The sequence below is a fragment of the Phyllobates terribilis genome, unplaced genomic scaffold (genome assembly GCF_046119375.1).
Source record: "Phyllobates terribilis strain yellow unplaced genomic scaffold, ASM4611937v1 Scaffold_7__3_contigs__length_470593459, whole genome shotgun sequence".
Lineage (NCBI taxonomy): Eukaryota > Metazoa > Chordata > Amphibia > Anura > Dendrobatidae > Phyllobates > Phyllobates terribilis.
Genome location: NW_027362767.1, coordinates 400,506,820 through 400,650,998, shown reverse-complemented (window position 1 = coordinate 400,650,998; position 144,179 = coordinate 400,506,820). Strand labels below are relative to the sequence as shown.

General features: G+C 45.0%; 5 protein-coding genes across 9 annotated transcripts; 4 read left to right on the top strand and 1 right to left on the bottom strand.

Annotated features, from left to right (window-relative positions):
- The first annotated feature begins 6,904 nt into the window (after positions 1-6,904).
- Positions 6,905-22,892, top strand: PRSS16 (serine protease 16). The gene is made up of 12 exons (XM_073641614.1): positions 6,905-7,047; positions 9,765-9,946; positions 10,608-10,707; positions 13,268-13,397; positions 13,971-14,094; positions 15,225-15,302; positions 15,588-15,635; positions 19,048-19,311; positions 19,535-19,676; positions 20,495-20,674; positions 21,800-21,945; positions 22,031-22,892. Exons 1-12 carry the CDS (start codon positions 6,990-6,992, stop codon positions 22,082-22,084), a joined length of 1,506 nt encoding a protein of 501 aa, XP_073497715.1. The 5' UTR covers positions 6,905-6,989; the 3' UTR covers positions 22,085-22,892.
- A 10,333-nt stretch (positions 22,893-33,225) lies between these two features.
- On the top strand, positions 33,226-52,910 carry DMAC2 (distal membrane arm assembly component 2). 2 transcript variants are annotated; one of them, XM_073641612.1, is made up of 7 exons: positions 33,226-33,303; positions 40,574-40,755; positions 45,653-45,733; positions 46,296-46,435; positions 48,632-48,794; positions 50,232-50,426; positions 51,824-52,910. In XM_073641612.1, the coding sequence occupies exons 1-6, from the start codon at positions 33,286-33,288 to the stop codon at positions 50,395-50,397; spliced, it is 750 nt and encodes a 249-aa protein (XP_073497713.1). In that variant the 5' UTR covers positions 33,226-33,285; the 3' UTR covers positions 50,398-50,426; positions 51,824-52,910. The 2 variants fall into 2 exon arrangements, with proteins under 2 accessions (XP_073497713.1, XP_073497714.1); XM_073641613.1 differs by having other exon boundaries at positions 33,252-33,303; positions 40,700-40,755.
- A 3,428-nt stretch (positions 52,911-56,338) lies between these two features.
- B3GNT8 (UDP-GlcNAc:betaGal beta-1,3-N-acetylglucosaminyltransferase 8) lies at positions 56,339-60,614 on the top strand. The gene is made up of 2 exons (XM_073641610.1): positions 56,339-56,462; positions 59,171-60,614. The coding sequence occupies exons 1-2, from the start codon at positions 56,430-56,432 to the stop codon at positions 60,383-60,385; spliced, it is 1,248 nt and encodes a 415-aa protein (XP_073497711.1). The 5' UTR covers positions 56,339-56,429; the 3' UTR covers positions 60,386-60,614.
- Positions 60,615-65,568: 4,954 nt separating this feature from the next.
- Positions 65,569-80,872, bottom strand: BCKDHA (branched chain keto acid dehydrogenase E1 subunit alpha). The gene is made up of 9 exons (XM_073641605.1): positions 80,619-80,872; positions 76,593-76,769; positions 76,369-76,455; positions 73,092-73,200; positions 72,855-73,016; positions 72,002-72,208; positions 70,503-70,644; positions 70,178-70,349; positions 65,569-66,094 (listed from the first exon to the last, which is right to left on the bottom strand). Exons 1-9 carry the CDS (start codon positions 80,685-80,687, stop codon positions 65,924-65,926), a joined length of 1,296 nt encoding a protein of 431 aa, XP_073497706.1. The 5' UTR covers positions 80,688-80,872; the 3' UTR covers positions 65,569-65,923.
- On the top strand, positions 80,842-114,860 carry EXOSC5 (exosome component 5). 4 transcript variants are annotated; one of them, XM_073641609.1, is made up of 7 exons: positions 80,842-80,996; positions 85,935-86,048; positions 90,728-90,849; positions 95,088-95,228; positions 95,489-95,578; positions 96,395-96,416; positions 107,513-108,364. In XM_073641609.1, exons 1-6 carry the CDS (start codon positions 80,909-80,911, stop codon positions 96,410-96,412), a joined length of 573 nt encoding a protein of 190 aa, XP_073497710.1. In that variant the 5' UTR covers positions 80,842-80,908; the 3' UTR covers positions 96,413-96,416; positions 107,513-108,364. The 4 variants fall into 3 exon arrangements, with proteins under 4 accessions (XP_073497710.1, XP_073497709.1, XP_073497707.1 ...); XM_073641608.1 differs by lacking the exon at positions 96,395-96,416; XM_073641606.1 differs by lacking the exons at positions 90,728-90,849; positions 95,088-95,228; positions 95,489-95,578; positions 96,395-96,416 and having other exon boundaries at positions 80,980-80,996; positions 107,513-114,860.
- The last annotated feature ends 29,319 nt before the right edge of the window (positions 114,861-144,179 follow it).

The window sequence follows — 144,179 nt, the reverse complement described above, 5'->3', positions numbered from 1 at the left end:
ACTGTAATTCTCCGGGTTCCTCTCAGTGGGGTGAAGCTTCCTACTGGCATACACAATTACCTTTTCTCTGCCGTTTTGCTTCTGGGACAACACAGCTCCCAGTCCCTCGTTGCTGGCGTCGGTGTACAACAGGAAAGGCTGGCTGTAGTCAGGGTAAGCCAGGATTTCTTCACCAGTTAGGATTTCCTTCATTACTGCAAAGGATTCAGCCTGTTCCTTACCCCCATTGGAATGGGGGACTTTTACCTCTCTTGGACTGTCCTACCAGGAGATCTTGTAAAGGTGCTGCCTTTTTGATGTAATCCTTTATAAACCTCCTGTAGTACCCGACCAGTCCCAGAAACTGACGTACTTCCTTGATGTTTTTCGGTTCAGGCCACTTCTGGATGGCAGTGACCTTCTCCGGGTACGGTGCTACTCCCTCTGAGCTGACTACATGTCCCAGGTACTGAACCTTCTGTTTGAGCAGGTGGCACTTGGAAGGTTTTAGTTTCATCCCATACCGGGACAATGCTTCAAATACCTCCGCCAGGTGCTTCAGGTGGTCTTCATACGTCAGCGAGTACACGATAACGTCGTCCAGGTACAGCAGCACTGTCTCAAAGTTCCGGTGTCCTAAGCAACACTCCATCAGCCTCTGGAACGTCCCGGGGGTGTTGTAGAGCCCAAACGGCATACTGTTGAACTCGCATAATCCCATCGGGGTGGTGAAAGCTGTCTTCTCCCGGTGTTCCTCAGCAACAGAGATTTGCCAGTACCCGCTAGTGAGATCCAATGTAGAGAAGTAATTGGCAGATTTTAGTGCAGCTAGGGATTCCTCTATATGGGGCAAAGGGTATGCATCTTTATGTGTTATTCGATTAATTTGTCTGTAATCTACACACATCCTCATGCTACCGTCCTTCTTTCTGAACAGGACCAGGGGAGAGGCCCAGGGGCTACAGCTATCCCTTACTACCCCTGCCTTTTTCATGTCATGCAACATTTCTTTGGCTTTTTGGTAATGTGCTGGTGGTATGGGTCTGTAACGCTCCTTAATGGGTGGATGGTTACCGGTGGGTATGTGGTGTTGTACCCCTTTAACCCTTCCAAAATCAAGTGGGTGCTTACTAAACACTTGTTCATATTCCTGAACCACTCTGTAAACACCGTGTTTCTGATGGACAGGGGTGGCGTCAGTCCCAACATGGAGCTGTTGACACCAATCCTCCAGCTGAGCATCAGAGTCATTGTCCTCCACTGTATCTGGTGGGGTCAAGGATTCCACTGTGTGTATGGCATCATTATTCACAGTATACAATCTGGCAACAGTGGAGTATCTTGGCAATTTAACTTCCTCCTCCCCACAATTTAGGAGACGTACGGGTACCCTCCCGTTGCGTACATCAAGAGTGGGCCAGAAGGCAGAGGAGAGGAGAAGAGCCATCTGGGACAGAGGGACCATAGAAGGTTCGTCCCAGACGCAAGCCGGGCACCGGGCCCGTGCCTATTGGGAGCTCTATGCCCAGTAGGGAATCCGGCATACCGAGGAGGATTTCATATCCCTCGGTCCACCCGTGAATACCACACATTTAGAGGACTAGGTACCACGAAGGCCCCGGCGTCCAGGGATAGTGGTAACCAGGGGAAAGTCCTCGCTGCCAAGCATACGGGTGAGAGAAACATCAAGGAAGCTAGACCCTGTTCCAGGCAGGTCAGAAGCTCCAGGGAGAGTGACAGGAAGATACAGAAAGGAGGCCTTACACCCGCTCACTGGGGAGCAAGTCCAGAAGTGCACACCACCTACAAGTGCCCCGGACCATACCTGCCTACCATATGCAGTAAAGGTACTGAAACTAGTCCCGGTGTGTGTGTCTGTTCTTCCTCTGACCCAGCTGGGTCCCCTCTCTCCTGCATCCCTTCACACCATCCCTGCCCCGGGGCCCGCTCCACCTGTGGGGAGCAGAAACACCTCAGCTGCCATCCCAGCACCCCCAGAGGTCTGAAGCAGCGCTGGTAATCATTACCAGGTACCACAGGTGGCGTCACGAACTGTTTATTTATTTCTATCCAAGTTCCAATCCCCTTTTTCAAGAGTGACCCCAGGGTACAGGCCCGGGAGCCAACCACCGCGACATCCCCAAACCAGGCAAAGGCTCGGGTACCGAGTCGTCCTCATCCCCTGGGCACGTCACCAGGCATAGTCCCGGATACTGTCCTCAGGTTTCTGGGCACAGTGGTAGAACCTCATCCGGAGATCTGTCTCAGTGTGGTTTTCAAAGACAGTTTGCAGTCTCTTAAAGATAATGGATACTGATTCCTGGTCCGCGGGTGGCCAGGTTTCAACTTCCCGCTCTGCGGCACCAGTCAATTTTCCCAGCACAACAGCAGCTCTCTGCTTACCAGTCATTGAGTACATATCCAGTACACCACATATTTTCCTTTTGAATCCAGACAGGGTGTCTGGTTTGCCGTCATACTCTGGAAGCCATTTTGCTCCAGGGATATACGGCAGCGCCATGGGTATTAAAGGAGTCACGACCCCTGCTGGCGGGGCTGCCGCTCCGGCCTGAGCAGCGCCGGGCGCAAGTTGAGCATCAGGAGCATTAACCGGTGCTCCAGCGTTTTGCTGGTCGTCGGCCATGGTTGCGCCCCCCTAGTAAACCGTAGCCTACCTTCTTTTCCTTTTTCGGGTAGGCCGCAGCACCACAGACGACGGTCTCCTTCAAGGACCTGACGCTTCCTGGTGCTGCGTCAGAGCGCGAGGCGGGGCTTGAGCTTCTCGCGCTTCCAACAGTCACGCCTCTCTGATTCCCGCTGTTACGCCCCTCTTCTTCCCGCGCGGCGGCGTGGTAATGGCGGCGATGTTCACCACAGTTCAAACGCAGTTCAAATACGGCACACAGTACCCGGTGGCAACGGGCACGAAATCCTGTTCGTGACGCCAGGAAGAGAGATGTGTCACCCAGGGGGATATAGGGGGACTCGGTACCCGGGTCTTTTACCTTGCTTAGGATGTCACAGCAGTCGGCTCCCAGGCCCGTACTCTGGGGTCTCTCTTGAAAAAGGGGTTTTTAGTGTATAGTTTGTTTCGTGACGCCACCTGTGGTTTCGGGTAATGGTTACTGGCGCTGCTGCAGACCTCGGGGGTGATGACATGGCAGCTGGGATGTTTCTGCTCCCCACAGGCGGAGCGGACCCCCGGGGCAGAGTTGATGAAAGGATGCAGGTGAAAGATGGCCAGGTCAGGGGGAATGATGGACACTCACACAGGGGATTCGCTTCAGTACCTTTACTGGTGTAACGGCAGGTATGGTCCAGGGTACTTGCTAGGAAGGGTGCACTTCAGGACTTCTCCCCAGTGAGCGGGTATAAGGCCTCCTGATCCGTGTCTCCCTCTCTCTAAGCTTCTAGCCAGCCTGAAACTTGACCTAGCTTCTGTGTTGTGTTGCTCTCTCACCTGACCGCTTGGTAGTAGGACCTTTCTTTGGCAACCACTATCCCTGGACACCGGGGCCTTCGTGGTTCCTAGTCCGGTTATTGCTGGTAGCTTCAGGATGACCAGGGGTCTGGAAGCCTACTGGTAAGCCGGTTAACCCTACTGGGTATAGAGGACCCTGTAGGCGCAGACCCGGTGTCCGGTTTGTGTCTTGGGGCGAGCCTATGATGCTCCTCTGCCCCCTCAACTCCTCTCTCCTCTCTCCTTACTGCCTCCGGCCACACTCGGGGCCCTCAATTCAGCAGCAGACGTGCTGCGTCTTTACTGCTCTCAGTGGCAGCACACTCTCTGAACTCTCTGACTAACTGCCTGGCTCCACCCTCCATATATATATATCCCTATCAGGGCTCCCTCTGGTGGTATGAGGTGGAAGGGTGGAGGTGTCTGCAAGTAATGAGGGCCTCTTGTGGAGAAGTCCATCCATGCACCCTTTTGGGTTCTGTGGTACCTGTGGTAGCAGGGTGCCACATCCCTCTATGCCATCTAGAATTCAAGATACGAGAAATTTCATATTTGCCATCTTCCACAACAGGAGGAACTGTGACAGATACATCAGCCTTTTTCAACAAGGAAACATGAAACACAGGATTAATCTTCCAGGAAGTAGGAACATCCAACCTAACAGCAGACGGGTTAACAACCTGAAGCACTTTAAATGGACCCACAAACTTAGGACCCAGTTTTTTAGAGGGAATCCTCAACCGCAGGTTCTTCGAGGACAACCAAACCATGTCACCCACAGTAAACAAAACCTCCTTACGTTTCCTGTCAAAATACTTCTTGGACTTCTTGTTAGCCTCTTGAAGGATGCAACGTACATTAATCCAAACTCTCTCCAAATCACTGGAAAAATTCTCCTCCTCCGGCACCGCCAACCCCAATTTGGAGAACGAACCAAAAGACGGATGTCTCCCAGTACAACAAAAAAATGGAGAACACCCAGCAGAGGAGGATGTATGATTGCTAAGAGCAAATTCTGCGAGAGGCAGAAACTCAGACCACACCTCTTGATTGTCCGCCACAAAACAACGCAAAAACTGTTCAACATCCTTGTTCTTTCTTTCAGTCTGTCCATTAGACTCAGGATGATACCCAGACGAAAATGACAATTGGACTCCCAACCAGTCACAAAAAGCACGCCAAAAGAGATCCACAAACTGAGGTCCTCTATCAGAAACAATATCCGTGGGAACGCCATGGAGCTTGACAATCTCCTTAACAAATGCCTTAGCGAGTGTCTTGGCGCAGGGCAACTTAATGAATGGAACCAAATGACACATCTTACTAAAACGGTCCATGACCACCCAGATGACAGTAAAACCCTCGGACACAGGAAGATCAGTAATAAAATCCATTGTGAGATGCGTCCAAGGCGCACTAGGAGCCTCCAGAGGGCAAAGCAACCCCACAGCAGGAGTAGGTGAAGCCTTTGACCTAGCACACACAGTACATTGACGCACCCACTTGATGACTTCCTTCTGCCATCCAGGCCACCAAAAACTGCGACTGATAAGTCTCTTAGTCTCCGAAATTCCTGGATGACCTGCCAACCGAGACTCATGACACTCCACAAACAAATCTCTCCTAAAGGCTCTAGGCACGAACAACCTCCCATGGGGAGTGTTAGATGGGCATCATCTTGAGCTTTCAGAATCCCATTCTCCAAAACGGAGTCCAATGCTGCTATCACAACTCCTTTCTGTAAAATGCTCTCCTCCTCCTCGGCACCGACCGTAGGAGAGAAGCTGCGAGATAAAGCATCGGCTTTAACATTCTTAGTACCAGGGATATAGGTAACAGAAAAATGAAACCGAGAAAAAAAAAAGTGCCCACCTAGCTTGATGGGCATTCAAGCGCTTGGCAGCATCCAGATAGATCAAATTCTTATGATCTGTGAAAACCTGAATAGGAAATCTAGCACCTTACAAAAAATGACGCCAATGTTCAAACGCGAGTTTAATAGCCAGCAACTCCCGATTTCCAACATCATAATTCAGTTCGGTTTCCGAAAATTTTTTTGAAAAGAAGGCACAAGGATGTACTCCACCCGTGTTCTCCTGAGACAAAACTGCTCCGACCCCTACCGATGAAGCATCGACCTCGACCAAAAAAGGCTTGGTCTCATCAGGCTGTATAAGGATAGGGGCAGAACTGAACATCTCTTTGAGATATTCAAACACTTCAATGGCCTCAGTAGTCCACTGGACTTTATTCGCACCTTTCCTGGTGAGATCGGTCAGAGGCTTAACAATTACAGAAAAATTCTTAATGAATTTCCTGTAATAATTGTCAAAACCCAGATTTCAAACCAATAGGCCTAGGCCATTCCTGCACCGCCTGAACCTTCACAGGGTTCATCTCAAAGCCCTCGCTGGAGACAATGTAGCCCAAAAAACTAATTTTCTGCACAGCGAACTCGCATTTCTCCAGCTTAGCAAAAAGTGAATTATCACTCAATAACTGCAAAACTTCACGTACACTCTGCCAATGGGACTCTAGATCTGGTGAATAAATCAAAATGTCATCCAAATACACAACCAGATTCTACTTCTATATATATGTGTGTGCAAAATATATATAAATAAATGTATATATAAATAAAAATGTTGTTTTTTAGGGGAAGGAAATATATATATTTTTTTTCATGACGCTTTAGTGATTTTTATATTATTTACATTTGTCTTATCCCTCTAGGTGACTTGAACCAGATTATTTACTGTATATATATATATATATATATATATATATATATATATATATTCTTTTTTTAATTCAAAATGATTTAAAAAGAGAAAATTAAAAAACCCTATATGCATTAAGGTGTCATAAAAAAAAGTATTACCTTCCCAAAACAAAACAAAATTAATAGATATGTATATATATATATATAATATTTTTTTATTCAAAATGATAAAAAAAAAAACAAAAAACCTGTGTGCGTCAGGTTTTACTGCACGGTAAACAGCGCATTATTATTTCTGTGCCTTGCTGTCACATGAAGGTGCAGGTAGGGGCGACACAAGACGTTTCGGTGGTATTTCAGTCGCTATATCTGCGGAATGGGAACCTATAATTTCCTGCTCACACGGAGTAACGACGCTGCGATTTATGTACGATGTTTATCCCAAATGATTGCACAGAATTAAAAAAAAAAATTGCAATCATTGAAAGCGAATTTCTTTTGGAACAGGAAGCAGAGATCCTGAAAACCGTGAGGTTTTCATATGTACAGACTACTTGCATAACTTACTGAAACATGAAATAATTAATACTGTTATTTTGCTTGCTGCTAGCAAAAATAGGAACTAAAAGTGTGGCGAAGGGTTAAATCTCCGGTCATGTGCCATCTGCTGCTTCTACAGCAAAAAAAAAAAAAAACTGAGGCTGACTTTGCAACTTCTGGAGCCAATGAAAAGTTGCAGGAGTCATGTGACGGGATGTGTCATGTGACTATGAGGCATTGCTGCCTGCTGTGAGTAGGAAGCTGCACTCTCACAATCCTCTTCCTACAATGATCGCTCTGTGGCTGCAGATTCTGCTCGTCCTGCTCCTGGGTGCGGTGGATGGGGGTGAGTAGGATTTTACGCTTTTCTCGTCACTTCCATATATCCGTCCTATATCATCCTGAAAATATAAATTTCCATCCTGCAGTATCACTTCTACGGTAGATACGTTACAGACAGACATCACCCAAACAGGAACGTTTCCGTGTGTCAATTTCACAAAAAGTTACGAGTGACTTGTGACAATCGCACAACTTTTTCCCACTTTTTTAAAAATATGGAGATGGGATTTTACTCCGCATATTTAATTTCCCAGAAGAGCATGCATGGCTTTTAAGTCTCCTCACTCTGACATGCCAAGCTTAACATGTCACTCTACACAAGGAGAAACAGTACCCCTACCTCCACAATCAAAAGGCTCTAAATTAGTTAATGCTGAAAGATAAATATTGTGATTTTTGCATACGTTTTTACTGCAAAATCCCTCCTTGTGCGACTTGGAGCGGATCCTCGCCAAAATCCTCCTCCCAAATCTGCTTGGAAAAGTCTTCCGATTAATTTTGTTAATAGAAATCCACTTTGCTGTTCATATATAAAAGAAACTTATATATATATATATATATATATATATATATATATATATATATATATTTCTTTTTTTTTTTAGAGTTTCTTTCTGTTAAGTTTTGGGAACAGAGCAGAGACTTTTTAAGTTTTTGAGGAGGCTTTTGAGAGTTTCTGCTCAGTTTCCGCTTCAAAAAGACTCTGTGTGCACGTCACTTTTTTGAAGCAGCTCCTGTTTTATTAGACCCTGTACAATCCAGAGGATGCAAAAAAAAAAATGAAAAACTGCTCCAAAACCTCACCAAGGGCTTTGTACACGTGAGACTTTTTTTCTGAGTTTTCCAGAGCAGAAACTCAAAGTTTTTGAAGAGTTTCCGTTACAACAACTCCTTGAAAAACTCTGTGTGCACATACCAATAGGAAGCGTTTTCTTAATGGGTTTCTGTTTGAAAAACTTGTGATTTTTGGAAGTCTCAAAAAACTGTTTGAACACAGTCTAAAGGCCAGTCGGGTCAGGTGCTGCTACATGGCACACTTCCTAATGGCTCACTGATTAGTTATTTAGGGAGTCTACTTACTGAATGATATTTCACTGGTTGGTTTAGGTTTTTTTTTGGCATCTATATGACACTTTGGTTTTTATCTTTTTAAATTAGGGAATTGTAAGATGAGCAGTTCCCCCATATAATGTTATTATCAGAATGACTTTATTTCCCAAAAAAAAAGCTTCAGCCAACAAAACTCCTCCAAAAACTCACCAAGGGCTTTGTGCACATGAGTTTTTTGCTGAGTTTTACAAAGCAGAAACTCAGTTTTTCAGGAGTTTTGAGATTTGAAGAATTTCCGTTACAAAATAAAAGCGATCCAGATAATAAAGCAAATGCTGTTTATCACAATCGGACGTGGTAATTGAAGCTTCTAGCCCCCAATCTGTAGCGAAACCCCAGATCTGCCATGTGCCATTAATAATACTGATGTCGTATGTAGCAAAGGGGTTCTTGTGCCCCCTAAGACACTAGGTCCTTGATGTCACTTCTGCACCCTCTTATACAGCTTCTATGAGCACTTACATTTGCAGAAGGTGCTTCCTGTTTTACACTGATGGCGCCCCCCCCATGGCTGTGGTGAGGAAGAATATGATTAGTCACTCATGAAGAGCGATGCAGATAGCAGATCAGGTTCTGTAGCTGTTTATGTCATGTTTGGATGCAAATGACTGAGTTTCACCGCTTGGCTTCCTCTCTGGGTGAAGTTACAAGAAGAAGCCACAGAGAAACGTCCAGTCCAGACCTGAAAGTAAAGTGAACTCGTAAACTTCAACTTCACCTTAGCATGAAGTATAGAGCTTCTCTATTTAATTTCACCAGGTTTAAAGTGTTAACGGCCCAGTTCACCATTTTTTTTCTTATGGCATTCACAGACTTATTACGGTGCAATTGGTTCATAAATTTTGTTAAAAAAAATATATATCTTTGCCGTCTTTAACCTGTTTTGCGACTTTATAAAAAAAAGTCTCATGCTCCGCTAAAACGTAGCAAAATTTGTGCCAAAGTTTTAGGTGTACATAAAAATAACTCTGGGGAGCAGGAAAAAAAAAAAAAAAAAGTTGAGACTTTTCAAAAAGTTTTCACTCGATTTTAATATCTGGAAACCTTAAACTCTGCCCACAGTGGTGAACTAAAGAAAAACAGACACATACATAAAAAAAGACTCAAATGGAAAAGATGAATGTGGCACAAAACACCAAAAACTCAGCATAAAAAAAGGCTCAAATGGAAAAGATGAATGTGGCACAAAACACCAAAAACTCAGCATAAAAAAAGGCTCAAATGCAGGAATGAATTGTACCATAAGTTTTTGGACACATACGTATAGAAGGGGACTATTGAAATTCTCCTGAAGGCGACAACGACGTGTCTGAGTAGTTCCTCCATCGTACAAGACCCTATCGGCTAATGTTTGGATCTATCATGGTGGTCGTCTTCTTGAATCATTTCGCAGAGGCTTATCTCCCTAAAGGATAGGGTGATTGAATTCTAAATGTCCAATCCTTATATCCCCCAACATAATCTATGGGGGAGAGAGTAAGGAGGTCATCATAGTCATTATTGGCTGTTTTGGATTACATAACCATAGACTTGAGAATACCATTATGTCTACGGCCAGCTTTACTTGGATCTCCGTCCTTACTTACGTCACCTACTACTTTTCCATTTCAGCCTGGAACCAAAGACAGATCCGTAAAAAAATCCACCAACTACGAGAGGTGCAGAACTTTAAATCCTTCTATAGTCGTCTTGGGTTTCCAAAGGGTGCTGCCTTGTACGTGCCCCCAGTAGAAGGCTTTCTCACGCAGCCCCTCGACCACTTCAACCGGAGGAATAATGACACGTATAAACAGGTAAGTAAACACTGATTGGAAGCCAGATAATTAAAAGCTGTGCCTTTTATGACGTCCAGTAATGATCCGTTAGAACGGATCCAGCAGCAATCCGTTGGCAAAAAAGTTGGGCAGACACAACTTTTTAGTCCGTTTTTCAAAAACTGATGTCTGCTGGATCCTTTTTTTTTTTTTTTTTTTTTTTTTTTTTTTTTTTTTTTTTTTTACATTGAAGTCTATGGACAACGGATCTGTTAATTAGCCATCCATTGTTCTCCCATTTTGCTTGCTGGTTCCGTTCTAACAGATGATTACTGGACATGTGAACATAGACTTACTCTGTCGGAAACTTGCTGGTTCCACCTCCACCTGGTTAACCCAGCACCAATTATCTTACTACTTTTTAAAGTCCAAAATGATTTAGGAAATAGCCATATTGTGCAACCTTTTTATGCTACAAAAGTTTTGCAAATTGCTAAAATAATTCCCCCTTCCCCTATCATTGGGCCATTATATTACAAGGTCATCCATTTATTCCCACTTTGGAGATGCGTGGCCAAAAATGTCGGCTTTCCCGCGAAATATCAGCTGATTGCCAAGGTGGCTGATGTGACACCTTTTAATGTGCTCAATCCATTTAAGTTTTTTTTTTTTTAAAGACTGGGAATTTTTTTTTCTGCAGAGATATTGGATAAATGAAGAATTTTGGAGACGCCCCGGTGGACCCGTCTTCTTGTTTATTGGAGGGGAGAGCGCCGAGTCTGAATTCTCAGTATTAGCCGGTTAGTATGAGACATGGCACTTGTCTATTTGGCACGTACATTTAATAAATATCTCCAGCCTATTGTGACAAGGTTGAAGAACAGTAATTGATGCTTATTGTGTATTTGGTCAAGAGTAATGGGGCACTGAATAAATTGGGCATTAAATTAAAAAAAAAAATAGAAACGCTTGCAAAGATCTTCTCTACCTTGACTCCACTGTCTCACGCTGGTGTATCGCAAAGCTTGGATATGTGGCAAGGAGGTATCGGTTTTCTCAAGGCGTGGTTATACTATTGTGACTGGCTGGGAGGCAGGTTGTGGAAGCAGAAACCTCCCCCCACAGTCCTGTCTACTAACAAAACCAAAAAAAAAGACCCTTCACCTTTGATTAAGATGTTCCCTCCGGGTAGAAGGCTTGATATTGTGCTTAACGGTGATTTGCTACACCCCTGACCTCAGGCACTCATTTGTTTACCCGCAGAAGTTGGAGATGGACCATTGTCAGATTTCTACATAACTTTTTCCAGGGCTTACAGAAATTCTTGAAGATTGACTGATAGATTTTTTTTTTTACTAGAGATGAGCAAAAAAGATACAACCTGCCATGGTCCAGTTTGGTTCTCAGTGGCACCTGGATCAGGGCAGGGTTCACTTTTGCAGTGGTTATTCTGTCTGGACACTTTATTATTATTATTATTTATTATTATAGCGCCATTTATTCCATGGCGCTTTACATGTGAAAACGGGGCTATACATAGCAAAAACAATTACAATACTCTTGAGCAAAAAAGCAACGGCAAATTGGTACAGAAGGAGAGAGGACCATGCCCGCGAGGGCTCACAGTCTACAAGGGATGGGTGAGGATACAGTAGGTGAAGACAGAGCTGGTCGTGCAGCGGTATGGTGGAGCGGTGGTTGCTGCAGGTTGTAGGCTTGTTGGAAGAGGTGGGTCTTCAGGTTCCTTTTGAAGGTTTCCACGGTAGGCGAGAGTCTGATGTGTTGGGGTAGAGAGTTCCAGAGTAGGGGGGATGCACGGGAGAAATCTTGTATGCGATTGTGGGAAGATGATATAAGAGGGGAGTAGAGCAGGAGACCTTGTGAGGATCAGAGGTTGCGTGTAGGTGTGTACTTGGAGACTAGGTCACAGATGTAAGGAGGAGACAGGTTGTGGATGACTTTGTATGCCAAGGTTAGAGTTTTGAACTGCAGTCTCTGGGTAATGGGGAGCCAGTGAAGCATTTGACAGAGAGGAGAGGCCGGGGAATAGCGGGCGGACAGGTGGATTAGTCGGGCAGCAGAGTTTAGGATAGATTGGAGGGGTGCGAGAGTGGTTGAAGGGAGGCCACAGAGCAGGAGGTTGCAGTAGTCGAGGTGGGAGATGATGAGGGCATGGACTAGTGTTTTTGCAGATTCGTGGTTGAGAAATGTGCGGATCCGGGAGATATTTTTGAGTTTGAGTCGGCAGGAAGTGGAAAGGGCTTGAATATGTGGTTTGAAGGAGAGGTTAGAGTCCACGGTTACCCCAAGGCAGCGAGCTTGTGGGACTGGGGAAAGTGGACAGCCATTGATTTTGATGGATAGGTCAGATGAGGGTGCTGAGTGAGATGGGGGGGAAAGATGATGAATTCAGTTTTATCCATATTAAGTTTTAGAAATCTAGCAGAGAAGAAGGATGAGATAGCGGACAGGCAGTGTGGGATTCTAGTTAGTAGGGAGGAGATATCAGGTCCAGAGAGGTAGATCTGTGTGTCGTCATCATAGAGGTGATACTGAAAGCCGTGAGACTCTATGAGATGTCTCAGACCGAAGGTGTAGATTGAGAAGAGCAGAGGTCCTAGGACTGAACCTTGGGGGACACCGACAGATAGGGGGCGAGATGAGGAGGTGGTGTGTTAGTGGGAGACACTGAATGTCCTGTCTGTTAAGTATGAGGAGATCCAAGATAGGGCCAAGTCCGTGATGCCAAGAGATGAGCGTCTATAGTAAGAGGGAATGGTCTACTGTGTCAAAGGCAGATGACCGGTCCAGAAGGAGAAGGACAAAGTAATGTCTTTGGATTTGTCGGTTAGTAGGTCGTCGGTGACTTTAGTCAGGGCAGTTTCAGTGGAGTGATGCGGTCGGAGGCCAGATTGTAAGCGGTCAAAGAGGAAGCAGGAGGAGAGGTGGGAGGACAGTTCAGAATGGACATGTTGTTCCAGTAGTTTTGAGGCGTAAGGGAGAAGTGATATCGGACGATAGCTAGCCAGAGAGGATGGGTCAAGGATGGGTGTGATTGAGGCATGTTTGAAGCATGAGGGGAAGACACCAGTTCTGCGACTTACTATGCCCCAGCATAGTCATGACGTCACAAGAGACCAGTAATCGGAAGAGGCGCCCTGGCTGTCGGGCAGAGCATTACCATGGCAGAAGTCAACACTGCCCTGATCCAGGTGCCACAGTGCACCAGATTTGGACACCGGACCTCGGTAGTTTTCGTCTGTTTGCTCATTTTTAATATTTACTTTTTTTTTATTTTTTATAATGACTTTATTGTCTCTTTTAAGAGAATTAATATAAGTAAATGTAACTCCCATGTAGGCGAGCACGTGGAGTTGGCTCAGAAACATCAAGCCCTTCTGGTGTCTCTTGAACATCGGTATTATGGAGCCAGCATCAATCAAGATGGATTGACCCTTCAAGCAATAAGGTTCCTGTCCAGCCAGCAGGCGTAAGTACGGACGTGTATATCCACACCTCGCACACCAGGACGGAAATAAACTCTTTATACATCAGAACAGCTAGACCTGCTTCACCATAATGAATATTTTCTAGCATTTCTACTCCTTGTCTTGATATTGTACCTTTTAATTTCCATATAAATGTGAACAAGGAGCAAATGGCTCACCTGTCCAAGTGCCCGGCAAAATACTCCAGTAATAGCAATAGCCCAAACGATAGCCGGCACTCACATCTTCTTAAAGGAATTGCTTTATTGATCCAGTAGTATAAAAGGCGCAAAAAAATGGTTGAACACTGCGCTCCCAGGCAACATGTTTCAGACCTACATAGTCCTTTATCAAGCCATGTACTGTAGGTCTGAAACATGTTGCCTGGGAGCGCAGTGGATATTTCTTTTCTGCCTTTTTAATTTTTGTGCTATTGTTTTCAACCATTTTTTGTGCCGTTTATACTTCTGGATCAATAAAGCTATTCCTTTAAGAAGATGTGAGTGCCGGCTATCGTTTGGACTGTTGCTTAATTTCTATATATTCATCTTTTCTTTTCGCATCTCATTACTTAGGCTTGCAGATCTGGCTTCTTTCCATCTGTTCATCTCTCAGAAATATAATTTGACACCGAATAACACTTGGATTTGCTTTGGAGGCTCTTATCCAGGATCCCTTTCTGCGTGGTTTAGACTGAAGGTGGGTCTCGGTGTGAATTGAGGATTTGATTGCATTCTGTATGGTACTGTGCTCCCCATACTATAAAGGTGGTCTTACACCCTGAACGACAGCCATAACTCCTGATCCCCTCTCCCACCCATACACATGTACGCTCAGTTCTGCTAAGCGTGCATATGTTTTCAATGAGGAAAGATACTACAGGACCCCTCACAGCTCCTCTCCAGGGAGAACCACAGGATCAAGGGCTAAAATTTCAATATGGACGATCCAACTTTCAGAGTCTTTGATTGTGGAAGATAGATCGGGCTTGGTCTGCGTTAGTTCGGCAAGAGGTCATGCCGAAATTCGACAGGTTCAGCCGACTTTTCTCTAATATGTATGGAGGCCTTAAAGGGAACCTGTCGTCTCAGAAAATGCTATTTACCTGCAGATAAATTTAAAGGGTTATTCTCATCTCTAAGATTCTATCCCAATATGTACTAGGTGTAATAATAGTAATATTAGCTAATACCTCCTATTTGTAATGTAGTACAGCTCTTCTGATTCGCTATGTCTTTTTCCTCATGTGCAGGGCATTGCAGTAGCTTAGGTATCCATGATTACGACCACTCATATAGTGACAGTTAGTTCTTAGTGGTTGTAACCATGGATACCTAACTGTTACTATATGAATGGTCGTAACCATGGATACCTAAGCTATTGCAGTGCCCTGCACATGGGGTAAACAACATAGCGAATCAGCAGAACTATACTACATTTCTAATTGGAAGTATTTACTAATATTATTTATTATTATTATTATTATTATTATTACACCTACTAAATATTGGGATAGGATCTTGGAGATGGGAGTACTCCTTTAACAAGAAATACAAATAATTAACACTACAAGCATGTCGAGGGGGGGTTCCTATTAATACCTGGAGGGTAGTAACTCTTATTAAAGGCCCATTGTAGTAACAATGCACACTGATGGTAACTTATAAGGTATTACTCTGGGATGATTATTGCATCAGTATATATAGTATATATGACATCATGCTGATGCCGTGATATAATGTTATTATTATTATTATAACATTATATATCACTTATTATTATTATTATTATTATCATTCTATATCCCGCCCTTTTTCTTCTTTTTGCAGTTCCCACATTTGGTGTACGCCGCTGTGGCCTCCTCCGCCCCAGTCAGGGCAAAGTTGGACTTTACAGATTATAATAAGGTCGTTGTCTTATGGTTTCTCCAAAATATTATTTGTAGATTCATTAATTGCACTTTTATAGCGACCTTAGGACTGGTCAGAATCTCTGTACTGAAAATCCCACCAAGCTCCAAAATGTATTGGCCGTCTCTGTCTACGGAGACTAAAGCCAGGTTGCCCCCATATCGCACACTGGGGGGTCTGATATCTCTTGCTAGCCTATATCAAGTTTGTCGATCGCCGTCCCGCTGCTTGCTGTCCATGTTTTCTTGTCGTTTTGTCACCCTCTTCTTCTCCTCATTGCAGGTAGTGGCTCAGAGCCTGTCAGATCCAGTCATCGGAGGATCAACCAAGGTACAGTCCAGTCTGCTCTTACGTACATTATTCTAACCATGCAAACACTATTGTTGGATCTCTAATACACAATTCTGCACCCAGTCAGAGAGCTAAATGATTCTGGCTGACCTCTGCCACCACTAGAGGGAGCTTATCCGGTGAGTTGTCTGCACTAAGCTCCTGTTCTCCCTCTAGTGGTGGCAGCATGCATTTTATTTAATTCTGCCTATACAGGAGAGTTGGAGCTCGGAATCACAAACACAAATCTGCATCTGCTATTCTGTGTCATCAGAAATGACTTATTGCTTAATTTAGCTTTCTGTGTTTAAATGTATTTTTTTTTTTTTAATTTTTCAGATCACTATAGTATACTATCCTACTTCCTAGTCATCACATTAACATTACGAGCAACAGACTGACTCGGTCTCTATTTTTTATTTTTATTTTTTGCAAATCAGGAGAACAAGAGTCTATAATGCTTTTAAAATATGAATTTTATTTGTACGAAAAAAAAGAATTAAAAGGATTTAATATAACAATGTTACATATACAAATGAGAATATGGGTGCATATGAGGTCAGTGAAATGATCCCGGATGTAAGGGCCGAGGATTAAACCTGGTTGCAATTAGTTAATAGCATCAAGAGAGAAAATAATTTATATAGCCTATGGGTTGGCCACATGAGTAACAATGGCCTAATCATGTAGAAAGTGCATATAATGCAGAAACCAATGCACTCATATTGTCTATGTTTGTATTAACCTTTTACTATACATAGAGTGACATTGTTACCTTCTATCGATATTAATGCATGTTATCTGTAATACTCAAAATAGGCCATGCCAAGGGATATGCTTTTGTTGCAAGTATTATTGTAAAAGGTAATTACCCATTTTGTGTATCCAGGCTGTACTTTGACCCAAGTCCCCAAGGCGACAAATTTTGCACTCATGGCTTCCTCAGGGGACATGCTGCACCCTGAGGAAGCAATGAGTGCGAAACGTATGTTGAAGTATAAATTGCTTTTATCAGGGAAAAGGTGATTGTACAGGATGGGGAGGAGGTAATCTGTGACATCACCTATTGTGAATGGTGGATACTGTTGTATCTATTGTAGATAGAGGTGTTATCAGTCATTGTACAGGAGGAGGAGGTGAGCTGTGACATCACCTATTGTGAATGGTGGATACTGTTGTATCTATTGTAGATAGAGGTGTTATCAGTCATTGTACAGGAAGAGGAGGAGGTGAGCTGTGATATCACCTATTGTGAATGGTAGATCCTGGATTATCTACTTATTAGGAGGTGTTACCTTTCAGTGTAATCCTGTCTGTGCTGATAATGAGACTGCTGAAAAGATTTCTATAAAGAACAGGAAATGTGAGTATGGTATGAGTCCTATTGGCCAATGTTAACATTGCATGATTTTTTTTAGCGATACTTTGTGTATGTAATATTATATATTACACACAAACCAAGTATATATTAGATTTCATATGGAAAATTTAATTTTTCATTTTGGGCACAGATCTTGGTCAAGACGAATACAAAAATAGAATGTTAAATATTTCACTTGACAGAATCTTCTTGAAAATAAGTGGCTCCTGAGTCTGACGACGGTGACATTCCTAACATACATGATATGGTTCGTCAAGCATTGGGACAGATATGTCATGTTGGTAATCATTGGATTGCACCATGAACATTTACTTTAGTTTGATAACTTAAAAAAATGTCCTCCTTCCTCACTGGATGGGCGTCCGCTATGCATGCGGAGACTCTCCTCTAGAAGTAAACTCTCTAGTGCCACCTATAGGTAGCTACCCTGTAAGACAGCGCTGTTTTCCCCGGAATCATTGCCTGCAGTATTTCTTGCTACAACAGCTGGTTCTGTGCAAAGAAAATCTGTACCTTCCAAGAACCATACAAGATGTGACTGTATTGCCAAAACTCACCTACTCATCTAAGTAATTAGGAGAGGAATATGCACCAAAATGTGGTGTGAACACGCTTCTAAGATTAAGTGTAGCATTTGTTCCTATTAGTAGGTTTGGCCTGGTCTTCTGATGTTGGGGTGGATGCACTAATGTTCACTGGGTGGAAGCCTCAAGCGAAGGCTTATGTCACCTACCATGAGAGGTGGTGAGTTCTCCTTCAACGGAAGTCTTCAAACAGAGGCTGGACAAAGGATGGTTTACTGACTCCTGCATTGAGCAGGGGGTTGGACACGATTACCCTGGAGGTCCCTTCAAACTCTAACATCCTATGAAAATCCTGACCCCCCAGTATCGAGCCAATGGGACGAATAGTTTAAGAGCGTAGAAGTGCCCCGGGAGATGTGACCCTTTGGTGCCTGAACTCACTGGGTCTTGGACCCCACTTGAGTGACCGCGCACTTCACTTTCATTCTTTTAGGGCAAACACCCTTATTGCGGCCTTCTAGCTAGGATGGGTGTTTTTAAATTTCACCTTTTAAAGGTCCGGTCAATGTTACACTGTAAATCCCTACGTTATTTCATGCTGATTATCACTGTGTCAATCACAAGGTCTTTTTGGGATGTGGTTGCCTTATGGGTTCCCTGCTGAACAGATTAGGGTTGTGTGCCCCTCTTACTTTTCCTCTGCATGGAAGAGAGACTGACTAGACTGGTACTTAAGTCCACGGAAGTGACCGCCCAGGCGGATGTTGGGGGTACGATTGGTTCTCCCAAAGCTCATGTCCCACACCTTGCTGCATTTCCGACTCACAGATGTCCATGACAAAGATCCCGGTCAAAATGTTGGACTATATCTGTTTTTTGATCAAAATAAATAACACTTGACCTATAGTCTCTTCTCCTTTCTGTGGTGCTGAGGTTCTTAGTTTGAGGAGTCTGGACCCCGAGTCCCTTCTTCGAGCACACTATATTCAACTATAGTTCTGCCGCTCTTTCTCTTTCTATCAGATTTGTGGAGGGTGGGCTACCGATTCATGTCTCTTCTGCTCTGGAGAGATGGGGAAAGGTTTATTGGGGGCCATTCTCCTTTTGGGGTGGGCTGCAATACACCATATCCTTGTGCAATTTTTTGTGTGTGCCATCCCTCACTTTTTTGAGCTCTGGGATGAAGAACAAGATAAGAAAAAATAAGGTTTGTAATCTAAAATGTCCTCACTTTCCTCTGAAAATACCATTTTTAGATCCTAACCGTGGTGTGAATGCCGCCTACAACTTCATTCATGTGGCCATGTCAATGGTTTATGTCAGATCCGTACACTTTATGGCACAATCCGGGACTCCATCCCAACAGAAGAACATCGAACAGCTGCATTTTCAGCTCACATAACATGAGTATATATATATATTGCGCTGACTGTCATCTGCATCCTATTACAGTAAGTGGCCACCATGTTTGTATAGTTCCTAATTCCCTGGTGTGATGTGTTTGCAGTGTTTGGACAAAGTGAGGGAGAGTTTCCAAGCAGTGGACTCCATCCTGCACTCTGGGAATGTCTCGAAACTGGAGAAAGACTTCTATTCGTGTTCGCCTCTCCGTGCACCTGAAGACTATGCAGAATTTGTCAGCAACCTGGCAGATATATTTATGGGCGCGGTGCAATACAACATGGAAACCCCAGGCAGTGACGTGAGGAAGATTTGCGATCGCATTGTCAGTGCGGAATCTGCGTACGAAGGACTGAGGATTGTCAATTCTGTAAGCTCTGCAGTTTGCATACAATGTCTTTTTCAGGCGGATACCCCCTGAAAAAGCATTAAAAAAATGCCTAAAAGAATGAACATATGCACAGCAATGTAAAAAAAGACTTGCTGTGCACATGTTGCTTCAGTCTTCGAAAGTCATGAAGCGGCTTAAAAGTGACTGGTCCAATTCTTCTGGCGGCTAACATTTGGTTTACCCTGTGTCTGGTCTCTGGCAGATGTACATGGATTTTATAGGACTGAAATGCGTGGAAAACTCCCACGAGAAAACCTTGTCAGACCTGAGAAATACGCAGCTCAATCCGGTTGGAGTCGGGGAACGGCAGTGGTATTACCAGACGTGCACGGAGTTTGGCTACTGTGAGTGTTTATGGTCTACGTCTTGTGTTTCAACCATTCAAATGATGGGAGTTATCAAAAAAAGGGGTCTAAAAGTCAATACCTAAGTGTACATGATTATGGGGGAGGTCATCCTGTCCGAGCTATTGTTAAAAGCATTTAGATGTCAATGTCTATGGTTTCTATAGGAAACATTTGTGGGCATGCTCTGTGACCTGTGCAGAGGTCATTGTGCATGGAGGAGGAGGAGGTGAGCTGAGGGTACATCTCTTTTCGAGTAGACAATGCTAAAAATTGACTTTATGTAATAAAAGGCTGTTTCCACCTTTTACTACTAATGTTTTTCTTGCTCCAATACATGGAAATCATGTAGAACGGAGTTATCATTTCTTGGCTAAAGCTCCTCTATGGCAACAGACTACAAACAAATGCTTCTCCATGGCAACAGACTACAAATAAATCCCGCGCAGTCTGATCCTGCAGTCATGTTCCCTTCTACTACTTGTTAATTGTAACTGGTGGATTCAGTATTATGCATTGTCTGTGATGATAATGAAATACCTGCAAAGTGATCTCTACCCAACAGAATTAAATATCTCAGTGAATAAAAGTGCAAGAGTATGCTTTTTTTTTTTTTTTTTTTTAATATAGATAATATAATGGAAAATTTAGAATAAAACAGTGAAAAATTGTGTATATTAACATAAAAGCATAATTTATATTAAAGGCATTTTCTGATAACACATTTCCTTTAAGAACTGACACAGATATTTCCAGAAAACCATTTTTTTTAGCAATGTAGTTCTTGCCCTCCCTGATATCGCTGCTTCCTTCCACAGATCAGACCTGTGAGGACGGCTCCTGCCCATTCTCTCCACTCATAACCCTGAAGTCTCAGCTGGATCTCTGCACAGAAATCTTCCAGATCCCCGCAGAGTCTGTCCACCAGTCGGTCCAGTTCACCAATGAATTTTATGGAGCCGATCATCCCAAGTCCAGCAGGATCATCTTTGTTAATGGTAAGTGCTACGTGCTGCAACAAGCGTGTGATCTATTAATATATTTAAAGTTTTGAATGACACCATACAATATTCTGAACGTGAAAAAAAGTTGGAAATTTAGCAAAAAAAAAAGTTTGCCGCCATTTTCCAAGACCCGTAACTTTTTTTTACATTTTTTTTTTTATTGATATTATTTTCGGGTACATACAATGTTCCGGTTGCATTTTTTTGGTGGAATTACAGAGACTGATAAAAATACAATTCTGGTGTTTTGATTTTTTTTTCTCTTTAAACAGGTTAATTTTACATTTTTGCCAATTAGTACTTTTACAGAAATAACGATGGCAAATATGTTTTCACTTCTTTATATTTATTTTTAATACCACCCTGTATTTAAAGTATCTTTTTTTTACTTTTTAATGGGAACCTGTTATGTGTAAAAAAAACAAACAACAAAAAACACCATTAACTTGCAGATGTGGGGTTAATCTGCAGGTTAATAGTGTTCTAAAATTTTTTAAAAAATGGAGCAATCGGCTCATCTGCCCGGGTGCACAGCAAAATACTCTAGTAATAGCAACAGTCCAAAAGATAGCCGGCACTCACATCTTCTTTAAAGAATTGCTTTTTTAATCCAGAAATATTAAAGGCACAAACAATGGTTGAACACAAAAGAGCAAAAATTATAAAGACAGAAAAGAAATTAATGCTGCGCTCCCAGGCAACATGTTTCAGACCTGCATGGTCCTTTGTCAAGCCATTGACAAAGGACCAGGTAGGTGTGAAACATGTTTCCAGGGAGCGCAGCAGATCTTTTCTTTTCTGCCTTTTTAATTTTTGCTCTGTTGTGTTCAACCATTGTTTGTGCGTTTTATATTTCTGGATTAATAAAGCAATTCTTTAAAGAAGATGTGAGTGCCGGCTATTGTTTGGACTGTTCTAAAACGGCCTGGCTCAGCTGCCGGTAGGACATGAACTTTATTCCTCCTGGCAGCCTCAGGCTTTCAGTCATAGAGGCACAGCCGGTGCGGCTTCAGTCACTGCTTAGTACATAGTGGGCGGCAGCTGTAACTAAGCCCCTGGCTCTGACTAACAGCCAGGTCTACACTGATTAACTCCCCTTGTTACCTCCATCACCTGCAGGGGACATAGACCCTTGGCACGCCCTCAGTGTGTTGAAGAACCAGTCTCGCTCCGAAATCGCCATCTTTATCAACGGTACTGCCCACTGTGCAAACATGGGTTCTTCTCGCCCCTCGGATCCTCCATCCCTGCAGAAAGCGCGAGAGGTCAGTAGAATATACAATATATACCGCACACGAAGGTGCTTGTTAATATAGAAAACGTGACATTTTATTCCTTTTTATGTTGCAGGAAATTGCCAATAAAATTGGAGAATGGCTTCACAAAGCTCGGATGACAGAGTAATATCTGATATCGCCATTTCATGCAAAAAAAAGCCTAAATATTTTTAAAAAGTGGTAGAAAAAAAATTTGATTTTTAACAAAGCTTGTGGCTGCGGGGTATCGGGGGACATCTTTTTTTTGAGTATTGCAGGTAGACTATGTGCAATAATGCTAAAAAATGGATTTTATGTAATAAAAGGCTGTGTCCAACTTTACTACTAATATTTTTCTTGCTCCAATACAAGGAAATCGTGTAGAATGGAGTTACCGTTTCCGGTCTACAGCTCCTATCTATGCTTCTCCATGGCAACAGACTACAAACAAATTCTGCGTAGTCTGATCCTGCTGTCACCTTCTCCTCTACTCCTTGTTAACACGTTGGGTAGAATGAGTGACAGCTGTATCCGACTACACAGGGTTTGTAGTCTGTAACCAAGGATACGCATAAGTGCTGCAGACACAAAACGGTTGATCTTTATTTTTGTTGATCAGATGCATTGGAGCCAAAAGAAAAAATTAGTTGCAAAAATTGACTGTGTTTTTAGTGTTTTTTTGTGTTTTCCTTGTACAAATGGACGACGTCAACACCATTTTTGGATGGAAATGTGATCGGCGAGCAAAAACCTTGATTCTTTTTTTTGATTTTTTTTTTAAAGCACAGATGACAAATAACCACGTTTTTTAGATTTGTATGTTTTTTATATTTTTCTATGGTTTTACATACAGTGACTATAAATGCCATGTGGCAATTTGCCAGGCTGCTGAGATTTTATTTTTATTTATTTTGTTTTTAATCCACCAAAAATAAATTATTATACTGTTTGATGAAGTTTTACATTTTTTTTTCAATTACTACTGTACATTTCATAACATAAAAGTATCATAGAGCCAGAAAGAATTTAGAAATGGATATGTATATTTTATGAAAATAAATTGATTTAAAAAAAAAAAAATAGTAATAAATTAAAAAATAAAAGAAAAATTGTCATGGAGGTAAGATGCTTTTACTCCTGACTCACTGAAAGATCACATTACATCTGCTTTCTGAAGTCTATGGAGGGGAGAGAAGCAGAATGAAAGAAAGCAGGACCAAGGCCCTGAAATGGAGACTTTTCTGGTACTCTCTAGTAAGTGTTTCATCTCTCCCCAGCACTGGATTACTGCTGTGTAATGTCCTCCATGCCCGGGAACAAATCTACATGGTCATAAACGTGCTGCAGACTTAAGTCAATCTTGATCTGTCTGCAGCATCTACACCGCTTAGACCTACTGTAAGTAACATCTTGCCAAAAAGTGTTAAACTTTTTGACAAAATTACATATGGGTCTGGGGATACTTGGAGAGTGCGGGAAGAGAACTACAACCCCTGGCAAAAATGATGGAATCACCGGGCTCGGAGGATGTTCATTCAGTTGTTTAATGTTGTTGAATAAAAGCAGATCACAGACATGGCACAAAACTGAAGTCATTTCAAATGGCAACTTTAGGGCTTTAAGAAACACTAAAAGAAATCAAGATTAAAAATGTGGTACTCAGTAAGGGTAATTTTTTTCAGACCAAGCAGAAGGAAAAAATTATGGAATCATGAAAAACAAACACAAAAGAACACTCCAATACATCACTAGTATTTTGTTGCACCACCTCTGGCTTTAATAACAGCTTGCAGTCTCTGAGGCATGGACTTAATGAGTGACAAACAGTACTCTTCATCAATCTGGTTCCAACTTTCTCTGATTGCTGTTGCCAGATCAGCTTTGCAGGTTGGAGCCTTGTCATGGACCATTTTCTTCAACTTCCACCAAAGATTTTCAATTGGATTGAGATCCGGACTATTTGCAGGCCATGACATTGACCTTATGTGTCTTCTTTCAAGGAATGTTTTCACAGTTTTTGCTCTATGGCAGGATGTATTATCATCTTGAAAAATGATGTCATCATCCCCAAACATCCTTTCAATTGATGCGATAAGAAAACTGTCCAAAATATCAATGTAAACTTGGGCATTTATTGAAGATGTAATGACAGCCATCTCCCCAGTGCCTTTACCTGACATGCAGCCCCATATCATCAATGACTGTGGAAATTTTCATGTTCTCTTCATGCAGTCATCTTTATAAATCTCATTGGAACGGCACCAAACAAAAGTTCCAGCATCATCACCTTGCCCAATGCGGATTCGCGATTCATCACTGAATGTGACTTTCATCCAGTCCTCCACAGTCCACGATTGCTTTTCCTTAGCCCATTGTAACCTTGTTTTTTTCTGTTTAGGTGTTAATGATGGCTTATGTTTAGCTTTTCTGTATGTAAATCCCATTTCCTTTAGGCGGTTTCTTACAGTTCACAGACATTGACTCCAGTTTCCTCCCATTCATTCCTCATTTGTTTTGTTGTGCATTTCTTGTTTTGGAGATATATTGCTTTAAGTTTCCGGTCTTGACGCTTTGATGTCTTCCTTGGTCTACCAGTATGTTTGCCTTTAACAACCTTCCCATGTTGTTTGTATTTGGTCCAGATTCCAGATTCGTGTTGGAGCCATGATTCATGTCAGTCCACGTGGTGCAACAGCTCTCCAAGGTGTGATCACTCCTTTTTAGATGCAGACTAACGAGCAGATCTAATTTGATGCAGGTGTTAGTTTTGGAAATGAAAATTTACAGGGTGATTCCATAATTTTTTCCTCAGAATTGAGTGATTCCATAATTTTTTCCCTCTGCTTGGTCTGAAAAAAATTACCCTTACTGAGTACCACATTTTTAATCTTGATTTCTTTTAGTGTTTCTTAAAGCCCTAAAGTTGCCATTTGAAATGACTTTAGTTTTGTACCATGTCTGTGATCTGTTTTTTTTCAACAACATTAAACAACTGAATGAACATCCTCCGAGCCCGGTGATTCCATAATTTTTGCCAGGGGTTGTATTAGGAAGTGGTGGCATTTGTAGCGTCGGCGTCCCTGCCTCCTGCTAGGCAGGGACGCTGTTCCCCTCACCTCTCCGCTCCGTGCCCAGCGTCCTCCTCCCGCTCTGCTGGCAGCGCGCGCTGCTTCCCGGCCACTGTGCTTAGGGCGCGCGGGCGCGCTCCCCCTCTCTTAAAGGGGCCGCGCGCGCCGTCCTAAGGAGTCCCCGGCCAATGGCCGGAGGACCTCACCATATATAAGGCACCTCCTCCAAAATGGAGGTACCCGAGCAATGTTGTTGCATAGTCTATCACTCTGCTTCAGCCCTCAGGTCCCGTTACCAGTTACCTACCAGTTACCTGCCAGATTCCTGCTTGATACCTGCCTGATACTTGTCTATCTACTTGCATTCCTGCGGTCCGACAGTCTGCCTACCAGCCCTGCCAGTCTGTCTATGGATCTGATTGCCCGCTCACCTGGGAGCGCTCATCTGCTACCTGCCTGCTAGCCTACCTGGAGGCTCTGCCGTCACGTGCTGTGACCACCTGCCTGCCCAGAGACTCTTACCCGCTCACCTGGGAGCGTCCGCCTGCTACCTGCCTGCTAGCCTACCTGGAGGCTCTGCCGTCACATGCTGTGACCACCTGCCTGCCCAGAGACTCTTACCTGCTCACCTGGGAGCGTCCGCCTGCTACCTACCTGCTAGCCTACCTGGAGGCTCTGCCGTCACCTGCTGTGACCACCTGCCTGCCCAGAGACTCTTACCCGCTCACCTGGGAGCGTCCGCCTGCTACCTGCCTGCTAGCCTACCTGGAGGCTCTGCCATCACCTGCTGTGACCACCTGCCTGTCCAGAGACTCTTGCCCGCTCACCTGGGAGCGTCCGCCTGCTACCTGCCTGCTAGCCTACCTGGAGGCTCTGCCGTCACTTGCTGTGACCACCTGCCTGTCCAGAGACTCTTGCCCGCTCACCTGGGAGCGTCCACCTGCTACCCGCCTGCTAGCCTATCTGGAGGCTTCGCCGTCACTTGCCGTGACCACCCGCTTGTCAAGAGACTGTTCCCGTCACTTGCCATGACCTCCTGCCCTTCTACCCAGAGACTGTCCCCGTCACTTGCCGTGACCTCCTGCCCTTCTACCCAGAGACTGTCCCCGTCACTTGCCGTGACTACCTGCCCGCCTACCCTGGGAGCCACCCGCTTCCTTACAAGGACTGCCCCTTTGTATCGTAGCTCAGAGGTTCCACCTCCCAGACCCGTTACAGTTTGCTCGGGCCATGGAACCCGGTGGCACCCAAGCTCCCTCGCTCTCGGACCTATGTCATGAAATGTCCCATCAGAGGTCCCAACAGGAGTCCATCCTGAGTCATCTGCGGAATGTCAACTCTCGCCTGGACACTCTGACTGCTCCACCAGCAACCACCGCTAGTGTCATGACTCGCAGCCCGGCAGCGCCGCTGCCCACCAATACCATGGCATCCTGCCCCGGACCCCGGCTTTCTACACCTCCTCGCTTCGGAGGCGACCCCGCTCAAGCTCGGAGCTTCATAAACCAGTGCACCCTGCACTTTGAACTCCTGTCCCACCAGTTTATCTCAGATCGGGCCAAAGTAGCCTTCATCATGTCCCATCTCACGGGGGAGGCACTGGCTTGGCTAAATCCTCTATGGGAGAGAGGAGACCCCCTGGTGTCCAACCTGCCAGCCTTTCTCACGGCTTTCCGGAAAGTCTTCGACGAACCCGGACGGAAGACCTCATCCGCATCATCTCTGCTACGCCTCCATCAAGGAAATCTCACCGTGGGCCAATATGCCATACGGTTCCGTACCCTTGCTTCGGAGTTGGCATGGGATAACGACGCCCTGGTGTCTGTCTTTTGGGAGGGTCTGTCCGGCCGTATTAAAGATGAACTCGCCGGTCGGGACATACCTACCACTCTCGACGACTTAATAACTCTTGCCACCCGGATTGACATCCGGTTCCAGGAACGCGCCAAAGAGGTCACCCGTGAGAGGAGGTTTCCACGTCCAGCCCCTACCTTTCAGAAACCTGTCACTTCTCCCGCTACTCCCCAGGCGCACTCACCCGAGCCTATGCAGGTCAACCAGACCAAGATGGTCAAGAACCGTCAAGAGTTACGCCGAGCCGAGGGGAGCTGCTTCTACTGTGGCAGTAAGGAGCACAGGATCCGTTCCTGCCCGGAGAGGTCGGGAAACGCCTGTGTCTAGGATCGCTCAGAGAGGTTGTCCTAGACAAGAGTAAACCCTCTCCATCTCTGTTGCTGTCGGTCTCTATCATCTGCGGGGAGAACCGTTATTTTGAACTAGCCCAACTTGACTCTGGAGCTGCCGGAAATCTCATTTCTCAGTCCCTGGTAGAGAAATACCGCATTCCCACCAAACCTCTGGCTGTACCCTTATCTGTCGCTGCCGTGGATGGGGGCCTCTTACCACATCCCATCCAACTCATCACCGAATCCATAACCCTGCAAGTGGGAATGCTGCACTCTGAGAGCATCTTCTTTCATGTTCTGCCTGGACTCTCTCACGCCCTCTTGCTAGGTCTACCTTGGCTTCAGAAACATGCACCCGTGCTTGATTGGCAGACCGGAGCGGTCCTTCGCTGGGGACAGGACTGCCATAAGACTTGTTTAGTTCCCGTCCATCCTGTCCGTCCTTCTCCTACCCCAGCCAATCTACCTGGTCTTCCGGTTCCCTATTGGTCTTATGCGGACGTCTTTAATAAAAAGGAGGCAGAGACATTACCCCCTCATAGACCATACGACTGCCCAATCGACCTGATGCCCGGCGCTACTCCTCCCCGTGGGCGTATTTACCCTTTGTCCGCTGCTGAGACCCGGTCCATGTCTGAATATATTGAGGAGAATCTGGCCCGGGGATTTATCCGGAAATCGACCTCCCCGGCGGGAGCAGGCTTCTTCTTCGTCAAAAAGAAGGACGGCTCACTCCGTCCCTGTATAGACTATAGAGGCCTTAACCAGATCACGGTGAAGAACAAATACCCCCTTCCGCTCATTCTGGAATTATTTGACCGTCTGAGGGGGGCTAGAATCTTCACCAATCTGGACCTCCGTGGGGCGTATAACCTGGTCCATATCCGTCAGGTGATGAATGGAAGACGGCATTCAACACCCGGGACGGCCACTATGAATACCTTGTAATGCCCTTCGGTCTCTGTAACGCTCCCGCCGTCTTTCAAGAGTTGGTCAATGACATCTTCCGGGACCTTCTCTACTCCTGCGTAGTGGTGTACCTGGACGACATCTTGGTCTTCTCTCCGGATCTTCTCACTCACCGGAGGGATGTTCGTCAGGTCCTGCTCAGGCTCAGGCAGAACCACCTCTAGACTAAATATGAGAAGTGCCTCTTTGAGCAGACCTCGCTTCCGTTCTTGGGCTACATAATCTCTCAGACCGGCCTACGAATGGATCCTGAGAAACTGTCTGCCATCCAGAAGTGGCCCCGACCAGAGGGGTTGAAGGCTATTCAGCGGTTCCTGGGCTTCGCCAACTACTACCGCCTCTTCATACCGCACTTCTCTTCCCGGACTGCCCCAATCTCTGCGCTCACCAGTAAGGGTACTAATCCCAGAGAATGGCCGCCCGAAGCAGAGGAAGCCTTTCTTTCCTTAAAACAGGCTTTCTCTTCCGCCCCGGTGCTGCATCGTCCGGACGGCAACAAACAATTCTTCCTGGAAGTGGACGCCTCCTCCTCTGGAGCCGGAGCGGTACTTACCCAAAAGTCGTCTTCCGGAAGAATGGTAACTTGCGGCTTCTTCTCCAAACTCTTCTCCCCTTCTGAGCGCAATTATTCTATAGGAGACCGAGAGTTATTGGCCATCAAGCTGGCACTGGAGGAGTGGCGTTACCTGCTCGAGGGGGCTCTTCACCCGGTAATTATTTACATGGACCACAAGAACTTGGCTTACCTCCAGAGCGCCCAGAGACTTAACCCGCGCCAAGCCCGGTGGTCCTTGTTTTTTGCCCGCTTTGATTTCGTTCTTCATTTTCGCCCGGCTGACAAAAACATCAAAGCTGACGCCTTGTCCCGATCCTTCCTGGTGTCTGATCTAGAGGAGGAGCCTAAGCACATCATTGATCCCGCCAGAGTAATGCAGGTGGCCCCCGTGAATCTAAATCGTCTCCCTCCCGGTAAGACGTTCGTAACAGTACCTGATCGGAAGAAGATCCTACACTAGGGTCACTCGTCTAAGCTAGCTGGCCACGCCGGTCAGAAAAAGACCCTCCAGCTTATTACCCGGCATTACTGGTGGCCTACCCTGCCCAAGGACGTAATAGACTTTGTTTCAGCCTGTGTGTCCTGCGCCCGCAACAAGGTTCCGAGACATCTGCCAGCCGGTCGCCTCCTTCCTCTTCCTGTACCTGCTGCCCCGTGGCAGCATATAGCTATGGACTTTATAACGGATCTCCCTGTCTCTGCCGGTTGTACGGTCATTTGGGTGGTCGCTGACCGCTTTTCCAAGATGGCTCACTTCATTCCCCTGCCGGGCCTCCCGTCTGCACCCGAGCTGGCTAAAGACTTTATCCGCCACATCTTCCGTCTCCATGGCCTGCCCCTCCACATCGTGTCGGATCGTGGGGTTCAGTTCACCTCACGCTTCTGGAGAGCCACATGTAAGCTGCTGGACGTCACCCTGGACTTCTCCTCCGCTTACCACCCACAGTCCAATGGTCAAGTGGAGCGGATCAATCAGATCCTGACCATTTATCTCCGGCACTTCGTTAATGCCCACCATTCGGACTGGGTGGATCTTTTACCATGGGCCGAGTTCTCTTACAATAATCACGAGAGCGAATCTTCCTCCAAATCCCCGTTTTTTGTAGTCTTCGGTCAGCATCCTCGGATCCCATTTCCCGTCTCCACCTCAGTGGACAATCCGGCTGCGGAATCTCTCGTTAGCGAATTCTCCTCCATTTGGGAGAGTACCCGATCCGCACTCCTTCAGTCGTCCGAGCGGATGAAAAAACACGCTGACAAAAAACGCCTGGATCCTCCACAATTCCATCCTGGAGATAAAGTCTGGCTCTCGTCCAAGTATGTCCGGCTCAAGATTCCTTCCTACAAGTTAGGGCCTCGGTTCATCGGCCCACTGGAAGTTATCAAACAAATCAACCCAGTGGCCTATAAATTGAAACTCCCGGCCAACTTGCGGATCCCTAACTCCTTCCATGTATCTCTCCTCAAACCCGTGGTACTTAACTCTTTTTCCAAGTCTACAGGTACACCTCCTGCTCCGGTTTCCGCTGAAAACGAGTTTGAGGTAGAGAGCATTCTGGCCACCAAAAGGGTAAGAGGAAAGACCTTTTTTCTAGTGGATTGGAAGGGGTTTAGTCCTGAGGAGAGAACTTGGGAGCCCCGGGAGAACATCCATGCCCCTCTCATCCTTGATAAATTTCTCTCCGGCCTAAAAAAGGGGGAGGCCTAAAGGGGGGGGGTACTGTAGCGTCGGCGTCCCTGCCTCCTGCTAGGCAGGGACGCTGTTCCCCTCACCTCTCCGCTCCGTGCCCAGCGTCCTCCTCCCGCTCTGCTGGCAGCGCGCGCTGCTTCCCGGCCACTGTGCTTAGGGCGCGCGCTTCCCCTCTCTTAAAGGGGCCGCGCGCGCTGTCCTAAGGAGTCCCTGGCCAATGGCCGGAGGACCTCACCATATATAAGGCACCTCCTCCAAAATGGAGGTGTCCGAGCAATGTTGTTGCATAGTCTATCACTCTGCTTCAGCCCTCAGGTCCCGTTACCAGTTACCTACCAGTTACCTGCCAGATTCCTGCTTGATACCTGCCTGATACTTGTCTATCTACTTGCATTCCTGCAGTCCGACAGTCTGCCTACCAGCCCTGCCAGTCTGTCTATGGATTTGATTGCCCGCTCACCTGGGAGCGCTCATCTGCTACCTGCCTGCTAGCCTACCTGGAGGCTCTGCCGTCACATGCTGTGACCACCTGCCTGCCCAGAGACTCTTACCCGCTCACCTGGGAGCCTCCGCCTGCTACCTGCCTGCTAGCCTACCTGGAGGCTCTTCCGTCACGTGCTGTGACCACCTGTCTGGCCAGAGACTCTTACCCGCTCATCTGGGAGCGTCCGCCTGCTACCTGCCTGCTCGCCTACCTGGAGGCTCTGCCGTCACCTGCTGTGACCACCTGCCTGGCCAGAGACTCTTGCCCGCTCACCTGGGAGCGTCCACCTGCTACCCGCCTGCTAGCCTATCTGGAGGCTTCGCCGTCACTTGCCGTGACCACCCGCCTGGCAAGAGACTGTTCCCGTCACTTGCCATGACCTCCTGCCCTTCTACCCAGAGACTGTCCCCGTCACTTGCCGTGACCTCCTGCCCTTCTACCCAGAGACTGTCCCCGTCACTTGCCGTGACCTCCTGCCCTTCTACCCAGAGACTGTCCCCGTCACTTGCCGTGACTACCTGCCCGCCTACCCTGGGAGCCACCCGCTTCCTTACAAGGACTGCCCCTTTGTATCGTAGCTCAGAGGTTCCACCTCCCAGACCCGTTACAGCACTTTTGAAGGGACGGACTTCTTTAAATTTTAAGATGCCAATCAGACAGGTTATACAAGTTAATAAACTGGAGGTTAAATCTGAAAACCCCTAGCGTAGCTGAGAAAAAGGGGTACAAAGTGTCTATATCCAGCCTCAAAGTAGGTTGTCACTCAACATGGAAATGTTACTGCAGAACTTCAGTTAGTCCCAAACACAGGGACTTCACCCTTTCTGTGGAGGTCAATTTAGTTAGTTTTTCCCCTTTGGGGTGAGAAAATTGCTGGTCGGCTCAGAGAGACAACACGCAACAGGCACCTGAGGAGTATAATGGAGACGCTCTCCGGGTTTGTTACCGTGAGGGTCCTTTTATTGACTTTGACATGGGGGCCGCCACCCTTACAGACCACAGATTTATACAGCCAGTGATGCATTTTGCCAGTTAATCTTTTATTTTATCTTGTATAGCAAATAGTCTGTTCCTCAAGTTCTGTTTTCAAAGTAACAAATCCCAACTTGTGGGTTTCAGAATAATAAATGTCCCATTACCTAATTTTCAAAATATAAAAATAGCAAAGCAAGCTCGAAAAAAGACAAAAGTAAAGCGGCGAGTCCCAGGCAAAAGAGGAGGTCACACAAGTAACGGCTGCTGGCGAAGTCGGGCAAAGTTTTCTCCTAGACGTCCGTTTAACACGGTCCCTGGCCCGGGACTCCCATAACCTGGACTTGACGGACTCATAGGGATAGATGAGGCTGTCAAGCTCAGCTCAGGAGACCCGGACGGTCTGTACATCACTGTCCCCATTGTGGCTCACAATCTACATTCCCTATCAGTATGTGTTTGGAGTGTGGGAGGAAACCAGAGAACCCGGAGGAAACCCATGCAAACACAGGGAGAACATACAAACTCCTTGCAGATGTTGTCCTTGGTGGGATTTGAACCCTGGACCCCAGCGCTGTAAAGCTACAGTGCAAAACCTTTATTTTTTGGGAGGGCGGAGGGGCTGACTCGAAGGTGGGGAGCATTATTTCTGCATTATGCTTTCATTGCTCCGGGCACTTGCTCGGCCACTGAGTCTACCTCTAATTATAGCCCACCCCCCCCCCCATCGTTTTTTGCCTCTGTGTCTTCCAAAACCTACAACTCCTTTCTATACTTTGCCGTCACATCCGTACGAGTTGCATTAGATGACCGGTGATTGGCTGCGCATTTGTAGTTGGGTGGTCCTATCCTTAATAGACCGGCCGCCCGCTCGTCTCACAGACCGCTGGTGAATAAGATCGTCCTGTGCGCATAGGACATTGTGTTCTCGGCAGCACATGATGTATCTGCACAGGACGGTGTGCTGCCGAGAACAGTGTATTGTGTTTGTTTATATTTTACTCGTTAGGTGACCGGCAGCCTCCTTACAACATGAGATTGGGTAAATGCCCGTTCCCGCAATTATAATTGCGCAGGGCAGATGCCTCATTCATTTCCATACAATTAAAGCGATACCAATTTATTATTTTCTTTTCATGTTAGTGGCTGCCAACAAGCGTTTCTAAGGCGGTCACTAACCACCAGAGCCACACACAGAATAAAAAAAATATCTACACACACATCTATGGTAACTAAATGGTTAAATATGTTCACGACTCAAAACTCTAAATCCACACATCAACCGGCTCCAGCCTCCAACTGAGGTGACTTCCGCCTCTCTCAGTATTATATAGAACCAGGCTGTAGGCCACACCCACTTTTATCATATTCACCAATCAGCGGTATCGGCGAAGTGAGCTCCGATCACGTGGTCTACGTCCAACATGGCGGCGTCCAGAGTGGTAGGTCAATGATGAGATAGATCTTTGCCGTACAACACCTGGGCAGAGCGCTGTATCCTACGTATATACCTGTGTATGTGCGCGCCATTATATACACAGGTCACGTGTTATGCGAGTCAGCCGTAGTAACCGCTTGTCAGGGCTGCGGAATTACCCTAGCGTGGTATGCCGCTCTTAGATCATAACTTCCCTTATATCTGGTGTAATACGGTAGCAGCTGCTTCCCATATGGAGCAGTTGAAAAAAAAAACAACTAATCAGGGCGCTGCTTTTATTTGCTAACTGGCATTGGAATAATGAAAGGTGGAATCTGATTGGTTGCTATGAGCAGGAGACCTGTTTTTGCTATTTGAAGTGGCTCTTTAACCATTTCATGACTGGTTCATTTTTTTTCTATTTTCTTTTCTCCTCTTCTTTGAAAAACCATAACTTTTTTCTATTTTTTTTGTCCCCGTCGGCATAGACATATGAGGGCTTGTTGTAGTAGTTTTCATCTACGCCATTCATTTTACCATATAATGTACTCACAAAATGTGGAAAAATAAAACTTCTAAGTGAGATTGAAATGGTGGAAGAAAAAAAACAACGCAATTCTAATGTTGTTGTTTTTTTGAGTTTTGGTTTTACAGCATTATTTTTTTCAGCTGATATAATTGTCCAGGTCGGTACGATTACTGTGATGCCAAACTTGTATAGTTTTTAAAAAAAATACATTAATGCTTAAAAAAAATAGAATAAAATTTACTGAGTCCCCTAGATTGGAGTCATAGATTGGAGTTCTGTGGAGGCGGCGACACCAAATATTTTTATTATGTATTATTATATTTTATTATTTTTAGTTTTATATTTTCATAGATCGGAATTCTATGGAGGCGGCGACAGCAAATATAATATATACACACACACACTAATAAATATATATTTATTATAATGTGTGTGTGTGTGTATATATATATATATATATATACACACAGTACAGACCAAAAGTTTGGACACACCTTCTCATTTAAAGATTTTTCTGTATTTTCATGACTATGAAAATTGTACATTCACACTGAAGGCATCAAACTATGAATTAACACATGTGGAATTATATACTTAACAAAAAAGTGTGAAACAACTGAAAATATGTCTTATATTCTAGGTTCTTCAAAGTAGCCACCTTTTGCTTTGATGACTGCTTTGCACACTCTTGGCATTCTCTTGATGAGCTTCAAGAGGTAGTCACCAGAAATGGTCTTCACTTCACAGGTGTGCCCTGTCAGGTTTAATAAGTGGGATTTCTTGCCTTATAAATGGGGTTGGGACCATCAGTTGTGTTGTGCAGAAGTCTGGTGGATACACAGCTGATAGTCCTACTGAATAGACTGTTAGAATTTGTATTATGGCAAGAAAAAAGCAGCTAAGTAAAGAAAAACGAGTGGCCATCGTTACTTTAAGAAATGAAGGTCAGTCAGTCCGAAAAATTGGGCAAACTTTGAAAGTGTCCCCAAGTGCAGTTGCAAAAACCATCAAGCGCTACAAAGAAACTGGCTCACATGAGGACCGCCCCAGGAAAGGAAGACCAAGAGTCACCTCTGCTTCTGAGGATAAGTTTATCCGAGTTACCAGCCTCAGAAATCGCAGGTTAACAGCAGCTCAGATTAGAGACCAGGTCAATGCTACACAGAGTTCTAGCAGCAGACACATCTCTACAACAACTGTTAAGAGGAGACTTTGTGCAGCAGGCCTTCATGGTAAAATAGCTGCTAGGAAACCACTGCTAAGGACAGGCAACAAGCAGAAGAGACTTGTTTGGGCTAAAGAACACAAGGAATGGACATTAGACCAGTGGAAATCTGTGCTTTGGTCTGATGAGTCCAAATTTGAGATCTTTGGTTCCAACCACCGTAGAATCATAGAATGGTAGAGTTGGAGGGGACCTCCTGGGTCATCTGATCCAACCCCCTGCTCAAAGCAGGATTCACTAGATCATCTCAGACAGATGTCTGTCCAGCCTCTGTTTGAAGACGTCCATTGAAGGGGAACTCACCACCTCTCGTGGCAGCCTGTTCCACTCATTAATCACCCTAACTGTCAAAAAGTTTTTTCTAATATCTAATCTGTGTCTCCTCCCATTCAGTTTCATCCCATTGCTTCTAGTCTTTCCTTGTGCAAATGAGAATAAAGATGATCCTTCTACAATGTGACAGCCCTTGACATATTTGTAGACAGCTATTAAGTCTCCTCTCAGTCTTCTTTTTTACAAGCTAAACATTCCCAAATCCTGCAACCGTTCCTCATAGGACATGGTTTGCAGACCAGTCACCATTCTGGTCGCTCTTCTCTGAACTTGCTCCAGTTTGTCTATGTCTTTTTTAAAATGTGGTGCCCAAAACTGTACACAGTATTCCAGATGAGGTCTGACCAAAGAGGAGTAAAGACCGATAATGACTTCACGTGATCTAGACTGTATGCTTCTGTTAATACATCCCAGAATTGTATTTGCCTTTTTTGCTGCTGCATCACACTGTTGACTCATGTTCAGTCTATGATCTATTAGTATACCTAAGTCTTTTTCACATGTACTGTTGCTTAGCTCTATTCCTCCCATTCTGTATATGCTTTTTTCATTTTTATTGCCCAGATGTAGTACTTTGCATTTTTCCCTGTTAAAAACCATTCTGTTGGTTGCTGCCCACTGCTCCAGTTTATTTAGGTCTTTTTGAATCCTCTCTCTCTCTTCTCTAGTATTAGCTATCCCTCCTAGCTTTGTGTCATCAGCAAATTTAATCAGTTTACCCTCAATTCCTTCATCTAAATCATTGATAAAGATGTTGAACAATACAGGTCCCAGGACGGAGCCCTGTGGTACCCCACTTGAGACATTCATCCAGCTGGATGTGAAGCCATTTACAACCACCCTTTGAGTCCGATCACTAAGCCAGTTATGAATCCACCTAACAGTTGCCTGGTCCATTGCATACTTGGTCATTTTTTCAATAAGGATGGTGTGAGATACTTTGTCAAATGCTTTGCTGAAGTCAAGATATACTATATCTACAGCATTTCCCTGATCCACCCAGTCAGTGATTCTGTCATAGAAGGAAATTAAGTTAGTCTGACATGACTTGTTAGTTACAAACCCATGCTGACTCTGGTTAATCACTTCATTCTTATCCAGGTACTTACATACATGTTGTTTAATAATTTGTTCAAAGATCTTTCCTGGTATAGAAGTCAGACTCACCGGCCTATAGTTCCCTGGGTCCACCTTCTTCCCCTTTTTGAAGATAGGAACAACATTTACTCTTCTCCAGTCTTCTGGGACTTCTCCTGTTCTCCAAGAATTTTCAAAGATTATGGAGAGTGGTTCTAAAATTTCTTCTACGATCTCCTTCAGTACTCTGGGGTGTAATTCATCTGGACCTGGAGACTTGAACTCATTTATGTTAGTTAAATATTCCCTCACAATCTTTCTGTTTACAGATAACTTGGATTCCTCTATTCCTTTAAAAGGACAGTGAAGATTAGTTGATGTTACATTTTCTTTCTGAGAGAAAACAGATGCAAAATAGGAGTTAAAAAGTTCGGCCTTCTCAACATCCTCTCTTACCATTTCTCCATTTTCATCCTGTAAAAATCCTATAGCATCTTTGACTTTTCTTTTACTTTTGACATACCCCCAAAATCCTTTTTTATTGCTTTTGACATCTCTTGCAAGCCTTAATTCATTGTCAGCTTTAGCTAATCTGATACGTGCCCTGCAGGATCTGCAGACTGCATTATAATCTTCTTTAGATATGCCTCCCTCTTTCCATTTAATAAACATTTCTTTCTTTCTTTTTAGCATGTGTTTAAGTTCTGTGTTCATCCATCCTGGTTTCCTTAAATGCTTCCCATTCTTCCTACTTTTCGGGATTGTTAACGATTGTGCTTTGAGAATCTCATTTTTAAAAATTTCCCATCCTTCCTGGACATTTTTGTCCTTAAGGACATCCAGCCATTGGATCCCTCCTATTCTCTTTCTGAGTCTCTTAAAATCTGCCTTTCTAAAATCTAACCTTAAAGTTTGAGTCTTCACATGTCTTCCTCCTCTAGTTATCCAAAATTCTATAATAGCATGATCGCTGCCTCCTAGGGTCCCAGCCACCTTTACCTCCTCAACCATTTCCTCCCTGTTTATAAGGATTAGATCCAAAGTAGCAGATCCCCTTGTTTTCTCCCCTACCTTTTGGAAGATAAAGTTGTCAGCAAGAGAGGATAAGAATTTGCTTGACCTGTTAGTTTTACTTGAGAGAGATTCCCAACAAATGTCTGGATAGTTGAAATCTCCCATGACCACTACGTCATATTTTTTGGAGAACTTGGTCATTTGATACATAAAGAGTTCATCCATATCTTCAGCTTGCCCAGGTGGCCTGTAGTAAATGCCTACAATGGTGTCCTTTCCGTTGTTCTCTCCTTTTATTCTTACCCAAACAGTTTCCACAGAACTCCCAGTCTCTGAAGCTTCAATCTCTGTGCAGATATACGCTTTTCTAACATACAATGCGACACCTCCTCCTCGTTTATCAAGTCTGTTTCTTGCAAATAAGTTGTATCCTTTTAGCCTTTTATTCCAATCCTGTGTATCGTCCCACCAAGTTTCAGTGATTCCAATTACATCATATTCCTTTTCCTGCATTAGTAGTTCCAATTCTCCTTGTGTGTTGCCCATGCTTTGTGCATTTGTATAAAAGCATTTTAGTTTGTGATTGGTTTCTCTTCCTCCCATATTTTTATTATTTAAATTGTTTTGTCTTTGTTCTTTCTTTCCACTTCCAATAGCAGAGATCTCAATAGTATTTGTCAGCTGTATGGCTTTTTCTGGCCTTTTGCTTCCCTTCCCACATTGTTCTAGTTTAAAGCTCTCCTGATGAGTGTAGCAAGGCGACTTCCAAATACATGTTTTCCAGTCTTCGTAAGGTGCACCCCATCTCTAGCAAGTAGTCCATCGTATAGGTAATTCATTCCGTGATCCAGAAATCCAAATCCTTGTTGACGGCACCATCGACGTAGCCAGTTGTTCACCTGTAGAATCTTATTCCACCTCATTGTTCCATGGCTATCCACTGGGAGGATGGATGAGAAGACCACCTGCGCTCCCAATTCTTTCACTTTCTTGCCTAAGTCTTCAAAGTCACTGCAGATGGTTTCCAGGTCCTTTCTTGCGGTGTCATTTGTCCCCACATGTATTAGCAGGAATAGGTAGTGATCTGTAGGTCTGAAGAGTCTTGATATCCTGTCAGACACATCTTTAATTTTTGCTCCTGGAAGACAGCACATTTCTCTTGAGGTTATGTCTGGTCTGCAGATAGCGGCCTCTGTTCCTCTTAACAGGGAATCCCCCATGACCACCACTCTCCGTTTTTTCTTCACAACATTCTTCTTTCTCCATCCAGGAGGATTCTGAGGGCTTACAAGGTTATTCATTGCTGGCAAAGTCTTATTTTGCTGTATTTCTTCATGGTTCTCCTGCGTGAGAGCCTGGTACTGGTTCCTGAGCAGTATAGGTGCTGACTGCCTCTCGATCCTCCTGCTTCTGTGGGTCACATGCTTCCATTCCTCTGTTTCGTCAGGTGCAGTTCGAATTTCTTCTCTTTCTGAATCATGAAGAGATAATTCTGCTCTGTCTAAGAACTCTTCACCTTCCTTAATGATTTTCAAGGTAGTTAACCTCTCTTCTAGATTTCGCAACTTTTCCTCCAACAGGGACACAAGCTTGCATTTCTGGCATGTGAAGTTTGGCTTTTCCACTGGCAAGTCTGTGAACATGTAGCAGGATATGCAGCTCACCAAATGGGTCCTGGACTCTTCCATGTTCTTAATGTTAATGTTCTGAAAACAGTGAAAAAAGCTTCAAAATGCGCGCGCCAGTAGGCGCGCGGTTTACCGATGTCCTCTTTTCAGCTCCAACAGCCAAAATCCAGTGTTCTTTGAGCTCGCGGAGACTCTTCACTTACCCCAAAATGCAGTGGGAATATGCAAATTATCTCCTAAGGACTCCTCCCCCGTGTATTTTTGCGATGCAGAAAAGGTGAACGGATGGACTCTACATGCCTGGTTCCCACCGTGAAGCATGGAGGAGGAGGTGTGATGGTGTGGGGGTGCTTTGCTGGTGACACTGTTGGGGATTTATTCAGAATTGAAGGCATACTGAACCAGCATGGCTACCACAGCATCTTGCAGCGGCATGCTATTCCATCTGGTTTGCGTTTAGTTGGACCATCATTTATTTTTCAACAGGACAATGACCCTAAACACACCTCCAGGCTGTGTAAGGGCTATTTGACCAAGAAGGAGAGTGATGGGGTGCTACGCCAGATGACCTGGCCTCCACAGTCACCAGACCTGAACCCAATCGAGATGGTTTAGGGTGAGCTGGACCGCAGAGTGAAGGCAAAAGGGCCAACAAGTGCTAAGCATCTCTGGGAACTCCTTCAAGATTGTTGGAAGACCATTTCCGGTGACTACCTCTTGAAGCTCTTCAAGAGAATGCCAAGAGTGTGCAAAGCAGTCATCAAAGCAAAAGGTGGCTACTTTGAAGAACCTAGAATATAAGACATATTTTCAGTGGTTTCACACTTTTTTGTTAAGTATATAATTCCACATGTGTGAATTCATAGTTTTGATGCCTTCAGTGTGAATGTACAATTTTCATAGTCATGAAAATACAGAAAAATCTTTAAATGAGAAGGTGTGTCCAAACTTTTGGTCTGTACTGTACATATAATAAAAAATTATATATATATTATATATGTGTGTATATATATATATTACTTATTTTATGTGTATATACATATATATAATATACTTATTTATTTTTCTATTTGATTTTTTTAAAAAACATTTTTTTTTTTTTTTTTTAACTGACCTGGAGAATTGTATTGCCTGATAATTTTTACCTCACAGTGAATGATATAATAACGAAAATAAATAAATGCTGGAATTCTGTATATTTTTTATTTATTTATTACTATTTTCCAGCACATTCTACAGTAAAATGAATGGTGTCATTCAAAACGACATCTCCGTCTCCCCCCCGCCTTTGCCCCCCCCCCAAAAAAAAGCAAAAAACCAAGCCCTCTTATGTCTATGTAAAAAGTTAAAAAAAAAAAAGTTCTAGCTCTTGGGAGATGGGAGGTAAAAAAGGAAAGTGCTAAAATGGCTGCACGATTAAGGGGTTAAATCATCGGAATGTCGGAATGTTGGGGTGTAGTTTGTCATGGTTTTTCCTGTCTGGTCTCAGGTGCAGAGTGTCAGAGCGCTGCCGGCCATCAGTCATGGCATCCGATGTTACCGATCATCCACCTCTTCTTCTGAAACCAAGGAGAAGGTCCTGCAGTTTCTTCTGACTCACTCTCCCTCCTTCCAGGCTCTAATGAAGTGGAACGCCAGCTTCAAGTTTTGGAGACTGAAGAATAAGAATCAGTATGTATTCTGTGCTAGAGATGGGTCCGCATCAACCTATAGATAGAGAAGGTGGTGGTCCGCCATAGAAACTCCCCGATTGGACTGTCAGAACGAGCTCACTGACCGATTCTCAGTTAACTAATTCTCCAGTCAGCAACACAGAGGTTATATAAGGTAAACGGTGCAACGTTTTTAATGTAATCCAATTACAAAAATAATTTTTAGACAAAAGACTTATTTAAGTAAGAAAAAAAATGATCACAAAGGTGACAAAACCCCTTTAACTCTGCTCAGAGCCCCGGTGTGATTTTTATAAGGTCTAATAAGAAAAAAAAGTAAAAAGCTATTTACATAATCTCTCCTGACTACTGAAATACCCTATATCAGGCTGTAAACTATTGTTTTGGCTCCCAGCGGTAAAGAAACAGGATTTTTTTTTTTTACTTTTGGAGTGCAGATTTAGCTGGAATTTTATTACAGGGGTCCATGTCACACTTGCAGAATTTAGGAGGCACCAATAAGGTGTAAATGCCCCTATGTTTTTTTTTTTTTTGAAACGACACCACTTTGAGAAGTTTTTTACAGGTGTGTTTTGGGGTGCAAGGTAATAATAAATGAAGGGGTTTGATAGTATTGTCATCACTGTCCCCATTGGGGTTCGCAATCAAAATTCCCTATCATTCGGTGTAAACAGGCTGCCGATCTTCCAACGTACTAGCGAAATGGTCGTACGTTCGGCGAAGTGATTTTTAAGCTTGCATTAAAAAAAAAATCATCGTTCTCGGCAGCACATCAACTTATATAAAAAGGACCTGTGCTGCCGGAAATAATGATCTCCAGTCTGAAATTGGACATGATGGATTTTTATCTCCCCCAACGATCAATTTATTCAGCACCATTAAATATATTAGAGTAGCGGCTGGGCCTGTCGATTTTCAGCTGGGCCTGTCGATTTTCAGCTGGGCCTGTCGATTTTCGGCTGGGCCTGTCGATATTGGTCTAATGTGGACGGGGACCTTCAGGTCTAGTAAGAATTAGAGATTCAAGGGTCATGTAGAAGGTCCCATCATGACTACCTCGGACTGGTCATACAACCCCCGAGGCTGTGCCATTGTCTTGCAGTCACAACTGGCAGACATTGTAGCCCGGCTTTGATCTTGGAGCCCCTCCATTCCTTGGGAGATAAAGGTTGTTTAATATGTAAATGTCCACAGGTTCTTCCAAGATATTCAGGATTGTCTTTGAAACAAAGGGACCTCTTAATATGTAACCACCTTGCCTACATTTGTGAAAAAAGGTCTATGTCGGCCTCCAGCAAGATATAGTCAGGATTTTGACCCCACTGTTTTTTTGTTCTTTTTTTTTTAAACAATTGGGCAGCAGAAATGAAACATTAAACTTTTTTCTCTAAAATGTAGTTTTATCCATAAGATAAAGACTAAAAATAGAACAAGAGCTCCAAAATTCTTCTGGGGTAGGCGATGCCTTATGTGTGGTCGTGCACGACTGTTTGGCGCATGGCAAGGAAAGCCTAATGGTTTTAGCTGGAAAGGTTTTTGGGCTCCGTGTTGCATTTACAGAGTCCCTAAGGCATCGTAAACTGGAAACCTCCATGAAATGACCCTATTTTGGAAATTGCACCCCTTAAAAAAAATTTATCTAGTGGGGTAGTGAGCATTTTGCCCCCCACAGGTGTTTCCAAAAATGAATGTACTTTGGTTCAAAGTAAAAAAAATTTCAATTTTTCCACAAATATGTCTTCTCGTTATCTAATATGTTGTGTCGACTGTGAAGAGTATCAAACACGATGTTGGGATTAGATACACGGGTCTGAGCTACATATTGAGATCCTATAGATGACTCAGGGCACACGGCCGCTCCTGTACTCTGATACATCTGTATGTTATCTTGAAAAATAACTTGTACCTTATAAGATATTGACAACAATAGGGACAGTTTTATTTCTTTTTTTAAATTCTCGTATTTTGTGCTAAAATTAATTTTCATTAAAAATGTTGCACCGTTTTCCTTGCGTTTCATTGTTTATTGCTGGATGCCGGAAAGTTAGATATAAGATATTGGGTAGGGGCGTACATAGAAATCATGGGGTCCCAAAGCAGAAGTTCTAATTGGGCCCCCTCCCCCCATAAAAGAAAATAATATTCGGCAGGTTCACAAAGGAGCACAACTCACAGCTTTGCAGCCCTTACAAAGTAATTTTCCTCCTACTGAAGTCATAGATTCCCCTTTCATTGCCCCCATAAAGTATGATGCCAACAAAAGTATTCACAAAGAAAGTATGATACCCCCATGGTGAATTCCTCCACATGCACAGTATAATGACCCTACTGTGCCCCACCTCAACTCCCCCGGAAAAGTATGCTGACCCCAACAAAGTATGATCCCCCAACTGTGATCCCCACACAGCCCTCGATGCAGTATAATGGCCCTCACTAGCTCTCCAAATAGTATTATGGCCCCCACATAGTATGATGGACCCCACACAAAGCTTCACACTGTGTAATTGCTTGCATACAGTATAATGTCCCCCTACATATTCCTCCAAATATAATAGCACCCACATTGCCTTCCATACAGTATAAGGCACCCCATAATCCTCCATATAGTATACTGCTCTCCCCATAGTCCTCCATATAGTATAATGCACTCCTCATAGTTCTTCATATAGTACAATACACTCCACATAGTCCTCCATATAGTACAATACACTCCACATAGTCCTCCATAGAGTATAATGCACTCCCCGTAGTCCTTCATAGAGTATAATGCACTCCCCGTAGTCCTCCATAGAGTATGATGCACTCCCCGTAGTCCTCCATAGAGTATGATGCACTCCCCGTAGTCCTCCATAGAGTATGATGCACTCCCCGTAGTCCTCCATAGAGTATGATGCACTCCCCGTAGTCCTCCATAGAGTATGATGCACTCCCCGTAGTCCTCCATAGAGTATGATGCACTCCCCGTAGTCTTCCATAGAGTATGATGCACTCCCCGTAGTCCTCCATAGAGTATGATGCACTCCCCGTAGTCCTCCATAGAGTATGATGCACTCCCCGTAGTCCTCCATAGAGTATGATGCACTCCCCGTAGTCCTCCATAGACTATGATGCACTCCCCGTAGTCCTGCATAGACTATGATGCACTCCCCGTATTCCTCCATAGACTATGATGCACTCCCCGTATTCCTCCATAGACTATGATGCACTCCCCGTAGTCCTCCATAGACTATGATGCACTCCCCGTAGTCCTCCTTAGAGTATGATGCACTCCCCGTAGTCCTCCATAGAGTATGATGCACTCCCCGTAGTCCTCCATAGAGTATGATGCACTCCCCGTAGTCCTCCATAGAGTATGATGCACTCCCCGTAGTCCTCCATAGACTATGATGCACTCCCCGTAGTCCTCCATAGACTATGATGCACTCCCCGTAGTCCTCCATAGACTATGATGCACTCCCCGTAGTCCTCCATAGACTATGATGCACTCCCCGTAGTCCTCCATAGACTATGATGCACTCCCCGTAGTCCTCCATAGACTATGATGCACTCCCCGTAGTCCTCCATAGACTATGATGCACTCCCCGTAGTCCTCCATAGACTATGATGCACTCCCCGTAGTCCTCCATAGAGTATGATGCACTCCCCGTAGTCCTCCATAGAGTATGATGCACTCCCCGTAGTCCTCCATAGAGTATGATGCACTCCCCGTAGTCCTCCATAGAGTATGATGCACTCCCCGTAGTCCTCCATAGAGTATGATGCACTCCCCGTAGTCCTCCATAGAGTATAATGCACTCCCCGTAGTCCTCCATAGAGTATGATGCACTCCCCATAGTCCTCCACTGCTTTGGGACAGTGTGCCTCCTTCAGAGGCGTTACAATGATATAGCAGAGCAGTGTCAGTGATAAGGGCACAGCAGGGTGATAATTACTTTGCTTTGCTCTGAATACTGCAGTGACAGCGGCGAGGAGCGGTGATCGGCAGCCGGGTAATGTACTACTAATTCCAAGCTACTGATCACCGCTGGTACTCTCCTCACTCCGGATCTGCGCTCCCTGGCAGCTCCTGTCACCGCATGCACTGAACAGTGTGGATGGTGACAGGTGGAAACTGGAATGACAGTGTAGCTGCGGGCTGCAACAAAATGGCCGTGATCTCCCAGCACAGCTGTGACCTGGACAGCCCAGGTCACAGCAGGAGGCAGCCACAGTGTAGGAGATACGGTCGGACAGCGACTGTAATCTCCTATGCCCAGGTACTGCCGTATTGTAGGCAAATTAAAATGGCAGCCCCCAGTGGCTGAAAAAATAAAAATAAATGAAAAACAATTAAACCAGTAAATGTAATTTTATATTAAAAATAATTGATTATATAATCAATAATTATTAATGCAAAAATAAAAATCACGGCACCTTCCCTTTTAAGGCATTTATCAGGGGGCTTAGTGGGAATTTTGTCCCCCATAGATGGTTTTTAAGAAACTTAATACGCTGGGAATGGTGCAAAATAAAAATGTCAATTTTTCTACAAATTTCCCATATCAGTGCCACCAGAGACATGGACCCCATAACTTGTTAAGTGGGTTCTCCAGGGGAAAGAAATGTCCTATACGTGGGTGTAAACTGCTGGTTGGGCACATGGTTGGGCTTAGAAAGAAACAAAGTGCTTTTTTTGGTACTCCTTTACCTAGTCAAGCTGCAGGACTTGAACCTGCAATGGTCGGGCTTCTTTAAGTGACAGACCTGGAAACTTTTGTATGGCTTCTGGCTGCCACAGCAACCCTCAGCCCCAAACCCCAAAATGCCTGTGTTTAAGTATTGAGTACGGAAATCCTATAAATCGACTTCTGGTAATTGATTTACATTTTCTCCCTTTTTATTTTTTATTTTTTTAGACACTTTTATCTCACAGAAGCTTTGTACGGAAAGACCGCGGCTGCCACGTACTACACGCTGGAGCAGAGGGGAGGAGTGAGGTATGGCCGCCGCGCCCTACGTATCACGGGGGGAAAAATAACTTTTCTACTAGGCAGTGAGTGGAGGGCATGAGGAGTGGGGGGCATGAGGAGTGGGGGGCATGAGGAGTGGGGGGCATGAGGAGTGGGGGGCATGAGGAGTGGAGGGCATGAGGAGTGGAGGGCATGAGGAGTGGGGGGCATGAGGAGTGGGGGGCATGAGGAGTGGAGGGCATGAGGAGTGGAGGGCATGAGGAGTGGGGGGCATGAGGAGTGGAGGGCATGAGGAATGGAGGGCATGAGGAGTGGGGGGCATGAGGAGTGGAGGGCATGAGGAGTGGGGGGCATGAGGAGTGGAGGGCATGAGGAGTGGGGGGCATGAGGAGTGGGGGGCATGAGGAGTGGAGGGCATGAGGAGTGGAGGGCATGAATGGCCCCTCAGGGCATTATAGAGCCCCATTATTGGGGTCGGTGGTGGTCCCTGTGGTCGGACCCCTATGTGTGATAACTTGGCCAGGTTGGGACAACCCCCTTTTAATATCATGACATCCTTTACATTGATCGTCACATTTCTTTCCTCCAGGTTCAAGGGTCACACTGAGTGGTTTCGACCAGACCACAGGGGGCGCTATACCTGGGATTTCCTGCAGCACAAGGACGTTCCTATAGAGTGCCTGGACTTGAGCGGAAGCATGGTGACCTACATGGGGCTGAGCAACATCGGTGAGAGCACAGATGGCCGGTCACCACCATAGAGTAATATAACAGTCCGATATTGAAGAATGGAAAGTTCCACAACTAATATTTCAGTTTGTCACAATTTCCAAGACCTCTGCTTGCTGTGTGTGAATAGGAACTCTCCCAGTCTTGGGCATATCATAAAATGTTATAAAGTGGATTTCCAGGATTGGAAAAACAGCACCTCCCATGGTCATGGATTGTGCACGGTACTGCAGCTTTGCTCCATTCACTTCAGTGGGACTGAGTTGCAATACCAGGCACCACCCAGACTCAGGAGTGACGCTGTTGTAAAAGAAAGCGGCCATGTTCTTTACTACTCCTGAACAGCACCTTTAATTTGTCACATGTTGGTTGAGCTCTTTATTTTTTTCCTGAGTCTCATCCACTTTATTACCAATTTTTGGATGACTTTTTGATGCAAGCAAAATCTTACATGAAATAATAAATTTCACCCAAAGTCCTTTGGAAAGTTAACTATCTTTTCATTATATGTTTATTTAAAGGGGCGGCCCAGAGGAAATGACTTTGATGGAAGAAGATCATTATAGTGAAGTACTTAAAGGTGTATTCCCATCTCCAAGATCCTATCCCAATATGTAGTAGGTGTAATAATAATAATAATATTAGCAAATACCTACAATAAGAAATGTAGTATAGTTCTTCTGATTCACTGTGTTTCTTTCCTCATGTGCAGGCATTGCAGTAGCTTAGGTATCCATGGTTACAGCCACTAGCTAACTGTCACTATATCAGTGGTCGTAACCATGGCTACATAAGGTCCTGGAATGCCTACACGTGAGGAAAGAGACATAGCGAATCAGAAGAACTATACTATATTTCTAATTGGAGGTATTTGGTAATATTATTATTATTACACTACTACATTTTGGGATCGGATTTTGGAGACGGGAATACACCTGATCCATTTAAAAAATAATTTTCACTGCGTTCATGCAGGAAGGAGAAAAAGGATCAGGACCCCCGTGCTAACGATCAGTGGGCTTCCAGCTGTCAGTTGTTTATTACGTATCCTAAGTAAATGGAAGATGCCACTTTATTCTAGAAATCCATGGGAGCCCAATGTCATCTTCTCATATGTATTATGGGAGACAAAAAACACTGAACTAAAGAGCACGGGACACAGACCATACTATCACCTGTAGATTGGCCTGGTCTAACCTATATCGCGTGCTTTAATGTATGGACCAATAGGGAATGGCAGACCATTCGGTAACAAACATAAGAAAAACGAGAACCACCGAATGATAGGTCCAATAAAGGATACATATAAGACTTTATTATAATAACGGCAACACGTGGCACTTCATGCAAGAAGAAAAACCGCATTGCAGTGACCAAACACAAACAGAAATCATATAATAGAGATTACATAGTGAGCTGCATAGACACATATGAGTAATAGTACAACAGGTATACATATAAGACACATGTTAAAGCTCCATTGGACATATAGTAAATACCACCTAAGAGAACAAACACAGAGACAGGCATCAAGCCATCTCATGAATATAGAGGTGCATGTACATCATCATTGTAACCATATTGGTATCAAATGTATCTACTGGGTAAATACTTAGGTGACAGCATGTAATCAGTAAAAGAGGAAATAATATACCTTAGTCTATAGCAGCTTGTGTGGATGGCACGTGCGGCGAACCCCGACGCGCGTTTCGGACAGCAAGTCCTTCGTGCAATGCGGTTTTTCTTCTTGCATGAAGTGCCACGTGTTGCCGTTATTATAATAAAGTCTTATATGTATCCTTTATTGGACCTATCATTCGGTGGTTCTCGTTTTTCTCATATGTATTATGTATCAGACAATCACTTTCATTGGTTCTCCCTTTTAAAGGGGGTGTTCCAGTTTCGGTGGAGACTCTGAGCTTGACCTGGGGAGGGTGAGGAAAGCACAAACCACAGCTCGTTTTCCAATTTTGTTTGAAAAATGCTTAAAGGGGTTTTCCAGTTTCGGAACCCCCCCTTTAAGCATTTTTCAAATAAAAATGGAAAAACCCCTTTAAATATATTGAAAACAGATATGAATACGATCCATGAACAAACAGAGTATTGTTATCAGTGGAGGAGGAGGAGGAGGAGGATAGGTGTCGTGTAATGGGTTGCGTGTAGATTTTATGACGTGGATGACTTTCTGCCGCACAGATGATCTGCCGGAGCTGCGGGAGCTGAACCTCAGTCGCTGCCATTACCTGGATGACTGGGCTTTAAGTCGGCTGCACGTTTTTAAGGATTCCTTAGAAGTGCTGTCATTGGCTGGATGTCGGCAAGTGACTGAACGAGGGCTGGCGACTCTCCACCACCTGCAGTGAGTTCCCCCCTTCCCCTATTTTACCAAAACTTTTCCATGTGACCATCAAAATATAAATTTGACATTTGCCTAGAATACACACAATTCGCATTAGATGTGTAAAAATCCGCAGGGATCAGATAAGGTTTGAGGCTGCGTGCCCACTATGCGTTTTTCAAGCGTTTTTGCCCTGGAATTTCCGCAGCGAAAACGCTTAAAAAACACTTGGTAATACGTGTCCCATGGTCCCCAATGATAATCCGCATGTGCTGTGCACATGCTGCGGAAATTTCCGCTGCGGATTATCATTGTGGAAAAATACGCAGCATGTCCATCAATTTTGCGGACACGCAGCGTAATCGCCGCCATTGACTTGCATTGAATTGCTTAATATCCGCATCACTGCATCTGCACATGTGGATATCACACGGTTCACTGTGCGGATGGTACCCGGGTCTGGAGAAGAGGAGATTCTCCTCCAGACCCGGGTACCATAGAATCTGTTAAAAAAAAGAGTTTAAAATAAAAAATAAAGATTATACTTACCTTCTGATGGCCCCCGGCCTCCTCAGCGATGCGTCCGGTCTGTTGTATCGGTCGAGGTGGTGTGAAAGGACCTGCCATGACATCATTTAGTCATGTGACAGGTCACGCGACTGCTGACGTCGGCGGTCGTGTGACCTGTCACATGACTAAATGACATCATGGCAGGTCCTTAAACACCACCGCGACCGATACAACAGACCGGACGCAGCGGAGAAAACACCGGGGGTGATCGGAAGGTAAGTATAATCTTTATTTTTTACCATTCTTATTCTTTTTTTTTTTTAACTATTACTTGGTCACACTATGCCGGTTGCACTTTTGTCAAGCACTTTTCCAAGTGATGCTAAAATCGCTTGGAAAGCGCTTGTCAACCCGCATGCGGAAATGAAAGTGAAGAACGCTTGACAAACGCTTCTACCTGGCGGGAAAAACGCATGTAAAATCTGCATGCGTTTTTCCTGCCAGGGAGAAGCGGAAAAAATATGCAGCATTTCTGCATCGTGGGCACTTAGCCTAAGTTAGGAGCATAGCTAGGTACGAGACTCCAGCGTCTCCACCATCCGGGGGACAGTGATAAACTAGGGCGTCCCTAGTTCGAGGGATCTGGTAGAGTCACAGCTGCTTGGCATAATGACTAGTCAGCCAGCAGAGCTTCCAGGGGTTGGACCTCTAGCAGTGATTTAAAAGGGTTTTCCACTATTTTGTCAACCCCTCCTTGAATGCCACAGGGCACTATGTAAAATAAAAACACCCTATACTTGTCTCCCGGACCGGTGCCATTCCAGCGATAGAGAGCATCTTGTGCTAATAAACGGACCCCTGACGTGCCCTTATGTCCTCGTAGATGATAGTCATGAGTAACTTATACGTCTGACATTGCTGTGGCCTAATTTGCGGGGCTTTCCTCAGGAATCTGAAGCATTTGGATCTGACGGACCTCCCTGCCGTCAGCAATAAGGGGTTAACCCTGATCCTCCTGGAGGAAATGTTGCCGGCCTGTGAGATTGTGGGGATTGATTATACGGATGGGCTAAATACAGAGGAGATTGCTGCCAGCTCGGAGCGTATGAATTGAAACGAATCATGGAAAGCCCGGCTGCGAAGGTGAGCAGATCCCATCACTGCTTTGATCTTTTGCAAATCTTAAGTTTAAGGTGTATGTTCATCTTTAAATTATTTTTTTTTTACAGTTTGTGAACATTTGTAGATGCTTTGGTTCAGCCTTTATTATACTCCAGAGCTGCATTCATAATTCTGCCAAGCTCAAATCTCCCAGCATTCCTTGCTACAGACCTATGGTTTTCACTGGAGTTTCCCTTTCAAGGGTTATTCCCATCTTTAAACATTATCACCTATCCGTGGGATCCATACTTACCTCCCCTGCAGGACTGCGGATCAGAGTCCTGAGACCCCCCCCTTCTACCTGCCGGCATCCGCGGCGCCTCTTTTCCATGCATTGATGATGGCATCATGATGAGCCTAAAAATCAGAATGGGCGCCGGGGACGTTGGCAAGTAGGATGAGGTTCTTATGGTTCTGGTTTGGTGACCATGGACTACCGACAAGGCCAATGGACCAGGACTCTGCAAATCCAGTGGATAATGTCAGATCAGTTGCAAGACCATGGCTAGGAGGAGTGTTAATAAAGGAGCGGTCCAGCATGTTCCCTGTTCACAGTCTAAGGCTCTGATGGAAACAGCTGAGCACATGCTCAGAAGCAGCAGCAGAATGAAAGACATTGTACAGAGATACTGAGTAATATAGCTGTGAATCCAGCACTGGGGTTGTAAGAAAACACTCACTAGAAAGCAGCAGCAGCATGGAGACCATTATACTGTTGTACTGAGCAGTGTAGCTATGAATCCAGCACTAGAGAGTGAGAGCTAAAACACTCACTAGAAAGTAGCAGCAGCATGGAGGCCATCATACTGTTGCACTTAGCAATGTAGCTTTGAATCCAGCACTAGAGAGGGAGAGCTAAAACACTCACTAGAAAGCAGCATGGAGACCATTATACTGTTGTACTGAGCAGTGCAACTTTGAATCCTGCACTAGGGAGAGAGAGCTAAAAAACTCACTAGAAAGCAGCATGAAGACCATTATACTGTTGTACTGAGCAGTGTAGCTGTGAATCCAGCACTAGGGAGAGAGAGCTAAAAAACTCACTAGAAAGCAGCATGGAGGAGACCATTATACTGTTGTACTGAGCAGTGTAGCTGTGAATCCCCAGCACTAGGGAGAGAGAGCTAAAAAACTCACTAGAAAGCAGCATGAAGACCATTATACTGTTGTACTGAGCAGTGTAGCTGTGAATCCAGCACTAGGGAGAGAGAGCTAAAAAACTCACTAGAAAGCAGAATGGAGGAGACCATTATACTGTTGTACTGAGCAGTGTAGCTATGAATCCAGTACTGGGGTGAAATACAGTTACTAGTAATCAGCTGCATTGTGTGTGTTTGTCTCCCTCCAGTAACTAATTTCTCTTTCTCCCCTCTCCATAGACCTGTGTGGGCTGCAGGCTGTAACCTAACCTCTGTGGAAAGACTTCTTCATCCATGGCTAGGAGGAATTGTCTGTCCGGCATGTTCCCTGATGCTCTATACAAAATCTATGACTCTGATGGACACAATAGAGCAAAATGATCGTTGCAGAGCAGCCATAATGCTACTTTGGCAATTCCAGGGCGATAGTTAGGTTCCGGCTCTATACCGTGCCGGGCCACACTCCCCTATTTCCGAGAAATTTTCAGCACTGTTCATCCTGAGCCTTCTGGTGCATTGCCAGAACAATAAAACTGTCAAAAGGATTCTCTCTCACATATATATCGATCACAAGATGGGGGAAACCAGGAAAACTGCCTATCCTCGTAGATGTATTTACCGCTAAGTCAGTACAAGTCCCTGTAATGGTTTACATCAATGGCGGCCGATCTTTAAATGTGTTATATTCTACAGGAAAAGAGAATAAAAAGTGTTTCAAAGGACAATACACCATGTAAAGTTAATACATAAAGGAAGCTATAAAAGTCAAATGCTGAAATGGAGAAAAAAATTGTCAAATATATATATATTTTTTTGCTTTGTATCCCCCAAAAAGTGGAATAAAAAAGATCAGAAAGTCGTATAGACACCAAAATGGCACCAAAAAACCTACAGATCGTATAGCAAAAAAAAATAATCAAACCTTCATGCAACCCTATCAGAGAATAAAAAAGTTATGGCTCTCAGAATACTCTTGGTGACTAAATAAAACATTTTTTTTAGAAAGTGTTTTTTTTTAAAGAAAAAAATGAATAAATTGGTTACCTATGTAACAGGACTGAACTGTAGAACAGAAATACCGTGTCATTTTTACCGCAAAGTGAATGTCATAAAGAATAAAAAAAATTGCAAAATTTCAGTTTTTCTTCCTATTTCTCCCCCCATTTAATTTTTTGTACATTATTTGATAAAAATGAATGGTGTAAATGAAAAACACTACGTAGATGGAAAAATAAAATAAGTTATGGCACTTGGGGGGGGGGGGAAGCTCATGAACAATGTTATAAAGCAATAATGAAACAATAAAAGGTAATAAAAATAGTTTCAATCACAACATTGCAAGAATATAAGGAATGCCATGACTGTATTGGTTCATGATAAAATGGGTAGATGAGAAAATAATATATATATATATATATTTATATATAATTATTTTTTTTTTGCAAAAGGTGAATGCAAATGTATGTGAAAAAAGTGTGTAGAGGACGTGGTCCTTTAAAATAAAGTTAATAAAATTAGTTTACAACCGGCACAGTGATATGAGGTTATATAGTCTATGGATGATTGTAAACCCTGGAAAGTAGTAGTCTGCAGAAACCATCCAATCACAAGTTTAGGGGGCTGTTATACAGCATAATTTTGGAAATAAATGTGCATATACTGTCTTGTGTGTTTTTTTTATGTTTTTACACTGCTTATTTTTTTATATAATTGTGGTTGGATGTGGTGGAGTCTGAACTGTGTTCCTATGTAATTTAGGATCAAGGGTTCAAGTGGACGTCAATCGCTGGTCTCAATTGAGTGATCGAACTGTTATAACATATAATAATAAAGCATATACTCTCCCCATTTTTTTAGCCTATCTTGTGCAGTAAGAATCTTGACTCTTCAGTTCCACCATACAATTTAAAAAGTGGTCTATCTTCTCTTGCTGTTGAGTATAACAGGGTCCTGCCTGTATAAAAACCTAAATGAGACACAGACTCCGTTGTATGAACTTTTTATTGTTATTTATGTCGTCTTCTATTGCCAATTAAATCGGCACATTTTTATATTCATACAGAGCTGTGAAAAAGTTTTAGGCAGCTGTAGAAAAAAATGCTTCAAAGTAAGGATGATTTGGAGCTGGGATGTCATTAAACACATAGATGGCCAAAATGAAAAACTTGGACAAAGTCGCGGCCCAACCAGAATACAAAATAATGGGCCCCACATAGCCCTCCATACAGAACAATGGGCCTCCTGTAGTCCTCCATACAGAACAATGGGCCCCCCGTAGTCCTCCAGACAGAATAATGGGCCCCCGTAGTCCTCCAGACAGAATAATGGGCCCCCCGTAGTCCTCCAGACAGAATAATGGGCCCCCCGTAGTCCTCCAGACAGAATAATGGGCCCCCCGTAGTCCTCCAGACAGAATAATGGGCCCCCATAGTCCTCCAGGCAGAATAATGGCCCCCCCCATAGTCCTCCAGGCAGAATAATGGGCCCCCCATAGTCCTCCAGGCAGAATAATGGGCCCCCCATAGTCCTCCAGGCAGAATAATGGGGCCCCCATAGTCCTCCAGACAGAATAATGGGCCTCACATAATCCTACATACAGAATAATGGGCCCCACGTAGTCCTACATACAGAATAATGGGCCCCACGTAGTCCTACATACAGAATAATGGGCCCCACATAGTCCTCCATACAGAATAATGGGCCTCACATACTGTAGTCCTCCATACAGAATAATGGGCCCCACATAGTCCTCCATAAAGAATAATGGGCCCCACATAATCCGCTATATAGTATAATGGGCCCCACATAGTCCTCCATAGAGAATAATGGGCCCCACATAGTCCTCCATACAGAATAATGGGCCCCACATAGTCCTCCATACAGAATAGGCCCCACATAGTCCGCCATACAGAATAATAGGCCCCACATAGTCCTCCATACAGTATAATGGGCCCCACATAGTCCTCCATACAGTATAATGGCCCCACATAGTCCTCCATACAGTATAATGGGCCCCACATAGTCCTCCATACAGTATAATGGCCCCACATAGTCCCCCATACAGTATAATGGGCCCCACATAGTCCTCCATACGGTATAATGGGCCCTACACAGTCCTCCATACAGAATAATGACCCCACATAGTCCTCCATACAGAATAATGACCCCACATAGGGATGGCAGTTCTGGTGTCGTGGGTCAAATATAACCACCCTATGGGCCAGATTTGGCCCCCGAGTCGGAGCTTGACATGTATGCTTTGGAGAGTCTGATTGGCTCAAAATTTATTCTGCAGCAGGACAACGGCCCCAAACATCTTGCCAATGTCATTAAGAACTATCCTCACCTTAAAGAAGACCAAGGAGTCCTGGAAGTGATCCGGCCCCCACAGAGCCCTAATCTCACATCATCCAGTCTGGGATCACATGAAGAGACAGAAGGATTTGCACAAGCGACAGCCACAGAAGATCATAGAATGTTAGAGTTGGGACATCGTGTCCAACCCCCTGCTCAATGCAGGATTCAATAAACCATCTCAGACAGATATCTGTCCAGCCTCTGTTTGAAGACTTCCATTGAAGGAGAACTCCCCACCTCTTGTGGCCGCCTGTCCCACTCATTGATCACCCTAACTGTCAACATTTTTTTTCTAATATCTAATCTGTATCTTCTCCCTTTCAGTTTCATCCCATTGCTTCTCGTGTTTCCATGTGCAAATGAGAATAAGGATAATCCATCTACAATGTGACAGCCCTTCAGACATTGGTAGACAGCTATTAAGTCTCTTCTTAGCCTTCTCTTTTGCAAGCTAAACATTCCCAGATCCTTTAACCCTTCCTCGTAGGACATAGTTTGCAGTCCGCTCACCATCCTGGTAGCTCTTCTCTGAACTTGCTCCAGTTTTTTTAAGTCTTTTTACCAGCAGGTCCCTTTCCAAGTTCCTGCAACGGAAAATCTACAGCAAACTCCACCATTGCAAAAAAATAAACATCTTGGGATTTCCTTGCAGACATGCTGCGTCGTTTCTGCAATGGGTAAAATCGACCTTGATATCAAAAGCATAATTTGCAGTGTCGCAGTGCTAATTTTCCCTTTGGCGTATATATGAGATTAACACTATTAGTGCTTGCTCACATGAGCAAATACCTTGGTGTATCGGACAGCACACAGACTTCTAAGAGGTAGTGCTGATCAGCGTTTTTTTTTCTCATACAGATTCGGCGTGAGAAAAAAATCGCAGCATGCTGTGCGTGGCAGCGCAAATCAGATGCCACATATTCAAGTCTATGGGTGCGTGGAAATCGTTGGACTGCACTTGAATGACATCCGAGTGCAGACTGATTTCCGCTGACTCACACAATGAAGAAGATGGAGAAATTTTGCTCTCCGTCTTTTCACTTGTGCTACAATTCTCTCATGCGAGAGAATCAGATCACACTAAGATGACACTCGGGTCAAATTCTGATCAGAGTTTGATCCGAGTGTCATTTACATAATTGATCCGATTCTCTCGGAAGAAAGAATATACGCGCATGTGATCCAGGCCTTACCGTAATACACATGCAATTTTGCATGAAAAAATGCACTGCATATATGACCCTAAATTTGTCAATGGTCCTGCGTACCACCGATCAGATCTTGGAAGAGATCATCAGGGTTCATTCTTTGCTGAATTATTTATCGCTGCTGAGACTCTTGCGTTATTCAGGAGAATAAAATCACTCATGAGACAGAGAGGAGGAGAGAAAGGGAGGGGGAGACGCCTGGGTACAGTACAGTAATCAAGTAAATAGGAGGAGGCAGCGGCAGCCAGGGAGTGGTGAAGAAGACTCAAGTCACTGAACCGATGCTGGAATTATCTGTGCCACATCTATGTAAGGTAAGACGGGTGTCTGACAACCACGCTACATGTCACACGGGGCAGCTGGGATTACCGGCTCCATTAGGCAGATTAAGGTATATATCCCAGTGCATGCAGAAGGGATAGAAAGCAGTGTAGGATTTTTACGGTGACAGCTATTAGCCGCTGATCTCCCCGGGAATCTTTAGTCATCAGTAAGCATCCGTCTAGAGGAGATGCTGCTTCATCATCACTATGGGACGCTATCATTGTGATGAACTGCAGAACTAGAAGTCTAAGGACCTGTTCCCACGTAATAGAAATACGATTTTTTTTTGTCTGTGTTTAACAATTGATGCAAAGTATGAAAACCTGTCAGGCTTTTTTTTTTCATTATTATTTCAATTATTTATTATTTTTTTCCTGAAGGCATTTATGGAGAAACTGAAAAAAAAAAAGAATTTAAAAATAAAACAAAACATACAATTGCGTTTAAGTGCAACCTGCAATAAGAAAAACAAAAAAACATGAAAAAAATCTGCACCAAAAGCAAAAACATTTGGGAAAATTCAGCAAAAAGCAATAATTGGAGCTAATTGCTATTGCGCATTTTGATGTGGGAAAAAAAGGGAGATAAACTTAACCTTGTTCCCGTATGCAGAAATGATGCCTTTTTTTTCTGCAGGTATTGCACTAAAATATGCAATAGCAATCAGCACTATTGCATTTTTTATGCAGTTTTCCCCTTTTTTATGTGTTTTTTATGTAGATTAGGTGCAGCATTTTTTAGGGAAACTCTGGGATTCTGCACTTAAAAAGGCGATTACGTTTTCCATCGGCACACTGCAATTGCATCAGAAAGATTGTTTCGGTGATCGCGCCACTTAAATGCTGCAGTCAGGGATTAACAACGGCATTTAAGGCGTTAAACAGCAGCCACTGCCGTTAGAGGCGGTTGTTGGCAGTATAACACAGCCGGCACCTAAAATCGAGAAGGCGTTATCCCTGATTTTTTTTTTTTACCCCGAATTCCATTAGTCTAATTGCCTCTCTCGCTGGCTAATTTCTTACATCTTTTTCTGGCTTCTCTATAATTGTGTCTGCTAAGTATGATTTGGGCGATCCTTTAGTGGCGCCCATGTGACTCCTCTAAACTACATTTCCCACAACCCCCTGCTTCTCCAGGCTCCCTGCTTTACTACTCCAAACATCACTGTGATCTCCTGGTGATAAGAGGAGACATGGTGCTGTGTAATGTAGTAATAAATGTAATTTGTGTCTGTCCCCATCACCCCGAGTAAAGGTTTCTAGTCCTGAAAATCTCTGAGTTTCTTCTTTATTGTCCATAGCAACCAATCACAGTGCAGCTTTCATTACACCAGAGCTATTTAAAAATTGAAAGCTGGACTCTGATTGGTTGCTATGGGCAACAAAGACAGATAAAGGCCTAGTTGTATTTATAGGTATGAGGGGGCCATTGTAACAAATATGAAATATTCATGCTTCTAATGAGAAGAAACATTGTTGGTGCAGTGGCTGGTACTTCTGCGCTTGTTCAGCCGTGTCTATAACACGGCAGAGCTGCATAGATGGAGAGGAGAGGAGCTGTTCCCCCTTTGAGAGGAGCGGGGAGCACAGTGCCCATGTTTTCCCTGTGTAGTGAGGATGGTGCAATCACACATGCGCCATCTCACTGCAAACTAAGAAAAGGATTACCCACTGTAGAAGAAGAATATTAGGTGTCTACTGAGCATGTGCGACCCATCTTGAAAGAACTGGAGGACGTAACCGTGGGCAACCAAATAAGCAAAAGCCTCTGGCATACTAGTTTTCAGGGGGTGATATTGTGAGCAGAGAGCACATTTGGAAATTGATTGCATTTTTATTTTAGGATTTCAAGCTACTAAACTGTGATTGATATTATGGGAATGACCCTTTGAGTTGGGTTTCACCCATCTGTGTTCGGATCGCAATACCTGAGTGGTCCGCTAGGTCTCCTGACCTGAGCTAACTTTCTCATTAGCTCAGGTCAGGAGACCCGGTGGTCGGACCGGGTATTGTGATCCTAGCATGGTCCATGTTACATGGAAGTGTGAAACCGACCTTAAAGACGTGACATAAATGTGTGCCCCACCTCTCCAGAAAAGGGGACCCCCATCTTCCCTGGTGAGGTGGCCACCACATCCCCACCAGAGAATGAATGGAGAGGTGGCTCCATGTAGTTGTTGTCGACAGCCAGGCAAGTGTCACCTCTACACCCTCATTCCCAGGACTGGTGGGGGTCCTAAAGTTCAGATTCCCCACTGATAATAAAGTGATGGCATATTCTAGCAATATACCATCATTTTATAAGATGGGAATACATCTTTACAAGATTTCCTCCACATAAGTCTTTGATGTGCCATAGAGCACCATTGAGTTGAAAGATGCATGGTTCAGCACCACTAGGGCTTTACTTGACGGAAAACCAGTAGGATCTCTGAGTTCAGGCTTGTTCTCTAAAAAACATTGCATATACCGGTGGTCTTAAACCTATGGATTTCCAGATGTTGCGAGACTCAAGCTGTCACCATGTTATGCTGTGAGTTGTAGTTTCGCAATAGTTGTAGAGCCATAGGTTGGAGATCCTTGTATTAACATAATGAAATAAAGGTGAGACCTTTTCTTGTGTATATATATATATAGTGTGTCTGGCTCATATACTTTGTGCAGGACTAATAATTTATATTTGTGATATTTTTTTCCAGCCCATGCAACGGCCAGCCATGGTGAGATGCCGGAAGTTCAGCATCTCGGTCATTGCCCTTCTTACTCTCTTTGTCATCAAAATTTTCATTGACTTGAGTTATCCTCCTTTCGAATTTTCTGACCCATCATCTATTTCTCCAGAACCTTCCAACAGCGCACTGATACTGTTGGAGTCCTTACAAGATGACGAGAAGGCAACCTTGGCAGCTCTTCATTCCTTGGCACAGAACTTGAAAAAACTGGTGCCTTTTGCTGAGGCCTACTGGAATATGAAGCAACTTCAGCTCCTGGACTTACAGAGGCCGTGGGCATGGACATGCAGTAGGTCCATGGCATGGATATCACCAAAGGAGCCATATTCAGACCTATTATTGACCTTCCTCAGACAGGGTCATTGCCGAAACCATAAAATGATCATTAACCAGCCATACAAATGTCCACTCAATAGCACTTTTCTTCTTCTGGCCATCAAGTCTTCGCCACAGAACTTTGCACAGAGACAGGCCGTAAGGGAAACCTGGGGGGCAGAGAAGAGCTATGGTGGGAAGTACGTCAGACTGGTCTTCCTCTTGGGAACAGTGCCAGTACTTGATCTGTCACCTCTCTTGGAGTATGAGAACAACCACTCGCATGATCTTCTTCAGTGGGACTTTGAAGACACCTTCTTCAACTTGACCTTGAAGGACCAGTTGTTTTTGGGGTGGGCGAGAACATATTGTACAAAAGCAACATACATACTTAAAGGTGATGATGATGTTTTTGTCCGGACGGCCAGCATAATGCGCGTCCTATCGTTACTCAGCAGCTATAGGATTCACTCACTCTATATGGGACATGTTGTGAAGTCTGCCAAACCTTACAGAGACCCTCAAAGTAAATACTACATACCTACTTCTTACTACATGGGGATGTATCCACCCTATGCCGGCGGAGGAGGGTATGTGTTTTCCGGATCTCTCACCCCATGGCTTTACCTGGTGTCCCATTTTGTGTTCCCATTTCCAATCGATGATGTCTACACTGGAATGTGCTTTATGGTTTTGGGGGTGAAACCAATTGGACACCCTGGATTTAAGACATTTAATACGCCAAAGAAATCAAAATCCTCAAACTGCTTGGAGAAAAAATTCCTTTTAGTACATCAGAAAAGCCCCCAAGAGATCTTGAAGATGTGGGGGGATGATTTTAAAGGGACCTTGACGCAGCCTTGCTGATACCGGTGATTTATTTTTACACCAGACTAAACTCGCAATTCCTCTGCCTTGACCTTTGAGGATGAAGTTAATGCCCGTGGCTTGGCACATTGCTAATCTGATGTGTTTTGGGGCATGGTTCGGTGCAAGACTTAACTGCCAGTATGTTCTCCTTATAGGAAATAATATGTTATTTATAATAAGGGTTTATCTATTGTGAGTGTTCAAATATACGAATACATATCCAATATTCTGCACTGTCCTCTGAAATTTCTTGGAACTCACCTTTAAAGGGATATTCCCATTTCCAAGATCCTATCCCAATATGTAACATTAAGAATATTAGCAAATACCTCCAATTACAAATTTAGTATAGTTCTTCAGATTCACTATGTTGCTTACCCCATGTGCAGGGCAATTGCAGTAGCTTAGGTATCCATGGTAATGAACACTCATATAGTGACAGTTAGTTAATTAGTTAGACAGCTCTTAGTGGTCATAGCCATGGCCATGGATACCTAAGCTACTGCAATGCCCTACATGAGGTGAGCGATATAGCGAATCAGAAGAACTATACTACATTTCTAATAGGAGGTATTTGCTAATATTATTGTTATTACACCTACTGCATATTGGGATAGGATCTTGGAGATGGGAATACCCCTTTAAGCTTTTGATCCTTTTAGATTACATTTAAAGGGTATGGTTAGTATAAATGTTTGTTTTATTTTAATTTTCAAACCACCCTGCAGCCATTTTTAAAATAAAAAAGGGTGGACAACTAGAGACTAGTCTAGAGACTAGAAAAAAAAAATGGACATGGTCTTCCAAAAGCAGTGCCACATCTGTTCACAGTTCATGTGTGCCATTGTAATTCATTCCCATTCCAAGTTCCTATCCCAAGATGTAGGTGTAATAATAAAAAATAATATTAGCAAAGATCTCCAATTAGAAATGAAGTATAGTTATTCTGATTCGCTATGTCACTTACCCCATGTGCGGGGCATTGCAGTAGCTTAGGTATCCATGGTTACAACCACTAACAGCTAACTAATGAACTGTCACTATATGAGTGGTCATAACTATGGTTACCTAAGCTACTACAATGTCCAGCACATGGGGTAAGCCACATAATTAATCAGAAGAACTACACTACATTTCTAATTGTATTAGTATTATTATTATTATTACACCTAGTACATATTAGGATAGGATCTGGGAGATGGGAATACCACTTTAAGGGAGCTAGACAGCAATAACGGGCACAACTCATGAGCGCATGGTGTCATTTCTGCTTTTGTTATCATGTACTGACCGTACTTGGCAACTAGATGGTAATGTGTCAATGGATCTTTCTGCTGCGTGAACTACTTTGAGGCTATAGACCTAGTTTGTTTAAAGGGAGTTGCTCTAAAAACAACATATATAACAGAATCACAGAGGTGATAAAAAAAACAAATGATTGATGGGACTCTGTTAGCGGAAACCCCCACTTATCGTGAGAATGAAGGACCAAAGGGGTACAGCAGTAGTGTCACGGATGTGTCAGGTGTAATTGACAGTCTCTCTGGATTTGGCTGTAGAAGGTCACTGCGCTTGGCATTACAGACGCATTCTTAATCCTTATTCCTTTAGGACCAAACAGCGACCTCCCTCCTGCTGCTGATTGACACACCCTTGCCTGGGAGTTAAAAACACTCAGTTTGCTCCACGGAATCGCCGGTGATACTTCTATGTACCTTTGTGCAGGCTTGGAGCACTAGCTTCTTCTCTGGTGCCCTCGGAGGACAGTTGGCATTACTCCTCTGGTGTCTGCTCAAGCTAAGTTTATCCCCTTTGTTTGTCTACCTTGTTGTCTTTAGTATGTAGTGGGGCCTGACCAGTGCTCACCCCTCCCCCTACCTATCTAGGGCCAAGCTCTAGGGACATTGAGGGCTTAGGGTCCTGTTCGGTGATAGGTGTGTAACCTATATAGGGACGGTAGGGTAGGCAGGGTGCTATTAGATCTGCCTAGGGGTCTCCACTCCCCCTTTCCCTAGTGTTTGGGCTTCCTTCCCCTCTTCCCTTTGTGTTGCACTTAGTCTTTCCCACAACTTGCGTGACAAGTAGTGAGCATGTGCGACCACAGTATATAGAGCAGTGGTCGTACATGCTCTCTGCTGCTCCATTAACACCTCCTTTCAGTAAGCCAGAGTCAATGACCATAAATAACTGTGTGACAATGGAGAGCACTGAACAAAGCGAATACCGGGCGGTGGTCACAGATTTACCCTTAAATCGAGGAAACAGATTTAACAGAGATCAATTATTTTTTTGTACATTTTATCCTTTTCTATCTAATGCACTTTATTACCATGATATCCGAGCCATTACTGTACATTAGTAAACCTCAATACATTGTGGTGAATAAGGAGTTAAAAGCATGACAACTCCCAGCAGTGCTCGGCGCACCCCACAGCCGGTAAAGCATGTGGAGCATAGGATCCAGCAGCACTCGTGAGCCATTACGAGGCCATTATTGAGAGTGATTATGGGACCGGTAATTGACTGAAAGCTGCCATCAAACATGGCGATTGTGGACGGCACGTAATGGATACGTCTCATTATGTAAATCTCACAACTGAAGACCTGCTTTACTTAATGAGGGTTAATTTGTACAAGCAGGAAATCACAGAATGGCGAGAAGAACAGACCGCTGCAGAACGGAGGATAATGGATGAGTGAAGAACATCAAGATGAGGGTCATCAGAAAATATAACCATGGCTTGTGGTGTCTTTGCAAAAGCTTCTCTCCTCTTGAGTAGTGGGATGTAAGGAGCAGTCCTCTCTCCACTCAGGATCCTGGAGGGAGTGGGGAAGGAGAGGTGCAAGGCCCGGGATGGCAGTGTGCGGAGGACAGCTCAGAAGCCACAGATCGTGTTATGTCATAACTGGGCGGTGTCCCCCTCCTCAAATTCCTCATCTGTTTATCAGTTGCCCGGTCATTGCCCCTTTTACACAAGTCGATCCAGGCTGTTAAAGGGGTATTCCCACCTCCAAGATCCTATCCCAATATGTAGTAGGTGTAAAAATAATAATATTAGCAAATACCTTTAATTAAAAATGTAGTATAGTTTTTTCTGATTCGCTATGTCTCTTTCCTCGTGTGCAGAACCTTGGTATCCATAGTTACGACCACTAACAACTAGCTGTCACTATATCAGTGGTCGTAATTATGGATACCTAAGGTCCAGCAATGCCTGCACATGAGGAAAGAGACATAGTGAATCAGAAAAACTATACTACATTTTTAATTAAAGGTATTTGCTAATATTATTATTATACCTACTACATATTGGGATGGGACCTTGGAGAAGGGAATACCCCCTTTAAAATGACCACCAATGAGCGTCTCTTTACTGGCCTGTTAGGCCGACAAACATTTTAGACTTACAGAACCATCCCTACGCTCGTTCTGTGCCTGTACGATATCATCCTATCCGCTCCACATCACCTGTTTACACCGGACAATGCGCTGCTGATGATCAGGATTTTTAATGGCTGCATCGAAATCACCACACCAGCCGTACAAGCCTTTTGCTCATTCATTGATTGCCGGCCTGTTCATTTGGCCCGATACGAACGCTCATTCACCAACTATTGGTCACTCTTAGCGATGAGCGCAAGTGCCGGTTACTCGAGTTTGCTGAGGGTGCTCAGGTATGCACAGAGTATCGCAGGTGGTCGAGTGACATGTTTGAGTCCCCGCGGCTGTTAGACGGCCACAAGACATGTGGGGATTGTGTATATTGGGCACTGTTCACATCTACAGTGAAGGCTTTGTTAAGAGTATTCAGGTGTGAACGCAGAACCAAAGTACCTTGAAGGGAACCCGTCCCTAGATTTGTGCACCTTCACATACTAAATACTCCAGATATGTCAGAGCCCTGACAATGGATACTGCGTCTTTTATATTTTTGACATGCCACAAACCTCCCAAAATGTTATACCCCTTTCAGTTTTATCGCAGCCCTTGGAAGTAATGCAACGTGATAATGTGGCACTCGGACCAGAAAAGGTTGTGCACCCCTGTCCTAAACACAAGGTGTCTAATGACACTATGTTGGGTAAAAGGAGCACAAATCTAGCGACGGGTCCCTTTAAATACCTCTGGTGTGTACAGTGCCAGAAAGGGTCAGCACTCTCCGAATATCACTTCCACCATGAATAGGTATCGTCATTTGCTGTGCTATTAGTCCATCGTGTAGATCATGTCAGGGATTAATATGGCCACTTATCATACGAGACTGTCACACCGGACTCGTATAATCATCCGATCCATGGTCCAAGCCACACAAACCATTTCATTTTGGCCAGAGTATTTTTTTTTTTTTTTTGGAGGAATGGTGAAAACCCTCATTGTGTCTGGTATTACAACTCCGTACCGTTGAAGAAGTGAATGAGGTGGAGCTGGACTGCAATACCAAGCACAACCTATGACTTGGGGTGGCGCTGTTTCTGAAAGAAAGCAGCCATGTTTTTCACAGTGCACTCCTCCTATGCAAATAGAAATTAAGACATTTTATTTATTTATTCAACTAATATTTGTCAGCCAGTCCGCTTGTTCTTTTATGGTCCCCATGGAATACTTCAATGGGGACACAATTCTGAAACGTACCCTTTGCCGTCATTTGCTGCCGTGACATTATTGCAATAATGACCTCTAAATAAACTGATGTCAAGACAAGCTATGGAGGCGAAAAAGTAAGTACCCCCTATCCTATCTTCATTGTATATCCTTTTCCAATAGGTCTGATCTATAAAAGGCACTTGTAAATACAGGCAATTTTGCCATATGCGGATTAAAAAAAAATTTTCAGCTGTTCTTGAAATATCAATGCTTTTCTGTTTACAGATCGTTGCCTTGGAGACTGACCACCGCTGCTAGAGAGCTTGTAAGTGCTGGTTAGGATCGCTGGAGCGTGCAGTTACCTCCTAATCCTGCCTAGCTTCAGAGCAATAGACAGCAGTGGTGGTCGGTTTCCTTGGGAACAAACTAAACAAAAAAAAGTGTTCATATCTCAAGAACGGGTGCAAATTTTAACAAGCAGCAAATTGCAAGACGGCTTGTTTTTACAAGTACTATCTGCTGATAGCCATTCAATAAAGATGGGCATAGCTCTTTAAGGAGTAGAGATACCGCAATAATGCACTTAAAGACGATCTGATTCCCACAACCATGAGGCATTTATTCCCTGCAATGTCATACAGTTCCTCCGCCATTAGCGCTAGTGTTCTCGTCTTCTAGAATAAGTTACATCATTCTGACTATGTCGCTCTTCAGGCTCCGGCTGGGACCTTCCACCCCCAGTTCCAGATTATTTCTCGCTTTAAAACTCCCCTCTCTCAATTATTTACAGGTGTCTGCAGAAATCAGAAATGTATTTCAAAAAAATTAAAAACCCGGAATGAGCAGCTCTGAAGAGGAGCCCCCGCCGGAGTGTGCTGCTGCCTGTAACAGGAATCCTAGGGTCACCGCGTTCTCACGACCATGTCTCTGCTGCCCGGGGTGGGGCGCGGTTACTTTTCAAAGGTGTCCAAGGGGTAATGTTCCCCATAAACCTTTAGGTGTTTTCTCAAAGACTCCTCCTGTTTCTTCAGACGCGGCGGCTTCTCGGAATAGACGTCTGTGAACATGTGATCGATGCTGGGCTTCCGTTTTCGCTCTGCTGCTTCAAAAGCTTCCATGACCTGCAGAAAGAAACCGGTTGTGTTATATATATTCATTGCCAGGAGCCCGCACAGACCTCTTAGGGTAAGTTTTCCAAAAAAAGTGTTGAGGTTGAGATTTTATGCAGAAAAAAAATCTGTCTGTCAATTTAACGTCTCTCCTTGTGGAGGGTGACATGCCTGGCATGCTAGTGTAAGGAGACTTATAGGCCATGCAATGCTCCTCTGGGAAATTAAATATGCAAATTCAAAGAGGGAGAGTATTTGAACGCTACTGACAGCAATTGGAAATAGCAATCCTAAAAGTCAATATCGACCCTTTAATGAGCCTTGATACATGACTTTGGATAAAAGCCAAATCAGAATCTCAATTTGCAGACATGTGTTTCAGGGTGTTCACCCTACCTCAGGGTAAAAGCAGGAGATCTGATCTGGCTGTATGAGAGGCTCTGAAGCAGAGGTTAACCACTTAATGGCCCAGGGCATATTAGTACACCCCAGGCCATCACCCCCGGTTCAGCACGGGCTCCGGCGGTGAGCCCATAGTGAACCAGCACATGTCAGCTGACATCTGCCCGCAACAGCCGCCGGGTGGAATCACGATCCATGCGCGGATGTTAACGTGTTAAATGCCACTGTCAATCTCTGACAGCAGCATTTAACATCGCCGCGCCAGAAGCGCGTCACTTATCCCGCCCATCAGTGACCCCGTCACATGATCGCAGGTCACCGAAGGGTGGGCATGACAACCCTGGGTCTGCAGCAGACCCCAGTGGTTGTCATGTGAAGATCGCTATGAGCGCCACCTAGTAGTTGGCGCTCATCGCACAGTAGCATTTCTGCTGCATGCAGGGGACCTGCTCGTCCCCTGTATGTAGAAGAGGCGATCAGACAGTTGCTGCTTCTAGTCTCCTATGAAGACTATAGAATCAAGCAAAAAGTGTAAAAAATAAATAAATATTATATATATATATATATATATATATATATATATATATATATATATATATATATATATATATATATATTTAAATCACCCCCCTTTCACCCCATTCAAAATAAAAGAATAAAAAATAAACCCCACATACACATATTTGGAATCGCCGCGTTCAGAATCGCCCGATCAATATAAAAAAATAATCTGATCGGTAAACGGCGTAACGAGAAAAAAATTCCAAACGTCAGAATTGCGTTTTTTTGGTCGCCGCAACATTGCAATAACGGGCGATCAAAACATCGTATCTACCCCAAAATGGTATCAATCAAAATGTCAGCTCGGCGCGCAAAAAATAAGCCCTCACCCGGCCCCAGATCCCGAAAAATGGAGACGCTACGGGTCTCAGAAAATGGTGCCATTTTTTTTTTTTTTTAAAGCAAACTTTGGATTTTTTTTTTCACCACTTAAATAAAAAAGAACCTATACATGTTTGGTATCTACGAACTCATAATGACCTGGAGAATAATAATGGCAGGTCAGTTTTAGCATCCAGTGAACGTGAAAAGAAAAAAAAAATCAAAAAACAACTCTGGAATTGCATTTTTTTTTTTTTGCAATTTCACCGCACTTGGAATTTTTTTCCCGTTTTCCAGTACACGATATGGTAAAACAAGTAATGCCGTTTAAAAGTACAACTCGTCCCGCAAAAAATAAGCCCTCACATGGCCATATTGACCAAAAAATAAAAACGCTATGGCTCTTGGAACAAGGGGAGCAAAAAAACAAAAACGGAAAATCCCAAGGTCGCGAAGGGGTTAAAATTTGTGGCATTTCCACAGCCAAATCTGCCTCTTTTGGATTTGCTGTGGATTTTCTGACACCTGTGGATAAACCCTTAGGCTAAGTGTCCACAATGCAGAAATGCTGCAGATTTTTTCCACATCTCCCTGGCAGGAAAAACGCATGTGGATTGTACATGCGTTTTTCCCGCCAGGTAGAAGCGTTTGTCAAGCGTTTTTGCATGCGGTTATCAAGCGCTTTTCCAAGCGATTTTAGCATCACTTGGAAAGTGCTTGACAACTTGGTCACACTATATAAATCCATGCAAACGACATGGATTTATATAGTGTGACCAACTTAATAGTTAAAAAAACAAAAAAAAGAATAAAAATGGTAAAAAAATAAAGATTATACTTACCTTCTGATGGCCCCCAATCTTCTCTCCGCTGCGTCCGGTCTCTTGTACTGCTCACGGTGGTGTAAAAGGACCTTTCATGACGTCAATTAGTCATGTGACCGCCGATGTCAGTGGTTGTGTGACCTGTCACATGGCTAAATAACGTCACCGCAGGTCCTTTTAGACCACCGCGAGCAGTACAAGAGACCAGACGCAGCGGAGAAAAGACCGGGGGCCATCAGAAGGTAAGTATAATATTTTAAATTTTTTTTTTTTTTTTTTTTTTTTTTTTTTTTTTTTTACAGGTACCATGGTACCCAGGTCTGGATGAGAGTCTCCTCTTCTCCAGACCCAGGTACCATCCACACATTGAACAGTGTGATATCCGCGTGTGCAGATGTACTCATGCGGATATTAAGCGATTCAATGCAAGTCAATGGCGGCAATTAAGCTGCGTGTCCGCAAAATTAATGGACATGCTGCGTATTTTTCCGCAATGATACACACAGCACATGCGGATTATCATTGGGGACCATGGGGCACGTATTACCAAGCATTTTCGCAGCGGGAATTCCTTGGCAAAAACGCTTGAAAAACGCATAGTGGGCACGCAGCCTTAAAAGGGGGTTGTCTCAAGTTCTTGAATGGGTAAAATTACTTGTAAAAAAACATAAAAAAAAAAGCAACTTTGCCTTTTACGTCCTAACAAAAATCCTCTCTGCCATCTCAATGAGGCCTGTTACCTAAAAAATGGAGTTTGCGCCGCTAGCAGACTCAATCCTGTATAGTCTACTCGCACAGCTCTGAAGCTGGCAGGATCACTGGGTACAACCAGGCTCAGTGCCCCTGCATCCCCTTCCTGCGGCCGCCTCGGTGAGCCCCCGCGCCTGTCCCCGCGGCGAGCCCCCGACCCTCTCCCCGCGGCCGCCTCGGCGAGCCCCCGACCCTCTCCCCGCGGCCGCCTCGGCAAGCCCGCGCTTCTGCTAGCAGTCAGTTTGGACCAAGCGTTGTGACTATGCCGCCGATCTGATATTTTCAGAAACACACCGCCCCTTACTAATTAGGAGGCAGAAGAGTTTTGCGCTCCTAAAGATTCAACATGAGAAAACCCCTGTAAGGGTCAGGGCTGCTTCCAAACACATACAATGAGTTGCTTGCAATCTTGTGACACAGCCACTTAATAATTAAAATCAAGTATTAATGCTATAAAAAGTCTGCGTATAGAGAATGGGTCACCTGGCTTCACCTCTGGCTAGCAGGCCAATGCTGCGGCCATTTACCCGAGCGCTGCCTGCACTGTACAGCCGGCACCTGTAGGTGACGGCGCCTGAATGTCTTCTATACTCACAGAGGATTTTACAAGCTGACGAAATCTATCAGTGTGAACCGCTGCAGGGGCTCTAGTAATGATCCCTGGTCTGGAAATGCAGATACACTGGTATGTCCAGTACAGGACGTGAGGGGCAGTACACAGGACACAAGGGCTCCCTTTTGGACGCCAATGGGAAGGTGGGAGCTAGTTGGTGCAATTATGCCAGTTTGTTTTAAGAATATGTGCTAACTTAATGGGCTAGTCCCCAAAAAATCAAGTTATCCCTTTCCACACGATAAAAGATAACTTGCTGATTGCGAAGGGTCCCCACCTATACCAGTTATGTTCTGAATGGAGATGAGGTGCACGTGCGGCCACAGCTCCTTTTATTGTCTATGGGATTGCCGAGTACGGCGCTCGGCTATCTGTCACTATAATCAATGAGCTGAGCGGAGGTCGCACATGTGCTCCTCTGCTCCATCCAGGGCGAGCCCTGTTTTGAGTATCCAAGTGGCCTGACCCCCAGCGGATCAGCAAGCTATTCCCTATGCCATCACAGAAATGGGGATTACAAATACACGGACTCGGCCATCACCACCGCCACATGTTCAGGAGCATGGTAAACCGCAGAGAGAAAGAGCCCTGTGCAGTAAAGATGCGGCTCAGAACCGGCCTCACCATCTTCCGTGACTTCTTCCTCCACACTTTCTCCTTATCACTGTCCCACCAGCCCTTGTGCATCATGTAGAAATGAAGGCGAGAAATGGGGTGGTCCTCCTTGTCCCAGTAATTGACCTCATCTACAGAGCGGTAGGCCGAGCTGTCATCGCTGGTGCTGTGGTGTCCGATCCTTCAAGAATCATATTGAGAATTATTCAGTATCAGGTAGTGCAGGGATGAGCCCCCATATACATCCCACAAGCCCCTGCCCCGCCCCCCCGCATACCATCCCCACACATCCCGCGAGCCCCCTCCCTCATACATCCACGAGCCCCCTCCGTACCTGTAGGTCATGGCTTCTATGAGGAACGGCTGGTTATACGTCACTGCCCGTCGTCTGGCCTCTTTGGTGGCGTTGTACACAGCAAAGACATCATTACCGTCCACTCGAATCGACATGATCCCGTAACCAGGACCTCGGGCAACTGAGAACAGATAATAGCACAACTAATGGTGGTCTTACCAATTACCTGCCATATTAAGGGCCGAACAATAACACCATCGAGAGAAGCTTAAGATATGAAGGTGCAAAAGAAACTACCCCGGCCTGGTCCTCGTTCAACCATAGTGCGGCCACATCTAAGTGTCAATATTCCAAGACGACCTGAGGATTCAACGACCTGAACTTACAGCGTTATAGACCCCTGTGGTGCCGTTAGATCTACAATTGGGCTGGAATTAAAAGCCCATAATATAGATGCAAAAATGCGACCACATTACAGCTGTCTGAATGAAGCCTTAAAGGGAGAGCGTCAGTCCAACTGACAGTATATCGTAAGCACATCGCCTGGTAGGGAACACAGCCCCTATACAAATCACACCTTTTGGGCTTTAATTGCTGGCTCCATTCTGAAGAAACTGATCTTTAATCAAATTTGCTAATTAGGGTGATTGTTGCACCCTGGGTGTGGTCAAGAGGCCCCATCCACTGGTTTTGAATGTCCCCGCCTCCCTCAGTGGTGATTGACAGCACTGGTTTGCTTAGAGCAAGCACTGTTTGAAGAGAAGCTCAAGTAATCCAGCCCTGTCAATCACCAGTGAAAGAGGTGGAAACATGCAGAACTAGTGGCCACACCCAGGGCGCACCAGCGCCTCTTGGCCACACCCAGGGCGCACCAGCGCCTCTTGGCCACACCCAGGGCGCACCAGCGCCTCTTGGCCACACCCAGGGCGCACCAGCGCCTCTTGGCCACACCCAGGGCGCACCAGCGCCTCTTGGCCACACCCAGGGCACCACAATTATCAGATATGATTGAACTCGTTTCTAAAGAAGGGAGCAGTGATTAGATCACTAAAGGTGCAATCTTCTCTACAAAGCTCAGTGCATACAATCAGTTTGGGCTGACACATTCCCTTTAAAGATTTTTTTCCCCACCAACATCCACAAGAAAGGACAGTAAAATGTCAAAATGAGAAGTGGTCACACTCCATTCACCCTCTATGGGACTGTTTTATCTCTGATAGACTCAAAAAAATGACAACATTTTAGAGGCCTGATTTTGTGACTGCTAGGACTTTGCAGCGCTGTTACATGGAGCCCTATGCACTCGTGTGCTGTCGTACAGGCTTTTGTGCTTTGCTTTGTTTCAGGCTTCATCTTGTACTTTGAGTTTTACACTTCAGCTTGAAGCGAAAGCGAAAACTATCAAAGACGCTCCATAAAGAAAACAACAAAAAAAAAATGTAGAATGTGATAAAGGAAAGAAAATAAATGATACTTATCTGGAAAAGCGCTGACCTGTCCTGCAATTTATTACAACTGTGAAAAAGCCCCGCACTCACCGATGCCGTCCCCGCGGTACTGCTCAGAGGTCGGAGTGGATATGGCGTAGCCGTTGTTCCTGCAGAAGAACAGCACGGGACACTCTAATGTGGCGGAGAAGTTAAAAGCGGCATGGGCGTCCCCTTCACTTGCGGCACCTTCGCCAAAATAGCAGATGACAACACGGTTGGCATTTTCCCGTTTCAAAGCATAGGCAGCACCCACAGCTTAAAGAGAAAAACAAGAGACATATTGTCTAGGTGAATCCACCTGGAAAAGACGCAGCGTGCCCACAGCTTTATAGTGGAAATTGTCGCTCCTTCTCTGGGGAGTTTTAGGTTTACTAAAGAGGTTTTGAAGTGTTCTAGAAGATTTATTTTTTGCAGCCTTTTAATTGCCACTTAATCAAATAAGGGTTAGACGGATCTGCATTTTAGGATTTATTCCAGCCAGTGATGTAATAACTAGAGTGGGTGCAAGTTGATTTACAGGACCCAGTCTTTGTTCCATGGCCGTTGAATGCTCTTGTCTCCTTCCATCCAGAATCCATGGCTCTTCTTCTAAATAGCCGGCCTGGTACAACGTCCCGTCCGTCGTGCCGCAATAATGACATCACGCCAGGTCGACTAAATAAAAGAAAATCAATTGATTCCGGGAAAGAAGAGGTGGATCGTCCAATGGCCACAGATTACTGACCCCGCTGCCGGACTAGGTCTTGCGGATCAATACGCACCAACTCCATCAATGGCCTGTGTGGTGGTCGATGAAGAAATGGCAGCGAGGGGACGGATGCAACTCAGGCGATGGCAGAAATACACCTATAACAAGATGTGATGAAAGGGAAATCAGAGGGAAAGCTTTGCGGATATTTACCTTGTGGTATCTGTGTTGCTAATGGTGATGAAATGGTCACGAAGTTCCGATCTTTGCAGCCATAGTGGACAGGCATCTGTCTTCCTTTGCCAGGATCGGAGGCATTACTGTAGCACTGCGCCATGAACAGATCTAGAGGATATCCCCTGTACATCAGGACCCCTGGAGAAAACACAGAAGCACGTTAGCGGCTCACAGAGTGCACACGGCGTGTATAGCAGGGGGTCGGCCTCTCACCTGCCTCCCGATACTGCCCAAAAACCAGATCTGTGTCTTGAAGGGCGGCTACACTGCCCACGTGGGTGCCCTCCTCTCCGTAGTTGGTCATATAGAAAGAAATTCTCCCCTGTGAGAGTAAAGATCAGTTAGGAGGTCAGCGTTAAGTTGTGGGGTCATCGACCACACGGTGTAATCTGCCATATAGTCTGTGCGGACCCAGAGACTGCGCTCCATACAGAAGAATTATGCAATCTAGCTCTCCTCCAGAAGGAAGAAGACGACGGCCCCCGGTGCCACTTGTAGTAAGTGCCCTGTAAAGTCCATGTCCGACCCATAATAGGGGTTTGAAAAATGCAGGGCCGCATCTCGCCCCAGATAGCAGCCACAGTTTGCCCTAAGGAACGGAACCAGCCGGAGCACATGGACCGAAAATACACCCGCCCAATCATGATTGTCTGATTTGGGATACATCTTATGTGCACAGCATCAGGCGATGCTCTAAAACTATTTATTTTAATAGTAAAAGGAGCAGAAGATGCTGGGGCACAGGAGAAAGAAAACCCTGCTGTGCAGCCAGGGGGCAACATGTCCCCTGTTACTGGGGCCAATATACCAACCCCAGTTACATGGGATATAAGAAGGAAATACAAATATTTTGATATTTAAAAGCCCCCCCCCCCACAAAAGGTATTTCATGACCATATGGGAGACAGCATAATGTGTAATATAAAAAAAAAAAGAATAGTAATAAAAAAAATAAACAAAAAAAAGCCACTGGCAATCCAAATCACTGTTACTAGTCCCACTCCCAAAAAAAAAGGTGTCCAATATTACAAAAAATATGTGTTACAGAATAGAGAACAAATTTTTAAATGCGTCTTACTGGTCCTAAAAAAAATGGGAAAAAAAGACAGCCACTCATTTCCCTACAGATATCAGCAAAGAAAACAAAACGACAGTGGCATAAAAATGTATTGTGAAAAAAAAAAAAAAAAAAAAAATTACTTTGATATCGACACAAAAAGAATTTTTAGAGCTCTTTATACCGCATGGATGAAAAAAAACAAAACAAAAATAAAACAAAAACACAAAAATGTGCCTGGTCAGGGGTAAATGACCCGATTTTGAGCTGGTTAAACTAGTGCATTACAAGGTGTAGTTAGCATACAAGGGGTTAGGGTTGCAACAACAGGGGGCATGGGTGAGGTTTAAGCAAAAGAGCAACCTTTAGAAATGTATTTATTTATTTTTTTATTGGGGGAGGTAGTGATCCTGAGAACTCTGCAATGCCTGAATAAAGCGGAGGTGGGTGGACATGCTGAACCTCAGCTCCATCCATTGGAAATAGTAGAGATCGGCACTCCGCTTCTCCAGAAGTGCATAGACAACGAATAGATCGGAGGTTGAACATACGTACAGTACAGACCAAACGTTTGGACACACCTTCTCATTTAAAGATTTTTTCTGTATTTTCATGACTATGAAAATTGTACATTCACACTGAAGGCATCAAAACTATGAATTCACACATGTGGAATTATATACTTAACAAAAAAGTGTGAAACAACTAAAAATATGTCTTATATTCTAGGTTCTTCAAAGTAGCCACCTTTTGCTTTGATGACTGCTTTGCACACTCTTGGCATTCTCTTGATGAGCTTCAAGAGGTAGTCACCGGAAATGGTCTTCCAACAATCTTGAAGGAGTTCCCAGAGATGCTTAGCACTTGTTGGCCCTTTTGCCTTCACTCTGCGGTCCAGCTCACCCCAAACCATCTCGATTGGGTTCAGGTCTGGTGACTGTGGAGGCCAGGTCATCTGACGTAGCACCCCATCACTCTCCTTCTTGGTCAAATAGCCCTTACACAGCCTGGAGGTGTGTTTGGGGTCATTGTCCTGTTGAAAAATAAATGATGATCCAACTAAACGCAAACCGGATGGAATAGCATGCCACTGCAAGATGCTGTGGTAGCCATGCTGGTTCAGTATGCCTTCAATTTTGAATAAATCCCCAACAGTGTCACCAGCAAAGCACCCCCACACCATCACACCTCCTCCTCCATGCTTCACGGTGGGAACCAGGCATGTAGAGTCCATCCGTTCACCTTTTCTGCGTCGCACAAAGACAAGGTGGTTGGAACCAAACATCTCAAATTTGGACTCATCAGACCAAAGCACAGATTTCCACTGGTCTAATGTCCATTCCTTGTGTTCTTTAGCCCAAACAAGTCTCTTCTGCTTGTTGCCTGTCCTTAGCAGTGGTTTCCTAGCAGCTATTTTACCATGAAGGCCTGCTGCACAAAGTCTCCTCTTAACAGTTGTTGTAGAGATGTGTCTGCTGCTAGAACTCTGTGTGGCGTTGACCTGGTCTCTAATCTGAGCTGCTGTTAACTTGCGATTTCTGAGGCTGGTGACTCGGATAAACTTATCCTCAGAAGCAGAGGTGACTCTTGGTCTTCCTTTCCTGGGGCGGTCCTCATGTGAGCCAGTTTCTTTGTAGCGCTTGATGGTTTTTGCAACTGCACTTGGGGACACAGTCAAAGTTTGCCCAATTTTTTGCACTGACTGACCTTCATTTCTTAAAGTAATGATGGCCACTCGTTTTTCTTTACTTAGAATTTGTATTATGGCAAGAAAAAAGCAGCTAACAGTCTATTCAGTAGGACTATCAGCTGTGTATCCACCAGACTTCTGCACAACACAACTGATGGTCCCAACCCCATTTATAAGGCAAGAAATCCCACTTATTAAACCTGACAGGGCACACCTGTGAAGTGAAAACCATTTCCGGTGACTACCTCTTGAAGCTCATCAAGAGAATGCCAAGAGTGTGCAAAGCAGTCATCAAAGCAAAAGGTGGCTACTTTGAAGAACCTAGAATATAAGACATATTTTCAGCTGTTTCACACTTTTTTTGTTTAGTATATAATTCCACATGTGGTAATTCATAGCTTTGATGCCTTCAGTGTGAATGTACAATTTTCATAGTCATGAAAATACAGAAAAATCTTTAAATGAGAAGGTGTGTCCAAACTTTTGGTCTGTACTGTACCTCTGCTCTATTCTCGGGAGGAGAGTTGGAGATCCCAGCGCTAAGACCCCCAGTGATCAGTAGGTGGTCAACCTTTCAATTCTGGGAATAATCCTTTAATGATAGACACCCAAAAGGGGGTACTAGAGAGTTTAGGAAAACTTTACATACTTTTTCATTGAGGACCATTGTCTAGAAGATTCCTTACACCGCAAGTAAAACCAGCACCCTCCAAGATCTCTACAAATAAACCCCAATCACCCACCTGTCTCTGAGACTCGTACATGATCCTATCCATGGTGTTCAGCAGCGTCATGGTCTCATAAAACTTCAGGACGGTCTCCTTAGGAATCTACAAGACAATGAATACATACAATGCCCGTACATGGTCTGTGGCTCGTATTTCTAAAACATCTTATTTTATATGTTATATCTTAGAATTAAAGGGCACAAACAACACTGACCGGCAGCACGAGACAGGGGACTTACATTGGGGTCTTCACTGGGGTTGACTATCTGCCCCTGACGGTCCATCACCCTGTAGATGGGGATCCCAGAGATGACATTCGGCTGGATGAACTCCAATGTGTCCACAAAGTCGGCGGAAGCTCCGGGGAACTGAGGCTTTTCTTCCAATGGTGTGAACTCGCTGCAAGAGCGGACTGCCTGGAAGACGGAAGCACAGAGAGGTCACAACCTGCCCGAGCAAACGTGACCGCGACAACACATCTAGATTTTATTGCCTTTCCTCCTGAATTTTTTCCACGTAACAGGTTCTCTTAAACGCACTTGGGGGTGGAATACAAATTTTTTTTTTTTCGCAATAGTGTCTTAAACATTTTGCATCGTTTGGCTTTTACACCCTCTCTGTCTCCCCACACATTCATCTGGGATGGGATAGTCAAAAGAGGAGCTCAGAAGAAGACAGATAAGACAAACTTCCCATCAGACCGTTAGAACGAGCTCACTGATGGATTCTCAGTTAACTCATTCTGATTACATTCAGACTACAGAAGGCAAACGGTGCAACATTTTTTTATTTATTTATTTTTAATTAAAACACAATTGCAATAAATATATTTTTAACCTTAAATGCATACATTTAAGTAGAGAAAAAAAAATGTCCCCAAAAGGTGGACAACCCCTTTAATTAGCATTTTGCAATGTTCTGAATCTCTGGGTGCTGAGATTTGCCACAAAGGAGCTTTGGTTGTTCTTTATATCTTCCAGGTGTTATCGGAAGACAAAGACGGACGTCTTCAGTAAATCGCCATAACAAGGGTGGGATCAGAACCTTCAAGACCCCACTGTGCTCACATACAGACGGCCCTGTTTGACTACGGCCGAGCTGCAGTTCTGGCTGGGGGTCCGCTGTACAAAGGCGAACAAAGCAGTGAATCATCAAGATCGGAGGGGATAATGAGGTCGGACCCCACTAATTATAAAGCAATCACTTTCTGGTATGTTAGGTCCTCCCTGTAAGGAAGGTCGTAGTCATCACACTGTGCAGCATTACTGTGTATGGAGGCCGGGGATCAGGAATTGTAAGTCCTCACGCCCCTCTGTGAGCAGCCAATCAGCAAGGAGATCTGCGGCGAGCCTCCTTATCAGTCACTGACCTTCCCCAGAGAGCCGGCAGCTGTAGCACACAATGTCACCCTGTGCCTGCCGCCCAGACGGGCACATGCAACACCACAATGCGTAAGAGGACGCACTACAACCCTCAGCCTGCAAACGTCTTCTAGGAACTAGGCGGGAGATTCTGGATCAGCAACCAAAAAAAAAAGGATGTGCACCCTAGATGTGGTCCAGATGACCTATCAGAAGGCTGGAGTCCTCCAGAACTGTCCAAGACCAATCCTAGGGCCCGATCCATTATTGCATTTACACTTTGTGCAGTTTTTTTGCTTCTCACTCTTTTAATTTGAGTCTATTGTATATTATCTGCTCACCTGGTTTTTATATTTTTTTAATATTCGTAATTGTGGCCGAGTTTTGGGTTTTCCCTCTGCTCTGGGCTGATCCGATTTTCCCCGGGTTGATTTCATTTACTGGACGTTAGATTTTTTTTTTTTTTTTTTTGCACAAAGTTTGTGACATTTTAGCAAATCAAAGTTGCAAAAATAAAAGTTCAAAGAAAAAATTTGAGTTTTTTGTTTTGTTCTACATATCATAAACCGCATGCACCGTTTTGGTACAAAAAAAGTTATTTATTTTTTAAAAAAGGAAAAATTAAATGACGCAAGACAAAAATAACAAAAGTGATTTCAAAGAAAGAAGCAACTGATGAATCCTAAAGTTTTATCACACAAGTCCCAGAGGGTGTATGCATTTGTGTCTGACTTTTGTGTAGATCTTGTGGAGACCCCCCCCTGACCCCATCCCCCCTACCCATATAATGAGTTGTACAGGTAAAGCAGGTAAATGAGCTTTTCTAAACTGTTTCTAGGTGGCTGTTGTATAAGACAATAACAGAACCAACAAGGAGCTTTGAACTAGGAGATCCCCATCACCCAAAGCCATCGATATCAGATCGGTGAGGGGCTGACATCAAACACCCACACTAATACAGTGCGCAGCAGCTGCTGCAGAACAGCTTCCGGAGGACGAGCGAATCAATTCTAAACGGATTCATTTCTTTTAGAATTTTCCAAAATTTGCAGATTCTCTCATCTCTACTTGGATCTGATCTAAGCATGGGGCAAATATCAACTGATCGGTGGTGGTACCGGTTGTCGGACCCCCACCAGTCTGATATCACAGACCCTACTCTTATTAATATAAGAGCAGTGGAGAATCATCTATTTGGGTAGTCAGGAGCCCCCTATAAACATCAGATGGTTGGATGAAAATTTTGTGGGGTTGATTGACTTTTAGCTGATCTGTATGGGGGCGTTTGGCCACAGTCACGACAGATCGTCGATATACAAGCACTACTACCCCTTTTCCACATGGTGACACCACTGCTGTGGGCATCAGTCCTTGCAGGGGCAAGAAATGCATTTCAGAGCTAAATTCTACCCCCTGGTTACAGATGGGGCATTATATGCAGTTTATTCTGCCCTCCTGGTTACAGATGGGGCATTATATGCAGTGTATTCTGCCCTCCTGGTTACAGATGGGGCATTATATGCAGTTTATTCTGCCCTCCTGGTTACAGATGGGGCATTATATGCAGTTTATTCTGCCCTCCTGGTTACAGATGGGGCATTATATGCAGTTTATTCTGCCCTCCTGGTTACAGATGGGGCATTATATGCAGTTTATTCTGCCCTCCTGGTTACAGATGGGGCATTATATGCAGTTTATTCTGCCCTCCTGGTTACAGATGGGGCATTATATGCAGTTTATTCTGCCCTCCTGGTTACAGATGGGGCATTATATGCAGTTTATTCTGCCCTCCTGGTTACAGATGGGGCATTATATGCAGTTTATTCTGCCCTCCTGGTTACAGATGGGGCATTATATGCAGTTTATTCTGCCCTCCTGGTTACAGATGGGGCATTATGGGCAGTTTATTCTGCCCTCCTGGTTACAGATGGGGCATTATGGGCAGTTTATTCTGCCCCCCTGGTTACAGATGGGGCATTATGGGCAGTGTATTCTGCCCCCCTGGTTACAGATGGGGCATTATGGGCAGTGTATTCTGCCCCCCTGGTTACAGATGGGGCATTATGGGCAGTGTATTCTGCCCCCCTGGTTACAGATGGGGCATTATGGGCAGTGTATTCTGCCCCCCTGGTTACAGATGGGGCATTATGGGCAGTGTATTCTGCCCCCCTGGTTACAGATGGGGCATTATGGGCAGTGTATTCTGCCCCCCTGGTTACAGATGGGGCATTATGGGCAGTGTATTCTGCCCCCCTGGTTACAGATGGGGCATTATGGGCAGTGTATTCTGCCCCCCTGGTTACAGATGGGGCATTATGGGCAGTGTATTCTGCCCCCCTGGTTACAGATGGGGCATTATGGGCAGTGTATTCTGCCCCCCTGGTTACAGATGGGGCATTATGGGCAGTGTATTCTGCCCCCCTGGTTACAGATGGGGCATTATGGGCAGTGTATTCTGCCCCCCTGGTTACAGATGGGGCATTATGGGCAGTGTATTCTGCCCCCCTGGTTACAGATGGGGCATTATGGGCAGTGTATTCTGCCCCCCTGGTTACAGATGGGGCATTATGGGCAGTGCATTCTGCCCCCCTTGTTACAGATGGGGCATTATGGGCAGTGCATTCTGCCCCCCTGGTTACAGATGGGGCATTATGGGCAGTGCATTCTGCCCCCCTTGTTACAGATGGGGCATTATGGGCAGTGCATTCTGCCCCCCTTGTTACAGATGGGGCATTATGGGCAGTGTATTCTGCCCCCCTGGTTACAGATGGGGCATTATGGGCAGTGTATTCTGCCCCCCTGGTTACAGATGGGACATTTTTGCCACAAGTAATAGTAATAAAGCCCCTGCACACCAGCAGAGACAAGTCCTGGGCTCAGGAGCAGCTCAGCGGCTCTGCTTACCTGTCTGCCCCCGGTTACCCTCCATCCAGCAGCAGCTCGCAGCCTCCACAACGTCCTCAGCGCCGCCATCTTTTTCCCAGACTGCCCCTCTTGTCGCCTGATTTGGCCTCAGGTCCCCATCCCTGCCAGAGAACCAATGCTCAGTCCTGACCTCAGCAAACATCCCAGCAGGTGACCCCCGCCCAGCCGGGAACACCACGACCGTCACACTCCATAACCGGCAGTAAGCAGGGCAGCCCCGCGCAGAACCCCGGAAGCGGAAGTGTCCAGCACGTGGTGTTTTTGGAAGCATGATGGAGACGCTTGCGGGCTTGAGGGAGATCGCCTGTGAGCAGAGCCCGCTGAGTAGGCCGGATGGCTCCGCTACGTTCGTGCAGGGTAATAATAATAGAAATGTATCGATGTCTGTGAATAACTGCCCAACATGCATAGCGGAAAGAAGTGGAGGCGTGGCCTATAAACAACCCATCAGGTTCCAGCTTACATCTTTGCCCTGCAGATTAAAATGTGAAAGCAGCGATCTGATTGGTTTCTATGACCTGTTTTGTCTTTATATCAGAATAGGCTTGTCCTGTGGCAACTAATCGGATTTCAGTTTTCGTCAATTGGAAAAGGAAAGTAGAGATATGATTGGTTGCTTTCACAAATTGAATTAATGGAGGCGTGGTCTATAGCAACCAATTGGATTTCAGCTTCTTTCTTTGCAGCACAGAGTGAAATGTTAAAGCTGCCGTCTGATTGGTTGCTATGATTCCTGTCTTTTTCATTAGGCCCAGTAGTTACATGAAGAGTGAGCTGTACACACACATTTCTGTGTCATAGAAAATGCCCTGAGCTTTATCTAAGAGGCCTGAATGTGATGAGTTGTCCTGCTGTCCCCGGAGGCCGGGACCATGTCCAGACGTCAGCTGCATCTGTGTCTGCAGAACATAGATGGAGCGGCGAGCAAGGGATTTTGGTTTGAAGGCCTGAGATCATGCTCTCAACCCAAGTGTAACAGTGCACTATAGTGCGGTCTACCACAGCCCACCCTGACAGGAGACGGAGCCCCAATAACCCATCCCCCGTCCCTGTGTGCCACAAAGCCACAGCGAGGGTCAGGGATCGGTAGTGTCTCCTTGCTGAAACTAAGAGAAGTGCTAGTCGTGCTCCTGGCATCCACCTGGGCGGCCATCACAGGGTAACCCGGAGCCCAGCCGAGGCACATCCTTTCCAGGAAGGAAGCGGAACCTGATGGCCACACAACGAAAATGAATAGTTGAAGGTGTTCATTGCATAAAGACTGTCCGCACCTCCCGCAGGAAAATTATAAAATTCCCCCATCTGAGCCAGAAGCCCTGGATTAAGGGTCAGTGCTTAAAATGAGCAGAAGTTAGACGTGCAACGCAATGTGCCATGAAACAAGTGTGGTTCTGCCCCCAGTGGGTCCAGGCACCCCAGGGTCACAAGTCCTGAGGCACTTCACACCTCCAGCTTTCAAACTTACCTGACCCCATGGCTTTAATCCTGGGGGTCCGATCTCCTAGCGTATAACTACAGTGGGTACGGAAAGTATTCAGACCCCTTTAAATTTTTCACTCTTTGTTTTATTGCAGCCATTTGGTAAATTCTAAAAAGTTCATTTTTTTTCTCATTAAAGTACACTCTGCACCCCATCTTCACTGAAAAAAACAGAAATGTAGAAATTTTTGCAAATTTATTAAAAAAGGAAAACTGAAATATCACATGGTCTTAAGTATTCAGATCCTTTGCTCAGACACTCATATTTAAGTCACATGCTGTCCATTTCCTTGTGATCCTCCTTGAGATGGTTCTACTCCTTCATTGGAGTCCAGCTGTGTTTAATTAAACTGATAGGACTTGATTTGGAAAGGCACACACCTGTCTATATAAGACCTCACAGCTCACAGTGCATGTCAGACCAAATGAGAATCATGAGCGCAAAGCAACTGCCCAAGGAGCTCAGAGACAGAATTGTGGCAAGGCACAGATCTGGTCAAGGTTACAAAATAATTTCTGCATTACTCAAGGTTCCTAAGAGCACAGTGGCCTCCATAATCCTTCAATGGAAGAAGTTTGGGACCACCAGAAGTCTTCCTAGACCTGGCCGTCCAGCCAAACTGAGCAATCGTGGGAGAAGAGCCTTGGTGAGAGAGGTAAAGAAGAACCCCAAGATCACTGTGGCTGAGCTCCAGAGATGCAGTAGGGAGATGGGAGAAAGTTCCACAAAGTCAACTATCACTGCAGCCCTCCACCAGTTGGGCCTTTATGGCAGAGTAGCCCAACAGAAGCCTCTCCTCAGTGCAAGACATATGAAAGCCTGCATAGAGTTTGCTCAAAAACACAAAGGACTCCCAGACTATGAGAAATAAGATTCTCTGCTCTGATGAGATGAAGATAGAACTTTTTGGTGATAATTCTAAGCAGTATGTGTGGAGAAAACCAGGCACTGTTAATCACCTGCCCAATACAATCCTAACAGTGAAACATGGTGGTGGCAGCATCATGCTATGGGGGTGTTTTTCAGCTGCAGGGACAGGACGACTGGTTGCAAATGAAGGAAACATGAATGCGGCCAAGTACAGAGATATCCTGTATGAAAACCTCTTCCAGAGTGCTCAGGACGTCAGACTTGGCCGAAGGTTCACCTTCCAACAAGACAATGACCCTAAGCACACAGCTAAAATAACAAAGGAGTTGCTTCAGAACAACTCTGTGACCATTCTTGACTGGCCCAGCCAGAACCCTGACCTAAACCCAATTGAGCATCTCTGGAGAGACCTGAAAATGGCTGTCCACCAACATTCACCATCCAACCTGATTGAACTGGAGAGGATCTGCAAGGAAGAATGGCAGAGGATCCCCAAATCCAGGTGTGAAAAACTTGTTGCATCATTCCCAAGAAGACTCATGGCTGTACTAGCTCAAAGGGTGCTTCTACTCAATACTGAGCCAAAGGTCTGAATACTTATGACCATGTGATATTTCAGTTTTTCTTTTTTAATAAATTTGCAAAAATTTCTGTGTTTTTTCAGTCAAGATGTGGTGCAGAGTGTACATTAATGAGAAAAAAAAATGAACTTTTTAGAATTTACCAAATGGCTGCAATGAAACAAAGAGTGAAAAATGTAAAGGGGTCTGAATACTTTCCGTACCCACTGTATATAAGCTACCTGAACAGGGCTGTGGAGTCGGTATAAAATAGACCGACTCCAACTCCTAAAATATATAATAAATTGGGTACAGTAATTCAATGCAGTTTGTGGGGAATATTTTTTCATAAGAATTTGGGAAAGTTATGAAATGTCCTATAAATGTCTGTCCTATTCTGATCTAAGGGTGTAGACTTTTAGCTGAGATGAATCTGTGCTGCAGTTTATGTACATAAGTAGTGAAACTCCTCCTCTACAGATAGGGGGGGGGGCACGCAGGGAAGGAATGCCCACTCTCATCTCCGAACTGCTGGAGTGAGCAGGATTAAGATAAGTACTTCTTAAGGCTTATGTAAACTTTCAATAAAGTGTGCATAAATCAATAGTCCAGTATATGTTGTCTCTGTATGCTTGATGTTTTAGTTTGTTTTTCCTCTTAGCTCATGTTTGGAGAAATTAGCTGCTCTGATGACTTATATACACTATACAGAGAATATAAGCGGAAAAAACTGTTTTCTAACATTTCAAATTCGGAAATACAGCAACAGGATCGATGAGGACATATATATTTTTTATCCATATATGTGTGTGTGTTTTTCTGGAATATGATTCAGCACAAACATGCCCTCCCTCCTCCCCTCTTCGTAGACTCTGAAGAAATATGATGTGAAGCATTTAGTGAGCTGTACCGAGACAGGGTTGTGGAGTCGGAGTCATGGAAATTGAGGAGTCGGAGGTTTTGCTTACCGACTCCACCGTCCTGCACCCGATATACACCATCAAGTATCCGCACCCCCAGTGTGCAGGATGTAGCTTTATAACAGGGCAGCCCAGGCCATAGCTGCCTTTATGAACGATGCTGCACTTGATCTTAGCCAAAAAGCTGAGGAGCAGTGACAGGCAGATGTCATCCTTGTGTGGGGGCATCATATGGCACCAGGGGACATGAAAGCCGTGCTGTCCTGTGTGAACAGGCCTCAATAGGAGAATATTTCTGGACAGGTCGAGGTAGGGCACTTGCTTTTTGTATATTTGAAGACACAGTATGTGTGCCTCTTTTTTTTTTTTTTCCCCCATTTTTAAATTTTATTTATAGAATATATAAAGAGAAAAACAGCGTACAATCATAAAGTAATAACCGGGCCGAGATATATACAAAGAAAACAAACCATTATTAGGAAATAGAAATATCAGTCGTACCAGTATACTGATTCCTCCAGTCTTGAGGGTTATACAGGATGCAAAAAGCACCACTTGAACTTTAAGAATAAAAAACAAAACAGCAGGATATGGAAATGCATTGCCAAAATGGCTAACACGGACTGTAACAGACCCGACATAAACGTAAGGAAAGAAGAACAGAACAAAGAGAAGAGGGGGACATAAAGGGAGGTATGGTAGCATGAAATAATGTTTCCAAATGAGACCCAAGGACTCAGTTCAGTTCTTTTTCATAAAGTCCGGATATTCATCAGACGCCTCTTTCATATTTGGGAGGTTTGCAGAATTATGGCAGCACAGGCGCTGCAATGCTCCTGCAATGCTCCTGCAATGCGCCTGCAATGCGCCTGCAATGCGCCTGCAATGCGCCTGCAATGCTCCTGCAATGCTCCTGCAATGCTCCTGTAATGCTCCTGCAATGCTCCTGTAATGCTCCTGTAAATCTCCTGTAATGCTCCTGCAATGCTCCTGCAATGCTCCTGTAATGCTCCTGTAATGCTCCTGTAATTCTCCTGTAATGCTCCTGCAATGCTCCTGCAATGCACCTCTAATGCGCCTGTATTGCTGTAGTTATTCCTTTTTTTTCTTGCCTTGCACCGTCCGGATCTCTTTCCAGTCTCGTGTAACACAATCTCTGCTCAGCCGTCTCCTGGGTGGTTTGTTCTGATGAAGGAGGTTGTTCACTTTGAAACGCGTCGACTAAATAAGCCACATTTCAACTATTCCCGTCTCCTGCTCCTCTCTGGACCATCGGCAGTGCGGATTATTTACCGACTAATTTTTAGCTTTCTCCTCCTGTCAGACTCCCTTTCCGTACCATCAAAATGTCCAGACTACCAGATTTCTAAAAAAATCCAAACATTTTACTGTGTGCGGATTAGGACAGATCTGTGACGTGTTGTGTGGCCACGGTTACATTCGGGCTTCTTTTCTGTTGTTGTAGGGGACACATCAGTCCTGGCCGGGGTGTACGGCCCCGCCGAGATCAAGTTCAGCAGAGAGATGCACGACAAGTCCACGGTTGAGGTGCTGGTGCGGCCAAAAGTGGGATTACCTGGTGAGTGGCGTGATTTTTGATACGTGGCTAAGACCAAACGTCCCTATAGACATTGGGTAAAAGTCAATCCACCCCAACAATTTAGGCAGAATCTTCCGAATATCTGACGTGTATGACTGAGTGCCCCAATACATGATGCTTTGCCTTTATATTTGTAAAACTATAGGGTCATTAATGTCAGATCAGTGGGGGACTGATACCCTGCACCCCCACCAATCAAGTGGCCAAGTGCCCAGAGCACCGTTCCACCCCCTCGAATAACATGCTGCGTATCTCCCACCTGCGCAGAACATGTGCTGCTTGTATTGAATCCCCGAGTCCGCACTGACACTGCAAGAGCAGAGCATTGCCGTACACGCGGTGTCAGAGCGGACACACTCGCATCCCTCTTTCCTGTCGTCAGTGATCGCTCGCTGCACTCACTGTGTGTGTACGCACGCCCTGGGCTCAGGGATCACTCTGTGAGCGCTGCCAAGATAAGGGGAGATGAGACGATTACTGATTTAGGCGGTGGGCCGGTGCACTGAGACCTTGGTGACGCCACCGCTTTTCTGTACAGTTAAATAAGGGTAGTCTATACTGCAGGTATGAGTTGTATTGGGGCAAAGTCCCGCATAGAACTGTGTAAGTGGTTTAAATACAAATTTGCAGGTGACAAACTCCGTTTAACCCCTTAGTGACGGAGCCAATTTTGACCTTTAATAGCCACTGTCACTTTGAGGTAATAGCTCTGGAACGCTTCAACGGATCCCCCTGATTCTGAGATTGTTTTTTCATGACATATTGTACTTCACAATAGTGGTAAAATTTAATCAATATGACTTACATTCATTTGGGAAAAAAATGGAAATTTGGCAAAAATGTAGCAATTTTCAAACTTAACGTATTTTTGGGACTATAAGACGCGCTTTTTTCTTCCAAAATTTTGGAAGAAAGTGGGGGGGTGAGTCTTATAGTCCGAATGTATGTGGGTGGCTGTTGGGGGTGTGGCAGGAGCTGCAGTGGCAGAGGAGCGGGGCACAGGAGGCAGGAGCCATAGTGGCGGAGGAGCGGGGCACAGGAGGCAGGAGCCGCAGTGGCGGAGGAGCGTGGCACAGGAGGCAGGAGCCGCAGTGGCGGAGGAGCGTGGCACAGGAGGCAGGAGCCACAGTGGCGGAGGAGCGTGGCACAGGAGGCAGGAGCCACAGTGGCGGAGGAGCGGGGCACATGAGGCAGAAGCCGCAGTGGCGGAGGAGCTTGGCACATGAGGCAGGAGCCGCAGTGGCGGAAGAGCGGGGCACAGGAGGCAGGAGCTGCAGTGGCGGAGGAGCGGGGCACAGGAGGGCAGCAGAGCAGGACGCATCGCTGGAGCACAGGGAAGAAAGGTAAGTAGAAGTGTTTATTTTTTTGTTTGCAGCATGGGATGAGCGGTGCCATGCATACCAGGAAGAGGAATGAGGGGGGCCGTGCATACCAGGAAGAGGGATGAGGGGGGCCGTGCATACCAGGAAGAGGGATGAGGGGGCCCATGCATACCAGGAAGAGGGATGAGGGGGCCCATGCATACCAGGAAGAGGGATGAGGGGGCCCATGCATACCAGGAAGAGGGATGAGGGGGCCCATGCATACCAGGAAGAGGGATGAGGGGGCCCATGCATACCAGGAAGAGGGATGAGGGGGCCCATGCATACCAGGAAGAGGGATGAGGGGGGGCCATTTTCACAAGGGTAACAGGAGGAAAAGGACCACAAAATTTGTTGTGTAATTTCTCCTGAGTACGCCGATACCCCATATGTGGGGGAAAACCACTGTTTGGGCGCAGGGCAGAGTTCAGAAGGGAAGGAGCACGGTTTGACTTTTTCAACGCAAAATTGGCTGGAATCGAGAGCGGACGCCATGTTGCGTTTGGAGAGCCCCTGATGTGCCTAAACAGTGGGAAACCCCCACAAGTGACCCCATTTTGGAAACTAGACCCTTCAAGGATTTTATCAAGAGGTATAGTGAACATTTTGAACCCACAGGTAAGACACAGAATTTGGTAACATATATTGAAAAAGTTCATTTTTTTTCTTCCCAAAAATGTTGCTTCAGCCCCAAATGTCTCACTTTTACAAGAGGTAACACCGAAGAGGGAACCCCACAGTTTCATACCCACTTTCTTACGAGCGCAGTGATATCCCACATGCAGTCAAAAAGTTCTGTTTGGACAAACGGCCGGGCTCGGAACGGAAGGAGCAGTATATGAATTTTGGAACACAAATTTGGTTGAAAGAGACGGCGGACGCCATGTTCCATTTGCAGGGCCCCTAAGGTACCTAAACAGCAGAAACCCCCTATTTTGGAAACTAGACCCCTCAAGGATTTTATCAAGGGGTATAGTGAACATTTGGAACCCAGAGGTACGACACAGAATTTGATGACATTAGGTGATCATATTGAATAAGTTGCCATTAGTCTTGAGCGCAAGTGCTCGCTACTTGAGTTTGAATCAGGTACTCGGGTATGCACCAAGTATCACGGGTCCTCGAGTGACATGCTCGAGTCCCCGCCCGCATGTTTCACGGTTATTAGACACCCAAAAGGAAATGCAAGGATCGCTCGTGTATGGTAGGCAATTCCCGCATAGTTTTTTTTGGGTGTCTAACAGCCGCAAAACATATGGGGCGGAGAATCGAGCATGTCACTCGAGCACCCGCTATACTCAGTGCATACTCGAGCACCCGATGCAAACTCAAGTAGCGAGCACTTGCGCTTAAAACTAGCCACCATATTGTCGTTGTCTTTTTGTCTTCACTTCTGAAAAAAAAAAAAAAACAATCCTAACCCCAACCCTACCATAACCCTTACATGAGCCTAACCCTACCATAACCCTTACATGAGCCTAACCCTACCATAACCCTTACACGAGCCTAACCCTACCATAACCCTTACACGAGCCTAACCCTACCATAACCCTTACACGAGCCTAACCCTACCATAACCCTTACACGAGCCTAACCCTACCATAACCCTTACACGAGCCTAACCCTACCATAACCCTTACACGAGCCTAACCCTACCATAACCCTTACACGAGCCTAACCCTACCATAACCCTTACACGAGCCTAACCCTACCATAACCCTAACCCTACCATAACCCTACACACGAGCCTAACCCTACACACGAGCCTAACCCTACCATAACCCTTACACGAGCCTAACCCTACCATAACCCTTACACGAGCCTAACCCTACCATAACCCTTACACGAGCCTAACCCTACCATAACCCTTACACGATCCTAACCCTACCATAACCCTTACACGATCCTAACCCTACCATAACCCTTACACGAGCCTAACCCTACCATAACCCTTACACGAGCCTAACCCTACCATAACCCTTACACGAGCCTAACCCTACCATAACCCTAACCCTACCATAACCCTACACACGAGCCTAACCCTACACACGAGCCTAACCCTACCATAACCCTAACATGAGCCTAATCCTATAACAACCCTAACCCTACCGTAACCCTAACACAGCCCTACCCCAACCCTGTAAGGAATGAAATTTTTTATTTTATAATTTTTATATGACTTAAGGGGATGACAAAGGAGGATTTAATAAACATATTATTGGATTTTGATCACTGTGATATCACAGTGATCAAAAGGAACCTATAGAAAAAATGATCTGCTGTTGCCGGTACCGGCCAGCAGATCTTGACGGGCGCTCTATATATGTGCCCGCCGTTTTTTTTTTAAGAAGATGAGGCAGAGAGCTGGAGGGACGAAGGAGGGAGGGCCAGATCAGGAGGGCCGGGATGGCGGAGGTATCGGGTGGGCTCAGGGGGGCATCAGTTAGTTCTCTCTCCTCTGACATGTATATCATGTCAGAAGAGCGAGAGATCATTGTAACAGCGACACACTTTTTTTTTTTTTTAACTTGATTGCCGTTATTCATTAAATAACTGCGATCATGTGATCGGGGACTGGAAAAACCAGTCCTGATCATGTTCTCCAGGATCCCAGCCGCCCCGGGTAGCTGAAACCTCAGAGATTTTCCGACTCTGGGAGGCGCTACACCCTTTTTTCTCAGCGACTTTAAAAAGCGGCGCTGAGGAATAAGGCCCCTTAACTGCCGCTGTTAAATGACAACATTTTGTCCACCACTAGGGGGAGCTAACAGCATACATTTTTTTTATTTTTTTGCACTATCCTTGATAATAAATGTATATGGCTTCCACTTGAGCTCCCCCTTGTGGTGGCTGAAGGCAGCTCTGGTTTAGAAAAAGCAGCTGTCCGACTGCTATAAGGAAATATTAAGAAATAAACCTGCACAACCTTAAGTATAGCAATGGGCAAAACGTCAGGGTGTGAGCTGGTGGCGCAGGGTCTCCACACTGTAACATCAAAGGTTCATCTGAAGAGCTTACGCTTATACACTGCAGCCGATCAGAGAACGCCAGAGCATGTGGGATAGGCAAAAGCAATAGTCTTAAAGGGATAGTCACATTTCAGACGCTTATATTGTCCCATTCACTTCTATGGGAGTCTTGAAAACCGCTGACTATTTTTGGAAGTCAATGGAGAGAGGTGCACATGGGCGACCCGTCCTCCAGAAAGGGCCCCACATCTGTCAGGCATGAACATGTGCAGTAATTGTCTTTTATCAGGACCTCATCTCCTCCTTATTTCTGCTTTTTCCTTATCAGCCATACAGGAGAAAACCCAGGAGCAGCTGGTTCGGGAGACCTGCGAGGCTGTGATCCTGGGCACCCTGCACCCGCGGACGTCGATTACCATCGTCCTTCAGGTCATCAATGACGGGGGCTCCGTATCCTTTTATTACAAAGTGTAATACCCCTGACTGTCCACTGGAGGGCACACGTTCTTCACATTCTCTGAATGAACGGCGGCCCCTCCATGTTATTCTGCCAGTGCTTATGGCTGTCAGTACAAGGATCTCTTCCTGTTCTCCCGCTACTTTCTTGCCTTATCTGGCCGTTCTCTCCCAGTGATAGGATGCCGGCCATTGTGCAGAGACATCTGATTTTATGTGGCAGTCGGCTCAGCCTGAGAAGCAGCAGAACAGAGCGCACAGATGTAAAGAGACGTATAGACGGGAACGTCACATGTGTCTTTCACGCCCGATCATTGCAGCCCTGATCAGCCACGTAATCCCCGCTGAGGGAAATGTCATCATTTGCGTGGAGGGGTGGGGGCGATGTGTTAGGGGGGCAGAGACCGTCTGCAGATGGAATGATCTCTAGCCTGCCTTTTAAGGGGTCTTTTAACCCCCATACACATAAGACAAAAGTCAGCCAAACCCACCAATATCTAACTTGTATGGGGCCCCCTGACTCTTCCCCAGTCGATGATTGTCGGAGGAGATAAGGAATCTGGCATGTCCTGGTTATGGGGGGCTTTATTCTACAGCCCATTATTATTATTATTATTATTATTATTAATAATATTATTACCCCAGTACGGCTGTCTTCTGATATTTTGCAATCGGACCCATCAACCTTAATTTTGCTCCGTTTACTAAGCCTCCAGTTTTCCTCCACTTGTTGCAATGGGATTTTTGATGATTTTGTGAAACATAGGATACAATCGTTGGGGCATCCTGACAACCCAGCAGCCCCATGTAAGCTTTCCCTGCACTGCAGCTCTCCTAGTCACTTGGGAACTACATTCACTTTAATAGGACCTCACTACAATTTTTACCCGGTAGTTCAGGTGGCAGGGAACAAGAGGACAGAGCTGCCCTTCATTCTCATGATCCGCATTTCCCTCTCCTTTATAGGATAGAAAAACCCCTTTAAAGTGTTATTCCCATCTCCAAGATCCTATCCCAATATGTAATAGGTGTAGTAATAATAATAATATTAGCAAATACCTCCAATTAGAAATGTGGTATAGTTCTTCTGATTCACTGTGTGACTTATCCCGTGTGCAGGGCATTGCAGTAGCTTAGATATCCATAGTTACGACCACTAGCAACTAGCTAACTGTCACTATATGAGTGGTTGTAACCCTAGATACTTAAGCTACTGCAATGCCCTGCAATAGGGGTAAGTGACATAGCGAATCAGAAGAACTGTACTACATTTCTAATTGGAGGTATTTGCTAATATTATTATTACACCTACTATATATTGGGATAGGAGATGGCAATACTCCTTTTAAGTTGGTATTTTCAGGTTAGTCCCTTTTTTTTTATTATTATTTTTTTCATCCGTTGGAAAATTTTGGATCTGTGCTCGAGTTTTCACCCGGTCTCCGGAGAACATGTTGTACTCAGAGATGTAACACAGAACTGAAATCAGGCAGTAAAAGCTGACTTCACATCCCCTTTAATTTGCCAGAAATTAGCTGGATAATTAAAGCTGTGCAGGTAGCACTGGAATTAAGATGTCATGTCCTGAACTGAGGATGTCTGCCCTGCTGGGAAAAGGGGGCTTAAAAGGATCTGGCGGCTGATTCTTGTCGCGGCTCTTATCATCATCATTATCTTGTCTGGGTATTAGAGGAGCATGATGGCTGACGTTTCGCTGCTCGGAGTCGGCATAATAAGAGTTTTCCTTTCCTGTGTTGATTTCTATAGTGAGTCGGAGGAGAAGTTAGCTGCTTCCTCTGTCACTGATATCCTGATTGGACTACATTTCCCAGCATCCTTTATCTTTCACGTTTGTAAGAACTTTATTTACACACTACAGTCATGGCCAAAAGTATTGAGAATGAGACAAATAGTAATTTTTCCAAAGTTTACTGCTTCATTTTTTGTAATGGCAATTTGCATATACTCCTGAATGTCAAAGAGTGATCAGCTTAACAGCAATTACTGTACTTGCAAAGTCAATATTTGCCCAGAAAATAAACCTTAACCCCCAAAACACATTTCAACATCATTGCAGTCCTGCCTTAAAAGGAGCAGCTAACATCGTTTTAGTGATTGATCCATTAACACAGGTGTGGGTGTTGATGATGACAGGGCTGGCGATCAATCAGTCATGATTAAGTAAGAATGACATCACTGGACACTTTAAAAGGAGGCTGGTTCTTGATATCATTGTTTCTCTTCAGTTAACCATGGTTATCTCTAAAGAAACACGTGCTGCCATCATTGCACTGCACAAAAATGGCCTAACAGGGAAGAGGATCGCAGCTACAAAGATTGCACCTCAGTCAACAATCTATCACATCATCAAGAACTTCAAGGAGAGAGCTTCCATTGTCAAAAAGGCTCCAGGGCACCCAAGAAAGACCAGCAAGCGCCAGGACCGTATCTTAAAACTGTTTCAGCTGCGGGATCGGACTACCAGCAGTGCCGAGCTTGCTCAGGAATGGCAGCAGGCTGGTGTGAGTGCTTCTGCACGCACTGTGAGGCGGAGACTCTTTGAGCAAGGGCTGGTTTCAAGGAGGGCAGCAAAGAAGCCACTTCTCTCCAGAAAAAACATCAGGGACCGACTGATATTCTGCAAAAGGTACAGGGAGTGGACTGCTGAGGACTGGGGCAAAGTCATTTTCTCTGATGAATCCCCTTTTCGATTGTTTGGGACATCTGGAAAACAGCTTATTCGGAGAAGAAGAGGTGAGCGCTACCACCAGTCTTGTCTCATGCCAAGTGTAAAGCATCCTGAAACCATTCATGTGTGGGGTTGCTTCTCAGCCAAGGGAATTGGCTCACTCACAGTCTTGCCTAAAAACACAGCCATGAATAAAGAATGGTACCAGAATGTCCTCCAAGAGCAACTTCTCCCAACCGTCCAAGAGCAGTTTGGCGCCCAACAATGCCTTTTCCAGCATGATGGAGCACCTTGCCATAAAGCAAAGGTGATAACAAAATGGCTCATGGAACAAAACATAGAGATTTTGGGTCCATGGCCTGGAAACTCCCCAGATCTTAATCTCATTGAGAACTTGTGGTCAATCATCAAGAGACGGATGGACAAACAAAAACCAACAAATTCTGGCAAAATGCAAGCATTGATTATGCAAGAATTGACTGCTATCAGTCAGGATTTGGTCCAAAAGTTGATTGAGAGCATGCCAGGGAGAATTACAGAGGTCTTGAAGATGAAGGGGCAACACTGCAAATATTGACTTGCTGCATTAACTCATTCTAACTGTCAATATAACCTATTGGTCCTCATAATATGATTGCAATTATATTTCTGTATGTGATATAAACATCAGACAAACACTAATAAAAACCAGAGGCCAGCAGATCATGTGAAAATATAATTTTGGTGTCATTCTCAAAACTTTTGGCCATGACTGTACAGGCCTGGGATCAATCAAGCAACGTCAGAAGGCTGAGGGCTGTGCGGAAAGGAAAGGTCCTTTTTGGTGGCCGGTGACTGTCAGTTGTCAGACAAGCTACTTCCTGTCCTAGAAATTTACCCCACAGGCCAAAAATGAATGGCAGAGGTGGCTGCATATGCGAGGGTCTCTCTCCATTCGCTAATATGGTAAACAGAAGGTTTTGGGACACCCCCAACTATCTAACATTTATGGCGTATCTTACGGCTATGCTACTATGCTATAAAAGTCTTAAGGTGGGCTTGTCTCTTTTTCAAAGGAGTTGCAGATTGGTGGGACATTATCGCTCCATTCACACTGGGGCACGGGACCCCTGTTCTCATATCAATAGGGGTCACGAGTAGCGAAACCCCTTCCCCTCCCCACCCCCCAATTCATACATTTATCACCTATCCTGTTATTGTATTATTGGTGGGCTAGTCCCCATTAGAAGTTTTTTCCGTTCGTGGAGTAAATGGGGACTATCTGTGTCACACCAGGTGGGGGGCTTCTTATGGAAGTGGTGGAGCACAGCCTGCTTGGCTGTTTGCACAGCCCTGCCCCCTGTGGGTTGTATCTGGTATTGCAACTCAACTCTATGGAAGTGAATGGAGCTGAACCGCAACCTGTGGAATTGTTTTTCTAAGAAATAGCCTAGGTTTGGCTGCACGTAGATCATATCCTAATGACCTAATGGTATGATTTGATTTGGTACGAAAAGAAAAATACTTCAAAAGTTTTACTGTTTGAAGCCGTAACTTATCCCAGTTACTCGCCTGCTTCCTGAACGCGGCCTGTATGGGTATGATGGACGCCGGGCTCCCGATGCGCACTACGTTCTGCGGGGTCACCTGTGCTCTGGATGATGATGGTCAATTAACCATTGATCCCACTGCCAAAGAACAAAAGGTCAGTAGTGGGGGGAAGGTGCCCACCGCTGGTTTCGTACTGCCACCCCTGCATTATTCTAGACCACCTGCACCTTGGAAATGGGTTCTCCACTACTGATGGCCGATCTACTGCTCTAATGGGCATGTAATCATTCGATCGCCATGGTCAAAATAAAGTATGTGGGCAGGATCAATGGAGACCCTCTGCTCCGGCTTGCCAGCCAAATTTCCAGTCGAAAATTGTCAATTGATCGACGCCATCTTGCTTTATTCCACCAGGAGAGCCGCGCCGTCTTGACGTTTGCCATCGAGAGCACAGAAAAGAAAATATTAACCGTTTCCACTCGAGGCGTTTACTCCCCCGCGGAAGTAAGTGTCAGTATACAGTCTACACAGCGTCCAACTGTATCCCCCCCAGAATAAAACCATCCCGAGAGATCCCGCTTTGTGCCTATTTTTCTCCTTTTTTTTTTTTTTCTTTTTCCGCCCACATTGCCATGCGAGGGCTTGTTTTTGTTTTTTTTTTTGCAGGACGAGTTGTAGTTTTCAACTAAACCATTAATTTTACCATGAAATGTACAGAAAATTGGAGGGGGGGAATCCAAGTTAATTAAAACGGTGAAAAAAACACTTTTCCAACTTTTTTTTTGTTTATTTTTATTTATTTTTTTTACAGCGTTCACTGTACAGGAAAGATAACCTGGCAACATGATTTTCCAGATCAGTACGATTGCGGCAATTCATAATTATTATTAATTTTTTTTTCAAATGGGTTAAAAAAAAAAAAAAATCTGAATTTCCTAAAAAAAAAAAATAAAAAAAAATTTGATTTTTGAGTCCGAGACGTGTAACTTTTTAGTTTTTCCTGCGATGGAGTGGGGGCGAGGGCTTATTTGCTGTATGCCAAGCTGTAGATTTTAATGGGACCATTTTGGGTGCACATGTGATGTTTTTATTACATACAAAAAAATGGCAATTTTGTCTTTTTTCCTTTATGGCATTATCCCTTATGGGTTAGGTAATGTTATATTTTGAGTGATTGTACTTTTATAAATTCGGCAATGCTGAGTACGCTTTATTTATTTTTACTTTTTTTTTAACTGTGGAAAAAGGGGAGTTATTTATATATATATATATATATTTTTTATAAACATTTTTCTTAATGCTTTTTACTTATTTTTTTAGAGCCCACTGGAAATTTGAACCTGTGAGTCTTTGATCACTTCTACAGTGACATGTAAAAGTTTGGGCGCCCCTGGTCAAAACTACTGTTATTGTGAACAATTAAGCAAGTTGAAGATGAAATGATCTCCAAAAGGCCTAAAGTTAAAGATGACACATTTTTTTGGTATTTTAGGGAGAAAAAAAAATCTATTGTCATTTTTTTTTTACATTTTAAAAATTACAAAAAGGAAAATGGGCCAATGCAAAAATTTGTGCACCCTGCATGGTTAGTACCTAGTAGCTTGTAAACGCGTTTTGTAGCCAGACGAGAGTCTTTCAATTCTTGTTTGAGGGATTTTCTTCCTTGCAGAATTCTTCCAGTTCTGTGAGATTCCTGGGTCGTCTTGCATGCTCTGCTATTTTGAGGTGTAGCCACAGATTTTCAATGATGTTCAGATCAGGGGACTGTGAGGGCCATTGTAAAACCTTCAGTTTGCTCCTTTTGAGGTCGTCTATTGTGGATTTTGACGTGTGTTTGGGATCATTATTCATTTGTAGAAGTCATCCTCTTTTCAACTTCAGCTTTTGTACAGATGGTGTTATGTTTGCATCAAGAATTTGTTGAAATGTCATTGAATCCATTTTTCCCTCTACCCGTGAAATGTTCCCCGTGCCATTGGCTGCAACACAACCCCAACGCATGATTGATCCTCCCCCATGCTTAATGGTTGGCGAGATGTTCTTTTCCTGAAATTCTGTGCTCTTTTTTTTCTCCACACATACCTTTGATCATTGTGGCCAAAAACTTCTATTTAACCTCATCGATCCACAGGACTTGTTTCCAAAATGCGTCTGGCTTGTTTAGATGTTCTTTTGCATACTTCTGACGCTGAATTTTATGGTGATGACAGAGGAGAGGTTTTCTTCTGATGACTCTTCCATGAAGGCCATATTTGTGCAGGTGTCTCTGAACAGTAGAACAATGTACCTCAACTCCAGAGTCTGCTAAATCTTTCTGAAGCTATGTGCCCACGATGCAGAAATGCTCCGGATTTTTTCCTGAGCGTTTCTGCATCTCCCTGGCAGAAAAAACGCATGCGGATTGTACATGCGGATTGTACATGCGTTTTCCTGCCAGGGACATGCGGAAATGAAGCGTTCTTCACTTGCATTTCCGCATGCGGGTTGACAAGCGCTTTCCAAGTGATTTTAGCATCACTTGGAAAGTGCTTGACAACTCGGTCACACTATATAAATCCATGCAAACAGCATGGATTTATATAGTGTGACCCGAGAGAATGTCAAAAAATAAACCTATACTTACCTTCTGATGGCCCCCGGAGTCTTGCTGCGCTCCTGTGCTGGCTGCCGACAGATCGCGGTACGCTGTACTGAAAGACCTGCCGTCACATGACTGTGAAGTCACCGCAGGTCCTTCAGTCCTGCGCGATCTGCAGGCAAGCACAGAGAAGGAGTCCAGGAGCCGTCGGAAGGTGAATATAATCTTTATTTTTTATTTTATTCTTTTTTTACAGCTTTTAATGGTACCTGGGTGTGGAGGAGAGTCTCCTGTCCTCCACACCCGGGTACCATCCGCACATTAGAACGTGCCAATTATGCAAGTACAGATTCAGTCTTGCGGAATTGGCGCGTTCTAATGCAAGTCAATGGCGGCGAAAACGCAGCTCTTCCGCAAAATAATTGGTAATGCTGCGTTTTTTTCCGCAGCGGAAATTTCCGCAGCATGTGCACAGCACATGCTTATTATCATTGGGGAACATGGCAGACCTTCTACCATGCGTTTTTTAAGCGTTTCTGCAGCGTTTTTGCCGCTGTGGAAACACTTAAAAAACGCATCGTGGGCACACAGCCTGAAGGTCTTTTGCAGTCAAGTGGGGGGTTCTGATTAGCCTCTCTAGCAATCCTACAAGCAGCTCTGACTGAAATCCGAGATCTGTGTTGGCAGCAGAGCGGGACGCAGCGATTGTACAGAGAGGAAGTGAGTATAATTGTTTTTTTTCTTTGTGTACAGCATGATGGGGATCAGGGGGTGCCAAGCATACCAGGATGGAGGGGTGCCAATCACATCCAGGAAGAGGGATGAGGGGGGGCCATACATACCAGGAAGAGGGATGAGGGGGGGCCATACCTACCAGGAAGAGGGATGACCGGGTCCATACCTACCAGGAAGAGGGATGACCAGGGCCATACCTACCAGGAAGAGGGATGAGGGGAGCCATACCTACCAGGAAGAGGGATTAGGGGGGCCATACCTACTAGGATGAGGGGGCCATGCATATCAGGATGGGGATGGGGGTGCCATGCATATCAGGATGAGGTGGCCATATATACCAGGATGGGGGATGTTAACAGAATTGGGGGACATTACCCCTATAACAGTGTCAGCAGCTGGCCCCATCCCCCTTAACAGGGCATCATGACCACATTTTTTGCTTACATTTTTTTTTCTATTTTCCTCCTCTAAAACCTAGGTGCGTTATATAGTCCGAAAAATACGGCAATTTTTTTTTTTGCCTAAAATACAAAGGAAATGTGCCATATTTTAACTTTAGCCATTTTGGAGATCATTTCAACTTGCTTAACTGTTCGCAATAATAGTAATTATGACCAGGGGGTCCAAACTTTTACATGCCAGTGTATATACTGCAGTACTAATGTATTGATGCATGTGCTCCCCATCACAGTCTCCTATGAAGTCCAGCCAGTGATGGGATCCTCCAGTGTGCCCCCTTCCCCTGGATCTCGTGTCAGTTTGCATTCTTTGTGGATCACGTCACATGGGGCGCCAATGAGCTCTCTGAACAGACGGCAGGGTAGGGTCGCGCAATTTAAATGCCACTTTTAAAGATTGGCAGCGGGATTTAAGGGGTGGATCTAGGCTAGACCCAATTGATCCTGTTTGACACAGATCTCGGTTGCATAACACAGCCAGTATCTGCCCTCTATGGAGTGGGCCTACCTCCATGATGGATATGTGCTTCATAGAGTGTTAAGGGGTTGTCCAGTAAACAACTTGTATATCATTTATAGACAGGGTAGGTGACAAATGTATGATTGCTGGAAGTCCAACTTCTGGGACTTCCACCGATCACAAGAAAAGTGGTCCCAGAGGTCACTGAAGCTTTACTGAGCGTGTGCGACCACCACTCTATTCACTGTCTATATGAGTGATGGTCGCACATGCTCAGTAACACGTTCCACAGGGGACTTTGGGCCAGTGGGGGATTTCAGCAGCTGGAGCCCCAGTAATCATACACTTATCATCTCTCCTCTGGGTAAGTGTAGTTTATGAAACACCCACATAGGCCTCCAGGCCCGATGTCGTCAGTGGACTGTTAAATAGTAGGTGTTATTACAGCTTGGCACCCACTCAGGACATTGCAGCATTGTGCTGGTGTCTGCAGCCCTGCACGCTTCTTGGAGACGCTGCCTCTGAGGACCGAGATACTGCATTATGCTAATATCAGTATTTCTGGACAGTCCTGGGCAGCCTCCAGGCCGGTGACTGATGGCGGTCTGGCAGGCTCAGTGTCTACACAGTAATGCCGTCTGCCGCTCTCCACAGAGCACTGAGAATACGGCTGTCGGCGACCAATAGACAGAGGTGGCAGTCTGGAAACTGCAAGGGCCACTGATTTATACCGGAAAATGACGACACCTATAGGAAGGGACATCAGGAGAAGTTTACAATTTAATTAGTGCAGATGAGAAACCTCTAAGATCCATGGAGGAGAGAAAAAAATCAGGACATCATGCTCGACGCAGAAATACCATCACCTCTAGGAGTGAGCAGAGATTCATGTACCTCCAGGAATAATGTATGAGAGCTAAGACCTGCAGCTCTATGTCTGCTCTTTGTGAGCAGAGACTCGCGGGACCCTAGGACTGGAGCATTACAGCAGAGGCTTCTACACCTCTAGGACTGACGTCATACTGCAGAGGCTTCTACACGTCTAGGTCTGACGTCATCCAGCAGAGGCTTCTACACGTCTAGGTCTGACGTCATACAGCAGAGGCTTCTACACCCCTAGGACTGACGTCATACAGCAGAGGCTTCTACACCCCTAGGACTGACGTCATACAGCAGAGGCTTCTACACGTCTAGGTCTGACGTCATACAGCAGAGGCTTCTATACCTCTAGGACTGACGTGATCTAGCAGAGGCTTCTATACCTCTAGGACTGACGTGATCTAGCAGAGGCTTCTATACCTCTAGGACTGACGTGATCTAGCAGAGGCTTCTATACCTCTAGGACTGACGTGATCTAGCAGAGACTTCTATACCTCTAGGACTGACGTGATCTAGCAGAGGCTTCTATACCTCTAGAACTGACGTGATCTAGCAGAGGCTTCTATACCTCTAGGACTGACGTGATCTAGCAGAGGCTTTTACACCTCTAGGACTGACGTGATCTAGCAGAGGCTTCTACACCTCTAGGACTGACGTGATCTAGCAGAGGCTTCTATACCTCTAGGACTGACGTGATCTAGCAGAGGCTTCTACACCTCTAGGACTGACGTCATCCAGCAGAGGCTTCTATACCTCTAGGACTGACGTCATCCAGCAGAGGCTTCTACACCTCTAGGACTGACGTCATCCAGCAGAGGCTTCTACACCCCTAGGACTGACGTCATCCAGCAGAGGCTTCTACACCTCTAGGACTGACGTCATCCAGCAGAGGCTTCTACACACCTAGGACTGACGTGATCTAGCAGAGGCTTCTACACCTCTAGGACTGACGTGATCTTGCAGAGGCTTCTACACCTCTAGGACTGACGTGATCTTGCAGAGGCTTCTACACCTCTAGGACTGACGTGATCTTGCAGAGGCTTCTACACCTCTAGGACTGACGTGATCTTGCAGAGGCTTCTACACCTCTAGGACTGACGTGATCTTGCAGAGGCTTCTACACCTCTAGGACTGACGTGATCTTGCAGAGGCTTCTACACCTCTAGGACTGACGTCCTCCTATAGCCGAGGCTTCTATACCTCTAGGACTGACGTCTTCCTATAGCCGAGGCTTCTATACCTCTAGGATTGACGTCTTCCTATAGCCGAGGCTTCTACACCTCTAGGACTGACGTCATCCAGCAGAGGCTTCTACACCCCTAGGACTGACGTGATCTAGCAGAGGCTTCTATACCTCTAGGACTGACGTGATCTAGCAGAGGCTTCTACACCTCTAGGACTGACGTCATCCAGCAGAGGCTTCTACACACCTAGGACTGACGTCATCCAGCAGAGGCTTCTATACCTCTAGGACTGACGTCATCCAGCAGAGGCTTCTACACCTCTAGGACTGACGTCATCCAGCAGAGGCTTCTACACCTCTAGGACTGACGTCATCCAGCAGAGGCTTCTACACCTCTAGGACTGACGTCATCCAGCAGAGGCTTCTACACCCCTAGGACTGACGTCATCCAGCAGAGGCTTCTACACCTCTAGGACTGACGTGATCTAGCAGAGGCTTCTATACCTCTAGGACTGACGTGATCTAGCAGAGGCTTCTACACCTCTAGGACTGACGTCATCCAGCAGAGGCTTCTACACACCTAGGACTGACGTCATCCAGCAGAGGCTTCTATACCTCTAGGACTGACGTCATCCAGCAGAGGCTTCTACACCTCTAGGACTGACGTCATCCAGCAGAGGCTTCTACACCCCTAGGACTGACGTCATATAGCAGAGGTTTCTACACCCCTAGGACTGACGTCATCCAGCAGAGGCTTCTACACCCCTAGGACTGACGTCATATAGCAGAGGTTTCTACACCCCTAGGACTGACGTGATCTAGCAGAGGCTTCTACACCCCTAGGACTGACGTCATATAGCAGAGGTTTCTACACCCCTAGGACTGACGTGATCTAGCAGAGGCTTCTACACCTCTAGGACTGACGTCCTCCTATAGCCGAGGCTTCTACACCTCTAGGACTGACGTCCTCCTATAGCTGAGGCTTGAAAATCTCTGGGACTTGTACACTGACTGATGGATTATGGCAGCCTGTAGCATTCCCCTACAACATATAGGTGTTCATAGAGAAGCGGACACCTCTGGGACTGGTGTCTTGGGGCCCCGCACACCTCTGGGACTGGTGTCTTGGGGCCCCGCACACCTCTGGGACGGGTGTCTTGGGGCCCCGCACATCTCTGGGACGGGTGTCTTGGGGCCCCGCACACCTCTGGGACGGGTGTCTTGGGGCCCCGCACACCTCTGGGACGGGTGTCTTGGGGCCCCGCACACCTCTGGGACGGGTGTCTTGGGGCCCCGCACACCTCTGGGACGGGTGTCTTGGGGCCCCGCACACCTCTGGGACGGGTGTCTTGGGGCCCCGCACACCTCTGGGACCTGGGTCTTGGGGCACCGCACATCTCTGGGACGGGGGTCTTGGAGCGGTGTGGCAGATGCTGGTTTTGTTCCTGCTTTCCCCTTTCTTGTGTTTATTCCATCGGCCTCTGCACTGAATTAATTAGAGATTGCTCCCCTTGCCCGCCAGTGTCGTCCCCTCCAGGTGGCCGGCGGATCATCACAATCATCCCTGGGTAATTGACGGCCCGTCTCTCACATTCGGCATTTCCAGGCAGAGGCTTCTACACCTCTAGGACTGACGTCATACTGCAGAGGCTTCTACACGTCTAGGTCTGACGTCATACAGCAGAGGCTTCTACACGTCTAGGTCTGACGTCATACAGCAGAGGCTTCTACACCCCTAGGACTGACGTCATACAGCAGAGGCTTCTACACCCCTAGGACTGACGTCATACAGCAGAGGCTTCTACACGTCTAGGTCTGACGTCATACAGCAGAGGCTTCTATACCTCTAGGACTGACGTGATCTAGCAGAGGCTTCTATACCTCTAGGACTGACGTGATCTAGCAGAGGCTTCTATACCTCTAGGACTGACGTGATCTAGCAGAGACTTCTATACCTCTAGGACTGACGTGATCTAGCAGAGGCTTCTATACCTCTAGGACTGACGTGATCTAGCAGAGGCTTCTATACCTCTAGGACTGACGTGATCTAGCAGAGGCTTTTACACCTCTAGGACTGACGTGATCTAGCAGAGGCTTCTACACCTCTAGGACTGACGTGATCTAGCAGAGGCTTCTATACCTCTAGGACTGACGTGATCTAGCAGAGGCTTCTACACCTCTAGGACTGACGTCATCCAGCAGAGGCTTCTACACACCTAGGACTGACGTCATCCAGCAGAGGCTTCTATACCTCTAGGACTGACGTCATCCAGCAGAGGCTTCTACACCTCTAGGACTGACGTCATCCAGCAGAGGCTTCTACACCTCTAGGACTGACGTCATCCAGCAGAGGCTTCTACACCCCTAGGACTGACGTCATCCAGCAGAGGCTTCTACACCTCTAGGACTGACGTCATCCAGCAGAGGCTTCTACACACCTAGGACTGACGTGATCTAGCAGAGGCTTCTACACCTCTAGGACTGACGTGATCTTGCAGAGGCTTCTACACCTCTAGGACTGACGTGATCTTGCAGAGGCTTCTACACCTCTAGGACTGACGTGATCTTGCAGAGGCTTCTACACCTCTAGGACTGACGTCCTCCTATAGCCGAGGCTTCTATACCTCTAGGACTGACGTCTTCCTATAGCCGAGGCTTCTATACCTCTAGGATTGACGTCTTCCTATAGCCGAGGCTTCTACACCTCTAGGACTGACGTCATCCAGCAGAGGCTTCTACACCCCTAGGACTGACGTCATCCAGCAGAGGCTTCTACACCCCTAGGACTGACGTCATATAGCAGAGGTTTCTACACCCCTAGGACTGACGTGATCTAGCAGAGGCTTCTACACCCCTAGGACTGACGTCATATAGCAGAGGTTTCTACACCCCTAGGACTGACGTGATCTAGCAGAGGCTTCTACACCTCTAGGACTGACGTCCTCCTATAGCCGAGGCTTCTACACCTCTAGGACTGACGTCCTCCTATAGCTGAGGCTTGAAAATCTCTGGGACTTGTACACTGACTGATGGATTATGGCAGCCTGTAGCATTCCCCTACAACATATAGGTGTTCATAGAGAAGCGGACACCTCTGGGACTGGTGTCTTGGGGCCCCGCACACCTCTGGGACGGGTGTCTTGGGGCCCCGCACACCTCTGGGACGGGTGTCTTGGGGCCCCGCACATCTCTGGGACGGGTGTCTTGGGGCCCCGCACACCTCTGGGACGGGTGTCTTGGGGCCCCGCACACCTCTGGGACGGGTGTCTTGGGGCCCCGCACACCTCTGGGACGGGTGTCTTGGGGCCCCGCACACCTCTGGGACGGGTATCTTGGGGCCCCGCACACCTCTGGGACGGGTGTCTTGGGGCCCCGCACACCTCTGGGACCTGGGTCTTGGGGCCCCGCACATCTCTGGGACGGGGGTCTTGGAGCGGTGTGGCAGATGCTGGTTTTGTTCCTGCTTTCCCCTTTCTTGTGTTTATTCCATCGGCCTCTGCACTGAATTAATTAGAGATTGCTCCCCTTGCCCGCCAGTGTCGTCCCCTCCAGGTGGCCGGCGGATCATCACAATCATCCCTGGGTAATTGACGGCCCGTCTCTCACATTCGGCATTTCCAGGCAGCGCGCGGCTCTGCAGACGGCGCGGTTTCTTGCCAGCTCTTCTCTGCATCTAATTGACCAAATGCTCCACTTCTCCCTAATGTGACCATGTGTCTGTTCAGTGAGGCAGGGACAAGGCCGGCCGCCCCCAGCCCCGGCCGCTTGTTATACAGAGCTGTCGTCACCCGCCATTATCTAATGATCAGCCTGGCACTGGTGGCTGAGGTACGAGGAAAGCTGCACCTCGGTGTCAGACACTGCTGGTTGGGTTTTGTCTGTCTTTTTAGGGGCTGTGCCCCACAGACGTCAGATGGTAACGTCCCATTTGTTTATGAATATATTTCCAGGAGGAATAACAGAGGAACGATGTTTCAAAATCAGATGCACTAGAATAGTTCTAGCTGTGCCGACCGTACAGACCTCCTGCATTACCCGCACCCCGGTAACCCTCGGCTCAGGCTCCAGTATTTGGTGACACGTCGCCTCCTCCGTGCTGTTGTGCACCTCTCCCTACTACCCCCACGTACAGACGGCGCACGTCTGCCGCTGCTCCTCCGTCCTGTCCTTGTGGTTTGAGCAGAGACGGTGCCAAATATGGAGAAGATTACATTCTGGTCTCCTCTGCAGATATTCGGATCCCAGGTGGTGGAGAACGCAGCGCCATTATTTCTGACTTGTTTTTTTTCCATCTCTGTACAAATCTCGGTCCCAGCTGGAGAGGATCTCATATTTTGTCTGATCGCTCGTCTCTGGTGAATACTGATGTTACCGGCGTATTCCTGCCTGTCGCTGTGCGGAGTCCATGTCCCACAGCTCTGCTGTCAATGTCACCCTGTAGTGACGTCTCATCTGCCGTATGTTACCCCATAAAAGGAGGAGGATAGCCATGTCCCACATCTGCCTATATTACCCTGTAGTGGGAGGATATCCTTGTGTCAGATCTTCCTTGCGTTACCCTATGGTAGGAGGATATCCGTGTCACATATACCTCTTATGTTGCCCTATAGAAGGAGGATAGCCATGTCCCATATACCCCTTATGTTACCCTATAGTAGGAAGATAGCGATGTCCCATATCCCTCTTATGTTACCTTATAGTAGGAGGATAGCCATGTCCTATATACCCCTTATGTTACCTTATAGTAGGAGGATAGCCATGTCTCATATACCTCTGTTACCTTATAGTAGGAGGATAGCCATGTCTCATTTCCCCTTATGTTACCCTATAGTAGGAGGATAGCCATGTCCTATATACCCCTTATATTACCTTATAGTAGGAGGATAGCCATGTCTCATATACCTCTTATGTTACCTTATAGTAGGAGGATAGCCATGTCTCATTTTCCTATTATGTTACCCTATAGTAGGAGGATAGCCATGTCCTATATACCTCTTATGTTACCTTATAGTAGGAGGATAGCCATGTCTCATTTTCCCCTTATGTCACCCTATAGTAGGAGGATAGCCATGTGGCATATACCCCTTATGTTACCCTATAGTAGGAGGATAGCCATGTTTCATATCTGATGTATGTTACCTCACAGTGGGAGGATAGCCATGTCCTATATACCTCTTATGTTACCTTATAGTAGGAGGATAGCCATGTCTCATTTTCCCCTTATGTCACCCTATAGTAGGAGGATAGCCATGTGCCATATACCCCTTATGTTATCCTATAGTAGGAGGATAGCCATGTTTCATATCTGCTATATGTTACCCCACAGTGGGAGGATAGCCATGTCCTATATACCTCTTATGTTACCTTATAGTATGAAGATAGCCATGTCTCATTTTCCCCTTATGTTACCCTATAGTAGGAGGATAGCCATGTTTCATATCTGCTGTATGTTACCCCACAGTGGGAGGATAGCCATGTCCTATATACCTCTTATGTTACCTTATAGTATGAAGATAGCCATGTCTCATTTTCCCCTTATGTTACCCTATAGTAGGAGGATAGCCATGTTCTATATACCTCTTATGTTACCTTTATAGTAGGAGGATGGCCATGTGCCATATACCCCTTATGTTACCCTATAGTAGGAGGATAGCCATGTTTCATATCTGCTGTATGTTATCCCACAGTGGGAGGATAGCCATGTCTCGTATATCACCTTTTACCCTACAGCAGGAGCACAATGTTGTCCTTCATCTTCCTTCAGACCCTACGTATCATTTTCCGTCTGTCGGCGTCGCCCTGCGGAGGGAAGGACGGTCATTTAGCCTTGTATTCTGCTGTCGGTGTGTTTTAGTTTCCGCGTCTATTTTCTCTCCTCTTTTATTTTCGTCCTCCCCCCTCCTCCAGGCAGACTGAGTGAGAGACAATTTAATAAAATGATGTTAAGAGAATCATTAAAATTGAACAAATAGCTGCGGCTCCCCGTGGCAGTTCATAAAGTGAGCGGGTAGAAGACGGGAGGAGGAGGCGGTGGGCGCGGGGAGCCTGGGGGTTTAATAATGTCTTCTCCACGTATCAGGCGGATGCTGGCGCTCTCTGCTCACCGCTGGCGCTCTCTTCTCACCGCTGTCTCTCCTCTCCGCAGCTCCAGCAATGTATAGCAGCCGCCCAGCTCTCTGCCCAGAAAATCTTCCACTTCTACCGGGACTCTGCCCGGAGGCGATACTCCAAGTCCTAACGGGGGACCGGATGATGAATGATTACACATCATAGGACTGAATTTTTTTTTTCTCCTTCGTTCACACATAACATTTTTGCAGGTTGGGGAAAAAACGCATCTCAAGTTACAAAAAACTGAAGGACAACTGAGCATTGTTTCTATAAAACGCTGTTTTGTTTTTTACATGGGGAGGGGGGCATCAAAATGCGCAACATGTGAACAAGCCCTACTATTAAAAGTGGAAATCCCATATAGATTAGTTATGGTGGAATGTGAAAGGGGTTGGAAAAACATGGCTGCCCTCTTCCAGAAACAACGCCGCTCCTGTCTACAGGTTGTGTTTGGTATTACAGATCAAGTGGTGTGTCTGAGTTGCAATACCACACACAACCAGGTGGGGCGTATATTTTTATTATTTTTTTTCCTAATCCTTTTTAATTGCAAAATACTATAAATATGCAACAATAAAAATGTTTTGGGGGCCCTTTAAAAGAGTTTTGCCAGCAAATGCATTGATCAGCACTGGGAATAGGGGTCTCAAAGTCTCCTGTGTTAACGGATTGGCCAAACATACACTTACATAGTGGATTTTCGGACCCCCTGCTCTCAAAATTAGAGGGGTTTTCAGCGATTTAACCCCCAGTGATCCTCTTCATTTTGTGGTCATTTAACTGCACCCCCCCTGACCTCTCTGCACTGTATATGTGTTATTTTCATGAGTGATTGTCCTTATTGCGTTCGCTATGGGTAAATCTTAATTAAAACATATTTAATTAACAGCGTTTGACACTTTTAATCTATTTTTGATGGAACGATTATTACACAGCGGAGCTGGCTTACTTCACAGCTGACCAGAATAAATATGTACATTCTTCCAGACCCCAGAATATGGGGTATACATATTATGTAAGGGGGGTATACACATTATGTAAGGGGGGTATGCGCCGGGGACTGTCCCTGAATTAGTCATGTGATAAAAAAATGTCTGCAGAGGGTGATGGATCTTCTGGTAGCATCAATATTCCTGATTATGCCATCACGGCGGTGCTTATTATTTTCCTTTCATCGAAGCACCAGCCATCAATGTAAAGTTATGTAGATGTATTTCCAAAGCAGCTGGAGCTTCATTTTGTGATACAAAATTCCAACCCCCCCTGCATAAATGTAGAAATATACGATACAGACCCGACCGCCTGCAGCCATCACTAGTGTTTGCTTCCTGCATAGTTTTATTATAAAGTTCAATGAACAGAGAGCTCCCCCTAGTGGTGACTGCCGGCAAATGGAATTTTATCATTTAAATGGGCTCATAAAGTGATGGCATGTTGTTAGGATATGTCATCATTTTATGATCGTGAGGGTCTCCCACCTATCACTAAAATGAGGTTCTGATCCCCCGTTGCTTAAGAATTTGAATAATCAATTAGTAGGCCTACCTCTCTATTCAACGTCTGACAGAGGCAACCGAGCGCTGTACTCACTGACCATTACTCCTCTCGGGGGCGGAGCCTGGTAGGCAATGTGAGAAGACGTGTCTTCGCGCTCTCCCGCCGGTGCCTACCTAATTAGGACGATCCGTCGCCGCCACCGCCAGCCTCAGCCAACCAGAAGGTGTGGGAAGAGCTGCGGATCACCGGGAGTGCTGCGGAGTGTTGAGGTGAGCCGGAATGACCCGCCAGAGACAGAAGGACGTGGGCTGTGGAGAAGGATGCAGCTCCCAAGATGGCGCCGAGAAGAGGGAGGAGGCGGCCAAGGCTAATGCGGCCTACCAGCGCCGCATGAATGTAGCGGCGAAGCTGGAGAGGTATGCCCGCAATGTGGAGAGCACCGATCAGCAAGAGTCGGATAGAGGGGAGGAGGTGGATGGGGAAGAAGTGATGGCGCCACAGGCTGAGGGGGAAGGAGGAACGTCCCCAGGGAGCAGTAACACCGATGGGGAGATGATGTCTGTGACCGCACAGGAGGAGTGTGACATACAGGAGAACCCCACTCTTAAGGACGTGTTCGCTGTGGTGTCTTTTTGTAAACAGGCACTAACTACATCAACACAGCAAGTCCTGGGTGTACATTCTGAAGTGGCCACCATTAAAAAAGACATGCACAAGGTCAATACCAGGACTGGAGAGGTGGAAACCAGAGTGGGAGAGGCTGAGGATCGGATTAATAAACTCACAAAGTCTGAAGAACAGTTTAAACAACAAATTTCTGAAGTTATGGCAAAAAACGACGATCTGGAGAACCGCTCCAGAAGAAACAATATTAGGATAGTCGGACTTCCGGAAAAGACTGAAGGAAGAGATCCCACTGAATTTGTTGAGAAGTGGCTGAGAGACCAGATTGGAGCAGACTCTCTCACTAAATTTTACCCACAGCGGGCACACAGGGTACCGACGCAGCCTCAACCCCCGGGCAAAGGACCGCGAGTTATGATTGCAAGGCTGCTTCACTATAGGGATGGGGACATCATTATCCGCAAAGCAAGGGAGTGTGATGAGATTACAATGAATGGCCAATGGATTGGCATATACCCTGATTATTCGGTAGCTGTCCAGAAGCAGCGAATGCAATTCGGAGGAGTAAAAAGACGCCTGAGAGAACTAGGTGCAACATACTCAATGTTCCCTGCCAAACTGCGAGTGGTAGCTATGGATAAAGTTTTCTTTTTTGTGAAGCCAGAGGAGGCCACAGAATGGATTGACATTAATGCGAAATCTCTACAAGCCAAAGATTGAGAGACTACCACGGAATTTAAAATACTCCTTAATGGAGCGGTCGGCTGAGGACATTTGTTAAACGGACTTTTTTTTGCTTTGCAGTGACTATTTAGCAATTGGGATTGCTTGCTCGAGGAGGGGTCATCTGTAGAGCACATTATGCAAGCATTTATATAGTCTTGGACAAGTGAGTAGGAGGGGGGGCTTTTATTTTTCGCCCCTCACCTCCTTTTTTCTACCTTATTCTTTTTCGGTTCGGGATTAATCGGATTCCTATTGTTGGTCTATTGTGGCATGGCTCTCTTTTTCAGAAGGAAAATATTGGACAAAGAAGGGAGGAGTCGCTGCGAAGCATATGGACTTCAGATATGTGCCCTTGTTGGAGGGCAGGGCGGTGGCGAATAATATTTGAAACCAAAGATATATTGTACCATTGTGAAATGTACATAGTTCTAACTTTCTTCATTCTTACTGAGTCAAAATGTGGAAAGTATTCTAAGGCATGGCGGGAGGGGGAGGGGGGATAACGTGAAAGGAGAGGCATATTTGGTATGTGCTGCGGTATTAAAAAGAGGTTAGGAGTGGAGGACTTCAGCTGGAAGTCTGGACCAGGAGTGGAGAACCCACAGCTCCCAGAGAACATACAAGGAGGGGAGGGGGAGGGCACCGACAGCAGGGGAGAGAAATGGTAAAATAAAGGAAATGTTGTTAATTACATATAATGGGTAGTTTTAGAGTTATGAGTTGGAACTTTAGGGGCGGGATGTGTGCAGGATCGGGGGGCCTCGGTGTGATATGCCTTTTGGAAACCCATTTACAAAAGGAAACAACTCATATTATAAACAGAAGGTGGATACAAAGGGCATATCACTCTACCTTCTCTAATTATGCTAGAGGAGTATCAATTTTAATTAATAGCTCCACACCCTTTGAGGAAATTGACGTCTATATTGATCCAGAGGGGCAAGGGGTGACAGTTAAAGGGATGTTTTTTGGACGGACAATGTGTATAGTGGCACTTTACCCCCCCCCCCCTTATTCTAGCACTAAAATTAGGATCATGTGGGAGTATGCTGAAAGAGGTAGAGTGATGCCGCTACTGATGGTAGGAGACTTTAATAATGTAGTGGACACTTTTTGGGACCGGAGTAAGAGGCAACCGGGTGTACAAGACAGCACCAATACAGTCTTTGGTAACTTTATTAAAGAAATTGGGTTGATTGATACATGGAGGGTCAGGAATACAGGAAAACGGTGCTACTCATGCCACTCTGCATCATATGGCACGTTATCACGTATAGATTTGGCGTTAGCGGATGGTTTGGCAGATGCTATGATAGGAGAGGTACAATATCTCCCTAGAGTAATCTCAGACCATAGTCCAGTTATGGTAACCATTAGGTATGGGCCCCAGAGGGGTGTAGTTAGGGAAGGGTGGAAAATGCATCCGATCTGGTTACAACATCTTAATGTTCAGAAGATAGAGGAAGAAGTGGAAGAATTTTTTATTCATAATGACGGTAGTACAGATAAATTAATAGAGTGGAATGCGATGAAGGCCTTTCTTAGAAAGCTCTTATTTAGAGATATCTGTAGATGTAAATCACAAACTAAAAAAGAAGAAGCAGAAAGTCTGGAAGCATTGGGAAGGGCGGAGGAAGAAAAGCAATAACACACCTGAAGCGCAGCGGGGCCTGAGGAGTGCGCAGGATAAGATAAACAAGATTTTACTAGATAAAATGGCAAAAATACAGGCGTTCCAGAAAACCAGTTTCTATGCTGAGGGGGAGAAGGTGGGACATCTATTATCTGTTATAACCTCGGCACAAAGAAGTAACTCGTTTATCTATGAAATGGTGAATGATAAAGGGAGGACTGTTACAGAGTTGGAGGGGATACTGAAAATCTTTAGGGACTTTTATAAAAAAAACTTTACTCCTCGGAAGGGACAGTAACAAATGAGGAGATTGCTAATTTCGTGGGTTTAGTGTCGCTCCCTAAGCTAAGCAATGAGAGCATAGAGAGGTTGGAGTCCCCCATTACTGTGGAGGAGATGGAGATTGCTTTGCATGGCATGACCAATGAGAAGGCCCCGGGTATGGATGGTCTACCGTCAGAAGTATACAAACAATTTGCAGAACTTTTGATTCCTAAACTATTGAAAGTATTTGAGGAGGCCAATGAGAGAGGGTTGTTGCCGGCTTCTATGAGGGAGGCGGTGATAGTGGTGATCCCCAAGGAGGGGAAGGACCCCTGAGTACCTGAATCATATAGACCAATCTCATTACGAACAGCTGATGTTAAAATCCTGGCAAAAGCTTTGGCTAATAGGTTGACTGGGGCCATTTCTTCTTCGATACATCCGGATCAGTCGGGATTCATGCCCAATAGATCTACGGTAGTAAATGTAAGAAGATTATATCTCAATCTCCAATTGCAGGCTGATAACCCAGGTCGTAGAGTAATCGCCTCACTGGATGCCCAAAAGGCGCTTGATAGCGTACAATGGGAATATTTGTGGGGAGTCATGCAAAAATTTGGTTTTGGACCACGGTTTATCGAGTGGGTGCAATTGTTGTATTCCCAACCTACTGCCAAAATTAGAGTTAATGGAGCGATATCCCCCTCGTTCCATCTGGGCAGGGGAACCAGACAGGGATACCCACTGTCGCTGCTCCTCTTTGCCATAGCAATCGAGCCGCTTGCTGCAGTTATCAGGGAAACGAGAGAGGTCCAAGGGTTCAAGTATGGAAGATTGGAGGAAAAAATTGCTTTGTATGCGGATGATCTCTTATTGTTTCTAGGTGATCCATCTGAGTCATTGAGTTGTGCCATGCAGATAATCGAGAGGTTTGGGGCGATATCGGGGCTGAAGATTAACTGGTCTAAATCAGTTTTGTTTAAAGTGGATCGAGACGTAGAATGGACAGATAGAGAAAAGGAAGAAAATAAATTGCAGTGTAAAGAAGTATTTAAATACTTGGGGATACAGGTATCTTTATCGGTATCAGATTACCTCAATATCAATTTAGCACCATTACTCAAAAAATTGAAAGCCAAAATAGATATCTGGACTAAGCTGCATATAACGGTGGTGGGGAGGATAAACCTTTTTAAAATGATCTTGATGCCCAAGCTGTTGTATGTCCTACATAATGCGCCTATGTGGATATCCAAAAAGAGATTTAAGTCTTTGAATGTGATGATCAGAGCTCTGGTATGGGGGAAGAAGCAGGCAAGAATAAGACTAGAAATTCTTCAAAGACCCAAAGATGAGGGCGGATTGGCGCTGCCGAACCCGGAAATGTATTTTCTGGCGGCTCAAAGTCAGCATTTTAGAGGGTGGTCATTCTCCGGGTCTGGTGGATCTATTAAAAGAATATTGGAGCACTCCATGGAGAAAAGACCGTTACTGGAAGGAGGAGACATGGGAAGACTGGGGGGGGGGAAATGCCTACAATGGATCTCATACATAAAACCTGGAACACACTAAAGAAGGTGAGGGGAGTAAGGGGACTAACCAAGTTTACACCCATATGAAATAATAGCAATCTCCCGGAGATACAAAAAATTGGCACTATAAGAGAGTGGACAGGTAGAGGAATAAATTATATGTATCAAATAATGGAGGGGGAAGATCTTAAACCTTTCTCGCAGTTGCAGAGTTAGTTCTTACTGCCAAAAACAGAATGGTATCACTATGGGCAGGTTAATCATGCAATTAGATCCCAAAGAGCCAAACAACGACTGGTAGTGGAGGCAGATCTGGTACTGGAGTATATTTGTCAGGAGGGGGCACCAGGGGAGTAATCTCAGGGACGTATAGAGATTTGCTGCATACATTTCTCCTGGAGTTTCCACTGAGAGCTAAAAGTAAATGGGAAGAGGAAGTGATATACATAAGAGAAGATATATGGGAAAATATCCTGGAGTATATACCTAAGCTTTCCATGAGCGAACCTGCAAGATTGTCACACATTTATGTAATAAATAGAGTTTATAGGTCACCGCTAATAATGCACAAAATGGGGCTGAGGGCAAACTCAGAGTGCCCGAGATGTGGAAACGGGGAGGCGGGTATATTCCACATGATGTGGGAGTGCCCTAGGCTATCAACGTTCTGGTCTGGGGTTCTCGCTATGATTGAAGGGGCGTATGGATGCGGTGTCTCTGGTGATCCTATTACATGCTTGTTGGGCTATGTGGAAGAAATCGTAGCTGATAAAAATATTAAAATAGCCATTGCTAGAATACTTTACTGCGCCAGGAAATTAATTGCAAGAAATTGGACTGGGGTTGATCCCCCCTCGGGTGAAGAATATTCTAAACGGGTAGAGTACATTATACAGATGGAAAGAGGTATATATGAAAAAAGAGGGAAACAGAATATATATGGGAAAATATGGGCGCCATGGATACAATATAAGGGAGTGTGAGAGGAATGATTCCAAACCTGTAACATACTGTATAAACTAATACTTGCACAATGCACTTCTAGGTTTCTACCATAAAGGGTAAATGAGAATTACTTTGTTTTTAAGATATAACAGAGGGGAGGGGAATGCTGTCGGAGTCGGTGGGGGAGGGATTGAGGGGGTGTTTGGTTATGTTATGCTTTTCATTGTAATTTAATGCCCTGAGTAATATTGTTTGATCAGAATATGTTCAATAAAAATTTATTTGATTAAAAAAAAGACCATTACTCCTCTCAAGTATCTCAGCTTGGGCCCTTGTTCTCATGACCAAACATCGTACATTTTTCATCTGTCCTGCTTTTTTATAGGCTACAAATAATTCAGGAAAACCACAGTCTTGCAGGATTCCCATAAAGTTGTGATGTTCTTGTATAACCAGGATCATAGAACTCAATATCCTGGACTCCCTGAAAGTTGTGTCGGAGGCAACTTACCCAAACTACTCTGTACTGAGGAGGACAGAAGCAAAATCTGAAACGGAAGTCTACAGATGAGGGTCTCCGATTTAAAGTGGACCTGTCCCCAGATCAAAACTGGCCAGTTTTTGTTCTTATTTTATCTCTGCTGCTCCCCTGTGTATTCCATTCTTTCTTCTTTTTTTTTTAATTTGCCCTACGGATCTAAAGATCTAGGCCTTTTTATATAGTACACATTTTTATGGTCTTTACAAGGAGGCGTGGTACACAGTGATAATGTAGAGCAGCCAAAAGACATGCCCCAGAGGATCCTGTGATCCAGTGTAATCGTGCAGAGCAGCCTAAAGACACGCCCCAGAGGATCTTGTGATCCATTGTAATCATGCAGAGCAGCCTAAAGACACGCCCCAGAGGATCCTGTGATCCAGTGTAATCGTGCAGAGCAGCCTAAAGACACGCCCCAGAGGATCCGGTGAGCCAGTGTAATCGTGCAGAGCAGCCTAAAGACACACCCCAGAGGATCCTGTGATCCAGTGTAATCGTGCAGAGCAGCCTAAAGAAACACCCCAGAGGATCCGGTGAGCCAGTGTTATCATGCAGAGCAGCCTAAAGACATACCCCAGAGGATCCTGTGAGCCAGTGTAATCATGCAGAGCAGCCTAAAGACACGCCCCAGAGGATCCGGTGAGCCAGTGTAATCATGCAGAACAGCCTAAAGACGCCTCAGAGGATCCCGTGAGCCAATGTAATCATGCAGAGCAGCCTGAAGACGCCTCAGAGGATCCTGCGAGCCAATGTAATCATGCGGAGCAGCCTAAAGACACCTCAGAGGATCCCGTGAGCCAATGTAATCATGCAGAGCAGCCTAAAGACACCTCAGAGGATCCCGTGAGCCAATGTAATCATGCAGAGCAGCCTAAAGACACCTCAGAGGATCCCGTGAGCCAATGTAATCATGCAGAGCAGCCTAAAGACACCTCAGAGGATCCCGTGAGCCAATGTAATCATGCAGAGCAACCTGAAGACGCATCAGAGGATCCTGCGAGCCAATGTAATCATGCAGAGCAGACTAAAGACGCCTCAGAGGATCCTGCAAGCCATGCCCGCTCAGTGAAAACCTTAAAATTAGCACTAAATAAAAAGGCCTAAATCTCTGGATCCATAGGCCTTTTTATTTATCACAAAAACTGGACACTTTAGCTCTGGCAACAGCTCGTCTCTAAGACTCTTGAACGGATTATACTCCACCTTAAGTGTTAGCCTCCTATAGGTGGCACTAGAGAGACTTATTTTTTTCATTTTGGTAAGGAGCAAATTTACATACTTTTTTTCCTCCAAGGGTCATTGCTTGTAAGACTCCTCACACCAGCTGGGCCTCTTCAATGAGAGTCAGAGAGAAAGACTTATGGAGAAGTTTTAGAGCAAAAAAAATGTAAGGGTTAGCTTTTCTTTCACAGATTCTAAAAAAAGCTTCTGTTCAGCAGATCTTCCTTCAATTCATCTCGCCGGATGACGGAAGGGACAATTGCTCTTTGAGACTTGAAAGAACTCGTGTAAAGGGCCGGGAACGCTACTGACAGATCGTATCTTTCTGAGGAGAAATACCGTATCTCCCCGGTATACCGCCACCCTCCCCGGGGAAGAATCCAGACAAGTTGATTGGATAATCTCCCTGATCTCATCTCCTCTCTGGTGTTAATGTGATGTGTTCCTCTGATTGTGTACACACAATGCGTCTCCCCGCAGCGCTCCGTAAATCACTGTTCTTCTCCTGACAGAGCCCTAATAACCTCCTGTAAATTGTGCGCTGTCCTTGTGGGCAGATAATACATTGCCGGTGTTATCGGACTGCACTATAATAAGGTGCATTTATTGTTTGTGTTCTGATCTGTGATGTCACCTCTGATATCCATCAGCGGGGCACAGACCTGCTGGAGGCCGCCGACACCGCCACCACCGCAGCCACCGCCAAGCTCCGGATATAAAATGCTAATCAGGAATTGTTTTTTTACGAATCCTAACAGATGGCTTCAAATGCGGCTTCTCTCTCCTGTCAGGCGCAGTGGCACGCTGCTCTCCTGCAGCTTAGTCATAGTCACTTACTGTATTACTCGAGGTGTGAAATGCGTTAGTGCTGTGCAGAGTAAAAGACAGTGACAAGTACCTCCACCACCATCATCCTCCTCTTAATTGTATCCTCCACTGAGAAGTTTCCTGCTGTTACTGTTCTAAAGTTACCAAACTTTGTGCCCAACATAAAGTGAATCCATCAGCAAGACTGATGCAGTGAGGTTTAGTGATCTAAAACTAAAATAAAACCACACTCCCTAACGATCCGAACAACCAAAATGGCAATGGAGGGGTTAGTAAGGCTAACACGTGCTGAAATGTCCCCAGTGTGCCCTCCGTGCTCCAAGAAACTTATGTCATATGTTGTGTCCCTTCCTTTGATGCGGGCTCGCACGCTGAGCCCGCATCTTTCCCCGCACATCATCGCTGATTTAATCAGCCATCATGTACCTTTAACAGCCACAGACGGAGCTCCACTTAACCTTCGACTATTCAATCCCACTGCCACTCTCTGACAGTGGCATTTAACACGTGCCATCAGGGGGGCACGTTGTTCCACACTCCCATCAACTCGCTCATGACTTGATCGCGGGGCAGGTTGTCAGGACAGTTGAGGTTCTTCAACCAATATAAGGGGCATAACTATCGCGGTCGCAACCGAAACCGGGCCCATGTGGGTGAGGGGCCCACAGACGCTAGCGCAAACTTCAACTGGATTTGTGTCCTCGGACGCACATTCAGCTGAAGTGTATTGCAGCGCAGAGACCCGTCGGATTTGTGCGCTGCAATACATGCTGCAGGCCAATTGGGCCAGCAAAAGACGTCAGCGCATGGATGGGGTATATATATATGCCAGGATGGGGCCCAGAATAAGGTACATATATACCAGGATGAAGGATATATATGCCAGGATGGCGTCAGAATGGGGAACATTTTTACTAGGATGGAGGGCATACAGAAAATAAGTATTTGATACACTGCCGATTTTGCAAGTTTTCCCACCTACAAAGAATGGAGAGGTCTGTAATTTTTATCATAGGTCACTTCACCTGTGAGAGACAGAATCTAAAAATAAAAACCAGAAAATCACATTGTATGATTTTTACATAATTAATTTGCATTTTATTGCATGAAATAAGTAGTTGATACAATAGAAAAAAAGAACTTAATATTTAGTACAGAAACCTTTGTTTGCAATTTCAGAGGTCAGACGTTTCCTGTAGTTCTTGACCAGGTTTGCACACACTGCAGCAGGGATTTTGGCCCCCTCCTCCATACAGATCTTCTCCAGATCTTTCAGGTTTCGGGGCTGTTGCTGGCCTAGCCAGTCTGGAGACAGGCTAGGTCACTCCAGGATCTTGAAATGCTTCTTACGGAGCCACTCCTTAGTTGCCCTCTGGCTATGTGTTCCGGGTCATCGTCATGCTGGAAGACCCAGCCACTGTCCTTGGGGTTGTACTCCTCCTTCTTCTTCCAAACACGGAGAGTGGAGTTGATACCAAAAAGTAATATTTTGCTCTCATCTGACCACATGACCTTCTCCTGTGCCTCCTCTGGATCATCCAGATGGTCATTGGCGAACTTCAAATGGACCTGGACATGAGCTGGGGTGAGCAGGGGGACCTTGCGTGCCCTGCAGGATTCTAATCCATGACGGCATAGTGTGTTACTAACGGTAATGTTTGAGACTGTGGTCCCAGCTCTCTTCAGGTCATTGACCAGGTCCTCCCATGTAGTTCTGGGCTGATTCATGATCTTTCTCAGAATCATCCTTATCATAGGAGGCGAGATCCTGCATGGAGCCCCAGACCGAGATTAACAGTCGTCTTGTGTTTCTTCTATTTTCTAATAATTGTACCAACAGTTGTTGCCTTCTCACCAAGCTGTTTGCCTATTGTCCTGTAGCCCATCCCAGCCTTGTGCAGGTCTACAATTTTGTCCCTGGTGTCCTTAGATAGCTCTTTGCTCTTGGCCATGGTGGAGAGGTTGGAGTGTGATTGAGTGTGCGGACAGAAGTCTTTTATACAGCTAACTAGTTCAAACAGGTGCAATTAATACAGGTAATGAAGGCAGAGTAGGAGGGCTTCTTAAAGAAAAAACTAACAGATCTGTGAGAGCCGGAATTCTTGCTGGTTGGTCGGTGATCAAATACTTATTTCATGCAACAAAATAATTAAGTTATTTAAAAATCATCCAATCTGATTTTCTGTTTTTTCTTTTTAGATTCTGTCTCTCACAGGTGAAGTGTACCTACGATAAAAATTACAGACCTCTCCATTCTTTGTAGGTGGGAAAACTTGCAGAATCGGCAGCATATGAAATGCTTATTTTCCCCACTATATATTGACTCTAGTTACACCACTGTCTGTAAGGATATCATTTTAAATCTCTTTACTATGAAATCTGATAATTTAGACAGACAGCACATTTAACAGCAGGAGATATATAGGAGGTATATAGGAGATGTATAGGAGGTGTATAGGAGATGTATAGGAGGTGTATAGGAGATGTATAGGAGGTGTATAGGAGATGTATAGGAGGTATATAGGAGATGTATAGGAGGTATATAGGAGATGTATAGGAGGTATATAGGAGATGTATAGGAGGTGTATAGGAGGTATATAGGAGATGTATAGGAGGTGTATAGGAGATATATAGGAGATATATAGGAGATGTATAGGAGGTATATAGGAGATGTATAGGAGGTATATAGGAGATGTATAGGAGATGTATAGGAGGTATATAGGAGGTGTATAGGAGGTGTATAGGAGGTATATAGGAGATGTATAGGAGGTGTATAGGAGATGTATAGGAGGTATATAGGAGATGTATAGGAGGTATATAGGAGATGTATAGGAGGTATATAGGAGATGTATAGGAGGTGTATAGGAGATATATAGGAGGTGTATAGGAGATATATAGGAGGTGTATAGGAGATGTATAGGAGATGTATAGGAGATGTATAGGAGATGTATAGGAGATGTATAGGAGGTATATAGGAGATGTATAGGAGGTATATAGGAGATGTATAGGAGGTGTATAGGAGGTATATAGGAGATGTATAGGAGGTGTATAGGAGATATATAGGAGGTATATAGGAGATGTATAGGAGATATATAGGAGGTGTATAGGAGATATATAGGAGGTGTATAGGAGGTATATAGGAGATGTATAGGAGATGTATAGGAGCTATATAGGAGATATATAGGCGATATATAGGAGGTATATAGGAGATGTATAGGAGGTGTATAGGAGATATATAGGAGGTATATAAGAGATGTATAGGAGGTGTATAGGAGATGTATAGGAGGTATATAGGAGATATATAGGCGATATATAGGAGGTATGTAGGGTACTACACTGCCGGAATGTGATGTGAATTCCTTCTGACAATTGTCAGTGTGCTGATTCCCAGGCTCTTAGACCCTGCTATAAGGCTCATCTCCCTTTAAGTGCATTCAGCAGGTATAAGTGTTGTGAGCCGGTAAATGAGAAGAGAAGACGCTGCAGCTTGTGACTAATACTGAGCAAATTGCATGCGGTAAAGAAGATTAATATGTCATTATATAATAAAATTACTGCTGAAATGACAATTCTCGTAGCCCTACAAGAGGCTCTGACAGTTAAATACAGGGGAACAGGGGAAGGAGTGCCAGCGCCGGGCTCGCCGGAGTATCTGAGCTCTGTGTGTGCTCTAATGTTACACAGATATTAGAGAAAGATCTCCAGATACAAGCGAGACTGGGACCTCTATATAGCGGAAAAAGATAAGCCGACAGCACAATTTTGGGCATTTCTAAGTTTTGTTCTTGCAGTTTTCACGAACAATTATCTCTGTATCCTGTGGTTTGTAGGTGTTAATATTTGGATCTGACAACTCATTAATCAGTGGATTGACAGTTCTCTAAAGTTGTGACCGTGCCTGGTAGTACCGCCCTGCCCCATTCACTTGAGTTTACTGCTGAGAGTTGCAGTACCAGGCAGAGCCACAGGCACATGTATGGCGCTCCATCTGAGTATCTCACTGCTACAACATCTATACACCATTTCTGTGCTGCTTTCCAATGGACCCAACTCTCCCTGGGCTGCAATACATTTCAGCTGAATGTGCGTCCTCGCTGGTGCCGGCGGGCCCTTCCACCTCCGGGCCCCGTTGGACCTGCATCGGTGATATATCCACCCTGTCCTTACAATCAAATGTTGATGGCCTATTAATACTACAGTTTTGGAATACCCTTTTAAATATAGCCATATTTGCTATTGTCACAATAAATGAGAGATCCATCTTACCTTCTAATTATTACTAATCCAATTACTACAAATCTTCCCTCAGTGTCTCTCTGCAGACACAACACTTCATCTTGTCCATATTCAGTTACTGTCGCTGCCTCCATATTGTCCTGGAGATCACTATTCTGTTCTGTTATTCAAGGAAAACTCATTGTTATACTGTTGTACTGTGTCCCGTCATTAACCCACACACACATGCGCTGGGATGTCGCCAACGCCAAGATTCCTGGAGGTTGGCGCATAATTGTTACGTTGTCATATAACAACCACAGTTACACCATAATTACCACAGTGTCCTCATAACAATCACAGGTGCCAGATAATAACCCTAGAGTCCCCACAACAATCGCTGTTGCTACATAACAACCACAGTGTCCCCACCATAACAACTACAGTTACCACATAATAACCATAATGTCCCCACAACAATTTCTGTTGCCACATAACAACCACAGTTACCACATAATAACCCTAGTGTCCCCACAACAATTTGTTATTGCCAGATAACAAATGTAGTGTCCCATAGCAACCACAGTTACCACATAATAACCCTAGTGTCCCCACAACATTATTGTTGCCATATAACAACTGCAGCGTCCCCATAACAACCACAGTTACCACATAATAACCCTAGTGTCCCCACAATAATTGCTATTGCCAGATAACAAACGCAGTGTCCCATAACAACCACAGTTACCACATAACGACCCTAGTATCCCCACAACAATTACTGTTGCCACATAACAACCGTAGCGTCCCCATAACAACCACAGTTACCACATAATAACCCTAGTATCCCCACAACAATTACTGTTGCCACATAACAACTGCAGTGTCCCCATAACAACCACAGTTACCACATAATAACCCTAGTGTCCCCACAACAATTGCTGTTGCCACATAACAACCGCAGTGTCCCTGTAACAACCACAATTACCACATAGGAACCGTACTGTCTCCTTAAGAACCAAAGTTACCACATATTGTAAGAACAGCAGTGTCATCATAATAAGTGTAGTGTTCCGATAGCAACCAGTTACCACATAACAAACACAGTGTCCCCATAACAATCACTGTTGCCACATAACAAGTGCAGTATCCTCATAACAATGGCAGAGCCCCCATAACTACTAAACTTACCACATAACAAACGCAATGTACCCATAACAACCACAGTTACCACATAACAACCACAGGGTCCTCATAGCAACCAGTTACCACATAACAACCGCAGTATCTCCATAACAACCAGTTACCACATAGCAACTGTTGTATCCTCATAAGAACTACGGTGCCCAAATAAGCACCATAGCAATCATATAGTAGCTACAGTGCTTCAAAGCAATGACAGTGCCACCATCGTTATTATAGTCAGAGCGTCACAGCTACAAAGCCACAATGAAAAAACACAGTGCCCTATAACAGCTACAGAATCCCCATAATAGCGTGCTTATAACATCTATAGCACTACAAAAATAACCACAGCGTTCACATAACAGCTATGGTTGGTGCCCATGACAGAAGCAATTCCCCCATAACAACCACAATGTTCCATGACAGCCAGGGCATCCCCATAAAGGCTACGATGCCATAATAACAGCTAGAGAAGCAAGAGTCCCCATCCGTTATCATTTGGTTGATGGATCTTTTCTTTTACACCGGACTTATTTTATTTTATCTTATTGCCCTTAAAAATTGTGTCCCCAAAATTAGTGCCTCATAACAACTGTCTAATTCCCATAACAACCATGTCATCCCCAAAACAACCACAGTGCCCCCATAACCATAGTGCTAATAGAACAAGCAGTATCTCATAACAGCTACAGTGTCAACTTTGCTCCCAGAACAACTAGATCACCCCATAACCACTACCATGTTCCTATAACAAAGGCATCATCAATATACCAGCCACAGTGCCTCATAAGAACTACCAGGTTCCCATAACAACCACATCATCTCCATAACAACCACAGTGCCCACATAAAAATTACTGTTATACCGTAACAACCACATTGTCCCAATAACAACCATAGTTCCCCAAAACAACTACTCGGCTTGCATGCCAACTACAGAGCCTCATAAACAACTTCACTGATCCCATAACAACCACATCATCCCTACAACAACCAAAGTGACCCAACAACAACCACAGTGCCCCCCAAACAACTACCTTTCTCCCGTAACAACCACAACACACCATAACAACTCTAGTGACCCATAACCACATCATCCCCATAACAACCAAACTGCCCCCGTAAACCACAGTGAACTCATAACAACTTCTCTGCTCCAATAACAACCAGAGTGCCCCCATAACAACTACTTTGCTCCCATAACAACCACAGTGCATTGTAACAACCAATGACCCCATAACCACATCATCCCCATACCAACCAAACTCCCCCCATTATCCACAGTGACCCCATAACAGCTTCTTTGCTCCCGTAATAACCACAGTGCCCCCATAATAACTACCTTGCTCCCATAACAACCACACACAGTGCACCGTAACAACCATAGTGACCCCACAACCACATCATCCGTATAACAACCAAACTGACTCGTAAACCACAGTGACCCCATAACAACTTCTCTGCTCCCATAATAACCACAGTGTCCCTAGAACAACCGTAGAGTCCCTATTACAGCCTCAATGTCCACATGATGTCTTAGCGTTCCCATCATTCCGCATTTTTGGTTGATGGATCTGGACTTGTTCTGTTGTATTTGTCACCTCTGTAACATTTGGGTCCTTCTGGAGGATCGTTGGACTCATTGGTGGAGGAGTCTCGAACTTTTTGGAGCTTTTTGGCCAGTATTATGCAGCAATCAATGGAAAGGTTTGCATCTTTTCCAGCACCCACCCGTGAGCATACGTCTCATCTACTTCTGCGGCAGCCCTGTCTCAGGTCAGGACTCGTCACATTTCCATATCAGTCATTATTTTTTAATAGTTTTAAGCGGTGAGGATTGTTCTTCGTTGGGAAGGCACTAACTGTACTACATCCTATTGAGTACAAGCAATGCACAGCCAAGCGCTCATCACTGCAGGTGCCAGGAATATCTGCAGGACTCATCTATACAGTGTCCATTTTAGGATATGATCAGATATCAAAATCAAACATCAGAATGATGTCAATTTGAACCTAAATACCCTGTCTGACGAGTGACTCTGACAAGTGATTCTGACAAGTGATTCTGACAAGTGATTCTAACAATTGATCCTGACAAGTGATTCTGACAAGTGATCCTGACAATTGATCCTGACAAGTGATTCTGACAAGTGATCTGATAAGTAAATTTGACAAGTGATATTGTCAAGTGATTTTGACAAGTGATCCTGACAAGTGATTCTGATAAGTGACTTTGACAAGTGACTTTTACAACTGTAATAATAATAAAAGAAAAAATTAACTGTTTGCTGATGGGACTTGAACCCAAAATGCTGTGTCCCAAAGTCGGCACACTAACCAGTGCGGTATAAACTCAGTTCTAAAAGTCTAGGAGTTCTATTTGGTTATATGATTTTCAGTGCAAACTTGTCTAAAACGTATTGGGACTTATGCACAGGATGCAAGCAAGCCAAATTCAAATGATGTTCGATTTTGATGTGTGAGTCTGATGTGTGACTTTCTTCAAACATCAGAATCAGAATCACAATGACTTTTAGTCACCCTGAGTATTTTCATGGTTGATCTTATAAGACAAGAAAAGCTGTTAGGCTATGTGCCCACGATGCAGAAATGCTCAGGAATTTTTCCTGAGCGTCTCTGCATCTCCCTGGCAGAAAAAAAGCCAGACACACACACACACACACACACACACACTCACTCTTTAGGCTGCGTGCCCACTATGTGTTTTTTAAGCGTTTCCGCAGCGGCAATTCCGCTGCAGAAACGCTTAAAAAACGCTTGGTAGAAGGTCTGCCATGTTCCCCAATGATAATCCACATGTGCTGTGCACATGCTGCAGAAATTTCCGCTGCGGATTGTCATTGCGGAAAAATCCGCAGCACTACCAATTATTTTGCGGAAGCGCGGCCATTGACTTGCATTGGAACGCATGGAATCCGCATCACTGCATCTGTACATGCGGAATCCATGCGCTTCAATGTGCGGATGGTACCAGGGTTTGGAGAAGAGGAGACTCTCCTCCGGACCCGGGGACCATAGAACCTGTAAAAAAAGAATAAAATAAAAAATAAATATTATACTTACCTTCTGATGGCCCCCGGTGTCTTTATCCGATGCGTCCTGGCTTGCCGGCAGCTCGCGATGGTCTGAAAAGGACCTGCCGTGACGTCATTTAGTCATGTGACGGGTCACGCGACCGCTGACGTCGGCAGGCCATCAGAAGGTTATTATATATTTATTTTTTACCATTATTTTACGGTCACACTATATAAATCCATGCCGGTTGCATGGATTTATATAGTGTGACCAAGTTGTCAAGCACATTCCAAGTGATGCTAAAATCGCTTGGAAAGCGCTTGTCAACCCGCATACGGAAATGCAAGTGAAGAACGCTTCACATCCGCAAGTCCCTGGCAGGAAAACCGCATGTACAATCCGCATGCGTTTTTTCTGCCAGGGAGATGCAGAAACGCTCAAAAAAAATCCGGAGCATTTCTGCATCGTGGGCACATAGCCATACATTAATTGTATGACTCAATATTGAGCACACGTAGCCATCTATACACAGCAGGAGGCCGCACGTAGCCATCTATACACGGCAGGAGGCCGCATGTAGCCATCTATACACAGCGGGAGGCCGCACGGAGCCATCTATACACAGCGGGAGGCCGCACGTAGCCATCTATACACAGCGGGAGGCTGCACGTAGCCATCTATACACAGCAGGAGGCCGCACGTAGCCATCTATACACAGCGGGAGGCCGCACGTAGCCATCTATACACAGCGGGAGGCCGCACGTAGCCATCTATACACAGCGGGAGGCCGCACGTAGCCATCTATACACAGCGGGAGGCCGCACGTAGCCATCTATACACAGCGGGAGGCCGCACGTAGCCATCCATACACAGCGGGAGGCCGCACGTAGCCATCTATACACAGCGGGAGGCCGCACGGTGCCATCTATACACAGCGGGAGGCCGCACGGCACCATCTATACACAGCGGGAGGCCGCACGTAGCCATCTATACACAGCGGGAGGCCGCACGTAGCCATCTATACACAGCAGGAGGCCGCACGGAGCCATCTATACACAGCAGGAGGCCGCACGGAGCCATCTATACACAGCAGGAGGTCACACTGCGCCATCTATACACAGCAGGAGGCCACACAGAGCCATCTATATACTGCGGGAGGTCACACGGCGCCATCTATACACAGCGGGAGACCGCACGGCGCCATCTATACACAGCGGGAGGTCGCACGACGCCATGTATACACAGCGGGAGGCCGCACGATGCCATCTATACACAGCGGGAGGCCGCATGGCGCCATCTATACACCGCAGGGGGCCGCACGGTGCCATCTATAGGCAGCAGAGGGCCTCACAGTACCATCTATACACAGCAGGAGGCTGCACATAGCCATCTATACACAGCAGGAGGCCGCACGAAGCCGGCTATACACAGTGGGAGGCCGCACGTAGCCATCTATACACAGCGGGAGGCCGCACGTAGCCATCTATACACAGCGGGATGCCGCACGTAGCCATCTATACACAGCGGGAGGCTGCAGGTAGCCATCTATACACAGCAGGAGGCTGCACGTAGCCATCTATACACAGTGGGAGGCCGCACGTAGCCATCTATACACAGCGGGAGGCCGCACGGCGCCATCTATACACAGCGGGATGCCGCACGGCACCATCTATACACAGCGGGAGGCCGCACGGCGCCATCTATACACAGCGGGAGGCCGCACGGCTCCCCCCCCAGAGACAGCAGGAGGCCACACGGTGCCATCTATATTCAGCAGGAGGCCGCACGCAGTCACGCACGCAGTCACGCGCACACACAAACATATACAGACATATACATACACGCATAAACACATTTGAAACACAAAAATACATATAAACAGACATCACACAATGATATCTGCCTGCACACACACACACACATACACACACTCACACACACACACTCACCATCCCCCCGCTCGGCTCCAGTCCTCCTGCTCTTTTCCAGTGCAGCACTGCAGGCCGGGTGCGCACTGCGTGACGTCACAGCTAGGAGACATGGCTGCGCACAGGGCCGTGTCTCCTAGCAGTGACGCGCCTGGGCCAGCACAGGGAAGTTAACTGCTGCTGGTCTGGCCCGGCCGAAGAAGAAGCAGCGGCCGTGCTGGGGGAGCAGTCAGTCCGGGGCCCCCTCCCGCCGCTGTCTGCCGGTATGTGCCGCGGCTCCGCACATATAATGAGGGCAATCTGGCCATAGACACCCCGGAGCCCCGAGGCCCCGGGCGGTAGCCCAGATTGCCCTCATTATAATCCGCCTATGCTGATTGTACATGCGTTTTCCTGCCAGGGACATGCGGATGTGAAGCGTTCTTCACATGCATTTCCGCATGCGGGTTGTCAAGCGCTTTCCAAGCGATTTTAGCATCACTTGGAAAGTGCTTGTCAACTTGGTCACACTATATAAATCCATGCAAACGGCATGGATTTATATAGTGTGACCCAAGAGAATGTCAAAAAATAAAAAAATAAATATATACTTACCCTCTGATGGCCCCCGGTGTCCTGCTTTCCTCCGTTCTCCCTTGCTGGCAGCGGTACACTGAAGGACCTGCCGACGTCAGCGTCGCGTGACCCGTCACATGACTATGACGTCAGCGCAGGTCCTTCAGTCCATCGCGAACTGCCAGCATGCGAGGAGGAGCGCATTGGGGGCCGCCAGAAGGTAAGTATATATTTATTTTTTATTTTATTCTTTTTTTTTTTACAGGTACTATGGTACCCAGGTCCGGAGGAGAGTCTCCTGTCCTCTAGACCTGGGTACCATCCACACATTAGAACGCATGGAATGCGCATCTACATATACAGTGATGTGTAATTCATGCGATCTAATGCAATGATCTTCCGCAAAATAATTGGTAGTGCTGCGTTTTTTTCCGCAACGATAATCCGCAGTGGAAATTTCCGCAGCATGTGCACAGCGGAAACGCTTAAAAAACACATTGTGGGCACACAGCCTTAGTAAAACTTGACTGGATAGGGCATTGATAAGGCATCAGCTGCTGAAACTACAGTGTCAGGGTTCGAATCCCAATAGGATTAAGAATGTTTGTTTTTTTTTTAATTATGCCTATTTAGCACACAAACTACAGAGGTGTTTTACTTTTAATATCTGACACTCTGATTGTCATCCTGATGTGTTAAGAGTTTCAGACACGCTGTCTATTTGCATGGTAAATTACATAGCCAAAGTAAATTGGGAGTTTGCCGCCAGTACTTGGGTGGATGGAAATAAAAATTTACAATAAAGAAATGTTATCATTAGACCCCTTTAAGAAGTTATGAAAATATAAAGTCACTTGGAAATAGATATGTAGTAAATTATTGCCTCCCAATTTACTTTGGCTATGTAATTTACCATGCAAATAGATAGAGTGTCTGAAACCCTTAACACATCAGGATGACAATCAGCGTGTCATATATTAAAAGTAAAACACCCCTGTAGTTTGTGTGCTAAATAGGCATAATTAAAAAAAAAACATTTATATTCCTATTGGGATTTGAACTCTGACACAGCACTTTCAGAGACTGATGACTTTGCCTTACCATTGTGCTATCCAGTCAACTGATGCTATCTGGCAGCTTTTCTTGTCTTATGAGATCAACTATGAAAATACTCAGGGTGACTAAAAGTTATTGTGATTCTGATGTTTGAAGAAAGTCACACATCAGACTCACACATCAGAATCAAACATCATTTGAATTTGGCTTGCTTCCAGTCTGTGCATAAGTCCCAATGAGTTTTAGACAAGTTTGCACTGAAAATCATATAACCAAATAGAACTGCTAGGTTTTTACAACTAAGTATATAGCTCTTTGGTTAGTGCACTGGTGTCTGGATGCAGAATTTTGGGTTCAAGTCCCATCAGCGAACAGTTGCCTTTTTTTTATTATTATTACAGTTGTAAAAGTCACTTGTCAGGATCACTTGTCAAAATCACTTGTCAGGATCACTTGTCAAACAGGTTATTTAAGTTCAAACTGACATCATTCTAATGTTTGATTTTGATATCTGATCATGTCCTAAAATGGACACTGTACATCTATAATGAAATCCCAGCCCGCTGCTGGCTCTGCCATCTCAGAATTAATACACTGATGTAAAGACTGACATAAATAATAACAGCGAAGCATGGCAGCAGCTTATATAGGAATGCCCCTAAAAGAAAAGGTTTGCATGGGTGCGGGAGTCAAGGGCAGGGTTGGACTGGCCCACCACAGATCTGGAAAATCCTCTGGTGGGCCTTGGATTTTCCTTCAGGGACTTCGCAGCCACTGTGGGGCTTTTCAGTCCGGGAGATCCCAGCGCCACCTTCTGAATTTGAACAGTATCTCAGCTATTATATGATAACCAATCAAATCAGCAAGCAGAGCCAAATCCTAATATTGTGTATCTTATGGCTATTCCATAAGATACAGTGCCTGACAAAAAATAGCCATGGTCTGAAAACCCCTTTAATGACAATGAAGTGGTTTTGTATAGATGAAAGGTGGGCCCTCAGAATCAAGTCCTCTGGTGGGCTCAATGTTGCTCAGTCTGACACTGGTCAGGGGAATCACCTGGGATGGTGGATCACAAAAAATCATAATCAGCAGCAGTTATACATATCTGTCAGGTTTTATGCTGCTCCGTTCCAAAATGGGACACATGACTCCAAATTCTTGTGATGAGGGTCAATATTTTTAATACATTGTTCCAAATTTCCTGCTTAAACAAAGATATACAGTACAGTAAAATACTGAATATCTGTGTCCACCACTAGAGGGAGCTCACAGTTATTGAGTATGCAGTGCACTCCTAAGCTCCCTCTAGTGGAAGTTTTTGATGCAGTCAAAATTGTATTTTTTTAACGGAAACCATTAAAGTGGGACCCGTTATATTAATTTGATTAAGTTTTATAGTGTGCTTCAATTTATAAGCATTAAAAGCAAAAATTCCTTTAGGCTGCATACGTAACTTGCTTGGTTCTGACTTCTGGCTGTTATTTAAAAAAAAAATAAATTTGAAAACGTAGCCAGATTCCAGACGAAAGGTCAGACGACAATGTATTTCTATAGTTAAAGATCCAAAAATGATCGGCACTCTCCCCTGTTGGTAGTAGTGCATGTGGAAAGTGAATAATATACAGTCAAAAGAATCCCACCACTTATGTAGATTTTCATCTTGATTCTTTTATTTTTAAAACTTGACGCGTTTCAGCCCATCCAAAGCTTTCAACAGCAGCTGTATGATGTATATCTTAATTGGTCACATTTTCATACTTACTCTCCCAAAAAGATATTGGTGGCCAACCTTTGAGCAGGCTATGTTGTACCCTGACACTTGGTCACATTTTGTAAACTTATTGGTGGCCAGCCTATGAGCAGACCATATTGTACCCTGACACTTGGTCACATTTTATAAAGCTATTGGTGGCCAACCTTTGAGCAGGCAATATTGTACCCAAATACTTGGTCACATTTTATAAAATTATTTTTGGCCAACCTTTAAGCAGGCCATATTGTACCCTGACACTTTGTCACATTTTATAAACTATTGGTGGCCAACCTATCAGCAGGCCATATTGTACCCTGAGACTTGGTCACATTTTATAAAGCCATTGGTAGCCAACCTTTGAGCAGGCCATATTGTATCCTGACACTTAGTCACATTTTATAAAGCTATTGATGGCCAACCTTTCAGCAGGCCATATTGTACCCTGACACTTGTTCACATTTTATAAAGCTATTGGTGGCCAACCTTTGAGCATGCCATATTGTACCCTGACACTTGTGTCTCTGTGTTTTTCTGTCTCCATCTGCTGATCCCCGTCCAAGAGGAACAGCTTGAGTGAACTCTGTGCAAGCTTGCTGTACAACTCAAAACCCACTACTCCAATAGACCTAAAAACATGATACTAAAAGGCAAAGCTACAAATTGCCCAAGCAGAATACTGCAACCAAGAAAGTGCCGGGTTCTGTATACAGATTCCACATGACTATCAGCACCTTGTATTATTAGCTGTACAGCCCGGAGCTCAGCCTGAACCATTCTGCATAATGCTGACGTACAGATACACAAATGCAATAATCTTGGCTCAGCGGTAATCCCACACTAAAGCTGCTTCATATTTATGGTAATAAGCCATATATTAAAAAACATTTTTCAACATGTCAGCCTTTATAATTAGAATATCATGCTAGTTATCTGCACTTGTTACAATAACTGCACACAAATCATATAAATGCTCCAAAAATGCAAACATATTACAACAGGCGAACATTCAAAGATAATGAAAAACGAAGTTTCCCCGTCCCTGCGCAGAGCGGGGCGTCAGCGGCGCTTTTATAATTCATGATTATGCGCAATTAATGAGAAGCGCAGCGGATTCATCTGTGAGGATCGCACCAGGCGAGCATCAAACTATTTCTAATGGTATGTGGAGGGTGACAAAGACTGGGAGGAAAAACCTTCAGACCTGCTGAAATTCTGGAAATCGTGAAGAATATTCTACTGATTATAGCTGTGAAAAGAGAATACAGTAACATGATTTCTGGGATGACTGATGTACTTATATAGAGGATAAATGTAAGCTCAGCATCTTTATCACACAGATAGATAGATAATGGATAGATAATGGTTGGATAGATATAATGGTTAGATAGATAGGTAGATAGATAGATAGATAGATAGAGAGATAGATAGATATGATAGATAGATAGATAGATAGATAGATAGATGATAGATAGATAGATAGATAGATGATAGATAGATAGATAGATAGATAGAGAGATAGATAGTGTGAAGGATCCACACCGCACCTCCCGCTTGGCGTCACTATTACGTCAGACGGATCACGTGATACGGATCCGCACTTTGCACCAATGTGATGTTCCGCACCCCTCGGGGACACATAAGGTCAGATTGGTACAGTTTTCTACAGACAGCCCCTGTCCTCACGAGCTCAGGAAGGTACAGGGAGTGAGAAGAGGTGGCCCGCTCAGTCACTGATGTGGCACCACACTCGCTCACACCCCTGACAGGCTGAGAGGCCGCTTTCACTAGCCCCAGTGAAACAGAACCTTATCAGCCCGGCATAGTTTCCACCAGGTCCTATTCGATATAAGCCCGGTTCGTTAATGGGAATTACACTGCTCAAAAAAATAAAGGGAACACTGAAATACCACATCCTAGATCTGAATGAATGAAATATTCTCATTGAATACTTTGTTCTGTACAAAGTTGAATGTGCTAACAACAAAATCACACAAAAATCTTGATGTAATGTCCTTAAAACAAGTCAAAATGAGGCTCAGTATTGTGTGTGGCCTCCACGTACCTGTATGACCTCCCTACAATGCCTGGGCATGCTCCTGATGAGGCTGAGTATTGTGTGTGGCCTCCACATGCCTGTATGACCTCCCTACAACGCCTGGGCATGCTCCTGATGAGATTGCGGATGGTCTCCTGTGGGATCTCCTCCCAGACCTGGACTAAAGCATCCGCCAACTCCTGCACAGTCTGTGGTGCAACGTGACGTTGGTGGATGGAGCGAGACATGATGTCCCAGATGTGCTCAATCGGATTCAGGTCTGGGGATCGAGCGGGCCAGTCCATAGCTTTAATGCCTTCATCTTGCAGGAACTGCTGACACACTTCAGCCACATGAGGTCTGGCATTGTCCTGCATTAGGAGGAACCCGGGGCCAACCGCACCAGCATATGGTCTCACAAGGGGTCTGAGGATCTCATCTCGGCACCTAATGGCAGTCAGGCTACCTCTGGCGAGCACATGGAGGGCTGTGCGGCCTTCCAAAGAAATGCCACCCCACACCATTACTGACCCACTGCCAAACCCATCATGCTGAAGGATGTTGCAGGCAGCAGATCGCTCTCCACGGCGTCTCCAGACTCTGTCACATCTGTCACATGTGCTCAGTGTGAACCTGCTTTCATCTGTGAAGAGCACAGGGCGCCAGTGGCGACTTTGCCAATCCTGGTGTTCTGTGGCAAATGCCAAGCGTCCTGCATGGTGTTGGGCTGTGAGCACAACCCCCATCTGTGGATGTCGGGCCCTCATACCACCCTCATGGAGTCGGTTTCTAACCGTTTGTGCAGACACATGCACATTTGTGGCCAGCTGGAGGTCATTTTGCAGGGCTCTGGCAGTGCTTCTCCTGTTCCTCCTTGCACAAAGGCGGAGGTAGCGGTGCTGCTGCTTGGTTGTGGCCCTCCTACGACCCCTTCCACATCTCCTGGTGTACTGTCCTGTCTCCTGGTAGCGCCTCCAGCCTCTGGACACTACGCTGACAGACACAGCAAACCTTCTTGCCACAGCTCGCATTGATGTGCCATCCTGGATGAGATGCACTACCTGAGCAACTTCTGTGGGTTGTAGAGTCCGTCTCATGCTACCACGAGTGTGAAAGCACAACCAACATTCAAAAGTGACCAAAACATCAGCCAGAAAGCATTGGTACTGAGATGTGGTCTGTGGTCCCCACCTGCAGAACCACTCCTTTATTGAGTGTGTTTTGATAATTGCCAATAATTTCCATCTATTGTCTATTCCATTTGCACAACAGCATGTGAAATTGATTGTCAATCAGTGTTGCTTCCTAAGTGGACAGTTTGATTGCACAGAAGTTTGATGTACTTGGAGTTATATTCTGTTATTTAAGTGTTCCCTTTATTTTTTTGAGCAGTGTATATCAGGCCAGAAACCAGCCCCGGTAGCATGGGAAATTAGGCCGAAGAACGGACGAGTGGATTTGTGGATCGAGATATATATTTAATTGCCTTAAGGGCACACTAGACAATACACTATATACACAAGGGTTATACATATATAATGGTCAGAGATGTGAATACAATAGTGGTAGGACAAAATGTATAAGCAGATGAATCATGTCAATTACCGGTGACATCTGACCATGTCTGCGATCGGCCTCATGGGGGCCTGAGCTTCCAGCGGGTTCTTCGGTCCTTCACAGTACGTTACTCAATGTGAACCTCCCTGTTCGTAGTGAACTGCATGCATCAGAGAGAGAGAGACACTTGGCCTTACTCTAGCTTATATCTCCTAATGGTACCTTCCCTCCTGCCCTCTGGGCTGAACCTGAGTCCCTTCACCGTGCCCCTGGCAGATTATTAACGTCAACATTTCAGATGGGTCATAGCTCCTTAATGGATGGTCCTAGGGAGGCGGTTCTGGTGTCATCAGATCCAGTCGGGCCCCTGCTACAAGTGGAGGCTAAGCACAGCTGTACTAAATGATTGACATGGAATTATATCTCCAATATTCTTCACAGATTGATAGATAGATAGATAGATAGATAGATAGATAGATAGATAGATAGAATGGGTAGATAGATAGATGATAGATGAACCAGTGAACACTTATCCTTATAGTTAGATTCTCTAGCATACAGTCAGTTATCTCTGACTGTACCACAGATGTACCCGCTGCTGTACCTGCCAACCCGGCAGTTACTTTTTTGTCAGGACCCCTAAAACCAATAACTATCCAGACTGGACCCCAATGCCTATAACTATTTTTCTGCCTATCTCCGGCCTGCAGTTTTCTGCTCTGCTGCGCCGTGTGCTACAATTACTGAGCCCTGTACTAAGAATTATGGGTCAGTGCAGAGCAAATCACCGACATTGTAGATGCATTTCCATATAGGAGGTTGTGCTGGCGGTGATCGCAGGCTGCTTATTACCACTCAGGTTTCCGGAGATCTGAAGGTTTTTGCGTGATAAGCCCTTTTAAGATATAACCGTTCTGGTGTGACACAGAGGAACATTCTCATTTACTTTTTTTCTTGCCTGAATGAGTTAATTGACAGCTATAAATGTGAGCGCCATCCGTCAGGTAGATGGTAAATGTTCACCCATCATCGCCCCAGCATTCTACATAAGTGTGGAACTGGAGACGTCTCATAGACTGTGACCCATGACATTTCTTCTACACGGCCTGACAAGTCTAGTGATGCTTCCTACATAAATACAGAACAAAGCTAAAGTAAAACAATGGGAAGACGGAAAATACCTTTCTCTGCCACTGAATTACACATTAAAGAGGACCTATCACTTGCCAAAAATATGTATTTTTTTTACCTGGTGTAAACGCCGCTGTTCTGCTGAATCCGACGATGTTTTTCTTTTGTTCCTGCGCCTCACCATTCCTGAGATATGACCTCATATAAATCTAGTTTTTTTTAACCAAGTGGGCGTGACTCTTCCGTGTACGCCTCACACCTACATGGCTAATAAGACTTGACTTACATATAGGGCCATATCTCAGGAATGGAGAGGCGCAGGAACAAAAGAAAAACATCGCCGGATTCAGGAGAACAGCGGCATTTACATCGGATAAATAAATTACATATTTATGACGAGTGACAGGTTGTCTTTAAATCTGCATAGAATGTTCAGTATGTGGGCAGTTAATTTGCTTTACTCCTGTTCAGATGAATGACCATGAAATACTTCAGAACTGCTTTTAGCATGGACCCCCAGCCTGGGCTAAAAAAAAAGTAAATAGCACTTATGGGGAGGTGTCCTAGTACCCATCATCCCTACCGCCCTGTGGTGCTGGGAAGCCAGGACTATAGAATTAAAAACCAGCTGTCATCTATCCTGACAGGTACCTCCTAAACTAAATATTTTGATAAATTGTGCGGTTCCTTTGTTATTCCTTAGAAACCAGTGAATAAATTGACAATTGGGTGTAACCGTTTCCCTTTCCAGTGGAGTGTATCCTATAATTTGATGATTGCAGCGCTAATTGGACAGTGTGAACCTGTATTGGGACATGCCCCCTACTGGTAAAACCCAGAAGATTATTAATTTATATATTTCCAGGAAGAATAATAGAGGAACTGCACAACACAGTCTGAATAAAATGTGCTAAAACTGACATAACAGGAGCGCTGACAGGACCTCTATAAATGCTTAATTTTCTTCCGCAGTTAGTCACCACTAGGGGGCTCACATTTTACACATTTATATAGATCTTGCTGACTTCAATGGGAGTGATATGCATTTGTACGCAGAGAGCTCCCCCTAGTGGTGAATGTAAGCTGAAAAAAATCTAATTCAATGAGATGTCTATAGTCTGATATACACAACATTTTAGTGAAGAATTACAGGAGCGACACTCTTGTGCATTGGCTATATATGATCTTGTAGCTCAATTTTTAATGGGACTAAATTGCAATACCAAATACAGCCTGTTGACCAGATTGGCGCTATTTCTTAAAGAAAACATCAATTCTGTGCAGATCACTATTGATATGGACCACCTGTATCAGTCATGTACTGTGAGTGATAGACGGCTGGAGGGTCGGGGCGCACTATCTCCGCGCGCTCACTGCACTAATCCTGAGTGAGCATTTTGTCATCCAGATAATCAGGGATAAACCGCGGCTCGTTAATTATATCCACTCAAGGGCACAGGGAGAATGGAAAACGTTAGTAAGATGTTTCTGTACGAGTTCATTATCCTTGAAAGTGTCATGCTAAGATGCCGGCAGGAAGGACATGTCAGAGCGGAGGCTCGGATGGCAATGTCATCAGTCCGTGGATGTCGTGAAATATTAATATTGGTTCAGTAATTGGCACAATGTACTGGATACAATTTATGAAATGTGCTGAGGTTTATCTGTAGAAGCTCCCAGGATGCCGAGAGAAAGAAATCCAACCGTACATGTGGTGCTGCTGTCAGGGGCGAAGGCAAATCAGGGGTCCACACTCCTGGATGGGCGGCCGCACACGCACCACCCACCAGCTAAAGTTATAGGGACCTGTTTATAGGCAATGATGGGCACAATTGGTTCCTAATATCGGTTTCCTTTAGTTCACAAAAATGTAAATATTCAGGCCCAAGTAATGTTCTGTTCCCCTTCCCTATAGACTCACTGAATATGTCACCGGTCTGTGAAGCGGCATTAAAGGGTTATTACTGTTTTGCATAGTGTAAATCGCTAGGAGTTGTCATCACTTAAGGGGTGGTGTCACGGCTCACCTCCTCCTCCTCCTGTACAATGACTGATAACACCTCTATATACAGTAGATAACACAGGATCCACTATTCACAATAGCTGATGTCAAAGCTCACCTCCTCCTCCTCCTGTACAATGACTGATAACACCTCTATATACAGTAGATAACACAGAATCCACCATTCAGAATAGGTGATGTCACAGCTCACCTCCTCCTCCTGTACAATGACTGATAACACCTCTATATACAGTAGATAACACAGGATCCACCATTCACAATAGGTGATATCACAGCTCACCTCCTCCTCCTGTACAATGACTGATAACACCTCTATATACAGTAGATAACACAGGCTCCACCATTCACAATAGGTGATGTCACAGCTCACCTCCTCCTCCTCCTGTACAATGACTGGTAACACCTCTATATACAGTAGATGACACAGGATCCACCAGTCAGAATAGGTGATGTCACAGCTCACCTCCACCCCCTTCCTGTACAATAACACGTCTATATACAGTAGATAACACAGGCTCCACCATTCACAATAGGTGATGTCGCAGCTCACCTCCTTCTCCTGTAAAATGGCTGATAACAGCTCTATATACAGTAGATAACACAGGATCCACCATTCACATTAGATGATGTCACAGCTCACCTCCTCCTGTACAATGACTGATAACACCTCTATATACAGTAGATAACACAGGATCCACCATTTACAAAAAGTGATGTCACAGCTCACCTCCTCCTCCTGTATAATGACTGATAATACCTCTATATACAGTAGATAACACAGGATCCACCATTCACAATAAGTTATGTCACAGCTCACCTCCTCCTCCTGTACAATGGCTGATAACACCTCTATATACAGTATATAACCCAGGATCCACCATTCACAATAGACGATGCCACAGCTCACCTCCTCCTCCTCCTGTACAATGACTGATAACACCTCTATATACAGTAGATGACACAGGATCCACCATTCACAATAGGTGATGTCACAGCTCACCTCCACCCCCTTCCTGTACAATAACACATCTATATACAGTAGATAACACAGGCTCCACCATTCACAATAGGTGATGTCACAGCTCACCTCCTCCCCCTCCTGTACAATAACACCTCTATATACAGTAGATAACACAGGATACACCATTCACAATAGGTGATGTCAAAGCTCACTTCCTCCCCCTCCTGTACAATGACTGATAACACCTCTATATACAGTAGATAACACAGGATCCACCATTCACAATAGGTGACGTCACAGCTCACCTCCTCCCCCTCCTGTACAATGACTGATAACACCTCTATATACAGTAGATAACACAGGTTCCACCATTCACAATAGGTGATGTCAGAGCTCACCTCCTCCTCCTGTACAATTACTGATAACACCTCTGTATACAGTAGATAACACAGGCTCCATCATTCACAATAGACGATGCCACAGCTCACCTCCTCCTCCTGTACAATGACTGATAACACCTCTATATACAGTAGATAACTCAGGCTCCACCATTCACAATAGGTGATGTCACAGCTCACCTCCTCTCCCTCCTGTACAATAACACCTCTATATACAGTAGATAACACAGGATACACCATTCACAATAGGTGATGTCAAAGCTCACTTCCTCCCCCTCCTGTACAATGACTGATAACACCTCTATATACAGTAGATAACACAGGATCCACCATTCACAATAGGTGATGTCACAGCTCACCTCCTTCTCCTGTAAAATGGCTGATAACAGCTCTATGTACAGTAGATAACACAGGATCCACCATTCACAATAAGTTATGTCACAGCTCACCTCCTCCTCCTCCTGTACAATGACTGACAATACCTCTATACAGTAGATAACACAGGATCCACCATTTCCAAAAAGTGATGTCACAGCTCACCTCCTCCTCTTCCTGTACAATGACTGATAACACCTCTATATACAGTAGATAACACAGGCTCCACAATACACAATAGGTGATATCACAGCTCACTTCCTTCTCCTGTACAATGGCTGATAACACCTCTATATACAGTATTTAACCCAGGATCCACCATTCCCAATAGACGATGCCACAGCTCACCTCCTCCTCCTGTAAAATGACCGATAACACCTATATATACAGTAGATAACACAGGATCCACCATTCACAATAAGTGATATCACAGCTCACCTCCTCCTCCTGTACAATGACTGATAACGCCTCTCTATACAGTAGATAACACAGGATCCACCATTCACAATAGGTGGTATCACAGCTCACCTCCCCCCTCCTGTACAATGACTAGAAAACACCTCTATATACAGTAAATAACACAGGATCCACCATTCACAATAGATGATATCACAGCTCACCTCCTTCTCCTGTAAAATGGCTGATAACAGCTCTATATACAGTAGATAACACAGGATCCACCATTCACAATAAGTTATTTCACAGCTCACCTCCTCTTCCTCCTGTAAAATGACTGATAATACCTCTATATACAGTACATAACACAGGATCCACCATTTACAAAAAGTGATGTCACAGCTCACCTCCTCCTCCTCCTGTACAATGACTGATAACACCTCTATATACAGTAGATAACACAGGATACACCATTCACAATAGGTGATGTCAAAGCTCACTTCCTCCCCCTCCTGTACAATGACTGATAACACCTCTATATACAGTAGATAACACAGGATCCACCATTCACAATAGGTGACGTCACAGCTCACCTCCTCCCCCTCCTGTACAATGACTGATAACACCTCTATATACAGTAGATAACACAGGTTCCACCATTCACAATAGGTGATGTCAGAGCTCACCTCCTCCTCCTGTACAATTACTGATAACACCTCTGTATACAGTAGATAACACAGGCTCCATCATTCACAATAGACGATGCCACAGCTCACCTCCTCCTCCTGTACAATGACTGATAACACCTCTATATACAGTAGATAACTCAGGCTCCACCATTCACAATAGGTGATGTCACAGCTCACCTCCTCTCCCTCCTGTACAATAACACCTCTATATACAGTAGATAACACAGGATACACCATTCACAATAGGTGATGTCAAAGCTCACTTCCTCCCCCTCCTGTACAATGACTGATAACACCTCTATATACAGTAGATAACACAGGATCCACCATTCACAATAGGTGATGTCACAGCTCACCTCCTTCTCCTGTAAAATGGCTGATAACAGCTCTATGTACAGTAGATAACACAGGATCCACCATTCACAATAAGTTATGTCACAGCTCACCTCCTCCTCCTCCTGTACAATGACTGACAATACCTCTATACAGTAGATAACACAGGATCCACCATTTCCAAAAAGTGATGTCACAGCTCACCTCCTCCTCTTCCTGTACAATGACTGATAACACCTCTATATACAGTAGATAACACAGGCTCCACAATACACAATAGGTGATATCACAGCTCACTTCCTTCTCCTGTACAATGGCTGATAACACCTCTATATACAGTATTTAACCCAGGATCCACCATTCCCAATAGACAATGCCACAGCTCACCTCCTCCTCCTGTAAAATGACCGATAACACCTATATATACAGTAGATAACACAGGATCCACCATTCACAATAAGTGATATCACAGCTCACCTCCTCCTCCTGTACAATGACTGATAACGCCTCTCTATACAGTAGATAACACAGGATCCACCATTCACAATAGGTGGTATCACAGCTCACCTCCCCCCTCCTGTACAATGACTAGAAAACACCTCTATATACAGTAAATAACACAGGATCCACCATTCACAATAGATGATATCACAGCTCACCTCCTTCTCCTGTAAAATGGCTGATAACAGCTCTATATACAGTAGATAACACAGGATCCACCATTCACAATAAGTTATGTCACAGCTCACCTCCTCTTCCTCCTGTAAAATGACTGATAATACCTCTATATACAGTACATAACACAGGATCCACCATTTACAAAAAGTGATGTCACAGCTCACCTCCTCCTCCTCCTGTACAATGACTGATAACACCTCTATATACAGTAGATAACACAGGATACACCATTCACAATAGGTGATGTCAAAGCTCACTTCCTCCCCCTCCTGTACAATGACTGATAACACCTCTATATACAGTAGATAACACAGGATCCACCATTCACAATAGGTGATGTCACAGCTCACCTCCTTCTCCTGTAAAATGGCTGATAACAGCTCTATGTACAGTAGATAACACAGGATCCACCATTCACAATAAGTTATGTCACAGCTCACCTCCTCCTCCTCCTGTACAATGACTGACAATACCTCTATACAGTAGATAACACAGGATCCACCATTTCCAAAAAGTGATGTCACAGCTCACCTCCTCCTCTTCCTGTACAATGACTGATAACACCTCTATATACAGTAGATAACACAGGCTCCACAATACACAATAGGTGATATCACAGCTCACTTCCTTCTCCTGTACAATGGCTGATAACACCTCTATATACAGTATTTAACCCAGGATCCACCATTCCCAATAGACGATGCCACAGCTCACCTCCTCCTCCTGTAAAATGACCGATAACACCTATATATACAGTAGATAACACAGGATCCACCATTCACAATAAGTGATATCACAGCTCACCTCCTCCTCCTGTACAATGACTGATAACGCCTCTCTATACAGTAGATAACACAGGATCCACCATTCACAATAGGTGGTATCACAGCTCACCTCCCCCCTCCTGTACAATGACTAGAAAACACCTCTATATACAGTAAATAACACAGGATCCACCATTCACAATAGATGATATCACAGCTCACCTCCTTCTCCTGTAAAATGGCTGATAACAGCTCTATATACAGTAGATAACACAGGATCCACCATTCACAATAAGTTATGTCACAGCTCACCTCCTCTTCCTCCTGTAAAATGACTGATAATACCTCTATATACAGTACATAACACAGGATCCACCATTTACAAAAAGTGATGTCACAGCTCACCTCCTCCTCCTCCTGTACAATGACTGATAACACCTCTATATACAGTAGATAACACAGGATACACCATTCACAATAGGTGATGTCAAAGCTCACTTCCTCCCCCTCCTGTACAATGACTGATAACACCTCTATATACAGTAGATAACACAGGATCCACCATTCACAATAGGTGACGTCACAGCTCACCTCCTCCCCCTCCTGTACAATGACTGATAACACCTCTATATACAGTAGATAACACAGGTTCCACCATTCACAATAGGTGATGTCAGAGCTCACCTCCTCCTCCTGTACAATTACTGATAACACCTCTGTATACAGTAGATAACACAGGCTCCATCATTCACAATAGACGATGCCACAGCTCACCTCCTCCTCCTGTACAATGACTGATAACACCTCTATATACAGTAGATAACTCAGGCTCCACCATTCACAATAGGTGATGTCACAGCTCACCTCCTCTCCCTCCTGTACAATAACACCTCTATATACAGTAGATAACACAGGATACACCATTCACAATAGGTGATGTCAAAGCTCACTTCCTCCCCCTCCTGTACAATGACTGATAACACCTCTATATACAGTAGATAACACAGGATCCACCATTCACAATAGGTGATGTCACAGCTCACCTCCTTCTCCTGTAAAATGGCTGATAACAGCTCTATGTACAGTAGATAACACAGGATCCACCATTCACAATAAGTTATGTCACAGCTCACCTCCTCCTCCTCCTGTACAATGACTGACAATACCTCTATACAGTAGATAACACAGGATCCACCATTTCCAAAAAGTGATGTCACAGCTCACCTCCTCCTCTTCCTGTACAATGACTGATAACACCTCTATATACAGTAGATAACACAGGCTCCACAATACACAATAGGTGATATCACAGCTCACTTCCTTCTCCTGTACAATGGCTGATAACACCTCTATATACAGTATTTAACCCAGGATCCACCATTCCCAATAGACGATGCCACAGCTCACCTCCTCCTCCTGTAAAATGACCGATAACACCTATATATACAGTAGATAACACAGGATCCACCATTCACAATAAGTGATATCACAGCTCACCTCCTCCTCCTGTACAATGACTGATAACGCCTCTCTATACAGTAGATAACACAGGATCCACCATTCACAATAGGTGGTATCACAGCTCACCTCCCCCCTCCTGTACAATGACTAGAAAACACCTCTATATACAGTAAATAACACAGGATCCACCATTCACAATAGATGATATCACAGCTCACCTCCTTCTCCTGTAAAATGGCTGATAACAGCTCTATATACAGTAGATAACACAGGATCCACCATTCACAATAAGTTATGTCACAGCTCACCTCCTCTTCCTCCTGTAAAATGACTGATAATACCTCTATATACAGTACATAACA

What these genes read in the sequence shown, in the direction of transcription:
- B3GNT8 (XM_073641610.1), top strand. Translation starts at nt 56,430, where the DNA reads ATGCTGGAATTATCTGTGCCACATCTATGTAAG. An exon ending in CTGTGCCACATCTATGTAAG is followed by an intron (nt 56,463 to 59,170) that starts GTAAGACGGGTG and finishes ATTTTTTTCCAG; the next exon opens with CCCATGCAACGGCCAGCCAT.
- DMAC2 (XM_073641612.1), top strand. An exon ending in CATGGGGCTGAGCAACATCG is followed by an intron (nt 46,436 to 48,631) that starts GTGAGAGCACAG and finishes TCTGCCGCACAG; the next exon opens with ATGATCTGCCGGAGCTGCGG. An exon ending in GCGACTCTCCACCACCTGCA is followed by an intron (nt 48,795 to 50,231) that starts GTGAGTTCCCCC and finishes GGCTTTCCTCAG; the next exon opens with GAATCTGAAGCATTTGGATC.
- BCKDHA (XM_073641605.1), bottom strand. Translation starts at nt 80,687, where the DNA reads ATGGCGGCGCTGAGGACGTTGTGGAGGCTGCGAGCTGCTGCTGGATGG. An exon ending in TGTACGAGTCTCAGAGACAG is followed by an intron (nt 73,201 to 76,368) that starts GTGGGTGATTGG and finishes TTACTCTCACAG; the next exon opens with GGGAGAATTTCTTTCTATAT. An exon ending in TGGGCAGTATCGGGAGGCAG is followed by an intron (nt 73,017 to 73,091) that starts GTGAGAGGCCGA and finishes TGTTTTCTCCAG; the next exon opens with GGGTCCTGATGTACAGGGGA.
- PRSS16 (XM_073641614.1), top strand. Translation starts at nt 6,990, where the DNA reads ATGATCGCTCTGTGGCTGCAGATTCTGCTCGTCCTGCTCCTGGGTGCG. An exon ending in GTGCACGGAGTTTGGCTACT is followed by an intron (nt 19,677 to 20,494) that starts GTGAGTGTTTAT and finishes TTCCTTCCACAG; the next exon opens with ATCAGACCTGTGAGGACGGC. An exon ending in CAGGATCATCTTTGTTAATG is followed by an intron (nt 20,675 to 21,799) that starts GTAAGTGCTACG and finishes CATCACCTGCAG; the next exon opens with GGGACATAGACCCTTGGCAC.
- EXOSC5 (XM_073641606.1), top strand. Translation starts at nt 112,682, where the DNA reads ATGCCCAATAGATCTACGGTAGTAAATGTAAGAAGATTATATCTCAAT.